Source organism: Mustela putorius, unplaced genomic scaffold (genome assembly GCF_011764305.1).
Source record: "Mustela putorius furo isolate JIRA1106 unplaced genomic scaffold, ASM1176430v1.1 tig00000876_pilon_pilon_pilon, whole genome shotgun sequence".
Classification (NCBI taxonomy): domain Eukaryota; kingdom Metazoa; phylum Chordata; class Mammalia; order Carnivora; family Mustelidae; genus Mustela; species Mustela putorius.
In genome coordinates, this window is record NW_025421506.1 from 5,957,236 (window position 1) to 6,069,239 (window position 112,004).

At 42.0% G+C, this 112,004-nt stretch overlaps 1 protein-coding gene and 1 pseudogene across 1 annotated transcript; both read right to left on the reverse strand.

Annotated features, from left to right (window-relative positions):
• Positions 1 to 54,304: 54,304 nt before the first annotated feature.
• On the reverse strand, positions 54,305 to 94,460 carry HSD17B3 (hydroxysteroid 17-beta dehydrogenase 3). The gene is made up of 11 exons (XM_004777403.3): positions 94,246 to 94,460; positions 91,086 to 91,132; positions 69,823 to 69,898; positions 68,044 to 68,151; positions 66,749 to 66,816; positions 65,421 to 65,456; positions 62,085 to 62,119; positions 60,928 to 61,009; positions 60,235 to 60,300; positions 58,712 to 58,861; positions 54,305 to 54,527 (listed from the first exon to the last, which is right to left on the reverse strand). Exons 1-11 carry the CDS (start codon positions 94,397 to 94,399, stop codon positions 54,429 to 54,431), a joined length of 921 nt encoding a protein of 306 aa, XP_004777460.1. The 5' UTR covers positions 94,400 to 94,460; the 3' UTR covers positions 54,305 to 54,428.
• LOC123393606 lies at positions 70,813 to 70,910 on the reverse strand (annotated as a pseudogene).
• Positions 94,461 to 112,004: the final 17,544 nt, after the last annotated feature.

Consider the following 112,004-nt stretch of genomic DNA (forward strand, 5'->3'; position numbering starts at 1 on the left):
AAAAAAAAAAAAAAAGAAGATAAGAAAAAAGAAAAGAAAAGAAAGTCCATAAGGAAATAATCCTAAGAAACATTTGTATGAGGGCCTTCTGATTAGCTGCTGGCCACAGGGCATGCCTCTGTCCTCCTCCAGGGCACTGGTCACGACCCTCTTCTCAGCTGCAGTTGAAAGACCTGGTCTTCTTCAGGTAGATGCCTGGGACCCCAAACTCTGTGGTACTGAAGTCTGCAGTAAGAAGACCATTCTGGCCCAGTATAACCAGAGGCAACCTGAGGAGAAGTATGGCCACAAAGCTCTCCTCACCCCTTAACTTGCCACTCCATCCCTACTCACAGTGTTGATCTGGGACACCATGGGCCACTATGGGTCCTGAAGAAAAATCCTACCTGGCCTATCGAAAATACAGATCCTCAGGTAAAACTACCATGTTTAGGTCTTGTTGGCTAGCCAGTCCCAGCCTCCACCACACTCTGTTTCCACGTCACTGGAGGGAGATTCTGTTTCCTTTGTGTTCAGTCTAACAAAGGTTCATGTTCTTTTGCTGTTGTTATTTTAGAGAGAGAGAAAGAAAGAGCACATAAATGAGGGGGAGGGGCAGTGGGAGAGAGAAGGAGGGAGAGCCTCTGAAGCAGACTCCCCACTGAGCGTGAAGCCCCACGATGCAGGGCTCAATCTCAGGACCCTAAGATCATGACCTGAGCCAAAATCAAGAGTCAGATGCTTAACCAACTGACTGAGCCACCCAGGTGCCCCCAAAGGATAACACTTCTTAGGGAGATCTTCTCCATGAAGGATGGGGTGAAGAAGAGAGACAAGGCCCATAGCAACAAGACCTTGCTCCAGTTACTATCACTTCTTAACTAACTACTCCAAAACTTCGTGGTTAACACAACAACCATTTTATTTTAAAGATTGATTTAATTTACTTATTTGACAAACAGAGATCACAAGTAGGCAGAGAGGCAGGCAGAGAGGGGAGGGGGAAGCAGGCTCCCCATTGAGCAGAGAGCCCGATATGGGGCTCGATCCCAGGACCTTGAGATCATGACCTGAGCTGAAGGCAGAGGCTTTAACCCACTGAGCCACCCAGGTGCCCCAACAACCATTTTATTTTAACCCATGATTTTCAAGGTAAGACTTTATTGGCAGGAATTTGGGCAGAGCCTCTGCCTCATGAGGCATCCACAAAGGTCACCTGATTAATCCCAGAGCGCCAGTTCTCGCTGCATTGCTTGTCGGTGGTCTCATGGTATCATTCCATTACACCCCAGTGGCCAAAACAGTCACTCACCTGCCCAGATTCAAGGGCTGGGGACATGGAGCCCACCTCCCACAATGACATGTGCCAAAAACTACAAGAGGTCCCGTCTGCCATTCCTAAGAACTATTTCCTCAGAATCTGGGTTTCTCTGGTCTTCTCAGTGACAGAAGGCCATTTACCCTCTGTCCCATCTTAGAGGGTTCCTCATGGGAGAGCCCCCCACCTCCCACCCAACTACTACTTCTGGTAGTATCACCAGTGACTTGTACCAGGCTCTTCTTCAGAAGAGCAGTTTGACAAAATTGTTCAAACCCCTCTAAACACATGAATGAAACACAATCTTCTTTATTTCCTAGATGGAAAACCTCAGTGATGTCCCATCACACACAGAATAAAATTACACTTCTATTGCAACCTCAAACAGGTCCTGGCTGGCCTGACTCTGCCTACCTCTCCAAGACTCAGTTTCTTATCACACTTCCCTACTTGTCCTTGTTAGCCGCCCTGGTCTTTCTTTTCTCCACCTCACCAGGTTCGTTCTCTCCTCGGGGCCTTTACACACCTTCTTGCTTCTGTGGGAATGTCTGCTCCTGTTCTTCACCTGGCCATTCCCCTGAGTCCTTCAGGTCCTTCCCACATGTCCTGGCAGAACATGGGCTCCTTTTGGGCTCAATGTCACACTCCGCACAGCCAGGTCAGAGCCCTCCACCCCCAGAATCACTTGGAGGAAGTTTGTCAACTCATCTCACCCTTCCCGCTGTGCCTAGACTCATATATCTGGGAGGCTGAGGGATGCCTTTCAGTGGTCCCCCAGGAACAAAATGCAAACACAGTCCCAGGAAGTCTGGGCATCCAATAACACTTCGAGGTATGTATTCACTATAAACTATTAGTAAACCTGTCCCTCACTGAGAACCCAAACACCACATCTGTCAGTGGATCCCTACTGCCAAGAGGGCCACTTAAAACAACTTTATTCTAAAAGGGACAATAGAGCAGAGCTGACCTGGGTTCATAGCCTGCTCCTCACACTCACTCCAACTCAGCTGCCCTCATGCTCAGTTTCCTCAGCTACAAAATGTTGGTGACAGTAATATTAACAATAATATGAGAATTAAGACCCACGGTAAGTGCTTAGAACATTGTGTGACACCTAGGCAGTGACAAATAAGTATCAAATAATTATTAACCTGATTTTCAAAGCCTTCCATGAGCCAACCCCCACTTACACTGATAAAAATCTTCTCTCCTTCCCTGAGTTTAGCTGACCCTCTGTCCAAGCCAAACTGGTATTCTCACTGCCTGAGAAGGCCCCATGGGGATTCCAACATCCATGTTTTTTCCCTGCTGGGAATATGCCTTCTCAGTATCTAGGCTGACTATTTTGGCCATGCTACATTTCCAGGTCCCACCCTCTTGTCCTCCCTGAACCAGTTCAAACTTCACCTCCTCCAGACTAGAAAGAGTTCTCTCCTTCTGGCCCAGCATATTATGTACAAATTATTGATCAGTTAATCACACAGCAGCTGTTTGTTTCAAAGCACAAGTTTTTTTATTGTCATTTCAGATTTTCACATACTGTGTTTCAATCTCTTCAGCTAGACTAAATCTCCTCAAGGGCAGTACGACTGGGCCTTCTATGGAACGGGCACTTGGATCATCACTCTGAAATCGCGGTGATTGCAACCTGAGATTTGCCTAGTGTTTTAGGCGCATCTGGACAAATAGCCTTGGTAAAATTTAAGGTCCATTAAAACCTTCAAGTCCAATCAGAAGAGATTACTTTTAAGTAACAGCTCCCTGTGCTGATAGCTCCAAAGACCCCAACAATCTGTCTTTAAATAAGCAGCCTCCCAGAATTCATCCTCAAGGTAGAGAGGCAAAACATGTATTACGTTCCCAGTCAATTGCTTGACTGTAGGACTTATACTTTTCTGATTATAAAAATTAAACTAAAGAGGTTCATTGATTATGTGAAGCAAAGATGTAATACCACCCAACAGTATGACCTTATGAAAAGGAACACTGACTATCCCCAAGTGAAGGATTCAATGGAAGGATGTCCAGGTGACAACTCAAGAAAGAAGTATCAATTTGCAGGGTGAATGGGGGCCCACAACCACACATGGGATGCTCTGCTGAGGGAATATTCCTCTCCCGAGGACAAAGAAGTTTAATAACTAACAGGAGTGCTGTTGGAGTGTTCTGGGCAAATGTGGCTGGTAGAACTGGGGCAACTGCCTCATCATCTAATGGGTTTATTTGGGATTTTTTTTTCTGAAATACTTTTAAAATTTTCAAATTTTAGAGTCTTCCCTTGAGCATCGTTTAATCAACAGCTTATTCCTTTTTTAAATAACATTTATTTGAGAGAGGGAGAGAATGGGGAAAGTGCAGGAGAGGGAGAGAGAAACTTCAGCAGACTTAACGCTCCACGAGCAGCCCAATGCAGGGCTCCATCAAATGACCCTATCCATCAGGATCTGAGCTGAAACCAAGAGTTAGACACTTAACTGACTACACCACCCAGGTGCCCCACAGTAGCTTATTCCTAAAGCACCCCTGGAAGGTCTTCAGAGATTTGTTTTTATGGTTTTGCTTTCTCAAAATTAATTTTCTGTGGTCAGCATCCTACTATGTGGCCATGATCCCAAGGCAGGAGCCCTGGTGTGTAGACACCCTACTCACTAGAATTCATCAAACCTTTTTGAATGCCAATTGATGTCCATGGGTTTGGAGTTTTATTTTAAATATGATTTAAACCACTGGAGAGTTTTAAGTGGGGGTTGTTAAGTTTGATTTATGGTTTTTAAATTTCTCTCCATTTAGAGAGCTATGGATAATGGATTTGAGAAAGGGGGCAGGAGATCAGCAAGAGCAATAATCAGGTCACAGATGAGGGTGGCTTGAACAAGGGTGGCAGAAACAGGGGGAAGGAATCAGACATGAGTCACATTTCTACAGCAAGGCCAGGAGGAATGCTGTTGGATTGGACCAGGAGTGTAAGAGGAGAAACCAATATTTCTCATCAAAGCAGCTGGGTGGGTAGCTAAACCATTGACTGAGCTGGAAAAGGCCAAGGAAGGAAGAGGGATAGAGACTTTCCAGAAGCAGAAAAGGGGAGTAAAGAGGTCACTGATCTCCACCTCCCACCCTAAGGAGCTGGAGTGTAAGAGAACAAGTTCCCTCCACCACAGCCAGTGGGGTGCTCTGCGCTCAGAAGTCAGCCAGCCTCTACGAGCACTGGACAACATGATGAGGTCTGGGGGAACTGGTGATGTGGGGAACAGCTCACGCCAGGCCACAAGCCCCTGGAGCATAGGAGAGGATGGGAAAGAGGAGGCCGGGATCCATGGGGGCTTTAAGGATGACTGAGGTGCCCAAGGTAAACAGGAATACGAGGCCCATCGTGGGTCTGGAAGGAAACACTAATTGTTTTCTTCTGAGGAGTTCTGCTTCAGGGGAAGAATTTTTTTCCCAAGGCTGCATAGGAACAGTGGGCATAATGGATGTGATCGGTGAGGGTCACCCTTGAGGCCTCAACCCTGGAAGGAAAGCAGAACTCCCCACTCCCTGCCACATTTGCTATTTTCCCTGAGAAGACCTATCCATCCCTTAAGATGAGGAAAACTCAGGCCTTGAAGTGTCTGAGGGCTATGCTCTGGGTGGAAGGCAGAAGCAAGCACAGGGCAATGACCATCAGCTTCCATTGCAGCTGGTTTGTTCTGGAAACATCTGGAAGCCAACCCATTGTGCTTCAGTGAGGATTGATTTCAGTCATAAGACACTCATTTCTTATCCGTACCAGGGATTCATGATGTTCCTTCAATTAATGTGATGTTGGCCATATTTCTTATGGAATAATACACTTGGCTTCATTTTGCTAAGGAAACTTTCATGCCCTCCCTGGCTTGATTATATCACAAAATATCCTCTTATTGACTGCCTATTCATTCATTCATTCATTCATTCATTCAACAAGTGCTTAATGAGCACCTACTCTGTGTCAGGCCCTGTCCAGAGCCCTGGGGCTACTGAAATGAACAAAATGGGAAGAAAAAAAAAAAGACTGAAATCTCAGCCCTGGAGTTTATATTCTAATGAGGGAAGATAGAAGCACTACAACATAAAACAACAGAAGAAAAGAAAACAGCAAGAGAAGTAACCTGTAGGCAGGGGACAAGTGCTCAGGGGAAAAGCAGTGCTGTGTGGTGTTGGGAGTTGGTGTGGGGAGTAAGGTGGCTGGAGAAGCTTCTGTGAGAAGGAGTGCTCCAAGCAAAGCCAGAAGGACATGCCCCATCCTGCCCAAACCAATTCTGAGGAGCACCTCAGTTTCTTTCCCAGTTCTGACTGAAGGAAAGTAGAAGTGTCGCCATCTAACATCTTAAACCTTCTAAACCAGGTCCTGGCTAGAACCATCTACCACCTCTTCTCTCCATATTCCAGGATCATTCTTCTTTTAACTGCCCCCCTTTCTACCAGCCAACCCCTCCTCCACTTGTCCACATTGCTCTAGTCCCCTGAGCCCACTGGAACTGATGTATGAATGCAGCATCCGTGCAAGGACAGAGGGAGAGGAAATCCTTCCTCCTTGAGACTGAAATGTGCACTGAGTTATCTCCTTCTAGAGCAACACCCTTCTGACTGCTGGACATTCCTGTAGAAACTTCCTTCTGTTACTAACAAATATCTCCCATGTTTATCCAGGGTCCCTCCTCTGTCCCTCTTGTTGCTCCTATGACTCTTTGCATCTCCCTTCTCTTCTCTCTGTGTTCATCTCTCACAGACAACTGCTCATTGTTGGACACAGGGAGATGGCCAATGATGAATCCTGAATTCACCTAATCCCTGAGCCTCTTCCTGACCTGGTGGCCAAGCCTCTTCAACCTCCTTCTGTTACACCCAGCTGGAAAGCCAGAATGATGAGCAACATTTCCCTGCAGACCAGAAATAACATCAGCTTCAAGCTCTTGGACTAATATATTTTACCAAAAAGATAGACCTTCAGTTGCCAAAAAGAGCATCTTGTGTCAATAATGGATGTGAAGGGGCTGCCCCATGCAAAGCTGGACTAAATCTTTAGGGAAAAGAAAAATTGTCAGAGAGAAATGAGAACATGTTAGAGGCAGCAAGAACAAACCTTAGGGGGCCAAGCTGAAATAGAGAGAGTGTGCAAGAGAGAAAAGAGGGAGACGCAAAATAGTAATGGGAGACAAAAGCAGGAAAGATGAGAGACTCTGAATAAACATGAGAAAATGGAAGTTCATCAGAGAAGAAAGCTGAAGAAAAAGCTAAAGTTGGGTTATAAATACATCATGGTTCTTTTCCTTTAGTAATTGTGATGCAGCACAAAAAAGGCTCCTACAAGCCACCACTAGAACATCGTTCACAGAGGAGAGTTTCCTTTTTGGGTTCATTTATGTAGCAGATCAGTTTCCATCCCAAAGAAGTATGTCTAGGTAAGCAATGAAAGGTGTAGAGTGGTGGGTGTATCAGGCTACCAGTCACATTCTTCAGGATATATATATAAACACACAATCTCTCTCTCTCTCTCACATACACACACATATACACTCACATGGTTGTGTGGAAGGAGGTAATCTCTGATAAGAGAGAAAAGCAAATAAGAGAGTACAATTCCAAAAATGGATCAATCCTAGCTTCCTTCCTTTGATCCTCTTGGGGACACATCTTGGCTTATAGATGTATAAGAGAAATAGAATGAAAGATGGCAGAGGAATAGCAGACTGAGATGAAATCAGGTCACAGGAGTTCAGTTAGATAGTTACCAAACCATTCTTAACACCTACAAACCCAGCAGAAGATTGAAGAAAAGAAGAGCAGCAATTCTAGAAACAGAAAATCCATCACTTTCTGAAAGGTAGGACATGCAGAGAAGTGAACCCAAAACCACGGGAAGATAGACCACAGTGGGGAGGGACTGGCTCCTGGCAAGCAGCGGAGCAGCAGAGCACAAAATCAGAAATTTTAGAAGCCTGCTCCAGTGAGAGACATAGCTCCAGAGGCTAAGCAGGGGTGGAGCCCTCACAGGAACAATGTGGTCTCAGGTCCCACAGGGTCACAGAAGAATCAGGGGTGTCTGAGTAGCAGAGCTCTCAGGTATCAGAACAGGGAAGCTGGCTATAGAAAAGGAGCTGAGCTCTAAGCTTGGGGTTACCTTAAACCATGATCTACAGCAGAGTTGAGCCACTGCTCTTTGAGCAGGGGCCCCACAAGTGGCAGATCTGGGGACACCCACCTTCCTCTGCCCAAGAGCAGAGTGGCAGGAATCTGCTGGGTTTGGAGACACCAAATGGAGCTGTGTGCCAGAGACAGAAATGCTCAGTCACAGGCCAGGAGCTCAGAGCACGGCCAGAGACCAGGGAGAGTGGAGTGCTTTCTCTGAGAGGGCGCTGAGAAGTGGGGCACGAGCTCTGGGCTCCTCTGGGCTGGCTGGAGATTGGGAGGCTGCCATTTTCATTCCCATCTTCCAGAACTCTACGGAAAGTATAAAGCATTCAGAGAACAAAAGCTCCTGAGAGTGAACCTGAGCAGATCACTTAGCCCGGCCCCTGTCAAGGGTCGTGCAAAGACATTTGAGAATTACTACAACAGGCCTCTCTCCCAGAAGATCAGCAAGAATATCCAGCCAAGACAAAGCTTACTTATCAAGGAGAACAGCGGAATTCCAGAGGGGGGAAAGCAAAGCATGGAATTCATGGCTTTCTCCCATGATTCTTTAGTCTTGCAAAGTTAATTTTTTTTAATTTTTTTCTTATTCTAATTTTTTTAACTTTTCCTCTTCTAACATTTTTTAACTAGTTTGTCTTAACAATATCTTTCTTAAAAAAATCTTTTTAAACCTTCATTATATTTTAGCCTTCATTGTATCTAACTTTATTTTTTGTAAACATATAGGGTTTTTTTCTTCTAAAAAATTTTGGGATACAATTTTTTCTAATAGATCAAAATATACCATAAATCAAGCAAAAAGCTTTGTTCTAGTCTCCAGCCTGAGCAAATTCTCTCAGAATTTGCTCTTCCTTTTTCTTTCTTTTTCCAACCGACTTATTGAATCAATTTCTTTTTTAGAATTTTTTTATTTTCATCTTTAAAGTCATATTCCATCCCCTCATCTTGTTTACCCTTATTTTGGTGTGTATATATATATATATATATATATATATATTTTTTTTTTTTTTTCTTTCTTTAAAATTTTGGGAGGTAGTTTCTTCTAAGAGACAAAAATACAACCAAAATCAAGTGGGTGGGTCTGTTCTATTCACCAGTCATATATATATATATATATATAATATTAATATAAATATACATAATATATAAAATGTATATTATATAAATACATATATTTTTAATTTTTTAAATTTCTTTTTACCCTTTTCTTCTTCCCCCAATTTGGGGTCTCTTCTGATTTGGTTAATGTACATTTCTCTGGTGTTTTTGCCCCTTTTTAGTATCTTATTCTCTCATTCATACATTCTTATCTGGATAAAACGACAAGGCAGAAAAGCTCACCATAAAAGAAAAAGAACAAGTGGCAGTACCAAAGGCTAGGGACCTAACCAATACAGATATCGGCAATATGTCAGATCTAGAGTTCACAATGATGATTCTCAAGGTACTAGCTGGGCTCAAAAAAAGCATGGAAGGTATAAGAGAAACCCTGTCTGGAGAAATAAAAAGCCCCTTTTGTAGAAATAAAAGAACTAAAATCTAACCAAGATGAAATTTAAAAACCTATTAATGAGGTGCAATAAAAAATAGAGGCTCTTACTGCTAAGATAATTGAGGCTGAAGGGAGAATAAAGAAGAGAATAAAGAAGCTGAGCAAAAGAGAGACAAACAACTACTGGATCACAAGGGGAGAATTCAAGAGATAGGTGATACCATAAGATGAAACAATATTAGAATAATTGGGATTCCAGAAGAAGAAGAGAGAGGAGGACAGAAGGTATATTGGAGCAAATTATTGTAGAGAATTTCCCTAATATGGCAAAGGGAAAAAAGCATCAAAATCCAGGAGGCACAGAGAATCCCCCTCAAGATCAATAAAAATAGGTCCACACCATCATCTAATAGTAAAATGTACAAGTCTTAGTGACAAAGAGAAAATACTGAAAGGAGCTTGGGACAAGAAGTCTGTAACATACAATGGTAAAAATATTAGACTGGCAGCAGACTTATCCACAGAGACCTGGCAGGCCAGAAAGAACTGGCATAATATATTCAGAGCACTAAATGAGAAAAACTATATCCAGCTAGACTATCATTGAAAATAGAAGGAGAGATTTAAAAAACTTCCAGGACAAACAAAAATTCCAAGAATTTGCAAACACCAAACCAGCCCTACAGGAAATATTGAAAGGGGTCCTCTAAGCAAAGAGACAGCCTAAAAGAGACAGACAGACTGGAAAAGAACAAAAACAATATACAATAACAGTCACCTTATAGGCAATACAATAGCACTAAGTTCATATCTTTCAATAGTTACCCTGAATGTAAATGAGCTAAATGCCCCAATCAAAATACACGGGATATCAGAATGGATAAAAAAAAACAAGATCCACCAATATGCTGTCTACAAGAAACATTTTAGACCCAAAGATATCTCCAGATTTAAAGTGAGGGGGTGGAAAACAATTTACCATGCTACTGGACATCAAAAGAAAGCTGGGGTGGCAATCCTTATATCAGATAAATTAGATTTTAAGCCAAAGACTATAATATGAATGAGGAAGGACACTATATCATACGTAAAGGGTCTGTCCAACAAGAAGATCTAACAATTTTAAATATCTATGCCCCTAACATGGGAGCAGCCAACTATATAAACCAATTAATAACAAAATCAAAGAAACACATCAACAATAATACAATAATATTAGGGAAATTTAACACCCCCCTCACCGAAATGGACAGATCATCTAAGCAAAAGATCAACAAGGAAATAAAGGTCTTAAATGACACACTGCACTGGATGGACATCACAGATATATTCTGAACATCCTATCCCAAAGCAATATAATACACATTCTTCTCTAGTGCACATGGAACATTCTTCAGAATAGGTCACATTCTGTGTCACAACTCAGGTCTTAACAAGTACCAAAAGATTGGGATCATTCCCTGCATATTTTCAGATCACGATGCTCTGAAGCATCACAAGAGGAAAGTTGGAAAGAACTCAAATACATGGAGGCTAAAGAGTATCCTACTAAAGAATGAATGGGTCAACCAGGAAATTAAAGAATTGAAAAAAAATCATGGAAATAAATGATAATGAAAACACAACTGTTCAAAATCTGTGGGACACAGCAAAGGCAGTCCTGAGAGGAAAATATGTAGCGATACAAGACTTTCTCAAGAAACAAGAAAGATCTCAAATATACAGCCTAACCTACCCCTAAAGAAGCTGGAGAAAGAAGAGCAAAGAAAGCCTAAACCCAGCAGAAGAGAAATCATAAAGATCAGAGTAGAAATCAATGAAATAGAAACCAAAAAAAAACAAAACAAAAACAAAAAACAGTAGAACATATCAATGAAACTAGGAGCTGGTTCTTTGAAAGAATTAATAAGATTGATAAACCCCTGGCCAGACTTATCAAAAAGAAAAAAGAAAGGACCCAAGTTAATAAAATCATGAATGAAAGAGGAGAGGTCACAACCAACACCAAAGAAATGCAAACAATTATAAGAACATATTATGAGCAACTATATGCCAGCAAATTTGACAATCTGGAAGAAATGGATGCATTCCTAAAAACGTATAAATGATCAAAACTGAACCAGGAAGAAACAGACCTGAACAGACCCATAACCAGTAAGGAGATTGAAGCAGTCATCAAAAACCTCCCAACAGGGGCACCTGGGTGGCTCAGTGGGTTAAGCTGCTGCCTTCAGCTCAGGTCATGACCTCAGGGTCCTGGGATTGAGCCCCGCATTGGGCTCTCTGCTCAGTGTGGAGCCTGCTTCACACTCTCTCTCTGTCTGCCTCTCTGCCTGCTTGTGATCTCTCTGTCAAATAAATAAAATCTTAAAAAAAAAAATATCTCCCAACAACCAAGAGCCCAGGGCCAGACAGCTTCCCAGGGGAATTCCACCAAACATTTAAAGAAGAATTAATAGGGGGCACCTGGGTGGCTCAGTGGATTAAGCCGCTGCCTTCAGCTCAGGTCATGATCCCAGTGTCCTGGGATCGAGCCCCGCATCGGGCTCTCTGCTCAGCAGGGAGCCTGCTTCTCCTTCTCTCTCTGCCTACTTGTGATCTCTCTCTGTCAAATAAATAAATAAAATCTTTAAAAAAAAGAAGAAGAAGAAAAAGAATTAATATCTATTCTTCTGAAACTGTTCCAAAAAAAAAAAAAATGGAAGGAAAACTTCCAAACTTATTTTATGAGACCAGCATTACCTTGATCCCAAAACCAGACAAAGACCCCATCAAAAAAGGGAATTACAGACCAATACCCTTGATGAACACAGATGCAAGAATTCTCACCAGAATACTAGCCAATAGGATCCAATAGTACATTAAAAGGATTATTCACCACTACCAAGTGGGATTTATTCCAGGGCTGCAAGGTTGGTTCAACATCCACAAATCAATCAATGTGATATAATACATTAAAAAAAGAAAGAGCAAGAACCATATGATACTCTCAATAGATGATGAAAAAGCATTTGACAAAGTACAGCATCGTTTCTTGATCAAAACTCTTCAAAGTGTAGGGATACAGGGCACATACCTCAATATCATCAAAGCCATCTATAAAAAACCCACCACAAATATCTTTCTCAATGGAGAAAAACTGAGAGCTTTTCCACTAAGGTCAGGAACACAGCAGGGATGTCCATTATCACCACTGCCATTCAACATAATACCAGAAGTCCTAGCCTTGGTAATCAGACAACAAAAAGAAATAAAAAGCATTTGAATCAGCAAAGAAAAAATCAATCTATCAGTCTTTGCAGATGATATGATACTATATGTGGAAAACCCAAAAGACTCCACTTCAAATCTGCTAGAACTTGTAAGGAGTCAGGATATAAAATCAGTGCACAGAAATCCATTGCATTTCTATACACAAGACAGAAGAGAGAGAAATTAAGGAGTTGATCGCATTTATAATTGCACCCAAAACCATAAGATACCTAGGAATAAACCTAACCAAAGAGGCAAAGAATCTATACTAGAAAACTATAAAGTACTCATGAAAGAAATTGAGGTAGACACAAAGAAATGGAAAAATGTTCCATGCTCATGGATTGGAAGAACAAATATTGTGAAAATGTTTATGCTACCTAATGCAATCTACACATTTAATGCAATTCCTATCAAAATACCATCCTTTTTTTTTTCAAAGAAATGGAACAAATAATCCTAAAATTTATATGGAACCAAAAAGACCTCGAATAGCCAGAGGAATGTTGAAAAAGAAAGATGAAGTTGGTGGCATCACAATTCCAGACTTCAAGCTCTATTACAAAGCTGTCATCATCAAGACAGTATGGTGCTGGCACAAAAACAGACATATAGATCAATGGAACAGAATAGAGAGCCCAGAAATAGACCCTCAACTCTATGGTCAACTAATCTTTGACAAACAGGAAAGAATGTCCAATGGAAAAAAGACAGTCTCTTCAACAAATGATGTTGGGAAAATTGGACAGCCACATGCAGAAAAATGAGACTGGACCATTTCCTTACACCACACAGAAAAATAGACTCAAAATGGATGAAAGACCTCCACGTGAGAAAGGAATCTATCAAAATCCTTGAGGAGAATACAGGAAGCAACTTCTTCAACCTCAGCCACAACAACCCAGAAACATCACCAAAGCTAGGGGAAGCAAGGGCCAAAATGAACTATTGGGACTTTGTCAAGATCAAAAGCTTTTGCACAGCAAAGAAAACAGTCAACAAAACCAAAAGACAACTGACAGAATGGGGAAAAAAAATGTCATTTGCAAATGACATATCAGATAAAGGGCTAGTATCCAAAATCTATAAAGAACTTACCAAACTCAACACCCAAAGAACAAATAACCCAATCAAGAAATGGGCAGAGAACATGAACAGACATTTCTGCAAAGAAGACATCTGGATGGCCAACAGACATGAAAAGTGCTCCACATCACTCGGCATCAGGGAAATAAAAATCAAAACCATAATGAGATACCACCTCACACCAGTTAGAATGCCTGAAATTAACAAGTCAGGAAATGACAGATGCTGGCGATGATGAGGAGAAAGAGGAACCCTCCTAAACTGTTGGTGGGAATGCAAGCTGGTGCAGCCACTCTGGAAAACAGCATAAAGGTTCTTCAAAAAGTTGAAAATAGAGCTACCCTATGACCCAGCAATTGTAGTACTGGGTATTTACCCTAAAGATATAAATGTAGTGATCTGAAGGAGCACGTGCACCCAAATGTTTATAGCAGCAATGTCCACAATAGCCAAACTATGGAAAGAATCTAGATGTCCATCAACAAATGAATGGTTAAAGAAGATGTGGGGTGTGTGTGTGTGTGTGTGTGTGTGTGTGTGTATGATATACATACACTATGCAGCCATCAAAAGAAATGAAATCTTTCCATTTGCAACGACGTGGATGGAACTAGAGGGTATTATGCTGAGTGAAATAAGTCAATCAGAGAAAGACACTTAACTTATGATCTCCCTGATATGAGGAACTTGAGAGGCAAAGTGGGAGGTTTTAGGGGTATGGAAGGAAAAAATGAAAGATGGGATCGGGAGGGAGACAAACCATAAGAGACTCTTAATCTCACAAAACAAACTGAGGGTTGCCGGGGGTAGGGGGTTATGGAGAGGGTGGTTCATTTATGGACATTGGGGAGGGTATATGCTATGGTGAGTGCTGTGAAGTGTATAAGCCTGAAAATTCACAGACCTATACCCCTGGAGCAAATAATACATTATATGTTAATAAAAAATAAATAAATAAAAGACCCAAAGGAAAAAGGAAAGAATCATGATCAGCTCCAAACTTCCCTGTCCCTTTAAAAATGTTAACAACCAAAATAATAACAATAACAACAATGATAATAATAAAATAAAATAAAAATGTTAACACACACACACATATGAAGAAAATAGAATGATCAGCTCAAATGTGAATTTACTCAGGGTTTGGGCATGTTACATGGAATAAGAAATCATTCACTGTTACAAAAAGGATCTGTAGAACAGACTACCACTGTGCTTCTTTTTTTCCAAGTATCTAATTGTGGTTTCTTCATGTCTCAGACATCATTAAAGTTAAACGCCCTCTGTCCTGCATTTCTAGAACCATTTGAGTGAATGGTGATCTAAACAGCAGGGAATCCTTGTTTCCCCTACATCTCTAGTTCTTGCTAGAGGCCCTAGGTCTATTTCTCAAAATCAGCATTTTATTTTCATTCTCCACTAACTATGGCTTTGCATGTTTAACCATGAACGAAAAATTTTAAAATAGTACAACTCTCTCCTGAAGAGATCCATTCAAGTTTAGGGAGGAAACAAGTAAGACCTTTGCCTCTGCACTAACCTGAAGTAGCCTTTTATTTATCCAGACAGTAGACAAACCAAGGACACAAAAGTCAGGTGATACATTGAGTCACAACAAGCCTTTAAATGAGGAAAATCACTAAATGCGAAATTCAGTGTCAACACAAAATGCAAAAACAGAACTTTAAATACATGGTGTGAGAAAGTGCAAGGAAAATGGCTTTGGGTTCCCTCTCCCCCTCCCCTGCCATCACTATTTTTGGTAAGCAGTGATTCACACCATTTTCTGGAAGGTTTTTATTTGGCTGTGGTGTTGGACAGATGGCCCCAGGATGTTCCACCGAGGGTGCCCCTGGGAGCACAGGATCCTTGAGTTGCCCCATGGTCCCTCAGTGGGGTGCTCCCTCAGTGGGATGCCCCAAACAAGATTCATGGGAATCTTCCTCTGAAGGGACTTGGCCACTTTTCGCCCTTGAACATTCCTTGTCTTCAAGCACATGTGCAAGACACCAGCATTGCCTGAGCTGCACAGTCAACGGGAACCACAGACGTAAAATAATCCTTTAGAATCACTGAAACTGGAAATGCCAGCCCCTGGGGGTTCAGAAAGGAAAAGCAATTGGTATAAGAATTTTTCCCCGCATCAGACACAGGTTCTCAGATGATAGTGTCAGCAATTACAGATGAACCAATGCTCTGGTCCCCTGCTACTGGACCCCTGGTGCCCTGCTGAACTTAAGCCACCTCCCCGACTCTCCTGGACCATTGTGTCCCTTCTCTAACCGGTCTGCTTGCCTTCAGCATTTCTGCACTCTTATAAGCCCCCCTAATGCCTTACAGGGCAGCTTCAGCCAGTCTCTCCCCAATATGGACCCTTTCCATAAATCCTTGCCTGCCCCTTAGCCTCTAGTCATCCCTCCCAGATTCACCTCTACATCTCTCTCAAGCTACACACTTCTGGGCTAAGACCTAAATGACCAAAAGCAAGTCAATCAAGTGGAGGGCTAGCAAGCACATTCCGGGCAGTGGGGAAAGGATGTGCAAAGTCCCTGAGGCAAGAGTTTGGGCAAGACAGAAAACTACAAGAGGCCACTGTTGCTGGGAGATAATATAGGAAGGGGGCACAGCAGTCTAATGTCAGGCAGAAATCAGAGCCAGAGACTAGCCTGTGATTGTCACAGAGAAGAGTTTGCCTCTTTAGTCATTCAAAGGCTTGCAGCCTCATGCTGAAATGGCCTCATCTATGTTGGAAGATCTCAACGGCTCTTACATGGAGAAAAGATCAGGACAGGGTTAGAATGGGATGATGGAAATGAGAGCTTCTGGAACAGTCTGGAGTGAAGTGATGGAAGCTTGCATAGCATTGTGACTGTGAAGATGAAGAGAAGTGAACAGACTCAAGACATTGATGGGAGGCAGATAGGAAAAGATCTGCTGGTGGAGCAGATGTGTGAAGGGCAAGATGGACCAAGGAGAGTAGAGGAAACCAAGATTGACCCCCAGGTTTGTGCCTTGAGCAAAGGGAGAGGGTAGCAACCTCCACTGAGATTGTGGAAACTGCTGGAAAGTCAAGCTTCAGAAAGAACTCATGAGTTTGGTTCTGGAAGTGGGAAGTTTGAGCTGCTCATGAGACATCCAAATGGAGACACCTAGAAGGCAGTTGGCTGTGTGATGGTAGAGCAGGAACTCTGCGGAAGGCCTGGGCCAGAGACAGGTCTCCAGGAGCCGTCAGGGTGCAGATGGTCTTGCAGTCCATGGCAATGAGCAGGAGAAGCTTGGCATGCCCAGACCCTCGGACCTCAACTAGATCCTTGACCTGCAGCAGAGCCTGCAGCTTTCCTGGTCCAGGTGCCCTTAGGCTCCCCCAAATCCCCCTCTCTCTTACCAAACTCTGACAAATTGTACAAGCTATCTTTCCCAACATGCTCTCAGCTTCTTAAGGGGATGTGAAAAAAGATTGATTTTGAAATCCAAAGTACAAGAAAAGCCTAGTGATAATGGGAAGGGTCCGATCTTACAAACCCAAAATGGTTCCCAGTTGCTGGCAAGATTTCCAGGCCCTTCTGCCCACACAGGAGCTGCTAGAGCAGCTAATCAGCAGAGGACCAGCCCCGCTAGGGGAAAATCTGATCATCTATCTAACAGCATCTGATAGCAACACCCGGACTTCCTGCCCCTCCTCTGAAAAATCTCTCCACACCCCCCAGCCCTCCGAGGAGACTCTGCATTGCAATCACGAGCTGAAGCTAGAAAGGGGCCTTGGCTTAAAGGATGTGCTGAAAGCCAGCAGAGAGAGATTGATGTGGAGTGCTCGGCTGCCCGAGGCATGTGTTCGCCATCTGTCAGGCGGAGGGAGCCCTGCCAGCCCTACATGGTTATTCAGTATTAAAAGAATATTCGTGAGTTTGACTGACACTCTGGGTAGCCTCAGCCAAGACGGTTGGGCTCTGGGGTCCAGATGGGATGGAGGGGCCTCCACTCTCCTGAGGGAGATGCCTCCGCAGGGCTGGGCCACCCAGGGCAGGCAGGCGGGCTCTCCAGGGCCTGGGAGGAGAGTGTGGCTTGGCCCGCGCTGGGCAGGCCTAGGCCTGAGTGGGGACTTTCATGTGTGGCTGGGCTTCAAAGACAAGGGTGGAACTGAAAGAAAATGCTCTTCACACATTACTCCGCTCCATATGATCCTTCAGGGAATGGCCATGCCATGCTTACAGGGGGCCTAATCAGCGTTAGGCTTTCTCTGAATACTTGGACAAATAGGTAAGTCTTTTGTGATAATTTTGGTCCAAGAACTGTCAAAGCCCCTTTGAGTGCTAACCCTGCTGGCTCCAGGGCATATCCCCGTTGCCCTCCTGACAGAGACCCTCTGCCAAGAAGGATTAAGTATTCCCTCCCCATGGAAGACAGGAATGGCCAAGAGACCTGCTCTGGTCAATGAAACACAGGCAGAGTGAAATGTGCCGTCTCCCGGCAGAAGCATCCAAAACTGGCAGGTGGTTGGCTGTGTCTCTTTTCTCTCTGTCACACCAGCAAGTTCCAGACAGAGGTGTTCCGTCTGGATCCCAAAGCATAACTAACATGGAGCAGAGCGATGACCAACCATAACGGTGAGATGACGTGAGTGAGAAGTAAGACCTTCTTTTTAAACCACTGAGAGTCAGGTTATCCTGACTGCTGAGCTCGCTGTCCATCCCACAATGCCACCACGCCCTTCACATACCCTGAAGGTGAAGGTGAAATTCTGAGGTGTCAGAATTTTCTGTTGGTTCACAGCAACAAAATTGAGAGGGCACACTGGAAGAGGAGATTTCATTAAAGCCTGTCGCTCATTAGGTGTTCTCGACTAAAAACAGCACTGGTCCTGGAGCCACAAGAAGGTTGCTCCAGAGGCATTGGGTGTCTGACTGAAATAAATGAAGACTCAATCAAAAGAAAAACAGCCTCAAACCCATGCCAGATGTAGCGTGAAGATGTAAGAGGTGGTGACTTGGGGCAAGGAGAGTGGGTGGGCAAAAGGTATGGGGGAGTTCTCGAAGCTTCTCCCCACTCTATACACGTGTGGGCTCCTTTTCCCCATCAGACTGTAACTCTAACACTTGCGGTCTGATCTAATCTCTCTGGAGGTGGATTGGTAAAAACCAGGCTTTAGCAATAGTGCCTATTTTGGTTCCTGAAGAGGAAAGAATTCCACTCCTTTGAATCAATTCCAAGTCTATCTGGGAGTCTTTCAAGTGTAAGAATTACCTGCATCCCTCAGGGCCCTCGCTGAGAACACTGAGAAACACCCACAGCCGGGAGTGTTCCCACTTGGTGAGCAGGCCATTTTCAGGTCCGCGGCTAACGGCCGCCATCTTTCTCAGAGCTGTTCCCCTGAGATGCTCCAGTTGGCTCTGAGAACTGAACTTCACATTTTCCGCTGTGTTGTCAGTTACCAAAAGAGTAGGCTTACCCCCTTCAAAGAGAGGCTCTGGAAAACCTGCCTCTGATTTAGTGTTCAGCTAACAACTGGGCACTCCCAACAGGTTGAAGTCATATGAACTGGGGGCACACGTGCTGTTTACACGAACACACATGGCTGCACGTGTCAAGTGGCAACACTCTTGCCGCCACAAGGAGAGGGCTCTTCCCGTGCACTTCAGATGCCAGCCCAGGACGCCTGGGATGTCTCCTGCCCCACCCTGAGTGACAGCATTCCGTGACTAAGGATGGCCTGCATGAGCGGCAAGTGGCTCTGGAGGAAGGAAATATTTGCCTCACCACAAAACTATCATCAGGCAGTACAATTTTTTTTAAATTTTCACTTTTTCCTTCTTCCTTCGCTCCCTCCCTCTCTTCTTTCCTTCCTTTCCCACCCTTCCCAGTATCCACCTGCGAGGCTATGGTGTGCCCCTCATCCTTATCCTGGACACGCACCCCCACACACCCTCCCGCCTCAGCTTGAAACTGCTAGACCCCATGGCTTTGGTATTTCCACCCACAAATAAGCCTCAATTTCTTAGCAGGAAAAAAAAAAAAAAAAACCGTGTTAGAATCTAATGCTATAAAAGTAAATAATAGCAGTATAAAAAGGAGCATAAAGAGAAGTATGTTCTACCAACACACTTTGAAAGGACTTAGAAGGAAGCACAAACAAAGGAAGAAGTAGAGAAGGATGTGACTTCCGGCATACTTAGAGCATGCGCAGAACCAGCCTGCGGACAGGTCTTAGAAAGTTGCCCACTCTGTTCTGGCCTGCTCTATCTCACGTTAGATGCCTCTGCTGGCGCCTCCTTATTTTTGCAACGGGTCTTGGCCTTAATTCTTCCCTTCTGGACATCCCACACCTACCCTTGGCAGCTAAAGCAATGAGGCTACGTGGGTTTCAAGCAAGGAGCCATGGTTTCTCCGCTTATACTGCTACCCTCCCTCAGCGCCCTCCATTGCTTCGCTAAGGGACAGAACCATGAGTGGGGTCTGGCAGAAGGCGCCCTATGATGGGACCTGGTTTGAGGCAACACTTGGTTTAAGTATAAGCTGTGGGTTGTGTCTTGAGGCAATGCCGGGGAAACCTTCCCTTAAAATTGCCTAGACCCGCTCGTCTGACATTTTGTTATGGGGAACGGTCATCCCTTTGGGGCTTCTGGATTTTACTATGCACTTAGTTCCTCAAATAGGAAAACTTGTTAAAGGTCAAATCAAACAACCCCCCACACCCATGCAAGCACACACACACACACAACCTACAGGCAGTGAGTAGTCAAGCCTAATGGTTAGGGCAGCAGGTCTTGGAAACAGAAGGTCTTTTTGTGTGACCTTGGGCAAGCTACTTAGATCTCCCTTCTCTTTTCAGTAAAATGGGCACAAAAGAACCCACCTCTTGGGACATAAGGGCTGTCACATGCTCATTACCAGTGCCGGGGCCCCAGAAGCTGTCCAGTAAACTTTTTTTATATTTAGATATGGAGCTCATAGTGGAAGAAGTAAACAAGCCAGGGAAGGGAGCTTCCACACTTCCTCCTTCTGTGGCTCCTGCGGTGAGAGGGGCGAGGCAGAACAGTAGCTAGGAGTCAGGTAATTGCATAACATAATGTCTTAGAGTGCTTCCTCACTCATAAGCTGGGTGCGTAGTGGGTACTTTCTGTCTAAAGCAACACTGCTTCATAGAAGCAGCTAAAACAACAGTGCTCTCTTCTGCGTGGCCCAACATGATAGCCAGTAGCCACACATGGTCCTTGACAGAGGAACTGAAATACTAATTTTATCTAATTTTATTTTTAATTTAGTTACCTCTGTGGCTAATGGCAACCATACTGGACAGTGTGGGTCTAGAGATTCGTCCATAAATTCTGATAAAATGTCTTTTTCTTAAGATTTTATTTATTCATTTGACAGAGAGAGACACAGCAAGAGAGGGAACACAAGCAAGGGGAGTGGGAGAGGGAGAAGCAGGTTTCCCACCAAGCAGGGAGCACAACGGGTGGCTCTATCCCAGGACCCTGGGATCATGACCTGAGCCGAAGGCAGACGCGTAATGACTGAGCCACCCAGGAGCTCCATGATAAAATATCTTTTCATTTTGTGTTTCCTCCCCTTTTCCTGGTTCCATTTTTGGCTTCTTCGTAGTCGGATTGTCTTGACTGATGCTTTCATGTTCCTTATATTTTATTTTTCCACCTTTGCCTTTTCATTCTTCCTCTTGGGGCATTTATCTTCTATTTCAACTTTTTTATTGGTATTTTTTCTTTTTTTAAGTTTCAGAAGCTCTTCTTATTGTCTGATTGGTTTTTTATTGTTTATTTTTAAAAGGGTTTTATACTCTATATACAGATGTATTATATTACTTTATGTCTCAGAGTTTTTGTGGTTATTTTGTTGTTGTTGTTGTCTTTACTTTTCTTGTGTTTTGGGTATTTTTTTTTTCTTCTCTCCAGGTTTTTGTATCCTGACTCTGTCAACATTAGAGATGTTCCTTAAATATCTGATGATCCAGGATTATTTGCTTCTATTTAAGACTTAGGTGCTGAAGTCTGACTGAAAGCTTAGTATGGGAGCCAGAGCTTTGCCATCTGTGGGGTTCCCTTTGAGCTGTTAGGTGACAAGCCCTCCTTTGGGGCCATTTGGTTTCTTAAAACAAGGCTCCTTCAGTTTCTTGCCTGTGGCGGGGCAGAAGCAAGGCCAGAGTGTGTCTGCCTTCTGGCATTCTCAGAGGAGAGAAGGTTCATTAAGAAATCTGGAGCTCCTGGCATGCAGTAGGAAGACTTTCACCATATCTTCCCATTTTCCACCCTATACCTGACCCTCTGCTCTGCTCTGTTCCCTAGCCCAACCAAGGCTATTCTGACTCGATGGCTCACAAGATAACCTCTGACCTCCTTGGAGTCTGTAGAGGGCTGTAGAGGGCTGTAGTTACTGGGTGAGTGGGCAGCTTCATCCAGACCTTTATCAACCCTTGGCTGTTGCTTCACCTTCTATGCTACCAGGTGCCTTTGAGAACTGACTGCTTCTGGGCGATGAGTGAACAAACCCTCTTGTCACGTCTCTCCCCTCTGCTAGCACTTGCAGTGGACTCTGTGCACCCTGCTCTGTCCATTATTACTTCTCCCCTAGCTGTATTCCCAAGACTTCCTGGAATCTCTCCCTCCTGATATGCTGGCCTTTTTGGGTTGTATCCTTATAATTTCCTTTACTGTCATCTTAGTGATTTTCTAAAGCATAGAAGATAAACACATGTAGCCAATCCACCATTGTCTTTTGAATCAGATTGAAATTCTGTACACAGCTTGTATCCACCAGTGGGCCCCACTTACACATCACTCTTATCTCTCACTATGAACTCACACAAGTCATTACCTCTAAACAAATGCCACACACATTCCCAACTTCATACTTTTTTCACATTACTTTCTTCACTTGGTATCCATACTTCGTTTGAAAGAATTTGACCGCAAGTATCACTGCCTCCATTAAACATTCTATGACTGGTTCTGTTCATAATAACATTTTGGACCTAGCCTTATTTATGTATTTCCTTAAGCGTTCATTCTTCTGCTTATTAATTGGGAACTTGTTTCTAAAAGTTTTTTTAAGTGATTTATTAGGGAGCATAAAATACAATACTCTAATGAACACACATTAGAATGTGCAGGAAAGAGGAAAAAGCCAGAGGATAAATGTAAAACGGAATCAGTATAAGAGTATACACCATTGTGTATCAAGTTGTGCACTTTCAATGAGTACCCCTTAAAATCGGCATCCCTTGTTCTAGCAGTCAATATGAACATGGAAATGTGATCACTGATTCGAAACTGAACACTCAGCATGACAGAATCCACCCTGAGGAAGTTAGATTACCCAGCCTGCGCCTACTGCTCAGGAGAATATCAGTTGTTCAAACACTGAGTCTTCATGAAGGAGCTCCCCAGACACACTGTGAACAGCCACTTCAGCTACACTATCTCAGAACCCACTCCCCCATAAGAGGGACTCCACAGGACCACTGTGCAAGTGTCATTAAGCTTTCATAGCTAATACGGCAGAAGAAGACTATCACATTCTTTCATCAAAGAATTGATACCCTTGTTAGAAACAAGGAAATAGGCCACCAGGCAAAATCAGGGTGGCCTTTTCACTGGAACACCAGCAGTATCTCTGTGGAAGCACCTCAGAGTTGAGTTACAGGCCCAATGATCACTTTTCACAGGAATCCCTGGTTTCCTCTGAATTTCAGTTTCCCTCCTTAAATGGAGATATCCTGCCCACGACTCAGAACTAGTATGAGAACCAACTGTGTTCATACCCAAATACTATGAAAATTTTAAAATACCATACAAAAGTAGTGTATTATTATCTTGCCATTGCCTGTAATTTTTCCTGAAATCTAACTTACTTTTGTGAGAAGCTGTACTGTCAAACCTCACACGGCATGGATGACACTCTTTGAGGCCTTCCAGTACGTCAGGCCGCCCTGTGTCCGGAAATGCAAAGCCATTTCCCAGTCCAATCTGAATACGTTGAGCTTAAGACAGGGAACCTGACACAGCAAAGCCTCACTATAGGCAGAAATACAGCCAGTCAAGATGGCTGTGATGTAGGGTGGGTATCCTCAGGGCCCTTTCACACGCCATATCTCATTAGATGCCTACAACAACCCAGTGAGGTGTGAGTTTTACTCTCAACTTACAGAGAAGTTATATGAATTATCTAAAAAAATTACTTGGGGGCGCCTGGGTGGCTCAGTGGGTTAAGCCGCTGCCTTAGGCTCAGGTCATGATCTCAGGGTCCTTGGATCGAGTCCCGCATCGGGCTCTCTGCTCAGCAGGGAGCCTGCTTCCCTTCCTCTCTCTCTGCCTGCCTCTCTGCCTACTTGTGATATCTCTCTGTCAAATAAATAAATAAAATCCTTAATAAATAAATAAATAAATAAATAAATCACTTGGGAATGGTAGGGCCCTCCTGAGTCTTAAATTTTGTTCAGCATCTACCACAGTCTAAACAAGTTGTCTAATCAGGGGCTATGATGCGAAGCAGATGCACAAGGGAATTTGGAGTCTGCTCTTATCCATAATGACACCCCTGCACATGCATGCGAGCACACACACTCCCATTCTCACACGCACATGGACGCAGACACATTATAGAGAATCCATTGCAAACCAGTGTCTCAATGAATAATTGTAGCAGGCACAAAACAGTAATAATAAAATGAAATCCTCCCTTCTGGGCATGGGCTGGGCAAGTTCTTTAAATCTGGTCTAAAGCTAGATTGAGGGAAACATGCTTTATGAGATCTTTGTTTAAAGCCTTGGCATATAAAGTCCTTTGTTTAGAGTCTGTTTCATGCCCCAGGAAAAGAACATTTTCTTTCTTGAGCTTTGTCTAAAATCCCTAGAGTAGAAGCCCCTCTGCTCCCAAACAATCCACTTGAAACATCTCAGGGTAGGGGAGGGTGGAAGGAAAAGAAAGCTGCTTTCCCACAACTACCAGCACCCTGAAGCTGACAGCTCACTGCTTGCCCCAGACTGCTGAGCACTTAGGAATCACTCAGCTCACAGGTCACTGTGATGGGCAGCAAGACATGGAAGGTAAAAGGCAAAATCCACTTGGAAGCAATGTAATCTTGCTCAAGAGTGTCTGTGCCCATGACTGATAGGCTACAAGAGCTGGGGGTAAAAGGTGACCAACATGAAGGTCTCCATGTGGAATTCCCAAGACTTCTGGTACCCCGGTTGGGTAATTTTAAACCAACTCTCCCACTGAAAACAACCAAAAATGCTGATATTTTTTTCTTCTGTAGAGCATCAAAGAATGGATCATTATCAAGCCAAATCTAAATGAAACCAGAAACCCAGAGAGATAGCTGTGATCTGAAGCTCTTTTGCCGGGGGCATTTGCTGAACTTGGCACGTTTGAGTCCTAATTTTCACAGCTTCTTGGAGCACTGGGGAGGAAGCTGACACCTAGGGACCACCCAAGGTGGCAGGTCTTAATATAAAAGTGTGACTGTTGAGGCTGCCCCACCCTTCCCCAGGAACCACAAAGAAAAATTGCCTGGTGCTGAGCTGAGCAGGGGGAGGGAAAACCATCCCTGAAAAGTTGTACCAACAAGCCCGCCCTCACCAGTGTTTGCAGCCAAATATCCAAAACCTCAAGCTGTGAATCTAGTTAAAAGTGTTCCAGATGGACAGTGGCCTCAGGTGGCAGAGGAAAGCACAGATGCTCCCCCAAGACACTCCCTCATTCCAAGCCTCAAAAAATTCCCACAAATACCTTTCTAAGGGTGACGAGCAACAGGGAAAAATAAGCACACCAGGAAAAAGGCATGTAGCTAAAAAGGAGCTGAAACAAAGTCAAGATGCCAGGCTTTTGTTGAATGCCTGTTCCAGAAAAGCCACCACAGACTGGATCTGACCACGGGAAGACCTGAGAACACCGTAGCTAAAAAGAAAACAGAGCATTAGAACAAGGGATTGTCCCCAGCACACAGGTGCACATGGCTGACGGGTAGCCTAGTTCCCTGATACGCCAAGTTGCTGGAAAATTGAAGATGTGCTTTCAGTGGCTCTTCTAACCCTTCCCTTGCCACCCCCACCCCCCACGATTCCCACTCCCATCTAAATCATGAGAGAAGCTGTCTACTCCTATTTCTAACTGCTGGACCCCAGCTGCTCCCTGAATAATCAGCCTACCTACCTTCATTAGGAAATCCACTGGGGCCTGTTCCTAGTGCTCCATGACCTAGAGGGCTTCTTTAATTCAAGATACCCTGAAAGTTGATCTGGCCAAAATTCAATCCATGGAAGCTAACGAGTTCTCTGCTAATCTGATCAGTCTGACTAATGTTGATCAAAAAGCATTATCTGCCTCAAGACCTTTGTACTCTTTTACCATCTTCTGTTCAGTACCAGTGTCAATGACCCCATGAGGTCCGGCTCTTAGTCCCTCTCCTTTCATGTCTCCTGCATTTTCCCAAGCACATGGGCCAACCACACACAGGCACCACCATCCCCCCATCATCCCACGGCAGCTGAGCACCCTTCCACCTCCCCACCACCCTGAGGCAACCTTTCCACACGGCCTTGAGCTTCTTGACCCTGCCCCTTCACCTCTCTCTATACTCACTTCTCTACCCAGCCTAAATTCCTGACTTGTCACTGTAACGTGCCCCACTCTGGGGGAAGCTCTGCTGGGTTTGCTAACCTCTGAGCCCAGACCTGACCACCACGCAGCAGTCAGGTCAAATCTGAAGCAGGAGACTTCCAGGCAGAACAGTAAGTAGGTACAAAGGCTCTGAGGTAGGGACAAACTTAGTAAGATCCAGATACAGAACTAGGCCAATGCCCTGTATGCAAGTGAATGAAGGAGATGTGGCAGAACAAGACTAAATAAATGCGCGCGCGCGCGCGCGTGTGTGTGTGTGTGTGTGTGTGTGTGTGTGTGTGTGTGTGTGTGTTTGTATGCAAACATAGCTCTGGAACCGGCCTTCAGAGATATGCCCAGTAATGTTGTATTTCCTTTCCTTCTCTGACCAGCAGTATCCAAATGCTCCCAAGTTTCTCACATGGAAATTACATTCGTATGCCACCAGATCGTGCAAGGGCCGAAGACTGAGGCAAAGTGTTGGAATTCACCCTAAACCCATGGAAAGCTGGTGGAGGGTTTCAGGCAAGGGAATGGTTAGTCTGATTCATAATTTTTAAGAACCATTTTGGCTATTGGGTGGAGAAGGGATCATCAGGGAGTGAGACCCCTCGGGAAGCTACTGCCATCGGAAGGTGGAAGGGGACAGCGGCTAGGAGAGCGGCCTCAGGAGCAACCGAACTAAAGAGAAACGAATGGACAGGGATATGCGTTGGTTGTGGAGCCCACTGGACTTGCTGATGACGTATGTCTCAGTGTCCCACATCTCCCGACTCTTTGGCTTCCTGGTGCCGGTATCTGCATCTCTCCCCCAGAACCTCAGAAGTCACTCTGCCATGTGCCTGCAACAGTCAGAAAGGCTGGAGGGTTTAAGTAGTACACCCCTGCCACCCTGACTAATAGCCGTGAGTCGGTTACTTTCGAAGTTTGGTGTGTCAATTCCCCCAATCCCTTGTGTGGTTGGCTAATTCTGAGATGTGAGTTTCCTGGAATATTCCCATGGGACTGCTCCAGCCTTCCACTGGGCTAGCTGGCTTTGGGCTCACCTGCTATTGGCTACCTCCCTCTCTGGCCTTAAAGCTCAGTTAGAATCACACTTCCATCCACATTCCGCCCCGAGGAATGGTGGGAGAGGCCACATGAGCGTATTAGCCATGGGAACACATGATTTCCAGCTGGGTTTGAGGATTGGCAGCAAAAGAGAACAGAGACTCCAGCGAAAGTAAGAAGAGTACATATACTATAGGAAAGCAGTGGGGATCTCTGGGTGGGGAGCTCTGAGTGAGTTTTGGCCGTCTCCTTGACTCTACTTTTCAAGTTATCTCAACTATATAATGTGTGTAAGAAATGGGATAGTCCACAGGATGCTAATAACGAAGGGGGAAACTATAACTTTACATTGGAGAAACCTGGTAGACACACCTTAATCAAAAGTAATTTCCCCACTATTGGTACAAAAGGACATTATCTGCTGCCTGACAGGATGTCCTGGGAAGAGCCCAGTGCTGCCTCTGTGGGGTTCTGCCCTATATCATGAAAGAATGTCTGACAAGCCCAAATTCAGGGACTTCTTACAAAATAACTGACCTATATGCTTCAAAAAAATGTCCAGGTCATAAAAGACAAAGCCAGACTAAGGATCCGTTCAAGATTAGAGATGCAGTAACTAACGCAAGGTGTGATCCCGAAAGGATGTTGGTGGGCAACGGGGGAGACTGGAACAGGGTCTGGAGATGAAACACTAGTTACTGCATCGTGTTAATTTCCCAATTTCATCGTTAGACTATGGCCATATTTTTAGGCAATTACAGTCTGAAGCATTGAGAGACAAAGGGACATGATGCCCACAAGTCCCCCTCAAATGCTCTTGTTGAGGGACCTGGAGGGAAAAGTAAATGGGAACTCTTTGCATGATTTTTCCACTTTATAAGCCCCAAATCATTCCGAAATAATAAGCTAAAAAATAACATGTGCATTAACTCGATAAATAAGAAAAACTTCCCAGAAAGAAAAGGTGTCTGTGTTCCAAGCCGGTACTATGAAGCCACAGGATAGATTTTTGCTGACAGCCAAGTTCCCGAGAGCCAGGGAAGAACAAGGAACAAAAGCCCTGCCCTCCTGAGCTGTTGGAGTGCCAGACACACACACAGCTTGGCCTCTGAGGGCTTTACTGAAAGGTAAGTGCTGATAAGGCCTGCAGGTCATCTTCATCAGCTGCCAGCCCCCCAGCTCGCTGAGAGGAGGCCAGCCCTGCCAGAGCTCTGTCCGACAGAAGCCAGAGTAGAGCAAGTTTCTTTTAAGTTGAACACTGCAGCCGGCTCTCCCCGCTGGATATGAGCAGTCCCTCGGCAGGGTGGCCGCCGGAGTGGGGGGCTCTGCTGTCACCCCTTCCTGGAGAGGCCAGGGGTCACTGCCACAGTCTCTTTCAGATTTACAGGGATGGCCTTCTGTTTGGATGGGTTCAGGAAACTGAAGGAAATCCCAGCATCACTCTTAATAAAAAGATAAGACCCAAAAACCAACCAGTGGCTTCAGCCACTTCTTTCTCCTCAAGCCCAATGCGGAGCGGGCCTGGGATACGTGTTCTTTGCCAGGCCCTGGGGCACTGCAGAGTGTTCAGGGGCTGCTGACCTCCGAGGCTGCTTCTAGTCAGGCAAAGAACCACATTTTCCATAACAACGATGGAAGTGCCCCCCAACCCTGCCCTACCCGTGGCCAGGCTGATCACACTGACTAGTTGTACCAAGAAAGTGTTACTTTGAAACATTGTCCGGTCAAGATCTGAGCCTCTCTCCCTTTCAGAAGAGGCTGAGCCCACCCCCTCCCCACCCTCCACCCCCAGGGTCTCCGTGGGACCCTGGACAGACTGACTTCTGCAGGATCAATAAAAATGAACAGAGGCCATGGTCACCAAAGATATAGGACGCTGCTCTCTCCCATTTATGGGGGGAGGCCCTCATTACCCAACACCCCCCCCCATTTTTTTTAAACTTCTGGAAGGTGTACCCATGACTCAAACCATTCCAGTACTTCCAAACGTTCCAGAGAAAGGGAAGGCTGTTTCTGGCGGGGGAGAAGTGGGGAGCCTGCTGGAGCCCTAGCACGGAGGCACACTGCCCTCGTGTGATGGCTCCAGATATGACAGGGGCCTGCAGTCCCACCCAGGTCCCTCACTCACCACCTCTGCCCCCTGAACAGGGGAAGGTTAAACTAGAAGGTTGACTTGCCTACACCACAGCTAAAGATTGCTGTACGAATCCGTACAGCTGACTGACACTGGGAAGGAGAACATGCCAAATGGGGAGTTAAAGCCACGGGTTTAAGGTCTGGCTCTGGGACTCTGAGCAAGGTGCTGGAATTCTCTGTTCTCTTCCACAAAAGGAAAAGAAGTTAAAGCTGTGTCACTTACATCACAGAGTTGTAAATATTAAATGAAGTAATGTAATGTGTGTGATACAGACTGTAACACACACACACACACACACACACACACACACAATGGTGCCATGCACACAGCACCAGTCACTCTCCGGTTTTAAAAGGATTTTCAAGAAACACTGTGCCTTTTAACACTCTCCCACACAGCCCCAGCCTGGCTTGGGCTTACCTGGGATCTTCTGGTTGTAAGGAACAGGCATCTTCCCACCCACCTCCTGGAGTCCAAGGATGGGGTCAATGTTGGGTGTGTTTTACCACTGCGATGGGTACTGGCAAAACCCAAGGATGGAGCCAACCCTTCAACCGCGGTGCAGGCCCAGGCTCCGTGGGGTGTCCACTTGGCTGACATGTCATGTCATAGCCCCTGCTAAGTGCCCTTCCTTCGCCCGACTCTCCCCGTTGTCACTTTCATGGTTTCTGTCTCAAGAGACACTATGTCCTGGTTCAAACTGTTCTATCTGTTCACATTCCCACATTTACAAAAAGCTGCCCCCCAGCCTCAGTCTCTCCTTTTCCCATCCCCACACTCCTGAAAGAGAAATCTGATGAGCCCTCGTAGAGCCAGGCCATGGAGGGCACTGACCAGCCTATGCATGGATCACACCCAGACCCAGAGAAGGAGAGATTTTGCCATAAAATATGCTTGTGCTTTGAAGCAGGGCCATGAGCCAAACAGGGCAATAATGTAGGCCAAAGACCCAGGCAGAAGGTGGGGGAAACTGAAGGCCGCAACCCCTTCTTGGATGCTGATATAGAGGCTTTTTTCTTTTCTTTTCCTTGAGTTTCAGGGGCTCCAAAGGCACCTTGAAGCAGAGAGCAAAGCTTCATGACTATTGGTTTTTATTCTTAAAAAACTGGCCTATTTCAACATAAGGCCCAACCTGGCATTACCAACAAATGCTTTTGTTGAAAGGCTTTTCCAGTTACCAAGAATTACTCAAAAGTGGGAATCAACACAGTGAGTCCTCATACCTGATTCATATTCAAAATAGAGACTAGGAGTTCGTAAACTTTTGATGGGTTGAGAAATGTGAAGCAAACTTTGTGGTCAAAATAAGCTTGCATCTTCATATTTGCTGAGCAATTATTTTTAAAATTAACGTAAATTTTAAAAACTCAAAAAAAAAAAAAAAAGAAAAGCTTCATGACTATTAAAGGTTAACCACACCTCACCCTAGCTCTATGAGCCTCTGGGAGGCAGGTGCGTTCTTGGGGGCAAGTGGCAGGTAGGCTTAGCTTCAGAGGCTGGGGAGCAGGGTGGGCCTGCCTTCCAGCACCCCCTCACGGGCAGCTGCTCAGAGAACACAGACAGGTGTGTTTTCCAACCTGGCAGAGGACAGACCTGTACATCCTCATCCCGGATGAAAGATTCCAATTCATCAAAAACAGCTTTTCATAACATTTTGCTCACAGGAAAAAATCAGCAAGTTTTTCTGTGCCTTTTATTTCCAACTAGATGTCAAAGAGAAGCTGTAGGACCTGAGACCGCTAAGGCCACAACCTTGAGAGTGAGCACTCCCTAAATGCGGCACCCTGGCCGTCTTGCTCGCCTTGCCCCAACACCAGCCCTGCTTCTGAAGCCTCTGACCAGTACAAACTTCCAGTAGGCTTTCCTAGCCCTGGATGACACTTCTCAGCACCTGCCACAGCTGAAGTCTGACCTCAGCTCCTGTGCAGCTCGGTGGTCCGTCTCCAGTATCGGGCCACAGCTCCACGCTCCCTTACACCAGATCTCCAGTGCCTTGTCCACCGCCAGGCATATGTTAGACAGACAAATAATACTCATTGATCAAATGGGGGAAACAAAGAAGAAGAAAAACTTAGCAAAGCCTGTGAAGTAGGGTCCAAGTCACCAGATGGGGGCTCCCAGGACAGCCGAGCCCCACTCAATGACTCTAGGGGTCCCCAAAGGGATGTAACCCAAAGTGTCCTGGCCCCGAGAGAAGAATCAGGCCCAGGATCCTCCGATATATTCTATGTGCTGGATATATTCCAGCACATGTTTATGGAGGAACACAAAGTCCTGTGTAGGTACTAAAGTTGGGTGGGTTCATTTCTTGCACCTGAGGCATAGATGTCTGACTGCCAAGCAGAATGCTAAGGGGAGGGAGATGACATTCGCTGGGTGCCTGCTATGAACCAGGTCCTAGAGGCTTCACCTGCCTGAGTTATTTCACAACGACCCTAAGGGCTGCCTTCTTTATCTTGTCTTGAAGATAAGAAAGTAGGTATAAGAAATTACATAATATTTAAAAGGCACATGTACTTAGCACTGAACCCTATATTGTTCTTGCGGCATCGTATAAAAGAAGCGCTAAGTGATAAGAAGGTTCTGAGAAAGAAGACAGATTAAATTTCAGATAGGCTTTGATGTTTTTAACATCAGGATTTCAAATGGCATAGATGTCAGGGATGTTCTAGAAGAAAATAACAGAAAAAAAAAAAAGAAGAAGAAAATAACAGGACCTTGGAGTAGCTCACAGCTCACGTGCATGCGATATTTCAAAATCTCTCAGCCAGAGGAATTTCATTCCAGGACCCAACCCTCCCTGCCCCCACCTCCACCCAACGGATCAGGGTCCTTGGAAGCATTGCCTGGATCCATAGTGGCCGAAGAACAGTCTCAGACTGGTACAGGACCTGTTACTTCACAGGTAGAATGGAATTCATTAAAGACTCAGATGCTACAAGAATGTGAAACGGCTGGGGCTCTCACCCACTAATGGGTGGGGGGAGGAATGTAAAATGGTCTAACCACCTTGGGAAGTAGTTTGGTAGTTTAAAATAATTAAACATATAGAGGCACCTGGGTGGCTCAGTGGGTTAAGCTTCTGCCTTCGGCTCTGGTCATGATCCCAGGGTCCTGGGATCAAGCCCCACATTGGGCTCTCTGCTCAGCAGGGAGCCTGCTTCCCACCCCCCCCAACCCCATCTGCCTCTCTGCCTACTTGTAATCTCTGTCAGTCAGATAAATAAATAAAATCTTTTTTAAAAATTAAACATATACCTTTCATATGACCCGGCCACTCTGTTCCTATGTATTTACCCAGGAGAAAAGCAAATACATGTCGACACAGAGACTGGAACATGAATGTTTGTAACAACCTCATTTGTAATAGCTCCAAATGGAAAACAATCCAAATGTTCACCAGCAGGTGAGTGGACAAATAAATTGTTATACAGCCAATCCATGGTATACTACTCAGCAGTAAAAAAGAATGATCTATACATACAACATGACATGAATGAATTTCAAAATAATTATGTTGAGTGGAAGAAGCCAGACCAAAGAAGAGTACATACTGTATGATTCCATTCACATAAATTTCGGGGCACCTGTCTGGTTCAGTCAGTAGAGCATGTGACTTTTGATCTTGGCATTCTGAGTTTGAACCCCATGCTGGGCATAAAGATTACTTTTTAAAAAGCCTTCCATTCACATAAATTTCTAGGAAATGCAAATTAATCTACAGTGACAGAAAGTAGATCATTAGTTTCCTGGGGTTGGGATGAGGCAGGAGTAAGGGACTATAAAGGGCACAGTGAAGCTGGCGGTGGGGGGGCTAGTTTGCTAGAGCAGCCATTGCAGGATCCCACAGGCTGGGTGACCTAAACAACAGTTTAACAGGTAGCCATCAGTGTTGCGGTGATGGTGATTGATGGTGACCATAGTTTCAGCCCTTGCTCAGTTATACACTTAATATATACAAGATTTTTGTATGTCCATTTTAGTCAATAAAACTGTTTTTTAAAAACAATAACCACAAACAGCAAATCCCTGGGCTCTGCCCTTGGAGACATGTTAATTCAGGTGGTCAGGAGTAGAGTCCACAAATCTGTTTTCCAACTCGTCCTAAGGACTCCAGTGCAACAGTTGGGTCTGGAAGCCAACCGTTCGGGTGGCACACATCAGAGAGGACACCTACCCAAAGTCCACATCCAGGTCTTCTCAGAAATATTTGGGGACAGCCAAGTGCCACATGTCTTGACAATCATCACCCCAGGTAGCAGTTTCAGAAAGTGAGCCTTTCAAAAATGCTATCTCCCCACATCCTGTGTGATCCCAGTAACATACGCTCCAAGTAGAATGGCGTATTTAGCCCCCACTCTTATCCAAATGACTGTTCTTAGAAGTCCCTTAAATAGATATTCTCAGCCATGAAGTTCTTTCTCCTCCTAAGGAATCAACTTGGGCCTTGATCAGTGACTAACACTCCCACCGCTACTCACTACACAGTGGTTCATGTCCATAGTCTTCTGGGAAATAAAACATCCTTCTTCATCTAGATGATGTTGGATCATCTCTTGGTCTTGCAGAACATGCACCCATTGGCTACCAGAATCTTTACAGATCCCACCCAGCTACCAAACATTGCCCAGCATGCATGTGTTATCTTTTGGATGGTGGTCAGTAAAGCATGTTCACAGTTAAGACAATATTGGTTCTAACACTCAGCATAAAACTTAGGCAGTCTGATTAATCTCACTGAGCTTCAGTCTTCTTGTCTATGAATTTAATATAATGAGACATTTGGGTTGGCTTCCCTAAAATGCTCATACTATTAACATAGCAGCTCCCTCTCCCTCAGCAACTCCTTCTACCTTCACACTCTTTCCATTTTCTGTTGACATCTCTTGATATGCATTTATGGGTTTGTTTTATCACTGTGGAATTAGACAAATCAGGCCCATTCCAGGTACCACCTGCCCATCAGACACTAGGCTTAAAATAAATGCCATACATACCATATCGTAAACCAAGGAACAGGTTTTATTGGTGTCTTAGCTCAGCAGTCATAAAAAAAAAAAATACCAGACTGGGTGGCTTAAGCAATAGAAATTTATTTCTCATAGTTCTATAGGCTAAAAGTCCAAGATCAAGGTGTCAGCAGGTTTGGTTTCCTTTGAGGCCTCCCTAGCTTGCTGATCGTCTCCTTTTCCTGGTGTCCCGATTTGGTCTTTCCCTGACATAGAGGGTGTTTCTTTGTGTATCCAAATTAAATTTCCTTTTCTTAAATGTTCACCATCATTAACCATCAGGAAAATGCAAATCAAAACCACATTGACATACCACCTTACACCAGTTAGAGTGGCAAAAATTAACAAGGCAGGAAACAACAAATACTGGAGACGATGTGGAGAAAGGGGAACCCTTTTACACTGTTGGTGGGAATACAAGTTGGTGCAACCACTTTGGAAAACGGTGTGGATATTCCTCAAAAAATTAAAAATAGAGCTATCCTGTGATCCAGCAATTTCACTATTGGGTATTTATCCCAAAGATACAGATATAGTGAAAAGAAGGACCATATATACCCCAATGTTCATAGCAGCAATGTCCACAATAGCGAAACTATGGAAAAAGTCGTGATGCCCTTCAACAGACGAATGGATAAAGAAGATGTGGTCCACATACACAATGAAATATTACTCAGCCATCAGAAAGGATGAATACCCAACTTTTCCATCAACATGGGTGGGACTAGAGGAGATTATTATGCTGAGTGAAATAAGTCAAACAAAGTCAATTATTGTACCGTTTCACTTATTCGTGGAACATAAAGAATAACATGGAGGACTGTAGGAGAAGGGGAAAAAGAAGGGGGAAAAACCGGAGTCAGAGATGAACCATGAGAGACCATGGACTCTGGGAAACAGGGGGGTTTAGAAGGGAGGGGGCTGAGAGAATGGGTGAGCCTGGTTGTGGGTATTAAGGAAGGCAGTGGGTGTTATATGTAAACAATGAATCTTGGAACACTGCATTAAAAACTAATGATGTATTGCATGGTGATTAACATAACACAATAAAAATATTTTTAAAATTTTAGAATAAATTAATAAATAAATTTCCTTTTCTTGTGAAGACATTAGTCATACTGGATTTAAGACATCTACCTTAACAATTTCATTTTAATTTGGTGAACTTTTTAAAGATCTCCCAACATCATCACATCCCGAGATTCCAAGGATTAGGACTTCCAGATATGAAATGTGGGGAGACACAATTGAGATCATACCACTGGGGAAACTCAATAGGAAAGATCAGCACTATCCTCCATGAAGTGGGTTCCAGGGCCAGGGTTCTCTGCTGGAGACCTAGTGTGGATTTGCTTTCCAGGGGAAAGTCTCCAGCCCTCATTGCTCTCTGTTATAGGGAAAGCACTAAGAGGAACCAAGCTAGTGAAGAGATTTACAAATTGCTTGGGCACCAATCTGTATTTGGGTTCCAACAGATCAGAAGAGTTATCTGGGAAAGCCAACTTCCCAAAACCTATGGACCTTGGGAAGTCATAGCTCATGCAGTTCGTGGAGGGGAAGAAGCCAAGGATCCTGTGGGAGACTGAACCTGAAGTAACATCTCCTGTTGGGATTGGTGAGATCCCAGAGAGCTCACTGTCCAGGCAAAGTCACAGATTTTCACACATTATGCAATGTATGCAAAGTATGCAAAGTGGAAGGGGAGAGTAGAAGACCATGGAGATACTTCAATTTTATTTCCTTTAATCCTACAGTCTGTGTGGGACAGATTAACTGCTTAACATTGCAAACATCCTCATTCTCCTTATAGAACAATATCCTCTAGACCTAAATGAAATAAATAAATCAGAATGAAAAGAATGGGTTCATTAAATATAAATACATACATACATACATACATAAAAAAATCTTCTAAGCTAGTTGTCCATGCCTTACATCACTATCCAACAAGCCAGGGAAGAATCAGGCAAAAGAAAAAGAGAGAAAATGTCAGTGAGTCTGTAGTATCATGAAGTCACATGTATGAAAATCAAAAATAAGAACCAAAAAGTGACTGCTGGATTAGCAACATAAGGGTCATTGCTGACCTTGACAAGCATAGTCACAGCAGAGAGATGAGAACAGACGTTGAATGGAATTGGCTGAACAGAGAATGTGAAGTGAGGAAATGGAGATGATTTCTTTCAGAAACCCCATGAAAGGGCACAGAGAAAGGAGGCAGCAGCTGGAGGATTATTTAATGGTACATACTAGAGGTTGTTTGTATGCTGATGAGAATGATCAAGGAGTTGGAGAAGAACTGACAGTGAAGAAAGGAAAAGACACTTACAGACAAGATGAGATGGAAACCAAAGGACAGTAACCTTGGATGAGAGCAATGATCTTTCATTCACAGTAAAAGGAGGAAAGCAACGAATGAGGACATTTAGGGGTGGTCAGTAATGATGTGCATAATGCTTTTGCTATAAGAACATTTACTGAAACATTGTTTAGAATTAAAATAAATAAATAAATAAACCAAATGCCCAACAGAGACATTGGCTAAATACATTAGAATATTAAAAGTGATGTAATGTATCAATGGCTGACATTTACTTAATGGTAAAAACGGAATGGTTGCACTTAATCTCAGAAAAAAATAAAGACTTTTCTGCTTTCATTAGTCCAGTTCAACATATTACTGTAACGTCTAGCCAGTGCAATAATGCAAGAAAAGGAAATAAAAGCCATACAGAATGAAAAAGAAGAAAGAAAACTGCCCTTATTTGCAGATGACATCACTGTCTATGTAGAAAATACAAAGCAACTATCAAAAAGTTCTTTTAAAAAAAAAAGATTTACTTATTCCACAGAGAGAAAGTGTGTGCATACCCAATGGGGGGAGGTGCAAAGGGTGAAAATCTTCAAGCAAACTCCCTGCTGAGCACAGAGCCTGATATAGGCCTTGATCTCACAACCCATGAGATCATGACCTGAGCTGAAACCAAGAGTCAGATATTCAACCACCTGAGCCACTCAGGAGCCCCACAAAAAAGCTCTTAGTATTGGGGCACCTGGGTGGCTCAGTGGGTTAAAGCTTCTGCCTTCGGCTCGGGTCATGATCTCAGGATCCTGGGATCGAGCCCCCCATCGGGCTCTCTGCTCAGTGTGGAGCCTGCTTTCCTCTCTCTCTGCCTGCCTCTGCCTGCTATGATCCCTGTCTGTCAAATAAATAAATAAACTCTTAAAAAAAAAAAAGCTCTTAGTATAATAAATGGCCTTAGCAAAGCATAGGATTTAAAGTCAGCATGCAAAAAATTAATTTCAATATACTAGTAATGGAAAGTGAAATTTAAACCATGATATTGTTTATAATTGCTAGGGGGAAAAGAGAAAGAAAGATGTATAAATCTAACACAGTATGTATAGGATCTGTGTGCTTAAAACTACACAACTCTAATGAAAGAAATTAAAGATCTTAATAAATGGAGAAACATACCATGTTAATGGATTGTGAAGATTCAACATAGTAAAGATTCAACATAGTAAATCACTTCTCAAAGTGATCTACAGATAAAACACAATTTCTATGAAAATTCTTGGCAGTATTCTTTGTAGATATAGACAAACTAAATCTAGAGTTTATACAAAAAGCCAAAGTAACTAAAAAGATGTTTTTAAAGTATTACCTGATTTTAAGACTTATTATAGCTATACCAATAGAGATAATGCGGTGTCAGAAGAAGCATAGACACGTAAATCAATGAAACAGTATAGAAGTTTCAGAAATAGGTTCACACAAGGATGGCAAACTCAATTTAGACAAAGATGCAATAGGAAATCAATGGAAAAGTGGTGGTCTTTTCACAAAATTGTACTTGAGCAATTAGGTGTTCATAGGCAAAAACAAGAACTTCAACCTAAACTTCACACATTATATAAAAATTAACTTAAAAAGGATTATAGATCTAAATGTAAGATTATAAAAGTTTTAGAGGAAAACCGGAGAAAATATCTGTGACCTAAGATTACAAACAAAATTTTTAGATATGACAACAAAGGCACACTCCACAGAAGAAGATTTTAATCAACTGGACCTCACCCAATTTTAAAATGTTTGCCTGGCAAAAGATCCTTAATATTAAGAAGATAAAAAGACAAGCCCACAGACAGGAGATGGCAGGAGTAGAGGATTGCAAATCATATCAGCGAAACTCAGAGGACTTAAATGCAGGATACAGAAAAACTCTCTAGACCCTACAGTAAGAAAGGGTACAGTAAGAAACAAATAAAAAACCTATTTCAAAAATGAGTAAGAGACTGGGATGGGCATTTCACCAAAGAAGATACATGGATGGCAAAAAAGTCCATAAAAAGATGTACAATATCATCTATTTGGGCTAAACAGAAATAACTTTCTACCAGGTTTAAAAATGTGTATTCTATAAATTCACTGGGGCACTCTCTGTTGAAGCCGACTTGACAAGCAAGAAGATCTCTATGCTCTGAGGAAGCCCAAGCAGGGAAGCTTCAACTGACAGCTCCAGCTGAAGTCCTTTGCCAATAGCTCACATCAGTCATTAGATGTGTAAATAGAGACCTTCATATGATATCCAGTCCCCAGCCATTGTCACATCCACCCATCAAACCTTCCCAGCTGAGACTCCACACACCCTGAAGCAGATACAAGTCCTTCTCACCAAGTCCTATATGAATTCATAACCAGCAGAATCCATGAGCACAATAAAATAGTTGCTCTAAGCTGCTGAGTTTTGGAGTCATTACCCAGCAATAGTAACCAGAGAAAACTGGCCCTCTATGTTCTCTCTATAAAACCTACTGTCTCCAAATCTACTACCCATCTACTACCAAGTATAAAGCTCCTCTCTGCTACGTACCCTTTCATTTCTTCCTACCCGTTGAGTTCTATGCTGATGAAAAGGCATCCTGTTTGTGTCAGTTGTATTTATTATTATTGTAATTACGCAATTGAATTTAAAATTATATAAACCAATAAAATATTGACATCAAAAGAAAAAGAATTATTACTATGAAAGTTAAAGTGAATGCTTTGGGAAGACTCAATAAAAGCAAATCGATAAAAATTACCTTAGTTATATTAGATGTGGACATGATGACTGAAAAAGATTGTTGGAGGAGTTGAAAATCTGAAAGGATTCAGCATTTTGATTGTTTTTAAATGTCTTTAAGTTCTCATTCCCCTTTAAAGAAATAAAACCTATATATTATAGTTGATGTATTATATTAATGTGATTTATGTGAGAAAGACTAGTTGCAATTCCAATCAGTGGACGCATACTTAAAAGAAAGGACTTGGCCCAACATCAAAAGGTTGGCAAAAGAATCTGTTTTTATATGTTTTCAGTTAAAATAAAATGTTTAATACACTCACCCTTTGACCTAGTAAATTCAGTCCTGGGTATAAACCTAAGAGAAATGGAAACATATGTCAAAAAAAAAAAAAAAAACAACTTAGGCAAAAATGTTCATAGCAGGGGCGCCTGGGTGGCTCAGTGGGTTAAAGCCTCTGCCTTCGGCTCAGGTCATGATCCCAGAGTCCTGGGATCGAGCCCCACATAGGGCTCTCTGCTCAGTGGGGAGGCTGCTTCCTCCTCTCTCTCTCTGCCTACTTGTGATCTCTGTCTGTCAAATAAATAAATAAAATCTTAAAAAAAAATGTTCATAGCAGTATTTGTCATGATAACCCAAACTGGAAGATTAAATGTCCATGAAGAGGAGAGTAAATAAACAAATTGTGATATATTCCTACATGAAATAATACTCAACAGTAAAAGGAACAAATTCAACAACACAAGTGAATGTCATAGATGCAATACCAAGTAAAAAAAGCCAAACACAAAAGAATCCGTACTGTATGATTTCATTTATATAAAATTCTATAGCACACAAAACTAATCTATTATGACAGAACTTGGGAAACTTTCTGGGGTAATAGAAAAGCTCCAGATCTTGATAGGCTATGGTTCACACACCTGTATCCATTTGTCAAAATTGTATAGTTAAGATTTGTGTATTTTAATGTAAGTAAATTTTACCTAAAGAAAATGGAATTTTAAAACTTAAGTGGGGGATGGGCAGAAAAATGAAATTACAGGTAAAGCAAAAATAGCAAAATGCTGATTAATTATTAAATAGTATAATGAGGATATGACACACTGTTCTGTGTATTTGAAATTTTTCATAGCAATTTTTTTAATTAAAATATTTAAAGTATGGGGCGCCTTGGTGGCTCAGTTGGTTGGGCGACTGCCCCCAGCTCAGGTCATGATCCTGGAGTTCTAGGGTCAAGTCTCACGTCAGGCTCCCTGCTCAACAGAGTCTGCTTCTCCTTCTGACCTTTCCCCTCTCATGCTCTCTCTCTCTCTCTCTCATTTTCTCTGTCTCAAATAAATAAAAATAAAATCTTCCAAAAAATAAAATAAAATGTTTAAAGTATGTATTATCCTCTATGATTCCCAGATTTAACCAACATTTTTGATGAGCTTCCCAACTTTGGCCCAAGTCAGGGGCCTCTGCCTCACAGATCCTCATGCGCTCTCTCCAGAGGGCTAAGTCATAGCTCTGGTGTGAGGTCGGCACATGGGAGCTTCCAAACCACAGCGAACTGCTGGAGGGGGATTACTGCTTTCTGCCACATATTCTAACACTTAACACATATCTGCCTTGTTTTATAATTGATTCATGTCTTGGTACCTCATTAAAATTTTAACTGAAATGTGATGTGAGAGATATACTGGGAGGAAAAAAACCCATGAATTTTGTTATCAGACCGAGTAGGGGAAAATCTCAGGTCTTGCATTTTTAATCTATGTGGCTTATGACAGGTTAACATCTATGTCCTTATCTGTAAAAGGTGGACAAAAATGGTTTGTTTGTTTGTTTGTTTGTTTCCACAGTATGGAAGTCTTGGGATGTGCATATGGTGTTGCAGAAAGTCAGCCCTCCCTGCTGTTAGGTGGGACAGAATGACTAAGCTCTGCCTATGAGAATAAAAGAATGTATCGCGTGACAGCTTCCAGGAATCTTCCTTAAAATGAAACTGACATACATTCTAGACTCCTTTTTTATCATCCCTTTCTTCCATCTTGCTACCTGAATGTGAATATGGTGGCCGGAGACCCAACCATCAGCTCTGACACACTAGGAGTAGGGTAGCAGTAAGCCGGCAGGATCCTGGTCACTTCCAAGCTTCATTCAGCTCAGCTACCATCCTTGTCATCAACTGCCTATCTACAAGCTTTCAAACGAATAAGAAATCAATGTCTTCCATTTTTAAGCCACTGCTGGAGTCTCACAAATGATCTTGAACCTAAGTAATATGATAAATACTTCACATTGCCTACTCTGCATAAATGATTATAGTCAAGAATTTATTTTTAAAGATTGAGAAAGAAAATTTATTTCCAAAACTGACTTAAAATTTATAAACTATAAGAGCTGAATTATAGAACATGTGGTCAGGCCTTCTAATTTTACTGATGATGGAACCAGACCCACTGTCAGCCATCTCATCAATGTGTGAACCTGAAACAGTCATTTTTTCTTTTTCTTCTTTGCTCCTTTTCTTTGTCTCTTGAGGAACCCCCTACCCACCTACACACACACACACACACAGGCAGCACCAAAAAAATTGGAAGAAAAACCTTATATGATCTCACTTATACGTAGAATCTAAAAAAAAAAAAAAAAACCACCCATGCTCATAGATACAGAGAACAGATTGGTGATTACCGGAGGTTGGGGGGAGGGAATTGGCAAAATGGAAGAAGATGGTCAAAAGGTGCAAACTTCCAGTCATAAAATAAATAAGTCCTGGGGACGTGATATACAGCATGGTGACAAGTAATAATGCCGTATCTGCATCTAGAAGTTGCTAAGATCTTAAAGTTCTTGCAAAAAAAAAAAAAATTGTAACCACGTGCAGTGATGGATATTAACTAGACTTATTGTGGTGATCGTTTTGTGATCAATACATACAGCAAATCATTGTGTTGTACACCTGGAACTAATATAATGTTACGTGCCAATTACATCTCAATTAAAAAAAAAAAAAAGCTATAGGGGCACCTGGTGGCTCAGTGGGTTAAAGCCTCTGCCTTTGGCTCAGGTCATGATCCCAGGGTCCTGGGATCGAGCCCTGCATCAGGCTCTCTGCTCAGCGGGGAGTCGGCTTCCTCCTCTCTCTCTGCCTACCTGTGATCTCCGTCTGTAAAATGACTAAATAAAATCTTAAAAAAAAAAAAAAAGAACTAAAAAAAACGTTTTGAGGGATTTCTTTTCTCAAATTGGATTCTATTTTAAAATTCCTACAGGATTAGTTAGAAAGACCCACCCAGCCCATTAGAGGGCAGTAGCAATTCAGGCCAGACTGAGCCCTAAACAAAGTGGATAAACTACAGTTTGATGATAAACTACAGAATGATGAATAAACATCATTCTTTGGCATAGAAGCAGACAAACTTGATTAAAATCATGCTGACCCTGGTCTGACCGTCTTCAGTTTTCTCTGAAAGGCTAACGGAGTCTGTTTGAAGTGGAACATTTTGGTTCCCATCCCAAAAGAGCAAGGCAAGGATGACACCCCAGGGAGCTGCCCAGCAACAAGCTCCCAAGTTTTTTTCAGAGCAGCAGCCCATAATCACTTCATTCTCTTGCTCTAAGTGTTGTCAGAGTGATTCTCCAGACTTTGGCATCCTGGGAGGTAGCACAGATGGAAGGCTGGAAGAACACAGAGCGAATCCTTCTATCAACATGACCAGCTGTTGATGACGTTCCTTGAGGTTTCAAGCCGTTCATACAAAAAGAAGAATCAGGCGAGAGACAAGAGCCTGGTACTGCTCAGTGGAAACAAAAGTTTAGAGATATCTGGCAAGCCTCCCTCTTCCCAAATGATTCCCAGACGATCGTAAGTTTGGCAAGTGTTGAAATTGAGGTGCGTGGGCTTGGCTGCAAAGCCTGATTGCTCTCCTCTCTTCACCACATGACAGTGAAAAACAGTCTTGAGGGAATAGTGCTCACCCCTTGATCTTAAGCCCAATTAAAGAGTCTCATCCCCAGCTGGCGGGGCTCTACCACCTCCTGGAAGATGACCCATGTTCAAAACCCAGCTCTGCCGCTCACTGGTCAAGTGAACGACTCCACTTTTCTGTACCTTCATTTCCTCAACTGTAAACTGAAGGTAATATTAATAATAGTTCCTACTTTCTAAGTTGTCATGAAAATTTATATAGTCCCTGACTCATTATTAGTATTCAACAAATGTCAACTAGTTTCTAGTACTAGTGGTTACTAGGATAAAGATCTTAAAATACAGAGTTTTTCTACCCTCACTTCAATTCAACACCCTGGGCCTTTACTGTGAGAAACTCTTCCCTTAAGCTAAAGGCCCTTGGGGCAGCTGGGTGGCTCAGTTGGTTAAGTGTCTAACTCTTAATTTTAGTCCTGATCTCAGGGTTGTGAGATCAAGCCAGCATCAGGCTCCACACTCAGCAGGGAAGTCTGCTGGAGATTCTCTCTCTCTGCACCTCCCCTCCAAATAATAAAGAAACAAATCTTTTTAAAAAAATATAATAAAGGCCCTCAGAAAGCTTGCTAGGCAAATCAATTCAGGATCAATACGTTGGGTGAACCCACATATTACACAACTAAAAACTCTATCTCAAATCTGCCCCAGGTTGTGTACGCTGAAGCACATTCCTTTGCTCACCTAAGCTGCTGGTTGTGAAAGTGACTCCCTAAAGGCAAATTTACTAAGATTGGATGTGAGGGTTTAGAAACATAGTGTCTACAGTTTTATAAGCTGCTCCTTCAACAGTTGAAATGCCTACTAATTCCCTATGATCCATGCTAGAACAAATACTTATTGTAAGATTAATTAGCATGAGTCATTGTATTTTCTAAATATGGCCACAGCAATATTTAGGTACTTCTTCCGTCAGAAGGTGAGCCTTGTGTTCCTTCCCACTGAATCTGGAAGGGCTTGAGAATATGTCATGAGAAATTCAAGGCTAGTCTTATAAGACAGTATGGCTTCCTCCTAGTTCTCTCTAGGATTCTCATTCTTGAAACCCAGTCACCAAGCTGTGGGTAAAACCAAGTAAAACATAGAGGGGCCATGAATAGGTTTCTATCCAGCAGCCCCAGCTGGGGTCCCAGAAAATAACTGCCATCAGTCGCCAGACATGTAACTAAGCAATCATTCAGATAGTTCCAGTTTCAGGGGCTGACTCATTTCCAGCCTCTGAGTGCTCCCAACTTAGCTGCCAGATATCATGGAGCAAAACAAAACACCCCACTTTACCCTTTCTGACCCACAAAATCTGTGAGCACAAGAAAACGGTTGTTCTTTTATACCACTAATTTGGGGAATATCTTGTTACACAGCAACAATAACTGGAACAGCAGCAACCTTGTTTGTCTCACATTTAAGCAGATTAGGCTTTAATGTCTGTAAGATAGCTTCTACTTTGCTGAAATCTTGAATTCCACAATAAGATACTTGTTCTTTGGGTTTCAAATATTACCCCTTTTGAAACATAGAGTTGAGTATAGGCAGAAACCCAGGGTCCCCATTCAGGAGGTACCAACTATTAATGGTATGACTTTGAGAAAAGCACTTAATATATGGATCGTGTGTTGTATCCCTCCCCTCCAAATTCAATCTCTGTTCTTCCCCCACCCTCTGACCTAGTGTCTCAGGAGACGAACCTTGTGAATTACATCAGGGAGCTAGCTTCCAGTTAGATGTGACCAATGGGAAGCACCAGCAAGAGACCCAGAGGACAGTAGGACAATGAAATTGAGGTACCTGGTCCTGCAAAGGAAAAACACTACTGTTTCTCCTCTCAACACTCTACTTTCCTTTTCTTTTTTTTTTAATTTTTTATTTTTTATAAACATATATTTTTATCCCCAGGGGTACAGGTCTGTGAATCACCAGGTTTACACACTTCATAGCACTCACCAAAGCACATACCCTCCCCAATGTCCATAATCACACCCCCTTCTCCCAAAACCCCTCCCCCCAGCAACCCTCAGTTTGTTTTGTGAGATTAAGAGTCACTCATGGTTTGTCTCCCTCCCAATCCCATCTTGTTTCACTTATTCTTCTCCTACCCACTTAAGCCCCCATGTTGCATCACCACTTCCTCATATCAGGGAGATTATATGATAGTTGTCTTTCTCTGCTTGACTTATTTTGCTAAGCATGATACACTCTAGTTCCATCCATGTTGTCGCAAATGGCAAGATTTCATTTCTTTTGATGGCTGCATAGTATTCCATTGTGTATATATACCACATCTTCTTGATCCATTCATCTGTTGATGGACAGCTAGGTTCTTTCCATAGTGTGGCTATTGTGGACATTGCTGCTATAAACATTCGGGTGCACGTGCCCCTTTGGATCACTACGTTTGTATCTTTAGGGTAAATACCCAATAGTGCAATTGCTGGGTCATAGGGCAGTTCTATTTTTCAACATTTTGAGGAACCTCCATGCTGTTTTCCAGAGTGGCTGCACCAGCTTGCATTCCCACCAACAGTATAGGAGGGTTCCCCTTTCTCCGCATCCTCGCCAGTATCTGTCATTTCCTGACTTGTTGATTTTAGCCATTCTGACTGGTGTGAGGTGATATCTCATTGTGGTTTTGATTTGTATTTCCCTGATGCTGAGTGATATGGAGCACTTTTTCATGTGTCTGTTGGCCATCTGGATGTCTTCTTTGCAGAAATGTCTGTTCATGTCCTCTGCCCATTTCTTGATTGGATTATTTGTTCTTTGGGTGTTGAGTTTGCTAAGTTCTTTATAGATTCTGGACACTAGTCCTTTATCTGATATGTTGTTTGCAAATATCTTCTCCCATTCTGTCAGTTGTCTTTTGATTTTGTTAACTGTTTCCTTTGCTGTGCAAAAGCTTTTGATCTTGATGAAATCCCAATAGTTCATTTTTGCCCTTGCTTCCCTTGCCTTTGGCGTTGTTCCTAGGAAGATGTTGCTGCGGCAGAGGTCGAAGAGGTTGCTGCCTCTGTTCTCCTCGAGGATTTTGATGGATTCCTTTCGCACATTGAGGTCCTTCATCCATTTTGAGTCTATTTTTGTGTGTGGTGTAAGGAAATGGTCCGATTTCATTTTTCTGCATGTGGCTGTCCAATTTTCCCAGCACCATTTATTGAAGAGGCTGTCTTTTTTCCATTGGACATTCTTTCCTGCTTTGTCGAAGATTAGTTGACCATAGAATTGAGGGTCTATTTCTGGGCTCTCTATTCTGTTCCATTGATCTATGTGTCTGTTTTTGTGCCAGTACCATGCTGTCTTGATGATGACAGCTTTGTAATAGAGCTTGAAGTCCGGAATTGTGATGCCACCAACGTTGGCTTTCTTTTTCAATATCCCTTTGGCTATTCGAGGTCTTTTCTGGTTCCATATAAATTTTAGAATTATTTGTTCCATTTCTTTGAAAAAGATGGATGGTACTTTGATAGGAATTGCATTAAATGTGTAGATTGCTTTAGGTAGCATAGACATTTTCACAATATTTATTCTTCCCCTGCAGGAGCATGGAACATTTTTCCATTTCTTTGTGTCTTCCTCAATTTCTTTCATGAGTACTTTATAGTTTTCTGAGTATAGATTCTGTGTCTCTTTGGTTAGGTTTATTCCTAGGTATCTTATGGTTTTGGATGCAATTGTAAATGGGATTGACTCCTTAATTTCTCTTTCTTCTGTCTTGCTGTTGGTGTAGAGAAATGCAACTGATTTCTGTGCATTGATTTTATATCCTGACACTTTACTGAATTCCTGTATAAGTTCTAGCAGTTTTGGAGTGGAGTCTTTTGGGTTTTCCACATATAGTATCATATCATCTGTGAAGAGTGATAATTTGACTTCTTCTTTGCGGATTTGGATGCCTTTAATTTCCTTTTGTTGTCTGATTGCTGAGGGTAGGACCTCTAGTACTATGTTGAATAGCAGTGGTGATAATGGGCATCCCTGCCATGTTCCTGACCTTAGCGGAAAAGCTTTCAGTTTTTCTCCATTGAGAATGATATTTGCAGTGGGTTTTTCATAGATGGCTTTGATGATATTGAGGTATGTGCCCTCTATCCCTACACTTTGAAGAGTTTTGATCAGGAAGGGATGCTGTACTTTCTCAAATGCTTTTTCAGCAACTATTGAGAGTATCATATGGTTCTTGTTCTTTCTTTTATTGATGTGTTGTATCACATTGACTGATTTGTGGATGTTGAACCAACCTTGCAGCCCTGGAATAAATCCCACTTGGTCGTGGTGAATAATCTTTTTAATGTACTGTTGAATCCTATTGGCTAGTATTTTGTTGACTATTTTCGCATCTGTGTTCATCAAGGATATTGGTCTATAGCTCTCTTTTTTGGTGGGATCCTTGTCTGGTTTTGGGATCAAGGTGATGCTGGCCACATAAAATGAGTTTGGAAGCTTTCCTTCCATTTCTATTTTTTGGAACAGTTTCAGGAGAATAGGAATTAGTTCTTCTTTAAATGTTTGGTAGAATTCCCCCGGGAAGCCGTCTGGCCCTGGGCTTTTGTTTGTTTGGAGATTTTTAATGACTGTTTCAATCTCCTTACTGGTTATGGGTCTGTTCAGGCTTTCTATTTCTTCCTGGTTCAGTTGTGGTAGTTTATATGTTTCTAGGAATGCATCCATTTCTTCCAGATTGTCAAATTTATTGGCGTAGAGTTGCTCATAGTATGTTTTTATAATAGTTTGTATTTCTTTGGTGTTAGTTGTGATCTCTCCTCTTTCATTCATGATTTTATTTATTTGGGTCCTTTCTCTTTTCTTTTTGATAAGTCTGGCCAGGGGGTTATCAATTTTATTAATTCTTTCAAAGAACCAGCTCCTAGTTTCGTTGATTTGCTCTATTGTTTTTTTGGTTTCTATTTCATTGATTTCTGCTCTGATCTTTATGATTTCTCTTCTCCTGCTGGGCTTAGGGTTTCTTCCTTGTTCTTTCTCCAGCTCCTTTAGGTGTAGGGTTAGGTTGTGTACCTGAGACCTTTCTTGTTTCTTGAGAAAGGCTTGTACCGCTATATATTTTCCTCTCAGGACTGCCTTTGTTGTGTCCCCGTTGTATTTTCATTATCATTTGTTTCCATGATTTTTTTCAATTCTTCTTTAATTTCCCGGTTGACCCATTCATTCTTTAGAAGGATGTTGTATTTTCATTATCATTTGTTTCCATGATTTTTTTCAATTCTTCTTTAATTTCCCGGTTGACCCATTCATTCTTTAGAAGGATGCTGTTTAGTCTCCATGTATTTGGGTTCTTTTCAAACTTCCTTTTGTGGTTGAGATCTAGCTTTAGAGCATTGTGGTCTGAAAATATGCAGGGAATGATCCCAATCTTTTGATACTGGTTGAGTCCTGATTTAGGACCGAGGATGTGATCTATTCTGGAGAATGTTCCATGTGCACTAGAGAAGAATGTGTATTCTGTTGCTTTGGGATGAAAATGTTCTGAATATATCTGTGATGTCCATCTGGTGCAGTGTGTCGTTTAAGGCCTTTATTTCCTTGCTGATCTTTTGCTTGGATGATCTGTCCATTTCAGTGAGGGGAGTGTTAAAGTCCCCTACTATTATTGTATTATTGTTGATGTGTTTCTTTGATTTTGTTATTAATTGGTTTATATAGTTGGCTGCTCCCACGTTGGGGGCATAGATATTTAAAATTGTTAAATCTTCTTGTTGGACAGACCCTTTGAGTATGATATAGTGTCCTTCCTCATCTCTTATTATAGTCTTTGGCTTAAAATCTAATTGATCTGATATAAGGATTGCCACTCCTGCTTTCTTCTGATGTCTATTAGCATGATAAATTCTTTTCCACCCCCTCACTTTAAATCTGGAGGTGTCTTTGGGCTTAAAATGAGTTTCTTGGAGGCAACATATAGATGGGTTTTGGTTTTTTATCCATTTTGATACCCTGTGTCTTTTGACAGGGGCATTTAGCCCATTAACATTCAGGGTAACTATTGAGAGATATGAATTTAGTGCCATTGTATTGCCTGTTAGGTGACTGTTACTGTATATGGTCTCTGTTCCTTTCTGATCTACCACTTGTAGGCTCTCTCTTTGCTTAGAGGACCCCTTTCAATATTTCCTGTAGAGCTGGTTTGGTATTTGCAAATTCTTTCATTTTTTGTTTGTCCTGGAAGCTTTTAATCTCTCCTTCTATTTTCAATGATAGCCTAGCTGGATATAGTATTCTTGGCTGCATGTTTTTCTCGTTTAGTGCTCTGAAAATATCATGCCAGCTCTTTCTGGCCTGCCAGGTCTCTGTGGATAAGTCAGCTGCCAATCTAACATTCTTACCATTGTATGTTACAGACTTCTTTTCCCGGGCTTCTTTCAGGATTTTCTCTTTGTGGGTGTGGGCCTATTCTTATTGATTTTGAGGGGCGTTCTCTGAACCTCCTGAATTTTGATGCTCGTTCCCTTTGCCATATTGGGGAAATTCTCCCCAATAATTCTCTCCAGTATACCTTCTGCTCCCCTCTCTCTTTCTTCTTCTTCTGGAATCCCAATTATTCTAATGTTGTTTTGTCTTATGGTGTCACTTATCTCTCGAATTCTCTCCTCGTGGTCCAGCAGCTATTTGTCCCTCTTTTGCTCAGCTTCTTTATTCTCTGTCATTTGGTCTTCTATATCACTAATTCTTTCTTCTGCCTCATTTATCCTAGCAGTGAGAGCCTCCATTTTTGATTGAACCTCATTAATAGCTTTTTTGATTTCAACTTGGTTAGATTTTAGTTCTTTTATTTCTCCAGAAAGGGCTTTTATATCTCTCGAGAGGGTTTCTCTAATATCTTCCATGCCTTTTTCGAGCCCGGCTAGAACCTTGAGAACTGTCATTCTGAACTCTAGATCTGACATATTACCAATGTCTGTATTGATTAGGTCCCTAGCCTTTGGTACTGCCTCTTGTTCTTTTTTTTGTGTTGAATTTTTCCGTCTTGTCATTTTGTCCAGATAAGAGTATATGAAGGGGCAAGTAAAATACTAAAAGGGTGGCAACAACCCCAGGAAAATATGCTTTAACCAAATTAGAAGAGATCCGAAATCGTGAGGAGGGAGAAAGGGGATAAAAAGAGGTTCAAAAAGGAAGAAAGAAAAAAAAAAGAAAAAAGAAAAAGAAAAGAAAAGAAATTAAAAAAAGAAAACACCTAAGAAAAATATAAAAAAGAAAATATATATATATATATATTAGATAAACTAGTAAAAAATCGTTAAAAAAGAAAAAAGTAACAGTTAAAAAAAAAATTTTACCCGAAGGTGAGAAAAAAAAACAATAAATGAAAAAGAAAAAAATTAAATTAACTGCAAGACTAAAAAAATCACAGGGAAAAAGCCATGAGTTCCGTGCTTGGCTTTCTCCTCCTCTGGAATTCTGCTGCTCTGCTTGGTAGAGTTCACCTACCATTCTGCCTGGTAGGTGAACTTGGTATGGGCTGGATTTCTTATTGATCTTCTGGGGGAGGGGCCTGTTGTAGTGATTCTCAAGTGTCTTTGCCCCAGGCGGAATTACACCGCCCTTACCCGGGGCCGGGGTGAGTAATCCGCTTGGGTTTGCTTTCAGGAGCTTTTGTTCCCTGAGCACTCTCAGTAGAGTTCCGGAGGACGGGAATACAAATGGCGGCCTCCTGGTCTCCAGCCCGGAGGAGCCGAGAGCCCAGGGCCGCACTCCTCAGTGCGTCCTCAGAGAACAGCGCCCAGCGCCCAGTTACTCCCGTCTGCCTGACCTCCGGCCGCGCTCCGAGCTCACCAAGCCTGCGACCGGTTCAAGGTCACCCCGAGCTGCGAGCTTACTGTCGGCTCTGTCTCTGTAGCCGGCTTTCCTGTTCCAATACCCGCAAGCTCTGCGACACTCAGACACCCCCGATCCATCTGTGACCCTGCGGGACCTGAGGCCACGCTGACCCCGTGTGGGTTTTGCCCCGGGTAGCCTCTGGAGCGATGTCCCTCAGCAGAACAGACTTTTAAAAGTCCTGATTTTCTGCGTGGTTGCTCCGCTGCTTGCCGGGAGCCGGCCCCTCCCCCCAGGGTCTATCTTCCCGTCGCTTTGGATTCACCTCTCCGCCGGTCCTACCTTTCAGAAAGTGGTTGTTTTCCTGTTTCCAGAATTGCTGTTCTTCTTCTTTTCGATCTGCCGATGGATTTTCAGGTGTTTGCAATCTTTAGATAAGCTATCTAGCTGATCTCCGGCTAGCTGAAGTAGTCTCAGCCTGCTACTTCTCCGCCATCTTGACTCCTCCTCCTAAAAGTACATTCTTTAAGAAAGATCGACCTCTATCTTTAGGAAATTAAAGTCTGGAGCAGAAACCGCGAGCTCGCGGGGATGTCGGGACCCCTCAACACTCTACTTTCAATAATGCTGATCATCAAATATGTGGAGAGATTTCCCCACACCAAGCAATTTTCAGACACCAGCTGGGTGTCCTACAATTTAAACTCAATTCTGACACTCTTTACCTGAGAAGAGCATCAGATCCCACAGGTTAAAGGCAATCCTACAAGACTTCCCCCACTTTAGGTGCCAACAGGTTGTCACCTGAGCTTCTGATCAATTTAATGGCTATAAATTGAAAGTCCCCACGACACCTGCCCAGGTTTAGTCATTTGCTGGAATGGCTCACAGAACTGAGGACAACAGTTTGCTCGCTAGATCGCCAGTTTATTGTAAAAGAATACAACTCAAGAATAGCTAGATGTAAGAGATGCATAGGGCAAGGTATGTGGGAAGAGGTGTGGACCTTCTGTGTCCTCTCAGGGCACGCTGCCCTCTTAGCACCTATTCGCCAACCTGGAAGCTCTCCAAACCCCATAGTCTATAGAGCCTTCATTACATAGGCAAGATTGATTAAATTAGTGGTCAGTGGTGATTGAACTCAACCTCCAGCTTCTCTACTCTCCACAAAGGTCGAGGAATAAGACTGCAAGTTCCAACCTTCTATTCACATGGTCAGTTCCCCCTGGCAACAAGCTTCCATCCTTAGGGGCTTCCCAAAAGTCGCCTCATTGACATAAACTCAACTGTGGTTGAAAGGGGCTAGTTATGAACAACAAATGGCTCACTTATTACTCTTATCACCTGGGAAATTCCAAGGAATGGGAATGGGGATGACCTAATATTTCTTATTATAAATTACAATATCACCGTTCCTATTCCTCTCTCCCTCTCTACAGGGTGGCCAAAGTCTGGCAGCATCTGTCAGCTAGAGGTCACAGCTCCTCTGACACAGTGTTCCTTATCCTGTTCTTTCTCCATCCCTTCTTCTTCTTCCCCTCCTTCCCCCAACCACCAGCTCCCTTTCTCTGTCTCTCTCAGGGGGTCTATAACTGATCCCTTCCCGGCCGCCTCAGGCTCGGGGGGGGGGTGATAACTTCCTGATGTCCCTGATGACTTCCCTACACCCTCCCCACATATTTGCAAATAATTTCTCCAATTGCTTGATCATGCCTTCTGTTTCCTGTGGGGACCCTGATTGATAAAGAGTTTCTGATTCTTCATTGTAAAAAAAAAAAAAAAAAAGTCCACCCATCTAGCCTGCATCCCAGATCAGGCAAGGTAATCAGCTGAGCATAGTCTCAGTCAGGACCAAGCACACTGAGTATTTCAGAGAGAAGGGATTTAGTAGAAGTAATTGGTAACACCAGCAGCAGAAGGCTGAAAGAACAAAAAGAGGATGGATACTTAGTAATTCAGTTATCAGTAACAACAGGGCTGGTAGAACCAGCAGGGGAGGTGGTGTTTCTGGCAACTGGGTGGTCCAAGGGGAAGCCTCTGTATGGTTTTAATGCTCAGTTCCCTAAAGGGGGCACTGTGGGATTAGTGCTAACTTCCGGCTTCCTGGTAGGTGCTGAGTCTGGCTAATGCCATCCCCTCCGCAGAGGCATGGTAACAAGAATCCAAACAGGAAGGAGTTTCCCTCAGCCCTCGCCTTCTTTTACGCTCCCAGATTTGACCCCCATGGGTAGAATCGAACACAAAGCCAGCTGGCATAAGCTTTGGAAATTTCCCAGCCCAACATCAACAATCAGAGTATGAAATGGGGGGCTTAGGACAGAGGACAACGGGTAAATAACCAATACCAATGGGTACCATAAAAACATTCTGTATTGTAGTTATTATTGTTACTCATAACTGAGATAATTTAAATAGATACCCATACGTTAGAATGAATTTTTCCCAGTCTTTTCCCCAGAGCAGGTTTCATTTCAGCCCATGATTTTCCAAGGTTTTAAATGTTCTATCTACCCCGTGCTTCCCTCCAAACATCAAAATGTTCCATAAATTCCAGCCAAATCTCCCGACTCCTTCTATAACTAGGACAGCAGTACATAAATTCTTCTCCCTTCTCTCACACCATAAATGCCAATGATCTCAGAAAAGATGAGTGCCACCAAATACCTGCCATGCCTAGAGCATGGTGATATCTTTGGGGAAGCCCATGGTAGACTGACCAAGGCCAGCCAAAACACATGCTTCTTCTCTGACTCCCTGCAGAGTTGAAGGCTAGTAGTTCCCCCAACACACCACCCTCTCTGTGTTGACAAGGTAAGCCATCCACCCAGTACCCCAAAACATAGAGACCTAAAAAAAAAATCTTATTTTTGCAGATATCAACTCCTGCATGGGAGCAATGGCTTTTCAGCCATTGTTATCAATGTACAGTTTTCTGTTTTATTTCCACGAACACATTCTGACATAGAACCCTGAATAGAAATAAACTAGAGAAAGCTGGTTCGGCATTCGTTGAAATGGGAGGCCTTAGAAACTGGCCTGATGTAGCTGTAGCCCCTTCCCCTAGAGCTTCCTGGGTCTCCGAGGAGGCCCGTCTTAGTGCTCCAAACTATAACAGTCTTGGTAAAGTTAGTAACTTTTAACATTCTTTAACATAGCTATAAAAGGAGCCTCATGTATAATTGTTCTCAATATTCACGGTATCGAAGGCTTTCTTCTCACCACATTTGTGTTATAATCCCACATAGAAATTCTTCCAGTTTCCCCTATAGACACCTTCATCTTGTCACACACAAAGCCTGAAAACTCTATTGCACAAAACACGTGTTTACACCACCACTTTCCAAAGATCTCCAGACCCAAGTAAAATGGCAAAACAACAACAACAAAGAAAAACACAAAACAGTTGTATTTAGGGACTGTATTTGTGACAGCCTCTCCAGATTCAGGGGTGTGGCCGGGGCTCCTTAGTTTCCTGCAACCAACAGGGAACATGGCAAAGAGAATGATGCTGGCACATCAGCTCATTTGAACTATTTGATGTTGGAATTGTGCTTGAGGTACTCCATGTATTTCTTCTGGAATGCGCTGCTGTACAAAACCCATGATGGGACAAGGCTCAGGAAGCTCCGCTTCAATAGACAAAAACATGGGTATTGGGGGTGAAAGATGAGCAAGCACGTTAGAAGGAAACATCTCAGTGTATATTCATCATCTTTAAAAATATTTTTCTGACTCCTAAACTTAAATCACAAAATCTTTTAGGCCTGTGCTAAAATTTCAAGGTCTTATGACCCTTTCTCAGCAAACAAGTTTTCTCAGAAACCAAAACAGTCACTTGTAGAACCAGCCCTGAGGAAATCTAAATTAAGAGAACTCTGTCCCGCATTAACACCCTACCCACCTTTCTCCTTCTTTTCAAACGCACTTCCTCATCCTAGTGCTCAATCTCCCGGTGTCTTTGTGTTCTTTCTACCAAGCTTTTATTAAAATGAGATTCCAGAAAACAATCAGAAATGCTTTTACCACCTGGCACCATGCCTGAATCATAGTAGGCACTAAGTAGATACATGAATGCATCGATGAGTCCATGAACAAAAGTCAGACACAGCAAAGTATAAATCACCAACATTGAGCATTTGCGTAGAAAAGCAGAACTGGGGGGAGTCATAGAGGGGAGCTTCAAGTCAAGGCAGGAAGGCTTAGTTGGATGCACACATCAGGCAGTAGGCACAGGCATTAGAAGACCTCTTGCCCTCAAACTATATCCATGTCCTGCAAGACGTCCCTCTGGGCCCCAGAAATAATGTTTGTTCACGGTGTAATCCTGTGCCTCCATCATTCCTCAGCCTATCCATTCCCCACTGAACAACAGGATTTCAACCAGAGAGAAATGTGATCTTTCCGGGGAGTGTTCCCATTCTTCAGGCAGCTCAGATTCTCAGACTATTGTGCTCATTGAGATATTTCAAAGCAAGGGACAAAAGAAGGCTTCTGGAGGAACAAATAGAACCCTTCATCCACTAGCCAAGTCAATGAGTGAATACAACTTTTTCCTTAGGAACCTTATTTTTCTCCCCTTTAGAGCTTTTTAATATCACAGCAAAATCAAGCCCTTTCATTAGCCTTAAGCTAAATGTTTTGACGTAGTGAAGTCAGCCATAAAGGAAATAAATTAAAATTCCAGGGCCCTAGAAAATGTTGTAGAAGTTCCCTTCTTCCGTCTCCACTGTTATCTACCTCCTCCCAACCTAGAAGGATGGTGTGGAAGAAACCAGGAAAAGCATGGTATTGGACAAAGAGGGACTTAAACCCTAGCTTCACCATTACCAGGCAAGTGGCCTTGGGCATCTGATCTAGCTCTGATTTTCAGTTTCCTCAACTGTAAAACAGGAACCAAATGACCTGTCTTAGAAGATGATTAGGAGAATGCAAGTTGGTGCAGCCACTTTGGAGAACAGTGTGGAGATTCCTCAAGAAATTAAAAATAGAGCTTCCCTATGCAATTGCACTACTGAGTATTTACCTCAAAGATACAGATCTGAAAAGAAGGGCCATCTGTACCCCAATATTTAGAGCAGCAATGGCCACGGTCACCAAACTGTGGAAAGAACCAAGATGCCTTTCAACAGACGAATGGATAAGGAAGATGTGGTCCATATACACTATGGAATATTATGCCTCCATCAGAAAGGATGAATACCCAACTTTTGTAGCAACATGGACGGGACTGGAAGAGATTATGCTGAGTGAAATAAGTCAAGCAGAGAGAGTCAAGTATCATACGGTTTCACTTATTTGTGGAGCATAACAAATAGCATGGAGGACGTGGGGAGATAGAGAGGAGAAGGGAGTTGGGGGAAATTGGAAGAGGAGGTGAACTATGAGAGACTATGGACTCTGAAAAACAGTCTGAGGAGTTTAAAGGGTGGGAGGTTGGGGGAACCAGGTGGTGGGTATTAGAGAGGGCACGAATTGCATGGAGCACTGGGTGTGGTGCAAAAACAATGAATACTGTTATACTGAAAATAAATATAAATAAATAAAGAAAAGAAAAAGAAGAAGAAGATGATTAGGAGGATTAAGAGCAGTAACCCTGAGAACCACAAGGACTCTACATCAGAGGCTCCATTCCAGGCCCAGTTGCTGTTCTAAAACTCCCCGGGAGTGAAGAGCATGCTCTCTTTGTTTTGCCTTTTTTGTAACAGAAGTTTTGCTTGTTTACCAGCCAATTCTATCTGATTGCTCAAACTTCAGACTCAATGATTTTTCTAAATTCCAGCAAACTTCAAATTGGCCTTAATGGCTTTAATGATTTGCGTGTTCTCTTTTGCTTTCTCTTTTGCTTCAGTAGGCACAAAGACTCTTTTGCCTAGTCTGTTCTGGGCATCTATTTGCCACAGGAGAGTTAATTTGACACATAAGAAATCAAAAGAGAAAAGGCAAAAATTTTTCCAACTTTCGACATCCAGAATTGCTTTGTGTAGCAAGACGATAACCTTGCAAGATGGGCTATGGTCTCAAGAAAACATTTTCTAAATGCTGATGGGTTCCATTTAAGACATCAATATCCTAGAGGATGTGTGTCCTTCTATATGTGGGCCTAGGCTGGGTGGAGGGTGGGGGGCCCAGGGAATTCAGGTGAAGAATATGAACATGTGACAAATAAGTTAGGGGAGCACTGAGGGCAAAGGAGAATATTGCCCCCATTCTTTGGGAGTGCAACCCCAGAACATTATCTCAGTGTGGCAAGAGAGGAGCTGACATTTCCCTTTCCAGCATCAGCCAAGTCCATGTTGATGCTGATACAGCAGAGAGAGCAAAAGGGCCTTTATGAACCAAAGATCCAGATGGCCCATGGGCCTGTGGCTACATGGGGGAAGTAGCAGAGATTCAGGGCTCTGAAGTCCTCAGTACCTGGGAGTTCACTGGCCAAGCCAAATGGATAGAAAGGGTCATTGGTCCCCACAGCACAGGGGCACAAGCACCAGGTAGATGTGGAGCAACAACTACACTTAAGGACCAGCAGGAGATCGTGAGCAGTCTTCCCCACCGATATCATCTTAGTGAGAGAGGCAAGAGAAAGGCATGCTCCCAGAAAGGCTCAATGCTTTAACTAATGGACAAAAAGCACGTTTGCTTAATATCCAATTTAGATTCCTAGATCAAACTCAATTAAAACTCAATGGACTTCCCATTAATTTGTTTTCCTGCCATGCGGCAAGTAGTAACCTGGAGAAAGACCGGATCAGCAACAGGCAAAATCAAGATCTTACGTTCTTTCTGCATGTCCCCTTTGTAGTGTGTGTTAAATTGGTGATTCTGCACACTGTTGAGGTTCTACAGTAAAAATAGCAAGCGATCCTCCAAGACAACTCTGTGACTCTTGTAGAGTCACCAGAAGTCTCAGGGGGTAACTGAATGCTTGGGAAGATTTCATGTATTCCTTCTAGCACCCGAGAGAGAAAGAGAGAGGGGAGAAACCTAATTCCCATGAGGAAGGCCCATGAGGCCGAAGAGAAAGTTGACATATGAAGGGAAAGTAAAGATGTCTAGAAATTTTTGGTGACACTGGAAACAGAACCACCCTGACTGTGTTTGTGTATCAGCGTGCAAAAGTCAAGTCTACCTTTGTTTCATGCCTGTGGCTGCTTCTAAAAGCAGCCCAGGGATGCCAAGAACTCCTCAAGCCATATGCCACCAAATCTTACTTCCAGATTCAACAGAGTCCATGTTGTGCTAGAACCAGTTTGTACTTGCTCTCAGGAACCAACTATGCACATGCCTAAATTCAGGGGCAGTGACAACACAATGGGAGCTTCTAATCAGGCACGAGGGGAGTATTTAAACCATGGAAATCAGCAAACCCTACAAATCAAAGTGTTTGGGGTTTTTTCCTGGAGAGCCAGGTATTAAAACATTTCTCAACACCGGGAACCAGAGAAGACCTGCAGCACCCAGCCCCACCCAGGGAAGTTCCCTGGGTCTTTGGTCTGCCCTTCCCGAGAGTTCAGGAAGCCACCTTCCTTTCTGAGGAAAGAGGTGAGGGTGAGCCAAGGGTGATATCTGTCTATCTGGGGATCATCTCTGGGCTGAGCCCCCAGGCCTGCAGCTTTCCCCCATTGCCACATATTTCTAGCTAACTATGTGACTGCTTAGCTGAACAGCCTCTGACAGCGCAATCCTTCTCATGATTCACAATCATGACATAATTCATGAGAGGACAGGGCTGGCCGCTCCAGTAGCAAAGAAGAGCTCTGCTGGGGACCACCGGCACACCTGCCTCCTATGCTTTGAGAAAGAAGCCCTCAGTTACCAAGAGTTCGTGGGTGAGGCAGCCACAGGTTTCATCTCCAATAGTGACATAATTCAGTGACTCTTGAACAAACTCATCAGCAGTCTTGGTTACCATGTTGGTGTGTAGATGCTTCGTCATTGGGGTTGAAACAGCGTATGGGGTCAGCACCTACAATGGGGAATAAAGGCCATAACACAGGAGCCATCCGTCTACCAATGAGAAATAAACCTCCAGTCTAACTCTTCCTTTGTTTTCCAGCTCTGCTTTCTTATAAGGAGTCACAGAATCTCCGCTGACAACAGTGCACTGGAAAGGCAGAGAACTGGCACAGAGCTGTGAATCAGAAAAACTGGTTTCTGGTTTATCACTAATGCAGAAGTCTGCTGGTTCAAATGTACACAGGATGACTGAGAACATGAATTCTCTCTTAGAACACTGTGGCCAGACTAACAATAAAAATGCAGGACAGTTAAAAGTGAAATCCAGATAATCAAGGGAAAAAAACTTCAGTGTAATATGTCCCAAGTATTGCATGGGATATACTGATACTAAAAAAAAAAAATGTTATTGTCTGAAATTCAAATGGAACTGAACGTCCTGTACTTTATCTGGCAACTTTAAGCAAGAAGCTTCTTTCTAATACATACAGCCAAAGCTGGAGCCATTTAAAGCACTTTGGATTCCCACTTTCACACTTCAGTGAGGAGCCAGGAGTGACACATTCCTGATCATCTTTCCTGTTGTGCTAAGAAAAATAAGCAGTTACACACTGCAGCCTGCAGAGCCGACACCATCAGTATGTACAGCCATCATTTTAAAGATTTAGCTGTGAGTGTGCCTTTTTCATTCCTAATAGTCGATCATAAAACTTCTTCCCAAACAGGAACAAAAAATGTCTGCAAATTGTTTACTCCAGGTTCCAGAAAGCACTTCGCTCTAACGATGCTGCCGAACCAAGCCCATGCATGTCACTGACACCGTGAGACTACCAATGGCTGTGACAACCCAGCCCAGCTGACAGTTGGGACAAGGTCATCTCCACGATGACCATGGGCCTTGCCAGGTGAAAGAGGAAGCCAAGTGCCTCTTCCCCAGCTGCTCAAGAACCACTGCGTGGCGTCTTCGTGGCCCATCACAGATGACCAGCTCCCAAAGTACCCCAACCTCTACCCACTGCCTCGTTCCCACTCAGATCGATTGCTCAGTTTTCTTTTGTTTCCTCTCACAATTCCTCCCACCTAAGCCCTTCTCCTGTACCTGGGTCAGCGAGTAAAGGGTGGTTAGACAAGACCCCAATTTCTGTCCTGGGGCAGGGCCCACTCACCCTGCCCCAGTTCCTTCTCCAGGGCATGGGTGAGGACAGCAGCAGGCAGCACAAGGGTGGCTCAGTTGCCTCGGTGATGGTCCCAGGAGCTTCCGGGGTGTTCTCCAGACACTCCCTCCTAACCATGTCTGCCCAGCCAGACCTGCAGGAGGCGGAGACCCCAGCTTCCTGGAGCACCACAGTTCCTGTGCCAAGGACCCAGAGCAGATGACCTCACCTGGATGATGACTCCTTTCCTTTTATATTCTGCTTGCAGTGCCTTGGAAAACGTGCACACAAAAGCCTGGAGCAAGAAGGAAAACACACCTAAGGGGAGAGCCTCCTTTGTCATGGAGGCAACTTACTCAGCTTTCAAAGGGCACTGCAGGGAGCCTACTTGCTTGACCTTAAAAGGCAGCATTTTGTCTGATGGGAGTTAGGACTTTGTTTCTTGGCCTGGGCAAAACTCCCTTGATAAACAGGAACATACATTTTAGGATCAATACATGCCGAGGGCCACGGCAAACAGGTGATCCTACCCAGGGAGAGCTCCCCCTTGTCTCCTGGCCTGGGAACATCCCCTCCTCTGAGGGTTTGTTTTTAGGACTAGGGCATGGAGACATCTGGCCAGGCTCCTAGGACAGAAGAAATCTCTAGTGTTATTTGCCAGCAGCGAGAGAGCAGGGCTCCGGGCAAGGAGATGAGTGGGGCTGGAGTCCCACGGGGCCTGCCCCTCTCCCACTGTATTGCTGCAGGGTTCCATCAGCCCAGGGGCTGTGCCTTTTTCTAATCTGCACCCAAACATCTGGTGACAGGCCCTGGACAATCTGTCCATCAGCTTGCCAGATGATCCAACATCAGAGGAAAATGCCAAGTGGGAGAAACAAGAGAAAGAAGGAGAAGGAAGCTTGGGCCATGTGTTGTCACTCACCTTGGAAGCCGAATACATGGAGTAGAGAGGCCAGGGAAAGAGGGCCACCCCGGAAGAAATGTTCAAGATAAGACCTTTCTGCCTAAAACACAAAGAAGTAAAGTTCTGAATGGTCTGTTGCCTGATGGCACATACCACAAGAGAAAGAGAAAGCAAAGGGGCTCCTGTGATTTCACTGGAGAAGTCCATCCTCTCTAGGCTTCCACGTGAAAGATGAGTTCTGCTCCCCAGAACTGTGAGTGGCGCTTCCCCATGGCCTGGATAACGACACCAAGCAAGGACTCAGCAGTCAGTTGACATCAAGGGCTGGTGACTGGAAACAGGGGTTCTGCTTCAACAGAGGTCCCCTCCAATTCAGATCAGACGTGACTCAAGGGGCAAGGGACCCTTCTTTATCAAATGTGACTACATGAGCTCAAGGTCCCTTTTAACTTCTAAAGATGACGCACACCGGGACAGATGTCAAATGCAGAATCCTGTCTGGGGCGGAATTTGACAGTCCATCCTCTGCTCACACAGGAACCCTCGTACGAGTCTCCAGGGTCCTTACTTAATCGTTTTGAAATTTGGTAACTTTAATCCTTCCCAAATAGAAAAGTTCAATCTGGAAAAACCAAGCAACTGCAAATTAGACCATAAGGCCAAGCCCCTTCTTCCTCTAGGGAAGATAAAACTATCAACCATTCGCATTTAATGAATACCACGTGAGAAAATTCAGTTCCCTAAAGGGTGTTGTAATAGGATAATAAAACCATGGACTAAATAGAGACACTGATAGGTGGTGATTTTTACTACTAAATTTGAGTAATAACAAGAGATAGCCTTGATCTCAGGCCAACCTCTGAAGTTTCTTTTATGTTCAACATGAGTTAATGTTTTTAATAAAATGTGTGCTGAAATGGCTCTTCTCTTCCTCCAGTAGATGCTACACGTGACCTTCAAATACACTTATCTGTTTGCAAAGTTGGCCTGGTCCAGAAAGTTACAATTTCTCCTGCAATCTCCATGTCCTTCATGGAGTTTTAACATTGGTTAAAGCTGCAGACAGATGAAGCCTATCCATCCACCCCCTTTACCCCATCCCAAGTCCCCAGGTCAGCTAACCGCCAGGCCAGGGAGGCTGTGCTGTTCTGTGCTTTTTCAAAAGAAGACCTTACCTTGATTCCATGTGTTTCAGAATTAGCTGTGTCATCTATAAGAGAAGGGGTAGAGTTAAGCCCTCTGAAAGGAGCTCAGTATCCAGTGGGTGGGGCTTAGGGAAGCAGGTCCTGGAGGAAGCCAGATAATGAGCTTAATCTCTCAGGTGGCCTTGAAATTCTGCTGACACTTGTTGGAGGTAATTCTGACAACACTAGAGTCTGACAAAAACTAAAGGTGATCTAGACAAACAGCAAACCATTAGAGGTCTCTGGTTTCTTCCCCCCATAAAGTGAACATCTTCCTGGAAAATGTGGGCAGTGTAAAATTATGGAAATTGGCTTCTGGCCATGAGATCACCGCTGAGGTTCCCCAGATACTCTTCATTCTGGGAGACAGGCATAAGCAGGTTGGCCATCATAAACCTCACCCATGAGTTTGAAGTAGGGGGACATCAGGAAGTCTACCCAGTGTCCACGAACAATACACATACAAGGCACGGGCTAGACATCTCAATCCAACCGGAGCTTGCAGGTGGTCTGTGAAATAGCTCCATAGACAGACCATGTCTGTCTATCTGTTAGAATGACAGCATTGTGGAGAAGTGCTTTCCCTGTCCCAACTTGCTGGCCCCGGAAGACGTCTTCCCGACCAGTTCTGGAAATTAAATAGCCCATTAAAAGAGCATTTCTTTTTTTTTTTTAATTTTATTTATTTATTTGACAGAGATCACAAGTAGGCAGAGAGGCAGGCAGAGAGAGAGGAGGAAGCAGGCTCCCTGCTAAGCAGAGAGCCCGATGTGGGGCTCGATCCCAGGACCCTGGGATCATGACCTGAGCTGAAGGCAGCGGCTTAACCCACTGAGCCACCCAGGTGCTCCTAAAAGAGCATTTCATTCATAATTACAAAGTACCCCTTTGAAGAATTAAGGAAGAGGCAAACCCACACAGCGAAATGTTCTCAAAAGGACAAGTGAGCAGCATCAGGCCTTGTCTCAGGAGCAGGTTTGAGGAGAAAGGATCCAAACACATGGGGAGGGCAGAAAAATAAAGGAGGCTAAAGACCAGAAGACAAATTTTACCTATTTTTCTGTGTTGTCTGGGGGTCCTGCAGGAGTGCCCTAAAGTGGGCTCTGTCCCTGCCATTGCCCCTATATCATGGGCCAGGCCTTAAGCCCAAACCTGGGGACCTCCAGATAATGTTTCCACGGCCTTGGAGCAGCAGTGGGGAATGGACTGGCAAGAGTCTACCTCCTGAAATACTGGGTTTGGAGGGAGGGGGAGAAGCATGAGAAGTAGATCCTGCCGTTACCTTACCCTTGGTTCTGCCCACCTCATGAAGGGCACTAAGGGAGTGTGGTTGGACAGCACCAGCATTTCCTCAAAACCTCCTAACTGAATTCCCTAGTCTTACCTAACAAATGATCCCAGCAGAGAGAAAACATTGGACTTTGTGTGTCTCTCTCTGTCTCAAATCTCCCAAAATTTATTCTCTTACCCAAACTTCCCTTTGCCCACAAACTCATTCCTGCATCTCGGCCCTTGACAGAGAGCTCTACTATTTCCAGATGGCTCCTTTGGGGTAACTAAGAGATACTAGTCATGGTTCCAACCATCATGGCCAGCTGAGGCATGATGTACTTAAAAAGCTAATCTTCAATTAGTTTTCTTCCCTATTTAAGGAAATTTGTGCCTACCTGTATATATATATATATATATATATATATATATATATATATATGTATAAAAAATTTATATGTATATATACATATAAATTTTTTTTAACACGTCAAAGCAATTCTCTGCTAAGGGGTCAGAGGGTTGTCAAATACATTTGGGAAACCCTGTGACCAAATGGATCAAGCCTGAAAGATCAATGTGTAAAATAACAGGAAAGTTTTCAGTGGTAAGGCAGCAGACAACAGTTGGACGTATAAAACTTATAATTACATCAGCTCGGGTTTTAAAAAACTATCGATTGCTCAGCATAAAAAGAATGTATGTACCAATAAAAGCTGAGCAGGAAACTATACAATATCAATATCCTTACAGAAGAATGACCAACGATCAACTCAACTTACCCACCTAAAAATAATTTTACGTGGTTGGTTCAGCACCCATCCTTGTTTCGATAGCATTCTGTTTTCCTTTGGGAAACCAGTCCTCTTCTGCCAGGCCAAGCTATAAAAATGAGACCTACTGCTCCCTAACTGGGGTCCCAGCACCACCAAACCAGGGATCATACCTGATTGGCTATTGTGAATCAGAGTGGTCACAAGGACAGCCATGCACAGTTGTGAATTTTGTATACTGAACAAGGTGTCCAGCTGTGGGAGTCACTGTAAGCTGAAAGCACAGGGTTCACTCACAGGCAGTTAGAATGTCTCTCCCCACTCAAAGGAAAGGAAAACATCGTGTTCACCCAAAAGCCTCATTTATCCTAAGCAGCACCTTTTTCCAAATTGTCTGCCCAGAGGGGGTGCCTTTGTCTATTCATTCAAAGGCACAATATAGAACCCTTTTGTAACAACCATGCCTATAAATGTTGATACACTTGACTCAAATCAAAGAACCTGAGTTCTGAATGGCACCTGACACATCCCTTAATCCAACACTCTTTCGGGATGCCTGGGTAGCTCAGTCGTTAAACATCAGGTTCTGATCCCAGGGTCCTAGGGATGGAGCCCTGCATTGGGCTCCATCCTCAGCAAGAAGCCTGTTTCTCCCTCTCCCTCTCCCCCTGCTTATGTTCCCTTTCTCACTGTCTCTCTGTAAAATAAATAAATAAAATCTTTTTTTTTTTTAATCCAACATTCTTCAATAGCAGATGAAGAACCTGAAGCTCAAGGGAGTTACGCAGCAATACTGTCCAACTAACTAGTGGTTGAGATGAGATCAGAATACACACAAACTTGAGTTTCCCTTCAACAAATATTTATTGAACATCAAAAGTCCAGAAAATCCAAACCAGGCCTTCTGTCATTTTTCCAAACCGAGTGAGCTTTCCACTATTAACAAAGACTGAAACCAGAGGAATGTATTTGTTTTGTTTTGTTTTGTTTTTTCAAGTTGCCTTGTTATCCTGAATAAGTTTCAGTGTCATCAGGCCTGCTTTGTTCCGACATGTGGCAAAACTGGAAGCAAAAATAAGATCCAGATACTCTGAAGAATAAATTTATCACTATATTTTCTTGATGAAAACAGAGTAAGGTAATTAAAAGACCACTACTGGCTTCTCAATCAAGTGCAGTTCAATGTCAAAGTCATCTGCAGGGAAGAAAAAAATTCTACCAAGTTGCTGGATTTCAACAGCTACTACAATCTTAAGGCATTTAGCATAGTATATTGGCTACTTACCTTCACTACTGAGGTGATGTTACAGTGGATGACATTCTGTAATAAATAATCACAAACACGAATTAGCCGGAGGATTGGAGAAATTCTCTTGAGAAGCAGTCAGTGTTTAAGAAGTGGACAAAGTGGTCTATAGCCATACCATCCTGAACGCACCCGATCTCGTCTGATCTCAGAAGAAGGGGACAAAGTGGGCCCAAGTGTGTGTCTGCGCAGTGCCCCCAGCAACAGGTAAACATCTGATAGCTCGTGGGATTCTAGAAGAATGTGATCTCGAATAGAAGCAAATTAATTCCTTCAAAATTGGGGGATTTTCCTTCAAAACATGGTATTTCAAAGGAAAACATGGAGGAAGCAAGGTTAGTCTATGTGGGCCCAAAAGACAATAACACAGAGAATAGAAAGGTGAAAGGTCATATAAAGTAGAGGTTCTGGGCTACAAGATGCCAGAGAGAGAAACTACTGGAATCACCCAGGACAGACAGAAAGGAAAGGAGAGACAGATAGAAGCCAGCACTAATGTAGTCATAAAAAGGGAAAGAAAAGCAAGCATAGAGGCTGCTTAATGGAGATACACAGACTTGTGCCAGGAACAGGGAGTTAAAAGGGGTTAGACATGAGGCAAGGAGGGGAATTTTGCAAGGACATGCCAAGCAGGGTGGCGTTATTGGTCCATGCAGGAGACTTGGGGCTTAAGTAGGACCAGGGGAACAGCATGGCAGCCTGTTTAGAATGGGTAAAATAACTCCATGATTTCAAAAGTCAGGGCCTGGATAAGAGTCTTCCAATAGTGCTTTCAAGGACTGTTAAAAGCACACTCAGTGCACTCACACCCCACAGTGGCAGCCATGGGTCCATCAGGTTCGCCCACTTGCAACATCCCCACACGCAGTTTGTATCACAGACCTTCCCCATGCTGGGAGCCAAAAGAAATCTGATGACCTGGGAAGACAAGAAAGCCAAAGAACTGGCCTTCTCCCACTTACAACCACAGGTGTAAATTTGTGAGCTGACACCAAGCCCCAAAAGATTAAAACAGAACACAGAACCCCAAAAGAATGGGACAGTGGGCAGGTAACTTCTGATATGCAGAGAAGAAGGAAGATGTCTACATTCCAGAAATGGTCATGAAAGATGGTGCCTTCACCTGCGTATCAAACACTAAGGCAAACAGAGAAGCCACAGACATCCATGTGGAATATAGAATTTCAGCCTGACTGTCTTCCAGGGACACTTTCCCAGGCCCTCCTTCATAGGCCCTAGCAATGATGCAGCCCGGGGGACCAGTCCACACTGAGAGGAAATCGTCCACAGGAAGAGCCCAGGCCTACCTGGATCTCATCTGGTGTATCAAGGAAGTGGCTCGGGAGAAGGTTTGGAAGCATTCCAACATTGTTGACTGATAGAACAAAATCAAAAGATGTCAGAAAAGCCGGTAGCAAAAGTTTCTTAAAAGTGTTAAACATGTTCATATTTAACCCCAGAAGTTCCTTTTCTTGGGAAGTTTTCCTAAGAAAACACATACAGAAAAAAATGTATAGACAAGGCCCTTTTTTGCAACATGATTTCCTAACAGTGAGGAAATTGGAGGGGAAAACAATTGTCCTATAATAGGGAGCATATCAGGAGGGTTGCCAGGCAGCCATCTGGTGGAATGCCGCACGCTTACTCAACCCTGCGACTGCCTAGTTGTTTAAAGACATGGGGGAAACCTTTGTGGTGTATGGTTTTTTTAAAAAAAAGTTACAAAACAGTATGTAAATTTCATTTGTGTATGTGTCTGGAAGGATATATACCAAAACATTATCTCAGGCTATTGGGAATTTAAGAGATTTATAAATCTTGGGGCGCCTGGGTGACTCAGTCGGTTAAGTGACTGCCTTCAGCTCAGGTCACAATCCCAGAGTCCTGGGATCCAGTCCCGTATCAGGCTCCTTGCTCAACATGGAGTCTTCTTTTTCCTCTGCCTGCCGTTCTCCCTGCTTGTGTTCTCTCTCTCTCTGACAAATAAAAAATAAAAGAAATTTATAACTCCTTTATGTGCTCATGTGTTCTTTTTGGTTTTTCTGCAATAATGTGGTTTACACTTTTATTGGTAAAAAATATAATTGTTTTTAAAATTCAACAGGAAATTTAGAAATCACACCTTCCTTCCAAGTACAAGACTTACACTGTGCTCTGTATGTTATAAAATATCTTATCACAGAAAAAATGTTAAATATTATCATTATTATTATCTTGTTTCCAGAATACCAGAGTCAATTCTCAAAAAAGAACCATGCTGACTCAGTATTTCATGAATCAATCACAGCAATGCTAAGCTAATTCTTTAGGAAGGTGTTTCTGAGACTCCTCCTATCTAATGTTCATTTCAGTGGGGGGAAAGAAATCCATTTTCACATTATAAATATGGTTGGGAAGGTTGAAATATCTTCATTTCATCCATTCTAGAGCCATAAATAAATTTTGGCTCTGGAAGAATTGAGCTGTAATAGTCTGTTGAATGCTACAGCTTAAACGACAGTCCTGGGTTAAGTTCAAGTTTACCACAGAAAAACCAAGTATCTCTGAGATCATCACTTCACTGATATCTTACAATCAGCTTTGCATTTTGCAATTTACTTACCTAAAATTCCAATTTCCAAGCCTTTAAGTTTTTCTCTAATATACTCGTAGATGTTGTCTTTGGTAAAGTCTGCCTGTATTATCTTCACACTGCTCCCTGTAGTGCACTCTGCATTGGAGACAACAGTTACTCTTGAATGAAATCCAAATCCGCCCGTTGCTCAAGGACTTCTCCAATGCTTCCTTAATGGGCTAAAAGATTTGTGAGTGGTGGTGTCTGGTGTTTCTAAGAGTTAATACGGTGACAAGTACATGCACCAAAATAAATGTAATGCAGTGATTCTCAAAGTGGGGTCCATAGGCCCCAGCAACAGCATCATTGGAAACTTGAACTTAAACTAGAAACATGAATCCTCAGGCTCCACCCCAGACCTACTGAACCAGAAACCCTGAGACTAAGGGCCCAGGGCTCTGTTGTTACATGCCCTCCCAGTGACCCTGCTCCGTGCTCAGGCATGAGACCCCCAGTCTAGCGGCTGTAAGGCTATAGTGTGATGTTTTCTCTGTTCAGTGTCGGGTCCCCTCGGCTTAGAGCAATCCTTTGTGTTTGTCTAACACTTTAGCATTTACAAAGCATTTACATACACAGTACCTTTTTTAGTCTTCTCTACAACATTGTACAGTAGATATTATGCCCATTTTCAAGAGGAAGAAACTAAGACTCAGAGAGGCTAGCTTGCCCAAAGACACCCACACCCTGTTCCCTCCATGTCCATGCCGTCTGTTCCATGTAGACTTGGCCTTGTGCAGAAGCTTGCCATGGATATAAAAGCAACAGGTCTTCACCAACTTCTGCCTGCTCAGCTTTGGGGTTAAACTGAGTATTTCTGGGAGAAGCGATCTTCTCCCAGAGGCTTAGTTTGGGAAGTGGAAGGTACTTTCAGTCCAAAGACACTTCTTGGTTTTCAAAAGGACAAAAAAGCCCAACTTAGCATCATTATGAGGGAAACACTGAAGAATGTCTTAGTCCCTGTCATCGTACTTTTGATATTCAGACATGGAACAAAAGCAGGATTCACTACTTGAAGGACACTGGGCCTCCAGCCCCACACCTCCCACATCCATCTCCTGTCCCAAAACTCCTCCAAGGACACAATGCCATTCACTGACAGTCTGTCTCAGTCCTTACAAGTCTTCATAACTGAAGACTCCTTCCTTTGCATTAAGGAGATTCCAAATTACTAAATTAATAATTAATTATTAAGATAAATTATCCAAAGAGGGATATGATAATTATTAACTAAGAACACTTTACAGTGAGTCATAATAACAAAACATTGCAATAAAAATGCTGCCTCATGGAGTTGTACCATGTATAACCTGCACAGCCACACGTGGCTCAAATCTGTTTTAAAAACTCTGACAACCACCAGTCAGCCTCATCCCTCACTTTCCTGCAAGAAACAGGGCACAGGCATAGGGAAATGAAGTCCCAACCAGATCCTGCTTTTGAAGGGAAGAGCAGAAGCAACAAAGCAGCTGGGACCTCTGGGTCAGCAAACTAACTCTGGAGACGAAGGCAACAGGCCAAAGGAGGTAGTGGACCTATGTGTTCATGAGTCTGTTCCTCCTTCTCCTAGCCCAAGGAATCCCTGCTGCACTATAGTGTCTTATGTCCTGCACTTAACTTTGTCTAATGAGCTCCCCACAGAGGGGTCAATGCCCCAGGCCCCCGGAACAGCCAACCTTAGGAATGCTGATGGAGCCCCTCCAGGCAGGACAAAGCAGACTTGCTTGGTGGGCTCCACAAACGTCTCCCTGATTCAAGGGGGTCACTCACCAATCTCTGTGGCAGCGGCCTGTAGTTTCTTAAGTGTCCGGCTGATGAGCACAACATTGAGTCCTCGTCTTGCTAGCTGGGAGCGAGGGTGAGAAAACCAGAAAGGAGAAAGATGATAAGCAGATAGGGAAGACTTGTTTGAAAGGTGAGTTGGAGCATCGCTCTCCCATGGTCACAGCATGGTGTGCTTGCTTCTCCTGGGTCTAAATGTGACAAAGGTTTTCTGGCTTATGAGCGAAACCACCACACTGGGCCAACCTATAGGTGACATGACAATAATAATTTAATTTTTGTGTTCAGTAGGTGCCAAGAACTAGTCTAACTGGCTGTTGTCTACAGACTCGCAATCTGAAAGCCCTCTCGTCAGAGACGTCTGGGATCAGATGTGTGCTGGAAGTCAACATGTGGAAGATGTTATACCACAGTTTAGATAAACAACTCTAGGGCAGCTCCCCCTGTTGCAAAGCAGTATTTCTGCAGGAAGTTTTGAGCTCCTTCCTCCGCACAAGGACCTTCTTCTCATAGTTCACTTCCCTCCGCCATGGTCATGGGCTTGAGCCCTCTCTGTTGTCTGGCGCCCAGCAGGACAAAAAAATAGAATAAGGAACCAAAGGGTAAATCAAGGCTTCCTGAGATCAGGAAAGAGCTCTCATTCAGAGTGGGTAGTGCCTCAATGCAGGGGGCTGAGTGGCAACGTGCCGAGAGCTGCGTGTCAACATGACACAGGCGACAGGCAATCTCGCTGTGCCCGTCCCAGCCAGGCCAAGACTCCTCACACCCGAAACTGCCACGGTGAGAAAAGCTAGAGTTTTCCCTGAAGACAAAAGGAAAAACCAGCCCTTGTTTCACCAGAGACTGATGACGTTCGAGTGAGTGACCAAGGGACCCGTCAAGCAAAATCTTTCTCTGTGGTTTTAATTAAGTGATTTATACTTCCATTTTTAAAAAATTGTTATAAAATGCTAATAACACAAAATCTGCCATCTTAACAAATATATGGAATGTTTCATGAATCTGCATGTCATCCTTGTGCAGAGCCCTGCTAATCTCTGTGTCGTCCCAGACGTATGTGCTGCAGAAGTGTGCACCATGTTCTTATTTCAATTCATAATTATATATGACAGAAAACACATAAAAAGCTGAATTAAAGACCATATGAAATCTCCAATAGCCAGTAGGTCAATCTTCAAGCCAAGGGCTTCCAAATCACCCAGGGAGATGTCAGAGAAAACACCAATTCCCACCCAAACCAACCAAATAAAAATGTTCAGGGTTGAAGAAACAGCATTTACATCTTTTTCTATTTTAACTTAGTAAATGATACTGTGACATACTCAAGTAGAAGCCCCTTGTAAAATATGACCCTACAGCCCCAGGCTCCTGCCATGTTCAGTTTGGTGGTGTTGACCCTCTTGCCTTTTCCCCTGCATCTACGGGCATATACAGTAGATACAGAAAGACACCTTCGTTTTGTCGGGGACTTTTTCCTTTCACCCTTCCTAAATGGCATCATAAATACTGTATTTTGCCTTAATGGTGTGTCTTATTTCTAAATACCACATCTATCTCTGTATCAGTCCAATTTGAGCCACTTGATCCTTTTTTTATTGCTTCCTAGTGTCCCATAGTTCACTTTTGGGTGAGCACTTGAGTTAATTTCAAGTTTTCCTTTTACCAATATTGCTACTATAAACTTCCTTCTATAGAGCTCTTTATGTATACAAGTGAATTAATTCCTAGAGTAGATAGGGAAGAAGAAGTGGAATTATTGTATCAAAGAGTGTCTGCTTTTTAAATTTCACAGTATTGCCAAAATAACATCCCTTTAAATAAAGCGTACCACCAAAAATACCACCATAGCAATTTCTTCACACTCTGGCCAGTATTTTTTATTAGCAACCTTTTCAACTTTTCCAAACCTAGTGGTCAAGGAATTATATCCATATATTGTTTTAATTTGTATTTTTCCAGTTATCAGTGGGACTGGGCACTTTTTTGTAGGTTTCTGTGAATTACATGTATACACTTTGCCCCTTCTTCTACTGGGTTGTCGTTTCCTTATAAATTTGTAGGGGTCTTGTGGTTTTTTAATATATTCTGGGTATTCATTATTTGCCTACTATATATTTAGCAAGTATTTTCTCCTTACTTTATGGCACCTTGGTCATATATTATATATTAATTTTCATGTTATTGAGTTTGTGGATATTTGCGAAGGCTTCTGAAAAATTTCCTTTCTGAACGTCCCGAACTCCAAAGATATAAATATATTTTCCTACAACCCTTTACGGTGTTTTTATCTTTCTTGTTTGTTTGTTTTTAAGACTAACGTGAGTGAAATCACCCAGCATTATTTTTTTCAAGATGGGTGGCAATTTTTTACACAACATTTTTCTATTTTTCCATCCCTTCTTGATTTTAAATGTTAACTTGGTCATATGCCAAGTTCTTACATGTACATGGATCTGTTTATGATCTACCTGGTCTGTTTCACTAACTTACTGGCCAATTTCTGTTCCAGGGCCACTTGTGATTTAATCACAGGCTTTGATATTTGATATGTGGAACAGGACATTCCTCTCAGTTATTATTATTCTCTTTAAAATGTGTTTGTTTTATTTTCTTATTTTAACTTTCCAAAAAAAATGATAAAATTGTCTAGTCAAGTAGTATATAGAAATTAGGGATAGGTGGGGAAAATAATATTTTATGATCTTACGATCTTTACAGTAATCAGTTGTCTCATCCATAAATTTGGGATCCATGTCTCCCAAATTTATGTGTGCTTCTAAGAACTTTCAGAAGTTTCTTCATATACATCTTAGACATTTCTTGTTATTTTGAATTAGTTAGCATAACATTAGATCACATCACAAAGAAATCCAAAATTTCAGTGGTTTCACAGAATTAATTTGTTGGTTGTCTTATGTAGTAAACTCTATTTCACATAGTTGTTCAGATCCCATGGCTGAGAAAGTCTTTGCCATCTTCAACACTAGGTTTCTAAGACTGTTTCAGGTGTTCAGTTCCAGTCAGTGCAAAGATTAAGAGAGGATAGAGAAGATATATCCCCTCCTTTAACCACCTTGACCAAGAAGTGACACACATCATTCCTGCTTGATACCATTGGCCAGTTTGGTCACATGGCCCCACGTAGGTGGAAAGGAGTCTGGGAAATGCCCCGGCTGCCCAGCCTCCTCCAGCTATGACGCTCCACTGTGGAAAAAAGAGTAGGGATCTGGGAGGACATTTAGGTGTTCCTGTAGATACTTTACATTTATTTGTTGTTTCCATGGATTAAGTTATTATGGAAAGCAGAAGAAACTCTAGAATGAAATACCTAGGTTCAATTCCTGTTTCCACCACTTAAACCTGTGAGTACAAGTTACCCAAACCAGACTTTCCTCATTAGCAAAAAGAGGGCACCAATAGACATACTTCATTAAATTGTTCTGAGAATCAAATGAAAAAACTCACTAGAAGTGCCTCTCCGACTGGTGTCAAAACTGTGGTTTTGATTTGTAGTTTCCTGATGCCAAGTGTTGTGGAGCACTTTTTCATGGCCATCTGCATGTAAAAGACATGAATTTGTCTTTGCTATAGTATAATGAAGTTCAGTTCTCAGTTGCCCAGTACTTGGCAAAGCCATGGAGACCTTGTGTTGAGCCAGTGGAGCCAGTGGCTAGAAAAGGTAGGGCTGGAAATGAGGTTTCTCTTTGTGATTAGGAACTCTGCCCAGTCACCAAGCCAAGTGAATTATTTTATTCATTGTAATAGTTTCTTCATCAATGCTTGGCCTTTCACCAAAGAATATGATATTCTCTACAAGGCACAGTTTTGTCCCTTCCTCTCTAATATTTGCATGTTTTTGGTCTCATTATCTTAGCTAATATCTCCTTAAGCAAATATATGGTCTGTTCTCTACCGTACTGAGAACACTTAAAATGTTTCTCAGCACAAAGTATGAGGTTTCCCATTATTTCTGAATGTTATTTTTAATCAATTTGAGAACATTTTCATCTATTCCTTTTTGCCAAATCCCTTCTTTTTTAAATGGCTGGGTTCTAATACTTAATACTTAATTTGGATCCCAATTCTCTTACAATACTTTTGTCCCATTTTGATATCAAAGTCATGTTAATCTGTCTAAACAAGTCCTGAAAACATGTTCGCATCTGGAAATGACCAAAGACTTTGTTTTACCTAAGACGGATCAGCCAAGTAACGGGACCAAAGGCAGAGAAAGAACAAGAGCTATGGGACAGGTTCAAAGAGACAAAAGGAAACTGTGATCATGAGTGTGTCCCATGAGTCCTGCCAAGAACACCTATCTCAAAAACTGGTCACACTGGATACTGCTGTTTCTGAAAGAGTCATGGAAATCTCCCACAGTGGTTGCAAATTCATCAAATATTTCTCTTTCAATCAGTTTCTACTTTCAGTATTTGAAGTTATATTGTCAGAAATAGAATAGGCTCAATATGAATAATATGTAGCTTATTAATATGACCATTTCTCTTTTATTACCTTGAATTTTATTTTGTCTAATACTGATATTACTCCAACTCCTTTCCTTTCTTTTTGCATTTTCCTAAGATATGTTTTCCCATCCCTTTACCTTCAACCTTACTGTACCTAACATTGGATTTTATTTTTTTAGCTCTTTCTGAGTGTCTGTCATTTATCAGGAAATATAACCAAGTCATATTTATTGAGACTGCAAATTTACTACACTGGCTCTGGCTATCTTGTTTTAGTTTTTCTATTCACAGTGTTTCCCTTGTTTTTGTTCTTGCTTTGCAGTAAGTAAGACAGGATAGGCAAAGCTGGAGAGACAAAATACCCCCGAATCTCAGTGGCACAATACAGAAGAGGTTTGTTTTTCCTAACTCCATGTCTTCTTGCAGAGAACCAGACAGTCCAGACCAGCTCCCTCCATGCAACGACTCAGGGATCTAGGTGTTTTCCAGGGCTCAAACTGAGATGAGGCAAGCAAAGGACCTAGGTGCAAAATTTAAGGAGGTCCTCTCTCTCTGGTTCATGGTCACCACACGTGCCTCACCTCAGTCCCACTTTCCTATCCACTGGCTCCACTGGCTCAATATAAGGCCTCCACGGCTTTGCCTAATATTGGGCAACTGAGAACTGAACTTAATTATACTATAGCAAAGACAAATTCATGTCTTTTACATCCAGATGGCCAACAGACACATGAAAAAGTGCTCCGCAACACTTGGCATCAGAAAACTACAAATCAAAACCACAGTGAGATACCACATCACACCAGTCAGAATGGCTAAAATTAACAAGTCAGGAAATGACAGATGTTGGCAAGGATGCAGAGAAAGGGGAACCCTCCTACACTGTTGGTGGGAATTCAAGCTGGTGCAGCTACTCCGGAAAACACTATAGAGTTTCCTCAAAAAGTTGAAAACATTCTGGGTATTTACATTAAAGATACAAATGTAGGGATCCAAAGGGGCACGTGCACCCCAATGTTTATAGCAACAATGTCCACAATAGCCAAACAATGGAAAGAACCTAGATGCCCATCCACAGATGAATGGATAAAGAATATGTGAGATAGATAGATAGATATAATGGAATACTAGGCAGCCATCAAAAAACCCCCCAAATCTTGCCATTTGCAACAACATGGATGGAACTAGAGGGCATTATGCTCTGCAAAATAAGTCATTCAAAGAAAGACAATCATCATATGATCTCTCTGATGTGAGGAATTTGAGAAGCAGGGTGGTGGGTCCATGGGGAATAGGGAGGGAAAAAAATAAAACAAGATGGGATTGGGAGGGTGTCAGACCATAAGAGACTCTTAATCTCATGAGACAAACTGAAGGTTGCTGGGAGGGTTGGGGGGGTAGGGATAGGATGGTTGGGTTATGGACATTGGGGAGGGTATGTGCTATGGTGAGTGCTGTGAAATGTGTAAGCCTGATGATTCACAAACTTGTACCCCTGGGGCAAATAATATATTATATGTTAATTAAAAAAATTCATATCTTTTTGAAAAGTAAATTACAAAAACAAGAACAGCTTTTTTTTCCCAAACTAAATACAGAACAACCAGTTCTGTACGTGGATTAGTGAAGCATTTCCATAAATGAAAAAGTATTCACAAAACAGTAAACATTTCATAAAAATACTTATAAGGAAAAGAATATACATCAAACCACAAGTTTGTATGTAGGAGGAAGAGAAATGGCATGTGGGAATGAAAGAAAAGAAATCGAGGGACCACATACAGATTGATGACAGCAATTCAGTCTTCTGTGTCCCTGATTAACAAATACAAGAGTCTATTTCTGGTTTTTGTTTTGTTTATTTGTTTTGTTATTTAGATTCCACATATAAATAAAATCATATGGCATTTGTTTTTGTTTTTTCCTGTCTGGCTTATTTCACTTAGCATAGAAGCCTCTAGGTCCACCCATATTGTTGAGAATTGCAGGATTTCATTCCATTGTGTATACATACCATATCTTCTTTATCCAATCATCCCTTAGCGGACACTTACATTGTTTCCACATTTTGGCTACTGTAAATAATGCTGCAGTAAACATAGGAGATGGGTAAAACAAGTGAAGATTAAGAAGTATACAAACTTCCAGTTATAAAATAATTAAGTCACAGGGATGAAAAGTATGGCATAGGGAATATAGGGAATAATAGGGAATAGGGACTAATATTGGGAATAGAGAATAATATTGTAATAACTTCTTATGGTGACAGAGGGCAACTACACTTATTGTGGTGAGCACTGAGTAATGGATAAAATTGTCTAATCATTGTGTCATACACCTGAAATTAACAAAATGTGACATACATGTCAACTACACATCAATTATATATATGTGTGTGTGTGTGAATATATATATATATATATATATATATATATAATCCTACTGTAAAAAGAATAAGAAGAGAAAGAAGAAGAATAAAAAGAGAGTGGAGGAAGGAACAGGGAAGGAAGGAAAATAAAAAACACTAGAGCACACCTGCCTGGGTAGACCTATATTTTCATGGAAATAAGTGTAGTTGGTGTGCCATCTCCCAACCATCTGTTACTTATTAATTATACCAGTTCTGAGTTTTACAATACCCATGCTACCAAAGTTAATTTTTTGTTTATAAAAGTTTATTTTACAGCTACCTTTAGCCATTCTAGGTTATTTTTTAGCTAAGGTTACACCTGACCTTATCAATGCATAAACCCATTTGCACACTTTCTGACAAAGAATTTTGTATTTCCATGTTAAACTGTGAAAGAAAACTTCATCTCAAACTTAAATACAAGCAAAATGATGATGGCTTGATTTTCCTTTTTTTAAAAGATTTTACTTATTTATTTGACAGAGAGACAGCGAGAGAGGGAACACGAGCAGGGCAGAAGCAGGCAGAGGGAGAAGCAGGCTCCCTGCTGAGCGTGGAGCCTGATGTGGGGCTTGTTCTCAAGACCCTGGGATCATGACCTGAGCAGAAAGCAGTCAAAGAACACTGAGCCACCCAGGTACCCCAAATTTTCTTTTTTTTTTTTTAAGATCACCCTAGAATGTTTTCTAAGAAGCCTTGACCTCATCTGATGCTTTGGGGCTTTGCTGTTACAGAATTTTAACAGTTCCTAGCAAAAGAAAGTACAGACAGCACACAGACAGTAAAGTTAGGGACAGAGGACTTGTCAGGACTTCATAGTCTGACAGGGAAACTAACCCAGAGGTGACAGACCATAACTGTCATACATTTCAACCCTGTAGAAAGTTAGACCATCTGATACCTAACTTGGCAATATTATCACGCATTCCTTTCTAACTGACTATTTAAATCCTTATTTTTCAAACACTCTGCAATCAGCAATTTGGGTTCCTACTGGATCCTTCCTTACTAAGTCGAATAAAACTTTAACAAGTGCTACCATGCACTTTGTTTGAGAATTGTGTTTTTACAGCACTGAAGATAAAATACTGGTTGATCCTTTGAGTTACTTGGCTAAAGGGCTATAACCCTCAATCTACAAGATTTCAGAAATGACTAGACTACTGTGTTCTCATAAAGACCAAGAATATCAGAGCAGAGTTTTTAAATCTCATTTTATGAAATCTCCAAGAAATACACCTAAAACATAAGGTCGCAGAAAAGTTGAAACTAAAAGGAGAAACATAAGGTGAATACCAACCAAAAAGAAAAAAGTCATGGCTTTATTAATGTCAATCAAAACAGGCACTGAAGCATGTCACTGTTACTCAAAATAAAGACTAGTAAAAAGTTCAGGTCATCAAGAAGATGTAGCAATTCTAATCCTGGATTACCTAACAAAATAGCCTTAGGAAAGGTGCAAGGAGAGTTGAAAAATACACTATCAGAATAGGATATTTTTAATTTCCCATTTTGGTAATTGCTGGATAATATACCACACATTTGGTAAGGATACAGACTATTGAATCTACACAAATAATACACTTGATGTAATAGGCATGTTTATATGCTAAATAATTGCAGGTCACATTCTTTCTAAAGTTGAGTCTTAAAAAAAAAAAAAACTGATGAAACTGGCAAATCTCCAGCAAAATTAATCAAGAAAAAAGAGAGAAGTCATAAGTAAACCATAAACAATATTAGGAATGAAAATGTGAGCATAATTAGAGATCCAGCTGAGATTTAAAATACAGAAAAGGGGTTAAGAGAGGAAATACAACACAATAGTTAATTTTGCTACCTCCTGAAATCCCATTAAATGGGAAACAACTCTTTTCAAGAAAAACGTAAATGCACAGGGAGTAATAAGAGACAAGAGCACTCCCAAATTTTTGGTTCCTAGAGAGTATGGGCAGGATCCCAAGTCTTATACCAGCAAAGGGGTAAGCTGAGAACTGGGAAAATGTATACTATTAAAATCCTCCAAAATCCCGGGCACTGCCAGCACCAAACCTGGGGTAAAGGGGGAGCTATATGGGGGAATTGGGTAAGAGCTGTTGGGGAAGCCGTTAGAACCTCAGGTGTCCATTTCCATTCCACAGGTTAAATACGGGGATTCCTCTCTGAGAGCAAGGGGACACACAAATTATGCCCCTGCCAGTTCTGAATCCAGAAAGATGAGAGCCAGGCTTTTTCAGGCAGGAGGTTAGCTCTTCTCTGGGGAATCTCAGCCACATCAAGACACTGGCTTGGGGCTCCCCAGAACACAGCACGAGCCCCACACACTCAGCACCCAGATCCACCCCATGCTCAGAGAGTCCAGGTGGAGTTCTCACCCCCTTGAGCCAGCTCTCCAACCCAGACAGACCACGGAGTATCTGTGGAAAGCTGCTAACATAAAAGATAGAGAGCCAAACAGGAAAAAAAAAAAAAAGCAACTTGGAAGGAGAAAACAGTTTTTTGAAAGCAGAAAAAAAAAAAAATATATATATATATATACACACACACACACATACATACACATACATATATATGTATATATTTATATATCCCAGATGGGTAAGAAAAGCTGTTACTCTATACAAAGGACAGGTAGCTCTACAAAGGTGCAAACAAAATGCAAACAAGCGCTCAGAAATGGAAACAATTTTTAATCTCTTAAAAACAATTTTCATTCTTAATTTCTTAGAAATTTGAAATTTCAAAAGCAAATAGCAAAAAGTGAAAAGTTCCATAAAACAGAGGATAAAGTTAATGAAATTCTTTTGCAGAAAGGAAAGCAGAGACAAAATGGAAATTGTGAGAAATAAAAGGACAATGGGCACCTGGGTGGCTCAGTGGTTTAAGCCGCTGCCTTCGGCTCAGGTCACGATCTCAGGGTCCTGGGATCGAGTCCCGCATCGGGCTCTCTGCTCAGCAGGGAGCCTGCTTCCCTCTCTCTCTCTCTCTGCCTGCCTCTCCATCTACTTGTGATCTCTCTCTGTCAAATAAATAAATAAAATCTTTAAAAAAAAAAAAAAAAGAAATAAAAGGACAAGTAGAGGATGATTTCAGGATCTGAATAATAGGAGTTCCAGAAAAAAAATATAAATGACAGCTGAGTAATTGGAATTCCAGAAAGTGAAGAGAAAGTGGGGAGAAAGCAAATGCCCTGGTGTAACTTGCTTTATGGGGTGACCTGGCTGTGTACCTCACCACCTAACCTCTCGATATTTCTGATCACTTTCTAAACATCCTGTTATTTTGTGAACCAGATGACAACTTTGGACTCAATTCCTTTGCTGCTTTCATTTTTTCAAACATAGGAAGAGAAGGCTACAAAAAAATTATGCCAATACATTTTAAAACTTAGGTGAAATGAATATATTTCAAGGAAAATATAAATTTCCAAAACTAATTCAAGAAAAAAATTAAAAATTCAAATAGTTCTACAACCACTAAAAATAATAACAATAATAATAGTCAGGTGATACTGATAATGGTATAAATGAGTACTTTAAATTGTACCACAAAGAAAACTCTAGTGACAGATGGTTTTACAGAAAAGTTCTATCAAATAGCCCCCCAAAAAAGGATAATGCCTAAATTGCACAATCTTTTTCAAATATTAAAAAAAAGGTAAAATTCCCCCATTCGGTTTATGAGGTCAATAAAACTTTGACACCAAAACTTTGGAAGCTAGTTGGCATTATCTAGTAATGTTGACAATGTATAACCTATGCACCAGCAATTCTGCCCCAGGGCATGTTCTCAACTCTTGCACAAGACCTTCAGCAGGCATGGACAAAATGTTCATACCAGCAAAAACAGAAACTACCAAAATGTCCGTCCAAAAAACGAAGTATGACTAAACCGGGATATATGTATGTCACAGAATATTACGCAATACTGAAAATGAATGAACTGTGCTCTGCACACATCAGCATGGATGAGTTTCAAAAGCATAAGATTGACCAATAAGAAACAGATTCCAGAAGACAAATGAATCTATTGACATTAGGTTCAAAACAAACACTGCAACCAATATGTTGTTTAGGGATATGTACATGTGTAATACGACTTTTTTTTTTAAGTCAGAAAATTGTTAACACGATGTTCATGATCATGTGTCTGTCTTGGGGATAACAGAGGGGGAACACATAACAAAACATGTGTGACCAGATAGCGGGCTTCAAGGACACTGGGGATGTTCTCATTCTTAATGTGAGTGATAAGGGACACATTACTCATTTTATGACTTTTTGTAATCACGTCTGTGGATTACATACACCTCTGTCTCTCTCTCTGTCCTGTGCACACACACACTACAGTAACGTGGCATAGTCAAAGCTGGATCAGAAATTATAGGGCTGAGGTCAAGCCGCAGGGTAGCAAGGACCAGGGGAACATAAAACTAATTCAAAGTTGCTATTTTCACTGAAGACAATGTCAAGGAGAATAAGGTGAGAGTGCAACAGGAGTACTTCAGAGGAGAGGAATTGAGACATTAGGAAGAATTTCCTGGGGCGGTTCGTTGGTCTACTGGGATGATTCTCACTTAGGGCGCTAAAGGAAGAATTTCCTCACTGAAAAGATGAAGCACCCCATAAGTTGCCAGGTAAACATGCAATGATACTCAAAAATAGGACAAAGCGGTTATTTTATTTTGGTTGGTCTGAGGCAGAACTGGCGAAGTGATTTTAATCCAAGGGCCAACTCCATGCCATTACCTGTCGCTGCCAAGAACACTGATGGGAGAAGCACGGTGCCCTGGTCACACCAAAGCTCAGAGCTGGGAGCTGAGCAGCACGCGCAGCTGCGCAATTCCAGACATTGGGGAGACCACTGGAACCGCCCAGAGGTGGAGGAATGAAACCACACAGTCTTTAGTCATGCATTTTGTTTCAAGTATTCTCTGGGCATTAACAGTAAAGAATACATACATCAGAGAAACAGAAAATAGATGATGCAAATTTTGCTGTTTTCTTCTCTACATCTCTTTAAATTTAAAAAAAAAAAAAGTACATAAACATCATTAGCCATCAGAGAAAGGCAAATTAAAACCACAATGAGACCTCAATACCCACCTATCAGAACAGCTACAGTAAAAAAGAGTGACAACACCAAATACCAGAGACCATGTGAAGAAAATGAATGACTTATCTACTGCTGGTAGGAAGGGCAAAGTCACTCTGGGAAATAGTTAGGATAGTTTTCTTAAAAAAACAAACCAACCAACTAATTATGCAAATATCACACCCCCAGAAATTGCTCTCTGGAACATTTATCCCAGAAAAATAGAAACTTCTCTTCACACACAAACTTATATACAAATGTTTATAACAGTTTTGCTTGTATTGCCCCAAACTGGAAACTACCTAACCTAGATACCTTTTAGTGGATGACTGGCTAGACATCCACTAACCAGTGGTCATTCATGCCATGGAATACTACTCAGCCATAAAATTGAACAGACTATCGATACGAGAACCCACCCAGACAGATCTCTAGAGAACTGGGCTGAGTGGAGGAAAAAAAAAAATCAATCCAAAAGGCTCCAATGTGTATGATTCCATTTATAGAACTTTCTTGAAATAACAAAATTATAGAAATGGGGACCAAATTAGTGGTTGCTCGGGGTTAAGGAGGGAGAGGGAGATGTGTGTGGAGTGGGTGGGTGCTGTGTGGTGCTCATCTGGGCCTGAAGCCAATTGGGAAGCCAAAGAGGCTGGCCCAGTTTGGGGTTAGTTTGGCTGCTTTTTGTACCAGCCACAGCAGCTGCACCTGCTCCCTTAGGGAACCCTGCTTGTGACCAGGAAGAACCCACTGGGAGCCCTGAATGCCTAGAACCCCAAAAGGCAGTAGATTTTGATGTCTTTGACCTAAGCCAACTTGGGTGTTTGTAATTATGGGGATTTTCTTGTAGCCTACAATAATTAGAGGTCTAATTAATGCTACAGCTCTCATCCTCCACAATCCCATCAGCAGATGGTGTGTTTCAAAATGCAAGCAAGTCTGCCACATAGAAAGATTTATTAGTAAGCTGGCACCAAAATAGTCATGAACCTGTTCTTACAGGTTTGTGGAGTCCCAGCTCTCTTTCCCTTAGGCCCTCTGTGAGGACGTCCTCCCAGGAAGATATGATAAAGGCAAGACATGGTCAGCCCTCTGGTGGGGTCAGGAATCCTCCACGAAGCAGTAGGACAGGAGACTAAATCAGCTCAAGGCCAAGGGCTACTCTGAGGCAATCACAAATCTGACAGTTTTGTTCCTACAAGGGTAGAAGCCACTGTACAAGATTTCAAGCCAATCCACATATCTTGAACTGCATTTCTTCAGAAATTATTTATAACATCTGTTAGACTAAGGGAAGACCATCTAACGAAAGTCCAGTTAACTGAGGCATAGATGTTGATGAACTCTGATTTAGCATCTTTAAAAATTAACTGAACATTGGATTTGGCTAGAATCTAGAATTTCTGGCTAGAAACAGCACAGCCAAATTGTGTAACTTGGGGAGAGTTGAATAAAAGGATGTTTTGCAATGTATGGGTAAGGTATAAGGAAAGGACAGGACTCTGGGGCTAAAAATAGCAGAGCCTCTGTCACCTGCATGCCCCAAAGGGCTGGGGAATGAACAGTGGCCAGAGCTGGAAAAGGCAGCTGTGTGGAAAGGGCCACCTAACAGAGTTATTTATACCTGCAACAGAGGGACACAGCCAATCCCTTAGACCCACAGGGAGACAGCCAGAAAAGAACCCCACTCTCCTACGTGCCTCTTATCTGTTGCCAGTGGTGCCCAGTGGTCCAACCCACCAAAGACTAGAGTTGAGCTGAGCCTGTCCGGGCAGCTCAACCTCCTGGGCACAGAGCAGGATGATGAAGGGCAGATAGTGGGTCTGGAGTGGCAAGAAGAAACCCAACACACACCACCTCTGGGTGTTAGCTTTCACGGACAACCAACCACTGCAGAAATGTGGACTAGGACTCACCTAACTTAAAGTTGCCATACAACCCAGCAATTCCACTCCTGGGCAATCTGTCCAAGAGAAAGGGAAATGTATATTCACACTGAAACTGACATATGATGCTCACAGTGGCGTTATTAGACAGATGGTCCCTGACTTACAATGGTTTGATTTAGGATTTATCGACTTCACAATGGTGCAAAAGTGATACACATTCGGGAGAAACCATACTCTGAACTTTGGGTTTTTTGTGTTTTATTTTGTTTTGTTTTGTTTTTGCATACTCTGAACTTTGAATTTTGATCTTTTCCAGAGCTAGTGAAAGGTGGCAGGATCCTCTCTCATTTACTAGGCAGTAGCCACAACTCTCATCAGCCAGCGATCAGGAGCAGGTGAAGAAGGACCCGTACCACTGACAACCATTCTGTACCCACACAGCCATTCTGCGTTTCACTTTCAGTACAGCATTCCATAAATTACGTGATGTAGTCAATTTTTATTATAAAATACACTTTGCTTCAGGTGATTTTGCTCAACTACGGGCTAATGTAAGTGTTCTGAACACATTTAAAATAGGCTAGGCTAAGCTGTGATGTTCGGTAGGTTGGGGATGTTAAATGCATTTACTTCTTATGATATTTTCAACTTACAATGGGGTTATAGGGATATAATGGGGTTATAGGGATATAACCCATTGTAAGTTGAGAAAGATCAATATAGCCACAAATGGGAACACCTATGTTTTTATCCAACTGGCAAGTGAATAAATTGGGTATATCCATACAATGGAATATTGTTCTGCAATAAAAAGGGAAACACTGCCGACACTACAACATTACAACACTGGTGGAACTCCAAAACGTTATGCTAAGTGAAAGAAGTCAGTCAAAAAGGACTTCATATTGTGGGGTAGCATTTGGACAAAATGTTCAGAAAGATCAATAGCAGTCCAGAACTGAAATAGGAATAGGGAATTAAGTGTAACCAGGGAAGAGCAATCTTATTAGAATCTTACTAGGGGGTTGGAAATGCTCTACAGCTGGATGGTGATGAGGATGAACACTTGGTGGATTTACTAAAAATCCTTGAATTGTACACTTAAAACAGGTGGATTTTATGGTATGTGAGTTAAATCTCAAGAAGCTGTATAATATAGAACAACTGACCTACATGCTAGTATATCATCTCTGCTAAAGTATTTTAAAAATAAATCTACATTCATTTTAATTGATGACCTTCACCCATAAAGGATTCTCACAAGCCCAACCCCTGGCCTAGAATCTCTACAGTGAGATTTTACTTTATAAAAAATAGTCGACCAATATCCAGACATACAAGTAATTAAGGGTGATCCTCTGCATCTGTTGTTCCCTTTCAATAGTCAACAACCTACGACATTTAAACATGACACACAAAAAAGTGTGTTCACTGATGGTTTGACTGGAACACAACTATTATTTAAAAGGTCCTAAAAACCACAGAAAATCTCTCAAGGACTATGATGTCGATTTTGAGTGACTCTAGATAAAGCTCCATTCAGGCCAGACCAAGAAAAGGAGGGGAAAGTGGAGGACAGTTCTCTAAAACAAAAACATCTTCATCTGATGCATGTCTCATGCCTTCCTCTAAAAAAAAAAAAAAAAAAAAAGAACACTGCAAAAAATCAAGCAAATAGGAGTGAACCGTGAAGTAAATTATGGGCTGTGGGTGGTGATGAAGTGTTAGTGTAGGTTCATCAATTATAACAAATATTACTCGAGAGGGGGATGTCAATAGTGTGGGGCTACACATGTTTGGGGATAGAAGGGATATGGGAACTCTCTGTGCCCTCCACTCAATTTTGTGGTAAACCTCAAACTGTTCTAAAAAAAATTAAGTCTATTTAATTTTTTAAAAATAAATGGAAGATTAAAAGATTAAAAAATAAAAAATCAGGACTGTCCCATTTCAAGACTGACCCTGCCTGTAATATACCAGAGTTTTCCCCTCTCTCTCTCTATGAAAAACACTCCCCACAGGAACCTCCAAACACTCATTTTGAGCCTTGGAATCCATCAAAAATGGTGGTCAAAGAATGAAGCACCTTTGTCTCACAATTCACTTCATCAGCCTCCTGAAGAGAAGATTGTCCATTAAATGGAAAGTAATTTTCATTTTCAGCACAAAGGATGCTTGCTTCCTGGTGGGCTTCCAGCCTCTCCTGAGTTTTGCCATTCCTCTCAAGAGCCACAGACATTTAAAGGTTCTATGTGAAGTGGTCTGGGCCAGGAGGGGGTGGTGCAGAAAACACTTGTCTGGGCTAGCATTGTTCCCTTTGTCCACTTGAGCAGGACTCAATTTTATTTCTAGAATGTCCTGGCTGACAGGCTCCATACACAGGTTTTGCCTCTTTTCCTTTAGGGAGTTAAGCTACAGAAGCACTCCCTTTCCCAGAATGCACTGTGGCACCATCCTACAGAAGGGCTGCTTTAGAGATGAATGTGCCGTTTCCTTCTTTATGTTATGGCCTGCCTCAGGGAAGGGGCTTGTGACTGCTAATCTGTAACAGGTGGTGGGAACACAAGGGAAAACAAGGCCTCCTCTGTATGGCAGTGAATAAAAGAAATTCAGGTGCTGAAGGAACAAAACTGGTGTGAAGACGGGGTGAAGCAGTGGCCTCACAGGGAGGGAATAGTGGACCCCTCTCATGCTTCCTCCCCCAGCCCACCCTTCACCATAATTGTTTTCCACCTTCTTCCAGTACTACTTGAAATTCCCTTAGAAGGAGGCAAAGCCACTCTTGCCACACCAAATATGAATACAGATTAAGCTAAAATGAAATATAGAATAGGCTCCCAGAAAGACGAAGAAGTACTTTTCCCCATTCCTACCATGATATGCAACTAAATGACTCTAAAAGATAGGGAGAAGATGAGGTAGGGGCCAAGACCCAAGAAACAGCACAGTGGTGAGTTCCTGGGTTTTCCTTTTCCCTCATATACCCCAGACTTATTGGTGGAAAAGCTGGCAATTCAGAAACACAGAAACACCACAAAGCCCCAACAAAAGTCTGCTCTCTCTAACCAAAGAACCAGAAAAGAGACAGCCTAGCAAGGCAGAAAAGTATAAAAAAGAAGTGCTTTACTGCAGGTAAACAGCTAAAAAAACAAAAACAAAAACAAAACCTATGGTCCCAACCCACCCTCATCCATAAAGGCTGAGTCAGGAGCTGAGACTTCCATCCTGTGAGACCCTAGCCAGGCTGGCATCAGGGAAGTCTGAATATGGAGGTAGAACAATCATCCCAGGCTCCTCCTCCCATCTCAGCAGACCTGAACTTCTGCTTCCACCTAGCTTCCACCAAGGTGACCTTTCCCTTCCCTCTCCTCCCCCTTCTCCTGGGATGGAAAAAGAGGAAGCCTCGAGGAGAGTCAGGACTTTCACTACCATGCTAGTGGTGGTGAAGCCACCTCCTCCAAGTACCACGGGCAGCCTCCTAGGGAGCAGTAAGGAAGCACTCTTGCCTCTCCACCCTGAGGGGCCCAGTAGGGAGCTGACACTCAGCCCCACGCAGCAGTACCAAGGAGGCAATACCCACCAGTGGAGGCCAAATAGAAAGTCTGGGCTTCTACCTTAGCTGGTAGGAACCAGCTGGCACCATCCTCCTTCTGCTGAAGCAGGGTACAGACCCAAAACAGATTTAAATAAGATCCAGACTCTCATAAGAGAAAACAAAAAATGACCACAATTCAAAAGTTCCTCATCATACCAAGAACCAGGAAGATCTGAATTTGAGTAAGTTAAAAACAATCAATAGGTGCCCACCAATGTTAGGGTTCTTGGATGAAGAAAGATGACACCAATGTTAGGGCTCTTGGATGAAGATTTTTTTTTTTTTTTAAGATTTTGTTTTTCAGAGAGAGAGTTAGCAAAGGGAGGGGCAGGCAGAGGGACAAGCAGGCTCCCCGCAGAGCAGGGAGCCTGATGCAGGACTCAATCCCAGGATCCGAGCCAAAGGCAGATGCTTAACTGACTGAGCCACTCAGGCATTCCTTGGACTAGGATTTTACAGCAGCCATCCTAAGAATGATTTGACAAGCAATTACAAACATTTTTAAAACAAATGCAATAAGAAAATTTCAGTAAATAAATAGAAGTTATAAAGGAGAACCAAATGGAAACTTTAGGACTGAAAAAGAAAAAATTAAAAACTCAATGGATGGGCTCAGTAGCAGAAGGGAGGGCATCAATGAAAGAATCAGTGAATTTAAAGATAAAACAATAGAAATTGCCCACTCTAAACAATAGAAAAAAATACAATGAAGAAAATGAAACCTCAGAAACCCATGAGACTGTAAGAAAGAGCTAACATCCATGTGACTGGAGTCCCAGAAAAAGAGAAGCAGCCTGGGAAGATAAAGTATTCAAAGAATAGTAAATTAATTCAAGAGGCTGAGCAAAACTCAAATAAGATAAACCTAAAGAAATCCACTCCAAGAAACATCATAACTAAACTTCTGAAAACTAAAAAGTGGAAAAGTCCTGAAAGCAGTGAGAGAGAGAAATACCTTATCAGGGAAAAAGCAATTCAAATTACACCAGACTGATCAGAAACCAGAGAGGCAAGAAGAAAACCATACATTCCTCAAGGGCAAAAAGCAAAGGACTACCAGCGCTAAATCCTATACCCAGCAAAATTATCCTTCAGGAACGAAAGGGAAATCAAGACATTCTCTGATGAAGAAAATCAAAGAGACCTAAAAGAATACCATCTCAGCAGACCTGAACTTCTGCTTCCACCTAGCAGTACCAAGGTGCTAGTGGTGGTGAAGCCACCACTAGCTAAATGTAGTTCTCTTAAACAGAAAGGATATGACAAAAGAAATGATCTTGGAGCATCAGGGGGAAAGAAAGAATAAAGGAAAGAGTACAACACAGCGTCCCTCTCAGAAAAAGAACAGTTTAAACATCCAGTAATAATAGTGGCTAACCCTGGAGAGCTTACTCCAGGCAAAGCATTTTGCCTGCCTCATCCCATTAAAGCCTTACAAAAGCCCCAGGGGGGTTACCAGGTTTATCAATGTGAGAACTCTGCGGTAGGGTTTGAATACACAGATGTCTGATTGATTCCCAACCTTGGGCTCTTAACCTCTAAGTCAGTTGGTCTGCAGCATCTCACTCTGAACTGTTTTCCTTGGAGAAGCAGTTAGCAAGCAGACCAGAACAGGCTCTCTAGAAGGTGAAGAGCCTGAATGAAGGGGAAGTAAGGGACCCAGAAACCTGTTTAACACAGACCTAGAAAAGAACAAGAGAAAATGAAGAAAAAGATTCTATGAGAAAGAGCAAAGCAAGAATTAGAACAGAAACAATTTAGAAGTTGGGAGGTATCTTTTGCACTGGTAAAGACACAAAAGCCCAGAGAGGATGGGCAACTTGTCCAAAATCTCCAGACAGTGGGTACCAGAGCAAGGGAAGGAACCCAGAGTGCCTGATCTACAGGCCATCATTTTTGGAGGCAGTAAAGAAACGAATAGCTAAGTTTTCACAATGTCTCCTCTAAGTAAAAAGAAAAGTGTCGGGCGCCTGGGTGGCTCAGTGGGTTAAAGCCTCTGCCTTCAGCTCAGGTCATGATCCCAGGGTCCTGGGATCGAGCCCCACATCGGGCTCTCTGCTCAGCAGGGAGCCTGCTTCCTCCTCTCTCTCTGCTTGCCTCTCTGCTTACCTGTGATCTCTGTCTGTCAAATAAATAAATAAAATCTTTAAAAAAAAAAAAAAAAAAAAAAAGAAAAGTGTCTGAGTCTTAAGTCATCAGGGGACCCTTAGTAGGTCAGTTCAGCATGAATTTGAAGAAAGAATCTGGAAAATCATGAAGAAAGAATCTGGATTTCAAGGCAATCCAGAGAATCTTAGTACCGTGGTAAGCTTAAGGCCATGGATCTTTTGAATGAAGGATTAGGCCTTCTCCAGAAACCGGTCTAAGGTGGAAAATAGTTATGTAAAAGGTGATATAGTTCTAATGCAAATAGCCAGAAAAGCTTTCCTTTTGATTTTTGGATAAGGAAGACACAAGGCTGTGGAAAGTGGTTGCTGAGAGTTCTCCCCAACCTCCACAAATACGACCACCTATCTCCTGAATGTTGGGCACTACCAGTTGTGAGAAAGTTGCTATATACAAATTAGGATAAGAGCAAAGAACTCTTGGGGCACTTGGGTGGCTCAGATCATTGAATGTCTGCCTTTGGGTCAGGTCAATGATCCCAGGGTCCTGGGATGGAGCCCCGAGTCAGGTTCCCTGTTCAGTGGAGAGCCTGCTTCTCCCTCTCCCTCCCATTCTGCCTGCTTGTGCTTTCTCACTCTCTCTGTCAAATAAATAAATAAAATCTTTAAAAAAAAAAAAAAAGAGCAAAGGACCCTTCAACTCAAAAAAAGAGTTGAAGCACAATGTCCCCACCAAAGAAATTATATTGGAAGTTTGGGGACAGACCTGAACGAGTGCCTCTGATGTACCTTGCACTGTCCATTGCACACAAGATGGTTTGGCGCTATCATGACTCAGGTCTTTGGGGACAGGAGGATGCAGTCATTGAATGTAGCTTCTGTAATTGAAGTGCTTGTCATTATAGATTTAAGCGTTATTGATTTTTTTTTATCCTTTCATAATTTTGATGATTCTCTTTCTTCTGTTGTATGATTCTAGAGGTCAGTATAATCAGCATAATGAAATAAAATAATAGGAATTCCAGGAAACAATATTTCATGAATGAAAATGTGGACTTTGTAAGAATAATAATCATAACAACAATGGCAAGATACAAAACTACACATGCCATAAGTGCATTTTTAAAAACTCTAACTACCCATACATCTATCTATCTGCAGATAAACACAAAGCCTGGAAGGAAATACTCAGAGACACTAACTGAATTGCAGTGACTCTCAGCCCTATCATATCCTCTCTTTATGTAATATTTTAGAATGTCTATTAATCTTCTTGATTATTAATCTTCTTGAGATGCCAGTTGTAGGTAATATGTCCTGCCTACACAAATAGTCTTTTAAAAATCAGTGTATACCCTACCTATGAGGTAAGGAGTTTGTAGTTTTAATTGTACTTAAACATATAAACTTTTATGTTACAATTACACTAGAAAATAACAGTGTCTCCAGAAATTCCTAAAACAGCTCCTATAGGATGATTGGCACCTCAAATTTTATTGTGTTTTTTTGAAAGATATCCGTAGAGTGAGATTATAATTTTTAAATTTCCTTTTTTGTAGAAAAATAGTTGCCTTCATAAATTCATGTCTATGGATTTTATACCCAGAAACCTAGCATTGGGGGTGCCTGTCATGTGATCATGGTTGTTCAGTACAAGGGGAAGGGAAATTCTCCAAGAACATAACTTACCTCAAATGAATAAGCTTTCCCAATCCCATCTCCTGCTCCAGTGATCACTGCAAAAAGCAGAAATGCTTTTAAAGGACACAATTAATCTTTAAAGTGCTCTTTGTCCCACCAGCTATGTGTTTTGCAGGCTTCCTGCCTGGGACCTGCTATACAGCCCCCTACTCCACTCAACCCTGGAACTTCCCAGCCCTGACGCCCCTCATTCAGTGTTCCAAAAGAAACACTTTTTTTTGGAGGGATTGGTAAGGCTGGAGAGGATAGCCTCCAAAACAAAACAAAGAACCTCAGCCAGGGACATTTCATTCAGACCCCAAACAGTGTACCCTATTATCTCCCAACCCACACTCCCAACTGTCACAGTAAGGACATTTCAAGATGCTTTCTAAAAGTCGAGTGTTTTGCTCTTTCCATCCCACCCCCATAGGACAGCAGCACTCAAAGTCTACGGAAGATAAGGAACTGAACAAAGAGGAAAACACAAAAATGCAAAAAAGGGATACAATGAAATAAAGGGACCTGAAGAATCTGCAGTCAGGGTCTCTATTGATTAACATGTAAAAATCAGATTGACTTAGTTCTTTTATAGCCAACGTTAACGCACATAATTTATGACTGAGCTCCAAGGTAAACCACATTCGAGCAAATGTCACAATTTGAAATTATGCTACAGTTCAGCATTTACACATCTGCAATTTACCTTTGCATAACAATCAGAGCGCACGCTTTCCAATTGTGAATAGAACATACATTTAGCTTATTGGAGAAAAAGAGCCAAGCTGTGCAAGCTTCCAGAAACACATTAGGAGAACATTCTCATTATCTCTTTTTTTAATATTTTATTTATTTATTTACTTATTTGAGAGAGAAAAAGAGTGTGAGCAGGGGGTGGGGGACAGAGGGAGAGGGACAAGCAGCCTCCACACTGAGCATGGAGCCTGACTTGCTCCTTGATCTCATGACCCCAGTATCATGACCTGAGCTGAAATCAAGTCAGATGCTTAACCAACTGAGCCACTTAACTGCCCCACGACACTCTCATTTTCATAACTGCTGATAGTTTTATTTGCTCACTTGCTTATTTGTTTTTCCTCCTAGGTGAATCCATGCATATTAACTTGTTCCTCCCAGTGCTGTGCTCAGGGTCATCTGCCTCACCTTCCCCTCCCTTATGGGAATCTTCAAACTCACCCAGTATAGGGTCTGTACTATAGACAAGGTAATAACATCAGTAAATGGATGGCTTTTATTGAGTGCTTACTCTTGGCCATGTACTGTTTCAAGTGTTTTAGATGCATTATCTCATTTAATACTCAAAACAAGTTCCTAAAGCAGGGACCATTGTTTTCCCCAGTTTATAGAGGAAGAAGCAGAGGGAGAGACAGTTAGTAACTCAGTCAAGGTCACATTGCTAAAAATGATGCCAACAGGGTTTGAAACCTGGCTATCTGATTTTGGGAGCCCCAATTCTAGGAAGATACACCAATGACATAATTTCTTAATCAACTACAGAGTTCTGAGAAGTTAAACACCTTTGTCTTTAGTAACTGGATTTTCTTCTGGCTCTCCACCAGAAATATATCCTCTCTCAGAGATCTACCTAGGCTCAAAGACATCTTAATCTTGCTGGTGATAATTCTATTCAATATTGACTCAAAGAATAGGTTAAGATTACATTTGGGGAGGTCTTTTTTTTTTAAGATTTTTGTTTATTTGACAGGTTTATTTGACACAGTGAGAGGAAACACAAGCAGGGGGAGTGGGAGAGGGAGAAGCAGGCTTCCCGCTGAGCAGGGATCCTGATGAGGGTCTCAATCCCAGAACCCTGGGATCATGACCTGAGCTGAAGGCAGCCGCCTAACGACTGAGCCACTCAGGCGCCCCAAGATTACATTTTTTTAATGTGAGCCAAGGAGATTTAAGAACAAACCCACCCTCAGCCAAGTGTGTGAACATTTGGATCTGTGTGAAGCAGGATATTTGGATCCAGAATGCTGAAGTTCAAGCTATTTAGCAAGTTTTCTGGAGATACAGCCCCAAGAGTGAAGGCGGGTTTGCAGACACACACACACACACTCTTCAAATATAACATACGACAGTTAAAAACCCATTTTTCATTCCAAACAACTTTCATATGGCAATTTTTTCTTTTATATCTGCCACTCAGGTTATACAGTTGCCGGCTTTAGCAACTAAAGATACAACATGCCCAGCTAAATTTAAATTTCAAGAAAACAACAAATACTTTTTTAGTATAAGTATGTCCTGTATAATATTTGGGAAGTCATATACTAAAAAAATCATTCCTTCTTTATCCAAAATTCAAATTTAACTCTGTAACCTATACTTTATCTGGAAGCCCTATAAGGTTGTTTATAATCTCTCCTATTTAGCCTGGCATGGTATTTTTAAAGCTGTTTAAATTCTTTTTTTTTTTTTTTTTGTGGGGTTCTTTTTTAAGTCACTGTATTTCTTGGATTTCTTCATGTAACCTTTGCACGTCATTCAAAGAGATGCTAAAACCATAGCCTCGTATTTTTCCACCTTAAACCCAGTCATCAGGCTGACATTCTGTATGGTAGTTCCAGAAGATAAATCCCGTTGGTAAGCAGTGATTAATCTACCTGGGACACAAGCCAGACCCAGATTCCATATCTAATAACCATCTCGAACATTTCTTCCTATAGGGACATTTGTTACCTTGATTTTGTAATACCCTCACTTCATGAAAGGGCTTGAAGAAATTTTTTTTTTAATAAAGTGAAATAAAATTCTTTGTATTTCTGAATTTTGATACATCCTTCCACAAAATGGCAGTACTCTGAGCCTTCAAAAATCTGGAGAAAAGAATGCAGAAATTTCTGCAGTACATATTGTTTGTGTCACCAGAAATTCCAAAAAGGAGTGAACCCAACTAATAAGGACAAGAGGACAAACACAGAGGCAAGAATTGGGTGGCATTCTTCCAGTTAATTCTTCTCATGCCCCACAGCTGGTCTTTTAGACAATTTCAGTTTCACTCATACTTGCCAGGCACCTAAATAAAAGTCACTAAAAGGAATTACATCTTTGCTCTCAAAAGGGGAAAAAATGCAGTTTATCTTTTGAGATATGTATCATAATGAGACATACCAAGAAACAAGAGATGGAAAGCTGTCTTTACCTGCCCATTGTCCCATTGACTTCAAGAAGGACTTCGGCAAAACTTTCCAGAAGTGCCGGAAAATATATCTGGAGAATCTCACCCACTTCACCAGGTACACCAGGCACACCAGCAGCCCTACGAAAATGAAGAACTGTTCCAGAGCCACCCCCATGACTGCACTAGACCCGTTTCAGACCTGGTCTGGCCCATCCGCAGACCTCCGAGGGCGTGGCTATTCCAGAGGCACGTCAGTCACCCTTTGGAGTCACCTGCTGCATTCCACTGTGTAGAGACATTTAGATTAGAGTAACTTCTTTACACAATACTCCAATTCACAGGCTTTGGAAGAAAGTATTCTTCCTAATATTTTTATAGCACCATTAGCCTTTTGTGACCCTGGGGGAGCTGGTGAAGAAATAAAAGGAGGACATGAAGAAAGATAAAGCCTGGACAAAGAAAAATTGTCTATGCTGGGTTCTTTCCCTAAATTTGGAAGCTAAAAAGGATGCAGAGAAGGATGCAAAATCCTGTAAGTCCTGCATTTATTTATTGAACAAATATTTGTTGACTCTCTACCAGGTAGCAGTGTTGCTCAAGGCTTTGGGAACACATAATATTAAACAAGACTGTATCATTGCCATGGGGGAGCTGAGATCCTAGTAGGGGAGACAGACAATAGGCTGCTAAATAAGATAATGTCAGATATCAGTGCCATGAAAAAGTGCTGTTCAAGGGGCTAGTGAACAATTACTTTAAAGAGTGTGTTCAGGAAGGGATTCTACGAAGAAGAGACATTTTGAGCTGAAATTTGAATTAGGAGAAGGAGCTGGCCTTGCAAAGATGAGCTTCCCCATTCAGGCAGAAGGGACAGCTAGCTCAAATGCCCTGAGAGAGACCCATGTATTTGAGGAATAAATAGCACTACATAGCGGAAGGGACCGTCTGTAGAGAACGGCGAAAGAAAGTCAAGTAAGGCAGAGGCATGGGAGGAACCAGAGCTTCATGGTGAAGAGTTTGGACTTTAGTCTACAAGCAACAAGAAGCCACTGCAGGCTCGGACCATAGAGTCATATAAGCTGAATTCTGCTTTTAATATAATTTTTATTTTTTTATAAACATATATTTTATCCCCAGGGGTACAGGTCTGTGAATCACCAGGTTTACACACTTCACAGCACTCACCAAAACACATACCCTCCCCAATGTCCATAATACCACCCCCTTCTCCCAAACCCCCTCCCCCCAGCAACCCTCAGTTTGTTTTGTGAGATTAAGAGTCACTTATGGTTTGTCTCCCTCCCAATCCCATCTTGTTTCATTTATTCTTCTCCTACCTCCTTAACCCCCATGTTGCATCACCACTTCCTCATATCAGGGAGATCATATGATAGTTGTCTTTCTCCGCTTGACTTATTTCGCTAAGCATGATACGCTCTAGTTCCATCCATGTTGTCGCAAATGGCAAGATTTCATTTCTTTTGATGGCTGCATAGTATTCCATTGTGTATATATACCACATCTTCTTGATCCATTCATCTGTTGATGGACATCTAGGTTCTTTCCATAGTTTGGCTATTGTGGACATTGCTGCTATAAACATTCGAGTACACGTGCCCCTTTGGATCACTACGTTTGTATCTTTAGGGTAAATACCCAATAGTGCAATTGCTGGGTCATAGGGCAGTTCTATTTTCAACATTTTGAGGAACATCCATGCTGTTTTCCAGAGTGGCTGCACCAGCTTGCATTCCCACCAACAGTGTAGGAGGGTTCCCCTTTCTCCGCATCCTCGCCAGCATCTGTCATTTCCTGACTTGTTGATTTTAGCCATTCTGACTGGTGTGAGGTGATATCGCATTGTGGTTTTGATTTGTATTTCCCTGATGCCGAGTGATATGGAGCACTTTTCATGTGTCTGTTGGCCATCTGGATGTCTTCTTTGCAGAAATGTCTGTTCATGTCCTCTGCCCATTTCTTGATTGGATTATTTGTTCTTTGGGTGTTGAGTTTGCTAAGTTCTTTATAGATTCTGGACACTAGTCCTTTATCTGATATGTCGTTTGCAAATATCTTCTCCCATTCTGTCAGTTGTCTTTTGATTTTGTTAACTGTTTCCTTTGCTGTGCAAAAGCTTTTGATCTTGATGAAATCCCAATAGTTCATTTTTGCCCTTGCTTCCCTTGCCTTTTGCGTTGTTCCTAGGAAGATGTTGCTGCGGCTGAGGTCGAAGAGGTTGCTGCCTGTGTTCTCCTCAAGGATTTTGATGGATTCCTTTCGCACATTGAGGTCCTTCATCCATTTTGAGTCTATTTTCGTGTGTGGTGTAAGGAAATGGTCCAATTTCATTTTTCTGCATGTGGCTGTCCAATTTTCCCAGCACCATTTATTGAAGAGGCTGTCTTTTTTCCATTGGACATTCTTTCCTGCTTTGTCGAAGAAATAGAAAGCCTGAACAGACCCATAACCAGTAAGGAGATTGAAACAGTCATTAAAAATCTCCAAACAAACAAAAGCCCAGGGCCAGACGGCTTCCTGGGGGAATTCTACCAAACATTTAAAGAAGAACTAATTCCTATTCTCCTAAAACTGTTCCAAAAAATAGAAATGGAAGGAAAGCTTCCAAACTCATTTTATGAGGCCAGCATCACCTTGATCCCAAAACCAGACAAGGATCCCACCAAAAAAGAGAGCTATAAACCAATATCCTTGATGAACACAGATGCGAAAATACTCAACAAAATACTAGCCAATAGGATTCAACAGTACATTAAAAAGATTATTCACCACGACCAAGTGGGATTTATTCCAGGGCTGCAAGGTTGGTTCAACATCCGCAAATCAGTCAATGTGATACAACACATCAATAAAAGTAAGAACAAGAACCATATGATACTCTCAATAGTTGCTGAAAAAGCATTTGACAAAGTACAGCATCCCTTCCTGATCAAAACTCTTCAAAGTGTAGGGATAGAGGACACATACCTCAATATCATCAAAGCCATCTATGAAAAACCCACCGCAAATATCATTCTCAATGGAGAAAAACTGAAAGCTTTTCCGCTAAGGTCAGGAACACGGCAGGGATGTCCATTATCACCACTGCTATTCAACATAGTACTAGAGGTCCTAGCCTCAGCAATCAGACAACAAAAGGAAATTAAAGGCATCCAAATCCGCAAAGAAGAAGTCAAATTATCACTCTTCGCAGATGATATGATACTATATGTGGAAAACCCAAAAGACTCCACTCCAAAACTACTAGAACTTATACAGGAATTCAGTAAAGTGTCAGGATATAAAATCAATGCACAGAAATCAGTTGCATTTCTCTACACCAACAGCAAGACAGAAGAAATTAATGAATTCTGCTTTTAGAAGATCACTGTGGATGGTAAGAAAAGATGACCTTTTTGTGGTGGGAATGAAGGGTGGGCATGACCACCAAAGCAGGTGGAGTGAGGAGATAGTGGCAGTCATCTAAGAAGACTATCCCAAAGCTCAGTCCTTTGCCCTCTTCTTTTTCCTATCCACGCTCACTCATTTGGTGGCATTATCCAATTGCTTGACTTCAAGGACTCTCTGTATGCTGAAGACCTACAAACATATAATTTCAACCGTCACCCAGACAGGGTCATCCAGACTTGCATATCCAATTGCCCACTTGACACCTCCATTCGAATGCCTAATACGCACTTCAAACTTAGTATGTATAAGACTGACTTCTGATATTATCTCTAATTGTCAAAACCTGCTCTTCTTTCAGAATTTCCTATCTCAGGGAATAGCAGCTCTAATCTCCCAGTTGTTCAGGTTAGAAATCTTGAACATATCCGTGGCTCCTCTCTCTTTTTCACATACTGCAACCAGTCTGTCTCCTATTGACAGATGACTGGATTTATTTTCAGTTTTAGATTATGCTGACCAACCTGCTATGGATATTTTTGTATTTCTACTTTGTCATACATATACAAGTTCCTCTCTCCTCTCTCTCTCTCTCTCTGTCTCTGTCTGTCTCTCTCTCTCTCTCTCACACACACACACACACTTCTGGGGGGTTATAAATATATATATTTACCCTCCCCAATGTAAATGTATATATTTATAACCCCCCAGAAGTGGGGGTTGAGGGATAGAAGAAAGGGGTAAAAGGTTTTTGGTTTTGTTTAGTTTAAATAAATTAAATCTTTTTTAAAAAGAAAGTGAAAGGGGGGTGAGGAGAGAGATGTGCAAAAGTGCCAGGAATTATGTGTGATTAAAATGTTCCCATCTTCTACAAACATAGTGATATGAAGGGGCACCTGCACCCCAATATTCATAGCAGCAATGTCCATAATAGCCAAACTGTAGAAAGAGCCAAGATGTTTGACAGATGAATAGATAAAAACGATGTGGTATATATATACAATGGAATACTACTAGCCATCAGAAAGATGAATACCTACCATTTACATTGACATGGGTGGAACTGGAGGGTATCATCCTGTGTGAAATACATTGGCTAATTGAATTTAAATTTTAAAGAAATGTTCCCATCTTCTCCAGCCTTCAGAAGTTAATAATGCCCAAATAACAATAATCTAAGTCTCTCATTTACTGCCCTCAAGGAGTTCAGTATTTCATTAGGTTTCCCCCCTCAAGTAATTCTTGGGAACTCCTAAAAAAACCATCCCCCAAATTCTCCCCATCTATCCAGGCAATTTTATATTCCCTGGCTCTGGAACAATACTCCTCTTCTGCTGGTCACTCTGCCATCTTGCTGCTTCTCTAAGCTGTTGTATTTCTGCTCCTTCACAAAGGCAAATAAAAATATATAGTTATAAAACAACTTAAATCTACATTTAGGGGGAAAAATTAATGTTGCAGGTCAATAATTTTTATCCCAAAACAGACCATATAACATCTCAGTCTGAAAAAACAAACAAATCTCAGTCTGAAGCATTTGCATAGATACATGTATATATATACACATATATACGAATAAAATGGGAACCAGAGAGTGATACATGCATTAGCATTACCAAAATGTTCATCAAAATGTTACTTACAGAATTAAAATACAGTCTGCACTCTAAAAATATTTCAAAATGACAGTTCGTTGTATCCCTCCAAAGGACAGTTTTCCAGCTCAAAAAAAATTTAAGATTTTGTGTCCACCAGCTATAGAGGAGTCAATGTAAACTTTGTGAATCAAAGAGAAATTCTGTAACAAGTGATGTGATTTCTGGATTTTTTTTACATATACAGAAACAGTTATAATCAGCATGGCCAAGCTAGAGCAATGTATACACTGAAAGAGCAATCTAAGAGGTCCTTGGTAGAGAAACTGTGGGATAATCTGATGATTGAAACTTCCTATCTTGAGTTCAAATGACCATATTACCCAAAGCAAATTATATATTCAATGCAATCCCTATCAAAATACCAATAGCAGTTTTCATAGAACTAGAACAAATAAAACTAAAATTTGTACAGAATCATAAAAGACCCTGAATAGCCAAAGCAATCCTGAGAGAGAAAAACACAGCTGAACATGTCACAATTCCAGATTTCAAACTATACTACAAAGCTATAGTAATCAAAACAATATGGTACTGGCACAAAATAGACACAGGATCGATGGAAGAGAATAGAGAACCCAGAACTAGTGTTCTGGGTCAATTCGTCTTATGGTCATCAGTCTTGACAATTAGTGGTCAAGAAAGGAGTTATACAGTCAATTAGTCTATGACAAAGGAGGCAATAATATGCAATGGGGAAAAGGCAGTCTCTTCAACAAATGGTGTCAGTAAAACTGAACAACGACATGTGAAAGAATAACACTGGACCACTTTCCTACACCACATACAAAAATACACTCCAAATGAATTAGAGACCTAAATGTGAAACCTGAAACCACAAAACTCCTAGAAGAAAACATAGGTAGTATCCTCTTGGATGGTGGCTTTAGCAACATATTTCTGGCTATGTCTCCTCCCACAGGGAAACAAAAGCAAAAATAAACTATTTGGATTACACCAAATAAAACGGTTTTGCACAGTAAAAGAAACCATCAAAAAAACAAAAAGGCAGCCTACTGAATGAGAGAAGGTATTTGCAAATGATACATCCAAAAGAGGTTAATATATATATAAAAAGAATATATATAAAACATATATAAAGATATATATATATATAAATATAACTTACCCAACCCAAAATGAAAAAACTCCAAACAATCCAATTTAAAAATGGGCAGAGGATCTGAACAAACATTTTTTCAAGGAAGACATACAGATGGCTAACAGACAATGAAAAGATGCTCAACATCGTTAATATCAGGGACATGCAAATCAAAGCCACAATGAGATATGAGCTCACAAATGTCAGAATGTCTAAAATCAAAAAGACAAGAACTAACAAACGTTGATGAGGACATGGAGAAAAAGGAACCCTCTTGCTCTGTTGGTGGGAATATATATTGGTCCAGCTGCTATGGAGGACAGTATGGAAGAGCCTCAAAAAATTAAATATTGAATCACCATATGATCCAATAATTTCACTACTGGATATTCACCCAAAAAACCCCGCCACAAAAGCACTAATTCAAAAAGATGCATGTATCCCAATATTTACTGCAGCATTATTTACAATAGCAAAATATGGAAGCAACCTGTATCCATCAATAGATGAATGGATAAGGAAGATGTGAGACAAGGAAGATGTGGGATACACACACATGCACACGCACACACAATAGAATAATACACAGTCATAAAATTGCCATTTGGAACAATATGGATGGACCTAGAGGTTATTATGTTAAGTGAAATGAATCAGACAAAGAAAGACAAATACTGTATTATTTCACTTATACATGGAATCTAAAAAAACAAAATGAATAAACAAACAAAAAGCAGAAACAAACCCATAAATACAGATAACAAACTGATGATTGCCAGGGGGAGAGGATTGGGGGGATGGCCAAAATGGGTGAAGGAGAGTGGGAGATACAGGCTTCCAGTTATGGAATGAATAAGTCACAAAGATAAAAGGCACCACATGGGGAATATATTCAATGGTACTGTAATAGTGTTGTAGGGCGATAGATGGTAGCTACACTCGTGAGCATAGCATACAGTATAGAGCTGTTGAATTACTGTGTTGTATACTTGAAACTCGTGTAACGCTGTATGTCAACTGTACTCGAGATAGGAAGGAAGGAAGGAAGAAAGAAGGAAGGAGAAAGGGAAAGAAATAGAGAAAGAAAGAAAGAGAAAGAGAAATTTTATAATTTGAAGGAGCTATGAAGAAGAGAAGAGACTGTGGATAATTTCACATATATATGAATATGAATATGTATATATAACATATATATAAATACTGAAAGAATCTGAAAGGAAAGACAAACACATAAATAGCAAGATTGTCTTAGCCTGCATTTTTCTTGATATGAAGGCCTTGTGCAGACACTTATACTGGAAAGTGATTCCAGTGAGTACTTAGGTTGGGAACAGGAGATTGAACAGGGAAAGAGGGAGACACAGACGTGTCTTTGGGCTGGTCACTGCTGAGACTCCATCCTGGGGAAGGCTCTCAGAAACCGTAGCATGCACAGCAACCTCTTCTGCCTTAAGTACAGAAGGAAAGTGTGTTTGTGCATTTGCCCTCATGCCTATTGATCAAGGTTGTCCCATGGACTATTCCTTCCCTCAATTCCAGGTTTGCCTATATGTCAGATGACTAGTGAGTTTCTGTAGGTGAAGAGGAGCCCCAGGGAGGAAAGTAAGACATGCCAGCTACTGTCAAGTTCAGCCTACATTCCTCCCTAAACTGTGCCATTTGTTGATCATATCACTTTCAGCTAAGATCTTTATTAGGAGCAGCTTCTCAGTTCAAGGATCAATTGTTCATAAAGCTATGAGCTGCCCCAAGAAAGCACAAATAGCATGGAGAGTAAACCAAAGTTAGAGCAAATAAGATGGCCTTTGCTGATAGCAGCTCCCCGTTCCTTACCTTTTTTTCAGGCCACCCTATATTTAGTGAGCTTTGTATATCAGATGCTGCATTATGTACTTTACAAGGATTACATATCTTGTTTAATCCTCATGAGGTGAGCATTAGGGAGAAATCGAGAACAAGCTCTCCTACAGAGAAAACACAACAAACGAACAATTATGTAAAACTTAGCTCCCTAAGGGTGAATTTCCTGAAAGTGGTAAGATCTAGAAAATCTGAGAGAAAAAAGGAACAAAACAAATTCTCTTGGGCTTGGGGGGTATGGAGGATGGAGTTGGATGTTAGGTATCCAGCCAGTAGTTGAAGTGGAGCTGTTTGACCAGGAAATCATTTGTTTTCTTGGTCAAAGAGGAATTTGTCAGACCTCCAAAGTGTTTGAGGATGATAAGTGTCCCAGGAAAAGTGTCCCGCTCCTCCTTCTTTGTCTTGTAGAGAAAAGACCGAGGACAGCTGTTCCAGGATGGTTCCCGGAGTACAGAATAGCCATGATGGAAAAGCACAGTGTGGGTAACTCTTGGCTTGCACAAACGAGGTGTTCCAGCCTCTATGCTGACTCTCCCAAAATTTTCAGACAGGGCCAGGTCTCCTGAGAGCAGAATGACTGGTGATTACAAATTTTATAAAGCTTCACTGGATCACATGGTTACTAGAATCCTGAGTTAGAAATGCATTTGGGTTGAGGAAATACTTTTTTTTTTAATATTTTATTGATTTATTTGACAGAGAGGTAGAAAGAGAGCACAAGCAAGCAGAGCAGCAGGGACAGGGGGAGAGAGAGAAGCAGGCTCTCCGCTGAACAGGGAGCCCAATGCAGGGCTCAATCCCAGGATCCTGGAATCATGACCCGAGCCGAAGGCAGAGACTTCAACCCACTGAGCCACCTGGGCGCCCCCAAGGAAATACTTTTTACCTAGTAGAGATTACATGTATCATTAAACAGATTATGAAATCAGTATCATTTATGAGATCAACTTTCTCCCAGCTATCCAGGCTGAAAGTGTTAGAGTCCTCTGAAAATTTCTCTCTCTCCTTTATAGATAGAAGAGGTCACCAAATCCAACATTAGAACCAATCCCACCCAGTGATTCTTTTCCTTTTCATGCCCTGACATCTCCATGGCATAGCTCATGGTCTGGGAAGCAGGTAGGAGGAAAGCATGGACTCTGAGAAAGGCATTCCAGATGTGCATTTTGGTTTGATGTGCATTTTGGTTTTGCCATGTGACTTGGACTGACTAAACTTTCTGCCCCTCAAGTTATTCTTATAAAATGGGATTAATACTTCTTACTTTGTAGAGCTACTGTGAAGTTTAAATGAAATAACATCTATAGAAGTGCAGGTAACTAAAGAGTGTAGTCCCAATTGTACATTTAGATGTGACAATTAGCAAAAAAGAGATATAGGGATAGTCACCAAAATGTTAATGATGTTTTTGTATTGAGATGGTGGATTTAAGGGTTTGTTTTTTTCATTGCATCTTTGTGCTTTTTTATACCTTTTAAATTTCCACAATGAACATGTATTACTTTTGTAACTAAAAATCATAAATTTGAATTAATATTCCATCAAACCTTTAAGAACCAGCTGAGTTGATACTCCTTTTATTAAAACTTTCCAGATCTTCCCATTGGCAGAGATCCTTCTCTCAGCAAGTTACAGAATCACTCTGAGACCTAGCTTGCTCCCCTGTAAAATGAGGACTGGATGCCTGGGTGACTCAGTCATTTCAAGACCTTGGGGTCATGAGATCAAACCTCACCTCAGGCTCCACACTTGGAGTGCAGTCTGCTTGAGATTCTTCCTCTCCTTCTGGCCCTTCCTCCACTCAAGCTCTCCCTCTCAATAAATAAGTAAATAAAATCTTAAAAAAAAATAAAACGGGGGTGCCTGGGTGGCTCAGTGGGTTGAAGCCTCTCTCTTCAGCTTGGGTCATGATCCTGAGGTCCTGGGATCAAGCCCCGCATCAGGCTCTCTGCTCAGCGGGGAGCCTTCTTCCTCCACCTCCCTCTCTCTCTTTATCTGCCTGCCTCTCTGCCTACTTGTGATCTCTCTCTGTCAAATTAATTAATTAATTTTAAAAATAAATAGATAAAGACTTTTAAAAATTAAAAAAAATAAAATGAAGACTAAAAACTTTAAATTTAAAATATATATACAGTATTATGTATATATAATATATAATACATAAATATATTTTATATATTATATATTGATTTTATATTATATATATCCTCTCTATATAATATTCTCTCTCTATGTATATGTATATATGTATACATACACACACACACATACATATATATATATCAATATCTGGGCTATAAGAAGTACTTGACAAATGCACTTTTCTTTTTTCTGACTATCAGAAACAAAAAAGCAAAAAGAACTCCTTGGATTTTTTGGACAAAATTGACAAGAGCCTAGCAGTGTTTGCTAGTGTCTATGTTTTTCCAGAATAAAAAACTGCTTCAGACACAGAATGTGCCTTTTCTCAGAGGAGCTTGATTCCTATTAGTGGAAAACCACATCTAGAGACTATAGACTGGACACCAAGATTACTCTTTGTTACTAAATTTGTCATTATTTCTAACCATTTCTGGGGTAAAACTGGGAAACTCTTTTATGTGAATATACTTCATGAGCCAAAGTTAGGAGTGTATGAGTTTTACTTACTATCTGTTACTTTATATTTGAGTTATTTTTCTCTGATACTGAATATCTTGATTCTGAATACATTGGCTTTGTCCTCTGAAGTGTAAACATATTGGCTTCTTTTACTTTCATTTTTTTCAGAGATTGCATCTTTTTTAATTCTTTGTGGTTTAACTTTGTTGTATAAATGTATAAAACATTTACATGGCTTCAGTCAAATTAGCAATAAAAAGTTCATTCAGGAAAGTCTTGAATCTATCTATCTATTTATTTGTTTGTTTGAGAGAGAGAGAGAGAGAATCTCAAACAGACTCCATGCTGAGCCCAGCAGGGGGTTGATCTCAAGACCCTGAGATTATTATTTTTTTTAAAGACTTTATTTATTTATTTATTTATTTATTTGACAGAGAGAGAGAGAGCACAAGCAAGCAGAGCAGCAGGCAGAGGGAGAGGGAGAAGCAGGCTCCATGCTAAGCAGAGAGCCCAGTGTGGGGCTCAATCCCAGGACCCTGGGATCATGACCCATGCCAGAAGCAGATGCTTAACCGACTGAGACACCCAGGTACCCCAAGACCCTGAGATTATGATTTGAGCCAAAATCAAGAGTTGGACACTTAAACAACTGAGCCACCCAGGTACCCCTATCTTTCTTTTTTAATTGAAGTATGGTTTACCCACAATGTCATATTAGTTTTGGGCATACGATATAGTGATTCAACAACTTACACGTTACTCAGTGCTTGGTAAGTGTAGTTACCATGTTGCCATACAAAGTTATTACACTGTTATTGATTATTTTCCCTATTCTTCCAGATCACTTATATCCTGAGTATATAAAAGTCTTTTGGGAGCTCATCTTTATGGAGGCTGGAAGTCAGCCCATTTAGCAAATGTAGGGCTGATGTATTTTTAGTGAGCAATATTTTTCTCTAGACTTGATCTTACTCCTACACTAGAATATCTTGCTGTCTTGATAGCTTTTGATGCTTTCACAAGATTTTTAAGAATATATCTTCCTCTACCCCCCCAAAACACAAGACCAAAATCAGACGCTTTGTTGACCAAAAGGAGTCAGACATAGCCAGCTCTGTGGGCAAGCATGGATTGGCTGGTTGTCTCTGACTGAAGATCTTTCACAGGTTGCCATCAGAGTGAAGCCATGGCTGCAGTCATATCAAGGCTCAGCTGAGAAAAATGCATTCCAAGTTCACTCTTTTTTGTTGCTAGAATTATTTTCACACACTCACATCCACAGCTGTTCCTTAGCCTGTGGGCCTCTGCAACAACATGGCAGCTTGCTTCATCAGATCGGGCAAGTGAGAAGAGTCAGAGAGAGAAAGAATCCACTCTCTTGTGATGGAGTCTTGGAAGGAACATCACATTTCTTCTGCTGTTTTCTATGCCTGAGAGGCAAACACGCATTCCAGCCCCATGCAAAGGGAGATTACACAGGATATGACTATAAGGAGGTGGGGATTATTGAGATCTACTTGGAAAGCTATCTTCATATAAATGATACCAATTACATGAAGTTCAAGTACAGGAATATCTAATCATTAGTAAAATAAATCAGAATACTGGTTTCTCAGTAGAAATGCAGAATTAAATGGTTAGGGTCATAAGGAACTTCTCTGGGTTGACGAGGATATTCTATATTTTGATTACTATGTGTGTTTCATGGGGATACACTATTATTAAAACTCATTGTACTGTACATTTAAAGTCTGTGTGATTTACTGCATGTAAATTATACCTCAATTTCAAACAAATTTTATTCTACAATTAATGAATGTAGATAAATTAACCTTCCATATTACCAAAAAATGGAAGTGGCACCTCACTTGTGTGCTTGATTTTAGACCAAAGTTCCACCTTTACCTCTCAATATTACAAAATATATTCAGGGGTGCCTGGGTGACTCAGTTGGTTAAGTGGTCAGCTCTTGATTTTGGTTCAGGTCAGGATCTCAGGGTCCTGGGCTGGAGCCCTACATCGGGCTCCATGCTCAGCGAGGAGTCTGCTTGAGGATACTTTCTCTCTCTCCCTCTGCCCTTCCCCCTGCTCCTGCTTGCTTGCTCTCTCTCCCTTTTAAATAAATAAATAAATCTTTCATACACACGCACACACACACACACACACATTTACATATTCAACCCCATTTAATAAGTTAAAGAATTACATGCCAATATCTGACTGTGGATTCAGAAAAACTTTTAAATTAATTTGTCTTTTACCACTCACACGAGTACCTCCATGCGTTTGAAAATCAAGTTCTTCAGTTGTAGAAATGTTTTTACTAGTCTACATTTGCTGTTGTTATCACCTCCACTCAAGAAATGCAACTAAATGAGTGATGTTATTATAGTAGCAATAAACATTAAATACAGTGTAAAACTTTTAAACACATTTTGTAGTCTTTTAAAAATTTTTTATCTTATATATATACACATGTATATATAGTGTGTATATATATATATTAAAAACAACTATATAGGGGAGCCTCGGTAGCTCAGTCAGTTAAGCATCCAACTCGTGATTTTGGCTCATGTCGTGATTTCATGGGTCATGATGTCGAGCCCCATGCTGGACTCTGTGCTCAGTGTGGAGTCTGCTTGGAGTTCTCATTGGCCCTCTCCTTCTGCTCCTCCTCACCCTACTGTCTCTCTCTTTCTCTTTCTCTAAAATAAATAAATCTTTTTAAAAAATCTGTTTAAGCTGGAAAGCTATCATAAGCATACTTAAATCAGCAAATTTTTTAAATGTTTATCTTTTATTGAGGTATAATTTGCATATAACATTATGTAGTTTAAGGTGTACGACATAATGGTTTGATATTTGTATACAACCCAAAATGATCACAACAATAAGTTTAGTTAATCCATCACCATATATAGTTACAAAATGTCTTTCTTTTTTTTTCACATGATAAGGGCTTTTAGGACCTATACACTTAAACAACTTTCCAAAATGCAATACATTATGGCTAACTAGTCACCGTGCTGTGCATTATATCCTAGGACTTATTTATTTTATAGCTGGAAGTTTGTACCTTTTGGCCCCCTTCATCCATTTCACCCATGCCCCCCACCCCTCTGATAACAACCCATCTGTTCTCTATACAGTATTCTTAAGGCTCAATAAATAATAATGAAAATTTTCCCTGCCATACGTGTCTAGCAACTCCACATAGTATGGAGACAAATAGTTTGAGAAGTGGCCTCTGAAACTGGGATCAAAAACACAAAAGCTTAAGGCTGGCCCAGATATGGGCCCAAAGGAGGCCTCAGATTCAGGACACAAGGTCGAGGCCAAAGGTCAAAAAATATCTTGAGGTGAAAGAGTTAAGCAAAGAATTAAATACAGAGGAAACACAATGAATATGCAAATGTGTGGAATAATATTTAACCCCCTGCATCATTAGAAATGACAATTAAGTAAATAAAATACTACATACATGTCAATAAGTAAATTGAACTTGAAGCTGTTACTCAGTACTCCTGAGGGCGCAGTAAACCTCACACTCTCCCTTCATGCCCCTAGTGGGGTCCTGGAATCACTGGCAACTTTTCTTGCTATGCATTCTGAACAAAGCAGGTTAGTGGTTCCCTAGGGCTGGGGGTGGGACTGGAAATTGACTAGAAATGGGATGAGGGCTCTTTTGGGGGTGAAGGATACATTCTCAAACTGGATTTGGTGATGCTGGCACAACTCTGTACATTTACAAAAAAAAATTAAATTATACACTTGCAATTGGTGAATTTTATGGTATTTAAATAACACCTCACTAAAATCTTTTTTAAAGATTTTTTTTTATTTATTTGAGAAAGAGAGCAGGAACTGGGGGACAGTGACAGAGGGAGAAGGAGAAGCAGGGTCCTGGCTGAGCAAGGATCCCAATGCAGGGATGGATCCCAGGACCCCAGAATTATAACCTGAGCCAAAGGTAGCTGTTTAACCAACTGAGCCACCCAGGTGCCCTAATAAATCTGTTTTTTTAAATTGACAGAGCTAGGACATAAATCCAGACCATCTGATTCCAGAAGCCACCCTTACACAATAGTTGCCTTCACAGCAGGAGAATAAACCACAGTTGGAAAATGCAAGTTGTCTACATGTCACTAATTTCCTCATTTGGCTTCCTAGATAAAATACACAGTACTAGACCATTATCTTCAAAACTGTACACATGGTAACACTATCTGCCCCCTGCTCCTCAAGCCAATACTGTAAGTTTGAGACCGGAAGGCATGAACAACTCAGTCTAGAAGAGTTGCCCAAAATAGAAGTCCCCAGTCCCCTGGAAAGTTTCTGAAAAAGAAACTGCCACCCTCAAGTAATTGTCAGTATCCCTAAAAAAGCCAGATTGCACAATAGCATTCCATCCCAAAGCCACAAGTGCTAAGAGAGAGCATAGAGTGGAGTCTACCAAATGTGGGATTTCCATTGTTCTCTCTCCATGGAGTCGGGACACTCTTCTTTCCTAGCATCAGAGTGTGATAATATGCATGGAGTATTGCCAAACCAAGCCTCAGTATTGAGTTTTATTGGGGCTCCATTACATAGGTATGACTGATTGCCAAGATGGCTGATCTCAGTCACCAGCCTCCCCGGGCCTCACCCACAATCCCCACCCTAAACCACCTTATTGGTCTTCCCACTGTGGCTAGCCTCCATCCTAAATCACACTGTCAGGCTATCCAGTATGACCTGAAGACACCAGGCAAACAATAACCTTTCTATCAGATATAACACTCAAAGGGCATAGAAGTGCCTAGAAGTCCAAAACAAAGGCCAGACATCTGTTTGTGTAAGGTCACATTCTTTACTGCACAGACTGCCTCTTCTGGGCACACTCTCTGAGCCACCACTCTGAATGTGAGCCAGGGCAGTAGCCTCTGGTCTTGTCAGCGTCAGTCAAACCTCTGCTCTAAAATCAAGTTGGGAACCCAGGATTCTTGGCTTAGCACACCTGGGTAGAGCCTCTGTCCTATGGATGGGGATTTGTAGACGGAGGCCCTATTCTCCTCCAGCACTCACTGGGAATTGAGCCTCTCTGACTTGGAGAAGATGAGAAACATTGGTGGCCTGCACCTCCTAATCAGATAATTCTTGACTAGGAACTGGGAGGAGGCCATCTCCTCGGCCACACCAACTTGGGGATGGAGCTTCCATCAAGCTGAAGTAAGGGAGGGAAGAGGATGGATGTGGGTCAAGGCTCCAAGGCCACACTCTCCTTACCAAGTTTACTAGGTTTTCCTGAATCAATGTTTCCTCATTTGCTACATGCCCCTATGATAATTTCCAGAGATCTTAAATGGTTGTTTTGTATCATTTTCTCTAGTTTTGTATGTTTCACTGGAGAGTGGTTCTGCAAAGCTCCTCCCACTGCCATCCCACCTCTGCACAGACTTTTACTATTACATTCCAGGCAAGCAGTCACAGAATTTGAAGAATAAGGTTCTGTACTGTGACGCAGTTGAGGATCCACATCTCTGTTCTGAGGAAGTGATGGCAGGGAAGCCAGCTGCCTGTCGCCAATCTCCCTCATGGCTCTTTCTTGCTCTCCCTCTTTCTGGCCCTGCACTCAGCTGGCCACCACTGGCTGAAGGATGACCCCTACCCCCAGGGGGTAGATGCAAAAAATGCTCCGGGTGCATCCACACCCATTCAGGCAACATACCTCCACGAGGAGAAAGGCCAATAATGGAACAACTTCCTGAGGAAAGCACTAATCTGGAAATTTCTCTTTCCCTCTAATTCAGGGTTCCTTCCCTTTTTTCATGCCATGGACCCCTGCAGATGGTTACAACCTCCTTCCCTAAATAATGGTTTTAAATGCCTAAAATAAAATACATAAAAATAGGGGAGCCTGGGTTCACTCAGTGGCTCAGTGGGTTGAGCCTCTACCTTCAGCTCAGGTCATGATCTCAGGGTCCTGGGATCGAGCCCCACATTGGGCTCTCTGCTTGGCAGGTAGCCTGTCTGCCTCTCTGCCTCTCTGCATATTTGTGATGTCTCTCTCTCTCTGACAAATAAATAAATAAAATCTTTTCTTAAAAATGCATAAAAATATAAAGGAAACCAATTACCAAAAAAAAGCTATCACCGTATTTTTCTAAATATGATATACTAAACACCTGCTTCTTTGGGGACATATTAAATAGCAAGAACTAGTGGAAGGTCTAATCATTTAGAATCCTCAGTGGGACATAAATGATTTTTTTGCAGAAACTCTACAGTGATATGAAAATATCTCAATATTTTCTCAATATGCAATATTTATCTCAATATCCTGACAACAAAATCAGAAATACAGCTAATACATGGTTTTGTCTACATTTTCCAGTGAAAAATGCTAAATTGGTTTAGAGAAAATCAAGACGTGTTCTTTCCCTATCCCCATTCCCCTGACCCCTAAAGCTTATGAGTGCCTGACTAAGACCCAATACTAGGAGTATGATCTGAACCAGTCATCTGGTGGGGGTGGGGGTTGCTTCTCAAGCCACCTGGGCAAAAATACAGATTCTGTTTGTGTGCACCGTGATAGTCTGCCTCTCTCACAAGTCCCCCCAGGTAATGCTCATATTCTGGCCCAGACTGTGGACAGGCATCGTGGGAAAAGTCTCTGAGGCTCTTCATGGGAGGAGTGGAGGGAAGAGTCAGAAGGCACGTAGACAGTGTGTCCTGAACCTGAGCATCCCCGGGAAGGGCTTGGGATTTTCTGACTTTTTCCTAAGGGGCGTGCTTTCTTTGCCCATGTTTCCATGTCTGATGACAGAAAGGCAACAGAGATTCTGAGCTGCCGAGACCCTCGGTTTCCTGAAAGCTGTCACAGAGCAGCAACTCCTGGTCAGCTAGGTTGTTGACCCCTGCCAAGTCCCAGCATTCAAAATATATCCCCAAGTACACATATCCATTCGCCAAAAACAAAAATGATCCACAAGGCAAGGAACCAAGACTCAATTTGAAGTGGTCTTCCTCCCTTGTCCCCACCTGGTAAATTCCTAGTCAGCCTTTCAATATGCCTTCTCTGTAGAGTGATGCTGTCTTGAGAGTTCTTCCCTATGATAATTAGAAATAAGAATGATAATAATAATATTATTATTAACAACAGTAACTAACTTTTACTG

Bases quoted from the DNA above. Each gene is read 5' to 3' on its own strand.
- HSD17B3 (XM_004777403.3), bottom strand. From the start codon at position 94,399: ATGGGGGTGGCTCTGGAACAGTTCTTCATTTTCGTAGGGCTGCTGGTG. The intron at 91,133-94,245 runs GTAAAGACAGCT...TGCTTTTTGCAG, and splicing joins GTCAATGGGACAATGGGCAG to TGATCACTGGAGCAGGAGAT. The intron at 58,862-60,234 runs GTGAGGTCATCT...TCCCCATTGTAG, and splicing joins GGAAAGGAGTCATCATCCAG to GTGCTGACCCCATACGCTGT.